Source organism: Gigantopelta aegis, chromosome 3 (assembly GCF_016097555.1).
Source record: "Gigantopelta aegis isolate Gae_Host chromosome 3, Gae_host_genome, whole genome shotgun sequence".
In the NCBI taxonomy this organism is placed as follows: Eukaryota; Metazoa; Mollusca; class Gastropoda; order Neomphalida; family Peltospiridae; genus Gigantopelta; species Gigantopelta aegis.
The window spans coordinates 31,822,145-31,938,170 of NC_054701.1; the positions used below are offsets into that span (position 1 = coordinate 31,822,145).

At 35.2% G+C, this 116,026-nt stretch overlaps 3 protein-coding genes across 3 annotated transcripts; 2 read left to right on the plus strand and 1 right to left on the minus strand.

The window, feature by feature from the left end:
• Positions 1 to 5,309: 5,309 nt before the first annotated feature.
• LOC121367893 (protein DD3-3-like) lies at positions 5,310 to 27,789 on the minus strand. The gene is made up of 14 exons (XM_041492341.1): positions 27,615 to 27,789; positions 24,194 to 24,247; positions 23,549 to 23,635; positions 22,964 to 23,059; positions 19,285 to 19,423; positions 18,548 to 18,664; positions 17,494 to 17,652; positions 17,114 to 17,316; positions 16,011 to 16,253; positions 10,091 to 10,261; positions 9,434 to 9,669; positions 7,715 to 7,931; positions 7,082 to 7,199; positions 5,310 to 6,671 (listed from the first exon to the last, which is right to left on the minus strand). The coding sequence occupies exons 1-14, from the start codon at positions 27,776 to 27,778 to the stop codon at positions 6,279 to 6,281; spliced, it is 2,397 nt and encodes a 798-aa protein (XP_041348275.1). The 5' UTR covers positions 27,779 to 27,789; the 3' UTR covers positions 5,310 to 6,278.
• A 102-nt stretch (positions 27,790 to 27,891) lies between these two features.
• Positions 27,892 to 53,838, plus strand: LOC121367894 (protein DD3-3-like). The gene is made up of 14 exons (XM_041492342.1): positions 27,892 to 28,062; positions 30,995 to 31,155; positions 38,920 to 39,000; positions 41,906 to 42,083; positions 42,559 to 42,741; positions 44,516 to 44,708; positions 45,096 to 45,259; positions 46,236 to 46,383; positions 47,970 to 48,074; positions 49,683 to 49,745; positions 50,422 to 50,711; positions 51,118 to 51,189; positions 51,856 to 52,027; positions 53,512 to 53,838. The coding sequence occupies exons 2-14, from the start codon at positions 31,012 to 31,014 to the stop codon at positions 53,717 to 53,719; spliced, it is 2,001 nt and encodes a 666-aa protein (XP_041348276.1). The 5' UTR covers positions 27,892 to 28,062; positions 30,995 to 31,011; the 3' UTR covers positions 53,720 to 53,838.
• A 9,738-nt stretch (positions 53,839 to 63,576) lies between these two features.
• Positions 63,577 to 113,051, plus strand: LOC121367895 (contactin-like). The gene is made up of 25 exons (XM_041492343.1): positions 63,577 to 63,638; positions 66,531 to 66,605; positions 67,212 to 67,312; positions 69,034 to 69,116; positions 70,228 to 70,376; positions 72,172 to 72,279; positions 74,129 to 74,452; positions 78,841 to 78,936; positions 79,604 to 79,843; positions 80,662 to 80,767; positions 81,591 to 81,778; positions 83,045 to 83,317; positions 83,860 to 84,153; positions 85,428 to 85,591; positions 89,002 to 89,131; positions 90,119 to 90,292; positions 91,843 to 91,986; positions 93,275 to 93,369; positions 94,237 to 94,332; positions 96,726 to 96,876; positions 97,924 to 98,045; positions 100,287 to 100,476; positions 104,545 to 104,660; positions 106,844 to 107,021; positions 109,129 to 113,051. The coding sequence occupies exons 2-25, from the start codon at positions 66,545 to 66,547 to the stop codon at positions 109,248 to 109,250; spliced, it is 3,705 nt and encodes a 1,234-aa protein (XP_041348277.1). The 5' UTR covers positions 63,577 to 63,638; positions 66,531 to 66,544; the 3' UTR covers positions 109,251 to 113,051.
• Positions 113,052 to 116,026: the final 2,975 nt, after the last annotated feature.

A 116,026-nucleotide genomic window follows, 5' to 3' on the forward strand; every position in this document is an offset into this window, starting at 1 on the left:
CCTGTTCTGTTTAAAAAAATCAATTAATTCTTATATTGTTAGGTGGTTTTGTTCTTCAGTTTTAACGTCTCAAGTTGATACGAAAAACATATTGGTTTAACACCTTAATTTTCAAGACCTTTAAACATACCAGTAAGTCAATTGCAAGATTTGGTCTAAAAATTTTGAAAGGAATTTCAGGGCTGTAGCTAGCAGGGGGCAAGTGTCCCCCTGAAAAAAATCGGGAAGGGGGGATTCTAGAAAGTTAAAGAAAATTCTCTTCTGAACTGTTTAAGAAGTTTTAGACTATTTACTCAGTTGCTCCCCACCACCAACAAAAATCCTAGCTATGGCCTTGAATTTACCTGCTTTCTGTCTTCTTTTTTTTGTTCTTTACACGTGGCAAGAAAGGGTCTTTTTTATATACCAGTACAGACAGTATACCATTGTTGTTAATTGGAATTTCATCATCAGTCATTGGTTACAATTGGTTGGTAACCAACCAATCAACTTTCATTTACGTCTTTGGTAAGAATTACATGAACAAAGGATTTATAAGGACCATACACCTATTATCGTGTTCACCAGGATTTAGACCCTACAAATGATTAATTTTACTTTTAAAAACCATTTAATATCTTTCTTTTTTTTCTTTATAAAAATGAATCCCAACCAATTTTTTTTTTACTTCAATTCCATCATCTAAACTGGAGGAACAGACAGTTAACATTGTCCACACAATCAATTATGGATTTTTTTAATGGATCATCCCATTCGTACACACAAGCCAATCAATTTTCAATTATAATTAATACATCACTAGTATATATACCATGGTCACAAATGTATTAGGTATGGAACACTGGAACAGGAATTTTTTTATTTGGTTCATAGAAATTAACTGTATAATTTTTAGTAATGTGGAAATGCAACCGATCATTATAAATACCATTTAAAAACAACACAACACATTATAGTATGCAAAATATTTACTGAACCAGCAGTAAAAGTTTTTTATGAAATAATGTTATACAAAAATATCACAAATTGTTTAATATGATAAAACATGTAGTCCAACCTGTATTAAGCAGCCACCCGTCTTAAAAGGACAATTTTGCTCTCAAATCACCTGATTTGGTATAAACTGACCTGTATTATGCAGCCACCTGTCTAAAAAGGCCACCTTTTGAAACTGCCTTTGGTGGCTGGTTAAACAGGTTTGACTGTATATTTATGTTGTAAGAACTGGAATGAATAATACCAAAACAAAACCAAAAGCCAGCCAGTGTTTAAGCTGTCAGTTTTAAAGGCTATCGGGGAACAGGAACTACATGTACACATATATGTTTTCATTTTTTTTTTTTTTTTTAAAGTGGTTACCTTATCCACTGATGTTCATGTATATTCTAGGTATGAGCTCTGACTTAGTTCCTTCACTTAGGACATTCAACTGCTGTTTGGAATGTACGTTGTAATAATTGTTTATTGTTTGGCTAAGACAAACTGAATTTGAATTCACCTTTTCAATAAAGATTTGTTTTTTTAAATCTGCCAAATTGCTAACAATTTAAGTTTTGTCCAGCATAAAACCCTGGTAGGTCACAAGTTTTAAAGGTAGACATTTATGTTACTGTTTTACTTATAGGAACACAACTACTTCAACATACAAAGTACAAAACATCTGTAAAATAAGAACACATTATAAAAAATATTGAAGTACGATGGATACAATACACTGGTATAAATAAAAATATTGTCCTACAATAGATATAACAACACGGATTTTAATTTGTTTTTTAAATTTCTTGCTTTAAAAGCACCGTGAAACAAACAAACAAAGTTTTGCTACTAAAGGTTCACTTTCCTATACACTGTATAAACAAAAACAAAAACCAATCCTCCAGGAATTTCTGTTTGCACAATCTAATTTTGTTGCTTTTTTTCTTTTTCTTTTCTTATTTTTGACATACAGTGTCAGTTTGTGTGAGGGTTAGATTAATTAACTTTGGATAATTATGCCAAACATTTACAACAAAGTTGAAGTTTGTTTTAATTTAAAACATTTGTAACTTTTAACACAAAGTGTTGGAGGAAACCTGCTACATTTTACTCATTAACAGCAAGGATATTTTATGTGCACTTTCCTACAAAAAGGACAGCACAGCACATACCACAGTCTTTGATATACTAGTTGTGGGGCATTGGCTGGGACACTAAAAAAGCCCAACAGAGAACGGTTCCTCTGAGGTAGTTCGATCCTATGACTTACAGCTCAGCCAAATGCTCTACCGACTGGGCTAGATCCCACCCCAACATTCACAACAAATGCTAAATTAATGTCTGCTTTGATTATGAAATTTTTAATTTTGATAATTTTGTTAGTAGACTAGCGCAAACAAACAGACTGGGGTAACAACACTAAACTGACAGAAACAATCGGCTGCTTTTGTACACATACATGAAATATTTCAACCACAATATCATCACATAACTAAAACTCAACACGGTATACATTATTATTACCCATATGGTTAAAACTATCTTGGTACATATCAAAATGATATGTCCCACTAGAATGCCAAGTGGGATGTAACACTTTGACGTCATCGACTGGTGCACTACAGCCGTACAGGAACACCAACCAAACGAGTTGAGTGATATACATTAAAAAATATTATGGGTAATAAATAGGATATTAACTTGCTACCATTTCGAATCATGTTATTGTCACTCGTGAAATAATTTTCATTGTCACTCGCTAAAGATTGTGACAACTGAACATTATTTCACTCGGGACATAAACACAAAATTAAATGGAAGCTCATTTAATATCCTATAATTATGTATCAATAATTATAATGTAACCATGACATATTGCATAGATTATATATACTAATGGAAAAAACCATTTACATCCACAAAAATGTAGGACTGAACCAGCAATCTCTACTTTAAAAAAAATGTATATTAAAGGAAACATGACACGAGACCATATTATAGCTCATTTTAAAAGAAAAATGATATAAAAATAATATACAAATAACTTTATAACAATAAAATACGTGTAGTTAACTTAAAATGAAGAAATTACGCTAATCAGTATCAAAGTACGATTTATGCATATTTCTTCGTGAACGTTCGGAAAAAAGGGAAGTGACATCAGAGCCGCTGTACTCTTCCATTGTTGTTAACTGTTTATATATGGAGTAAGGGGCTTACGATCTTTTCAGTCCAACAGTGCCGTACTGCGCGGCCTTTGGGTGTAAAAATAAACAGTTTAAACGATCGGGATTGTCTTTTTATGGTTTTCCAAAGGATTGTATCCGAAGAAAGACACGTGTATTTTATCGCAAAAGAAAAGACTGGACACCAACACCGCATAGTACTTTGGTGTCAGCCTATTTACAGCCCGGAGCCCGAACGTTACCTGGAGACAAAAACAGTACTCGGTTGCGAATGCCGAGGTGTACATTGTACATATTTGGTACAAAGATACACCTCAGCATGATGTATTTATATATGTTAAAACAAAAATGTAGAATTTTTTATTTATTTATTTTTTTTGGAAAAAAAAAGATTTTTCATGTTAGGGCTGTAGGCCTACATAACAAAATCTGTATTCACCGTCCGAAGAAGGAAACGTCAATAAGTAATTAAATATGGCATATACAAACATGGGATTTGGCATGAGGATACATCTCAGTACGATGTATTTAAATATGGTTTTAAAAAACGTGTAGAAAACAATAATAATTTTAAATAATGTTTTTAATCTTTGGGCGGAATACGTCACAAAACGTTCCTCATCGCCCGAAGCCCCAAAGCAACACGAAGTTCAATACAAAATAAACCACTACTGTCGGTGTCGAAATAACTATTATGTTTCATCCACGGGCTGACTTGAGAATCGGAGTGTTGTTTTAGTTAATTGGTCCTTTCTTTCCGTGGCCTGCACATGTGATTCCTGATTGGCAGGTGTATATTGCAGGGTATCGACCAGGTAAGTGATTACCACGGTCTAGACATACGTACAAAATACGTGCCAGTTTTTTTAAGATCACAGGGTATTGTGGCGTAACCTGTCGCGACTATAGTACAATGTTAATGGACATTATCAGCCGCCCTGCTTCATTACTGTAAATAATGCTGTAAAACCCTTAATTAAGAAGACTTTCCCATCTAAAATTACAAAACTGACCAATTACGTAGTACCAAAGAAAAGAAAATTATCATTTGGGTATCGTGAGTGGTCGTTTTCACTCTAACGCACCCTACCAATAGGCCTAATAATATGCTACTTTTTTTATGAGAGAAAAATACTATAACCCCATTTCGTTCTATTGATGCAAATAGAAATATATTTAGTTTAAAAGTTGATTATACTCTCAAGTCATTTATGTTGTTTTACAAGTCAGGTTAATGAAAGTGAAGCGCCTTGTCGTAAATTAGAGCGTTTGTTTACACTGTGCATACAGATTTCATTATGTACAGCCCGAACATAAAAAATGCGATATTTTCTAAAAAAAACACGCCAAATTTTTTTGTCCTACATTTATATTTTTTACATATTTAAATACATCATATCGAGGTGTATCTTTATGCTAAATATGAACAGTATACACCTCGGCATTAGCATCCGAGTTTTGGTTTTGTCTCCGGGTTACTTTCGGGCTCCGGGCTGTAAATTGGTCGACCGGTCTGGTCTGGCACCATCAGTTTCTCCACCCTCCGACTCGCTATCCGTTTTTTCTTCAGTATCACTGTTGTAAGTAATTGTGTGTCTTTCTTCATTTACTAACAGCTCATATTGATACGGCAAAACGTTTTGCGAACGAACACTCATTGTTTTGGTAAGCTGTGCAAGTCTTAGATTCTTTATGAGTGGTACGGACTAATGCTTTTAAGTGTAAGGCTTCAGATCAAGCGACGCGTCTCTGACGTCACGGACCTCGTGATTGCCCTGCTCATTAAAGATCGGCAATTTCCGCTAAGAGCTCGTATCTGGGGTTCTTTTATGGAGATATTTTAAGTAATTAATTTTTTATAAAAAAATTTTTAGGTGATTCAATTTATAATTAATTGTACATGGTTGGTGCCAAATATGGTTTACGTGACATGTTTCCTTTAAACCTCACATAATATAGATAATAGTAAATTTAAATATTTGGTAAAAAAAAAAAAGTACGAGAAGAAGAAAACCCATTATATACAACATGTACAAAAAAACTTGTCGTAAACACATTTGTTATTCAATATATAATATTTACAAGAGGACATTTGAAATGAGCACATGGGGGTGGGTTTAGGGAAATAAAGAAGATAAAAACTTGTCGTGAACACATTTGTTATTCCAATATATAATATTTACAAGAGGCCATCTGAAATGAGCACATGGGGGTGGGTTTAGGGAAATAAAGAAGATAAAAACTTGTCGTGAACACATTTGTTATTCCAATATATAATATTTACAAGAGGCCATCTGAAATGAGCACATGGGGGTGGGTTTAGGGAAATAAAGAAGATAAAAACTTGTCGTGAACACATTTGTTATTCCAATATATAATATTTACAAGAGGCCATCTGAAATGAGCACATGGGGGGGGTTTAGGGAAATAAAGAAGATAAAAACTTGTCGTGAACACATTTGTTATTCCAATATATAATATTTACAAGAGGCCATTTGAAATGAGCACATGGGGGGGGGGGGTTTAGGGAAATAAAGAAGATAAAAACTTGTCGTGAACACATTTGTTATTCAATATATAATATTTACCAGAGGCCATTTGAAATGAGCACATGGGGGGGGGGGGGGGGTTTAGGGAAATAAAGAAGATAAACATGCAGCTATCTTAGGTCCAGGGACATACTTCTCTAGGATATGTTGAAATGTTTAATAAACTTAATTGATTTACACCTGAAGTACACAATTTACAATTATTTCATAATAACATTTAAGGAGTTAAAAAACAATGAATTATTAAACAATTATTTGGGGCTATTTCAAATTATTTAAAAACTTGGCGAAAAGAAACATGGTGCTGAATATTCACCTGTCCAATGAGTTAGCATATTTTTATCACAATTTTTGTTTTTTAAATCCCATTTAATAATGTCGATATACTTACTATAATTGTGGTTTGTTCACAAATTTTTATTAATTTTAATATAATACTGATTTATTTGTTAAATAAAATACTTTAAAATAATGCTATATGTCACTACCAATTCCATTTTACATGATGAGTATTTCGCATTCTAAGAATACTCTTAATGGAATTGACACCAGAGGTCAAAGGTCACTACAACTCCTGCTGGAGAGATCTTTCAGCCTTTCTGCACTTTGTCCCTATGGCTTGCCACTTGCTTGGATGACGTCGGAAATACAACACTCCCCCAATCACCACAGCAACCAAAACGATACATGCGATTGTCACTCCCACAATAAGAGCAACATTGGACTGACTGCGTGCCACAAACACTCCACCTCTGTCCAACCGTAATCTTGCCACTCCTCCGCTAATGTCACCATCAACTTTAGTCCATGTGGCAAAAGTGTCCGAATTCGATCGATACACATCGACATTGGAACCTGAATCATCTACCTTCATTTCAAAGGTAAATGTTTTTCCGTCAGTTGTCAGTGAAGATTGGGGAGAAATTACAAAGAAATCACTGGCATAGTCATCACCCACCTAGAAAAATAATGTTTTATTCACATTATGAATTTGATGGCATTTCAATTTTTAAAATTACTTTTAGGGAGTAAATGTGATATCAATACAATGACAGAAACATTTTATATAAAACTCGATTTTTACAAAATAATAGATTTGACTAACATACAAAGAAAAAGAAAACGCTGAATTAATTTGTTACAAGTATAATGTATCTGTCATTTTGAAATATGCTAATCAATGAGACAAATACATATAATTAGCTGGAACGGCATACCGAACCAAACTGGTCTAGGAGTTTATCACAGATGTCAAACGCAAAATTAAATACCTTTAGAAGTCTCTTCTTTTTCTTTTTTTACCATAACTTTTAAAACATTTTTATTTATTTAATTTTTATTTTCTACGGTTTTTTGTTTAATACTTACAGACAAAGTTGATTTTGCTGCCTTCAGTTTGTTTTCTCCTTCAGTCTTGGACCACACTTCTAGTTTGAGTTTCTGAAGTGAAGCAAACACTCCCTCGTCCACAATCATTTGAGCATTTCTGAAATACATTTTTCAAACGCAATGTTTGGTTAATGACACCTCAGCACAGTTATAAACTGGGACTATTTATTGTGGTTCTTTCAATACTTGGTCTAGATCATGAGGGTTTTTTTCCATTCAGATCATAAGAGAATTGAACTGAATAAAGATTTAACGACACCCCAGTGAGAGTGGCAAAAGCAGGTTTCGTCTCTCATTATTTTTTGTGGTCCACATGTCCTATGGCATATAACCATAATTAAAATGTATTGAATGCATCGTTAAATAAAACATTTCGTTCACTTTTTGCAAAAAGCAAAAGGTCAAAACAATGACTAGCTCTGGCACTCACCAAATTTGCCACTTGTGAATTTGAAAAACAAACAGAAAATTTTATTTTAATGTGGAAAAAAATATATATAATAATTATGTTAAAAGATAACTGGGTTTCTTTAATTGTTGATAGTCAATAGATAATCAAGCGAAGTTTTCAACTCATTCAGAACAAGCCCTGAAACCAATGGTTGAACGTACCCATCTGATGTTGACACACTGCCTCCCATGTAGCCGACAGCGTAGTACTGTACTTGATACGGGTAGACAGACACCCGGGCCTTCTGGTCTCGGTTAGAGAAGTTGTTGTTTCTCGTACACATGTAGTGGTATGTACCGGTCTGCGTGATCTTACGGGGGCCGAGGTCAAAGTACGTACCAGCATCATCCAGCTCAGACATCTCACCTCTGAACTGACCTGTAAGAGTGCAAACATTTTGTTAAACCCAACTTTATCTTACTCAATCATTAATTTCTTTTTACCAAATTGGAAAAAATAAAAAATAAAAATAAAAAGAACTACAACTATTAACAAAGCTATTTATTATCACCATCAGTGGATATTATCAACTGCCTTGACACAATTTATTGTAATTCTAGTTAATAGAGATTATTATACGAGCTTGTGTCCTACTGATTTTACGAAACAAGTATCAGGATTTTTTATTGCCCAAGCGAGAGCGAGGTTAATAGATGAATCCTGACACAAGTTTCGTAAAATCAGTACGACAAAGACAAGAGTTTAATCATTATTTTATTATCCAAATTATTATTATTATTTTTTTAATGAATAACAAGGACTGTCTGGAAATCTTTGAACCACAACTAGATTTGAAACGAAGAAATTACATCATATTTCACATGCACAGTGTGAGCTAAGAATGGGGAAGGAATGTCATGTTATGATGTCGCTTCCCAAAATTACGTCATTACATTTGTTATTGCACATGTGCATCATATGTTTTTAATTAACTCATTTATGTTGAACAATGTGGATAATAAATATAAATATTAACCCATGACAAGATATCCCTCATCTCTCTTTGTTATTACACGAATACAAATTAATTTTTTAATCAACCCATAGCCTTTGGCATAATGCACAATTGTTTGCTAGAAAGCTGTGTTTTACCTCAAAGATATACATTCACAGCATCAAGCCTCATAAACGTGACTCAATTCAGTTTTTAAGGAATAAAATGAAAATAGCAAATTCCTAAAACCAAGAAACATCGCTTTAGTTTTTGTATGTCTATGGTAATTTAGGTGACACATTTGTGTGAAAATAGCTACTATCTTTCCAACAGAAAATATTTAACTTATTAAAATATTTAAAATAAAATACATGTTAATGACTAACATTAAAAGTAACTCTGAACTAGTCGATATAGATAAATGGATAAAAATAATTTAAATGGCTAAAGATTTTTCTCAAATAAACAGGTTTAATTTAAAAATTAACCCAACTTCAGAAGTTAACGTGCCATTTTCATGTAAGATAGATAAGACAACCGAAAACAAAGAAGGCAGAATGTTTCTATGCACAACATCCTACTCTTACACTATTACTATTACGGAGATAAAAGTGGATTACAAAAAGAAAAGAAACAGACATTTTAATATTGGTGGTTGGGTATTGAGATTGGCCCTAGCGTTAGGTTTGCATGATGATCTGAAATGGCATCCCCAATTCAGATCGTATGCAAAGAATCAGACGAAACCATCTCATAAGTTTTAAATGGAGGAAATGGAAATTGTTTGACAAACTGCAGAAAACCTGGAAATACTGTACAGATGATTAAAAATCTGGAATTCTGGATTAATCCAGAAAACTTCGATCTCTGCTTATAAATGCTAATTGTTCTATTTTCTGCAGCTGTAATAAACCAAGATTTGTTTTTTCTTTCCACGTTAACATACCAGGATCACTGAAAGCCAGAGTCTCCATGGATCTGTTGGACAGTCCCAGGAATGTGGTGTTTGACAGATGCATGGGATAGTTCACACCAAAGTGGCCAAACCTCTCTCCCGGTCCATAAGCCACCCCATTGCCTTCTGGGTACTTCTGAGCTGCCAGCAGGACAATGTTGTTTCGGTCGGTGCCTGCCAAACCCTGGCCATCATTGTTAGCAGGATTTGTATTTGAACCAGTCCATCTGGTAAAGCAATTTAATTATTAAAAAATTCATAGCATCTAATATTTTTTTTGACATTCACTTTCCAATAATGTTAATTGTATGATAAACGTATCATGAGATTAAAATATCAATTAAATGTTAGAAAGAAAAAAGTACCTTTGAAGATTCAACTTTACCTGGTAAATGATAATTTAAATCTTGGAATACAAATGAAAATAAGAAGTATTTTCATTGTTAAATTCCTTGTTTAAAAGAATTCCAGGATTTACATTTGGTTACAGATATTGTACTCATTAAGCCAGGTCTAAAATGATTAAGAATAGGTATCTAAATTATCTATTTTCTCATTAAAAATGACATCACATGATATTTCCTTCGTCGATGGATTCTCATACAGGAAAAAGAATCCAGTCATAATAGTATACTATTTTGTACTCACTGAATGTGAACATAATCTCCTATGCCTGCCTCCAGTGTGTTGGGTACAAAGTCGTACTCCACCCCTGGATACACCTGTACAATATTTCCTCGTTTTCCCCGTACGTTCAAGTTGTGAATAGTCTGTCCTTCAAGATCTGCTGGTCTGGGGCGAATGGCAAAAGAATGTGATCTGCAATAAATATTTCTTGATTAGTTTATTGATTAAAATATTAAATTGTACTAAGTAAAACATACTGAAACAATGTAATGTTCAACTTCTTGTGACAATTTATTTCCATTCTCCTCCTCACACACCCAATTAACAACTTGTTTAATTAGTAGTTATTGGTTATTATTAGATCAGTAAATAATATTTTCGTGAAAGGTGAATTATTTCAGTTTATAATTTGTCCTAGTACCTAATATTTTGAAAAACCATGTGTAGTTCTGCACCCTGAAATACACAATATACATTTCCCATATGTCCACCCACAAAAGATAGATGTTTGTTCTTTACTCAATAGTGCAAAACTGCACATACATACCAAACACACTAACTATATGTAAAGTGTATGTAACATGAAAAATACATTAGTTTCATGAAATACTGTTTTTCACACCACTTTTAAAATGACTTTTAAAGGAAAAACAAGCTAACTTATTTCAAAACGGTAACAAAAAAGCATACTTAAAACTAGTGATTTTATTTTCATTGATTTAGACAGCTACACACATTAGTAAATTCCTCCAAAGCATATGACAAAAAAAAAGTAATTAAATTAATAACCATAGGCTATGATTTTGTATTTACATGTAATAGCAAGATTGTCAAAGGGCCTTGGAAAAAATAAATAAGACATTAATTTTACCAATCCATCATCACTACTAGCATATGACAGAATATATATTGGGGAAATGATCTGGGAATGATAGAATGGCTAATAAAAGTAGGTTAATAAAAGTAGGTATGTGTAGGCCAAGTTAAAAAAAAATTTTTTTTTTAAATGAGTTCCCATGTAAACAGTTTACTAATGGTTATACCATCCACTCTTTCATGCATATTAGTTTAGTGGTCTTCAGTCAGATTTGACCTGCAAATTTTAAATGCACTAAATACATTTATTTTTAGTGGAAAACATTAAAGGAATGCTAAAGCAAAGCTTTTGGACTGGTGTGCATATTCAACGATACATAATGCACATTATTGCTTAATATCAACAAGTATAATCGTATAGTTAATTAATAAAACAGTTAAATGTGACGGCTATTATATATAACGGGCGCAGTCATTTTGTACCATCCCAGTGAATACACCCTCTGGCGAGCTGGTGGTTATGTAATACCTAACGTGTCACGTCAGGAATTAGTCTTCGAACTGAAGAAACAAAACATACCTGATTTTTGCGGATGCATCGTAATGTTCTGTAATAATATCTATCCCAGTAACACAGCAACGTGTATATGTGGTTTATTTTTCAATACAAAATAAACCACTATTGTCAAAGAGTTGAAATAACTATTATATTTTGTATATAAATTAACCCACGTACTGAAATAACAGTCGTAGTGTTTTCTTGCTTAATTGGTCTTTTCTTTCCGTGGCCTGTACCTGTGGTTCTTGATTGGCAGGTGTATATTTAGACTGTCCCTAGACACTGTGTCTAGACACACTATGTCATGTCATAGGGTTTTACGCACACCTGTCCGTCCATGACAGGAAAGGTGGGGGGGGGGGGGGGGGGGGGGGGAGAGGAGGGACCGCCTGCACTGGCAGGTGCAAGGGAGCACCAGCAGCCCGACCAAATCGGTAGCAGGTGGGTGGGGGTGGTGGTGGTGCTATGGAATTTTGAATGGAGCAATTAATGCCAAAGAGAAAGGGTGCGCAATTTTGATTGAGGAAATTTGGCGCAATTTTTGAACGGTCGATCGAAAGGTAAATGGCAGAGCTAATATAGGTTTAGTGAATCGAGAGTAGCTCGTAGACACACCAAAAAGACGTGCCTCTTTTATTAAGATCATTGTGTGATAACCTCAAATCATAATGGACTTTACCAGCTTTATTACTGTAAGTAATTCTGTAAAACCCTTGATTAAGTAGACTTTCCCATCTAAAATCACAAAACTGACCAATTACGTCAAAGAAAAGAAAAGTATTACTTGGGTATCGTGAGTGGTCGTTTTTGCTCGAACGTATTCTACCAATAGGCCTAATAATATGCATTTTTTCTTTGAATTTTTTAAAAGAAAAAAATACTATAACTCCATTTCATTATATTGATGCAAATTGAAATATATTTAGTTAAATAGTTTATTATACTATCAAGTCATATATGTTGTTTTACAAGTGAGGTTGATGAAAGCGAAGTGCCTTGTCGTAAATTAGAGCATTTGTTTACACTGTGCATAATAGAGAAGTTGGACCTGAGCTGACGTCACTTCGCCCCAAGCTATACCACCGGACGTCACAAAAACGAAACAAAATGGCTGCCCCCAGTTAGCAGGAATAATCACTGTTTTTTATTAATTCTAAAATTACGCGTTTTTCATTTGTTAAAGTGTCAGTATGTGTTGGTGGTCCGGGTATGCATCTTTCCAACACATAAGGCTCTTGTTGGAGTTTAGTCTACCTTTAAGATCTGCAAAAATAACCCACTGTAAATATTTCTCAGGTTACTGTAACAACCTATTTATTACAGACTCCTCTCACCTGTCTTGAAAGTAATACCTATACCTCACCTCTTTACTCTGTAAAGGCTACACAAACAAGATGTAATAAAATTAATAACCCCAGACTATGATTTGGGTTAAGACTGCAACTTTAGTGCAAGTCGTAACCTATTTTTTCTACCTCCTCTCACTGGACTTAAAAGTAATACCTATACCTCACAGTTTTCCTCGGTAAAGGCTACACAAAAAAGATGTAATAAAGAGACATGCTGTTTATTGCACAAGTTTATAATGTGCCATTAAGTGGTATAAATCTTGCACGCTATAAACAAGTGCAATAAATAACATGGCAAAACAACTGGTATGTGGTTCTATATTTATTACATACCACTTTTGTATATTATGATTAACAAAAGTTTAATTAAATAGCACAACTTACTTCTTCTGGAAAGTTGGTTAATTGTATGGAATTGACAGAATACTGATCATCCTGGCTAGGAACATAACGTCATTTCTGGTTAGGGACATGACTTTATTCGGGGGAACTCGTACTATGCATGCAAGATTGTGTATCACACAAGTTTAATAAAATATTTTTTTTATTTCACAGTCAGAATTGTCTTGATTACTAAAGTAAGATTAAATGGGTGTGTAATAAAATTAATAACCACAAACTATGATTTGGTTTAGGACAGAAAACTGTAACCTATTTCTACAGTGGACTCTGTACAAATCGGCATTTGAGTAATCCGGATTTCTGTGTAAACCGGCACGATATCAAAGTCCCGTCCAGCTACCGTTAATCTATTAGGAACAAAACTCTGGCTAATCCGGAAGCTGTGTGCTTCGGATTACGGATGCAAATTCCAGAACAAAAGAATGGTTTACATAGTAATTAGCTCTGTCTATACCGGCACACAATTTTGTAAGTTCAGTCTGCCTTTGGTCAACTGTTAAACAAAGACGACAATTTGCAAGTAATTAGGCTACCGACTGTAACCGAGTGAGATGACATAATCGCACTTCTTTGAACGTTTAATAAACAATGATCCACACTTCTTGTAATTACAATATGCAGCTAGATCAACTGGATTAGTATTAGTGTGTGTTGAAACCTAAATGAATTCACTCATATCGACTTAGTGTCAAGCAGTCTGCATAAATATGTATGGCGCATGTTTTGCCGTGTCTTATTGAATTAGTAATGGCAGGGCGACCTAGAAAACGGCAACACACGGAACTTTCACTGCAGACTAAAGTTAAATTAATAGAAGAGTTTTCATCGAATCCAGTATGTAAACAGAAGGATTTAGCAGTGAAATTTAAGATAGGAAGACAGACAGTATCTGACATTCTAAAACGTGGTGATCATTACCGGCAATTGTATGAAAGCAACATTTCGGCAGAGAGAAAACGAATATCCAGCGGAAAGTTAGAAAATCTAAATGGATTAATGCATCAGTGGTTTAAGCAGGCAAGATCCAAAACACTGCCAATTTCCGGTCCGATTTTAAAAGAAAAAGCCCTTCAGTTTGCCGAACAGCTAGGAGTACCTGACTTCAAAGCATCCGATGGCTGGCTGACGTCATGGAAAATTCGGTTCAACATAAAACAGTTCAAAGTTAGCGGGGAGAGTGCAGGTGTCAATCTTGATATCGTGGACGACTTTAAGACACGCCTACCAACCATTCTTGGAGATTACGAGATGAAGGATATCTTTAACTGTGACGAAACAGGTCTGTTTTTTCGTGCATTACCAGACAGGACACTGGCTTATAAAACACAAGCAGCAAAAGGTGGGAAGGTTTCAAAAGAACGATTAACTGTTTTATTGTGTTGTAGTGCAACAGGAGAAAAAACGAAACCATTGGTAATAGGGAAAGCCCAAAATCCTCGCTGTTTTAAGAACATTAGAAAGGAGTCACTCCCTGTGACCTGGACAGCCAATCGGAAAGCGTGGATGAATTCACAACTGTTCAATGATTGGTTAGAGAAACTTAATCGACAGATGCGCCGACAGGAAGAAATATTCTTTTATTCATCGACAACGCACCATCCCACGGCTGTGATCTGAGAGTGAGCAATGTAACTGTTAAATTTCTACCAGCTAACACCACCTCAGTGCTACAACCATTAGACCAGGGCATAATTAAGGCTTTCAAGACCAGGTACAGAAAACACATGATGAGATCGCTCATTTTACGGATGGAAGATTGCGCTAATGTAAGTGAACTACGCAAGGCAATCAGTGTTGGATGCGGTTAATTGGATTAACGTTGCCTGGAAGGAAACACAGACAACAACAATTGTCAAGTGTTTCATGGTTTGTGGTTTTCCTGTCACTTCTGATTCCGATGATGCTGATGATGACTATGCTGATGACGACGATGTTCCTCTTTCTACGTTGGTAGCCACCATATCCCGTGATATTAATGCGGCTGAGTTTGTTGACTTTGATCACGACATCCCAACAGAGAATCCGGATATGACAGAGTGGGAAGCTCAGCTAGTAACTGCCCTTACATCTGTTGCTAAAACCGAGGAGAAACCAGCAGACGACAGTTCGGGAGATGAAGATGACACACCTTGCAACACAACACCAGAACTTTCTTACGCCAATGCGCTTAAAATGGTAAGACAACTGAAAACCTTTGCTGCTACAACCGATGACGAACTGTTACAACCAATATTAAACCTGGAGGCCATGACAGAGAAGTCTGCTTTGAAGAAGCACGTAAAGAAAACACAATCAACAGTTACAGACTTTTTCTCAGCTGACACTCGATAGACTGTGACATTCATAATAAACAATGAACTCAAATTCTAATTATTATGTGATTTTAATTATTAAAATGATATTGTGTTTATCAAGTTTGTAATTCCATTTCATGTGATTTTAATCAATAAAATAAAATTGTGTTTATTCAGTTTGTGTGTGTTTATTATTATTTTTATGGTTTTGTTTTGGTAATTTTTACAATTCAAGTCTGGTCCGAACTTCTGTCCCAGCCATGCCTGATCTCGATTGCTATGTCGATCTTTAATTTCATTGGTTGAAAACGTAGGTCTCGGCTATTCCTGTTACTGTTAGTCAGGTTGTTGTGGATAATGACATTTTATTTATGTTGGTAATTTACGATTTTGATAATTATGGCAAGAACAATAACTCTGAATGAAATATTTATAAATCGGCACTCTGTCTAAACCGGCATATTTTGTTGGTCCCAATCGATGCCGGTTTGTACAAAGTCCACTGTACTTCCTTTTCTCACCTATCTTCAAAGGTTCGACCAAACTGGGCCGTGTTGATGGCCAGTCTGAGGGAGAAGTCGGCATCACCGAACAACTTGACCTGTGGGTTATTCTTGAACACGTAGCCACGAGACTGAGCTGTATCCTGCGACTCAAAGCCGTACTTGTCTGCCAGGTTCACTTTACTAGCAGTATTCCGCTTCAGTGCGTTTAGGTCCGAGTTGGCTGACCAACCATCATAATCATTAGTGGAGACGTTGTACCTGTGGACATAGGATTCCATGAATATAACAAAAACAGGAACACAGTAGTTGATTAGGAAGGAAGGAAGGAAGGAAGGAAGGAACTGGTTTATTTAATGACACACTCAAATCATTTTATTTACGGTTATGGTTACGGACCACACAGATATTGAAAAAGAAAACCCACCAATAGTTGATTAATTATGATGTGAAAATATACTACAGATTTAGGGTAATTTGCAGAGATGAAAGTGGGTTACAAAAACAAATCTGGATATTTTAATACTAATGGTCGGGTACTGAGATTGGACCTAGGGTTAGGGTTGCGTAATGGTCTAAAACAACGGCCCCCATTCAGAATGAATGCAACTATATCTAAATATTGGATGGAGACTATGGAAAATTTTGGACCAACAGCAAAAAACATGGAAACACTACATGTATACAGACAATTAAACATCTGGAACTCCAGATAAATCAGAATAATGTTCATCCTTGAATTTGGAAGAATTTCATCAGTGTGATCATGTCAGTTTGTGCTTGAATTTGGTTATGGAGGAAAATAAACTTAAATTACATGGGTTATCTGTGTTTTTTCTTGAAGTTTTTAACACTGGTGTACATGGGTTAAAAACTTAAAACATTTTGTGTTTTTTCTTTCTACATGCTTTTATGAACAGTCTTGCAACTCAATGAACTTAAAATATTGCATGGGTAGCAATTTTGTGGGTATAAATATACAAGCATGAATAATAGAAAAAATAATAATAGAGAAGGTCTATAAGAAAAACAGTATTTTACTAAGTCATCTTCTGTTACTGTTATGATTACTGTAAAATAATAAACTTTCACACAACTAATTTCAAAAGAACACCACCCACCTCATTCTCAGTATACATTTTTCATGGTCCAGGTTGGGTACAGTCCAGTTGTACAAGTTAGGGTGACCTCCAAGTCCATTACCAAGGTGATTGTCACGAGTAAACTCAGTCTCTCTACAATCAGGGGCAGGTAATCCATGTGAAGGGAATTCTTTCCATTCTCCTCTTACACCATTGTTGTCATTTTTGGGCCACCGAAATTTCTGTACAAACAAAGGTAAAAGTATAAAATATTTTGTTAAAATTATTTTCAATGTGAAACACGTACTAAAGATTAAATGCTGATTAGATATTACAATAAAATAAAGACAGGATAGCTAAACCAAAACCCCAAAACAAGGGACGAATTTAAATATCTGTTGGTATTGAGTATAACTAACCTGACATTCCTCTTTGTTATTTGGTATAATTAATCCCTTTCCTTTATTTTCTTCTAGCACTGCGTGTGGGATCACGCAGGCCCATCTCGACTTAACATTTTCACTCTCCGTCTGGTAATACTGACAGCGCTTTACGTTGTTGGTCATCACAGCAATGTCCTGTAATATCACAACAACCAACAGATAATCAGAAATCATAAACTAAATCTTAATTCAAAGAAAATTATTATAATTTCAATATTTTGCATAATATGTAAAAACTTAAAATGTATTTGTATACATGTGTTTTATTATGTATAATCAAAAAACAAATGGACGAGCCTAATCATTAATTTCCATAATATTTTAATATAATTATAGAAATGCTTCATATATTTTTCCATACATGTGTCTATTATGTTTTTGTATAATATTACAAAAAACAAATGTAACTCTGGGATTATATTTTTATACATTACTGAAATAAATCTAACTTTGGCTGTTTTCACAAGGAATATTTAAATAAAAATAAAAATAATAACAAAAGTGCCAGATAAAACAAACAACAATTGCTCGTTGTAAATGAATAATAGATGAATGATCGTGTGCTGAGGGGGCAGGACGTAGCTCAGTGGTAAAGTGTTCACTTGCTGTGCGGTCGGTCTGGGATTAATCCCTGTTGGTGGGCCCATTGGGCTATTTCTCGTTTCAGCCACGACTGGTATATCAAAGGCCATGGTATATGCTATCCTGTCTGTGGGATGGTGCATATAAAAGATCCCTTGCTGCTAATCGAAAAGAGTAGTGCATGAAGTGGCGACAGCAGGTTTCCTCTCAATATCTGTGTGGTTCTTAACCATATGTCCAACTCCATATAACCGTAAATAAAATGTGTTGAGTGCATCGTTAAATAAAATATTTCCTTCCTTTGTGTGATGAAGCCTCAAACTGTATTATTAGTGTTTTGAAAAAGCAAAATTGCATACATAAATTATCATTAAAATAATAAATAATCCCAATTTATTCTGATTTCCGTAACCTGTTTATTAATGTTTTGACTAAAAGGTGTCCTTACTTTCCATGGTGTCGGGTGCCAGTATGGGTAATAATCATGCTCTTCGGGGCATTCATAGCCATAGCGTGTTCCTGCTGCATTCTGACGGGTGTTTCTAGCTGTTTGACGATTACGATCCTAAAAATAAAAAATTATAATAAATAAGAACACTTCACTTAATATTTACCTTTTTTTCATATAAAAGAAATAGACAACATAACAAGTTCTGGTATAAATCTTTTTTCATTGTGCAATTTCAAGACCTTCTCAAAAATACAATTCCTTCATTTGCTGTTACTTTTAAATATCCATTAAAGAATATAGAATTTTAAACATCAAGCTTTTAATAATATTTTTAAGATCACTTTTACATTTCTTCAAATCTAATAATAATAGCAGAACATGGGCAAAAGAACTACCCTTTCTGATAACAATAAAAATCAAACATTTAGTAAATTTTAAAACCCCCAAATACCTCAGTTATTAAAAAATGTAATAATAGAAGAGGAAAAACAATATTTCACTTTAAGAATGGTAAAATATGCATTTACTAGAATTACATAACCTTAGCCGTTTTCCTAGAAATGTGTTACGGCTAAACACTTTGGGGGCATTTTCACCATTTTCAGGGCTGTTTTTTATGCAAAATGTTTTACAATTAAATTAAATAAAAAAAATAAAGTTGAACTCATGCTAAAACATGCAAGGGAAAACACCACAAATTGTAAAATAAAATAAACATAAATTAAATCCCTCACCTGATCAGCTGTAAAGAGTCCCTTATTGCGCTGTCGTAGTCTGCACTCGAGGTAGTAGTTGTAGTCTTCATGCATGCCGAAGCGTCGGTCTGTATTACAGTTATTGTCTTCACACTGAGCCAGGTTTTCAGGGATCGTTCTGAGAATAAAATATTATACCTTATTATACAACTCACATGTAAACTCACTGGTGTAGGATGCTGGAGAGGCAAGCCCCCCCCCCCCCCCGCCACCACTTTGTATCAGCAGCGATAGTTTATATATATATATGTGTGTGTGTGTGTGTGTGCCCCCTCTCCCCTTTTTGGCACCTTCCTAAACCCGTGAAACGTATTTAATTAAAATGTGTATGTTGCAGTAAAAACCTCAAAATTGGACCTACATTAAACCACAATTCCCGCAGAACTGGATGTTTTTCACTCCCTTTTTAAATATCAGTACAGAACAGAACTTCTCAAAACCAGATACCCCCTAAAAATGGACTCTTTGGCTTTACTTTTTTATTCGAATAAATACAATACAATACTACTTTTTACCAACAGGAAACTCATCTATATGAAAAACAGCTTGTTGGGAAATGGATTTCACCCAAAGCAAATCTTCTTAATTGTCTACACAATATCCCCTCATCTTTTTGTACAATTTAAAACAACTTGCCTCTAGTTTCCCCATGTACAAACCTTTTTATAAACACACTTTGATTTACCACAAACACCAATATGAACAGAAACACATTGAAATTGTATCAAATTTATAACTAAAGTAATAAAGTTGCAAGCTTGTAAAAAAAAAACACCCTGTAATGGCTGAAACTATTTTACACTTCCTAATAATTAGAGTTAGTGCCTTTAAAGGATTCTCAACACACTAAACTGATGATGTCTTCTTGCATTCTTTTTATTTTTTTTAGGTCTGTGGAACAAAATAAATTATTAATTATCACCTTCCCAAGTGATCCATAACACAAATCAAAATTGCAGGTTACTTTCAGTTCCAGTATTTAGTATTAGTGTCACAAATCATACTATTATATCTAATACATTTAAACTCTGACATATATATCTACTAAATTTAAACTCTAACATACATGTATATATCTAATTACCCATTCTCACCAATGTTGCACACTTTAAACAATTTGCTGTCGTCGTCGATTTGTCATTCAAAATAATGTGATAAGATAAAAAAATTATCGCTTTCTAAAAGCTATCAACCAGTACTAATGTTGTCAGTCAGAAACAGACTGGGAGCCATAAGATGTTTCACTAAATTGACCTTCCTCAAGAAGCAATTTTGCCAATTTTATGTTGTCGTTTGGAAAGTATGCAAAACTAACACGATGATGACATACTATTTGCAATAGGTATTGCGATAAATATGTGTTGCAACAATGCTGTAATATTCCATTTTATTTATGTGAAAATTTGAAATAAATGATTATTGAAGCAAAAACGTTCTAATACTTTGAACATTGTCGCCCAAATTCGAGTAATCTACGTTACATTTTGTTTACAAATACAAGTTATGTTAATAAAACCAAGCAAAATAAAATATCAAATGCATATTTCAGAGCCCTAACATGACCAAATCGATAACAAGTATACTTGTTACATTTAATACAAATTACTGTCTCCATGTTGCAAAATAGTAGCGAATTTCGAAGTGTTGCGTTAAGCATGTAATCTACGAGACTGCCTCTATCATACACGTGAGTAGTGCCAATCACCCATAGGTTTCTGTATGTAATGCGATAATAGCAAGTAGTCTCATAAATGCATTGGTATAAATGTGGCATTATTTTAATTTATTACTGTGGGTAGAGAAGCATTTGAAGTAATTTACGTGATGCTAACATTGCTATTAAAACGATTGCTCGACGTTTATTATTAATTCCCACTAAACGTAGTAGTCTCCCTTGCCAAAACACGTTCTTTGAACATTACTATGTCTTCATCATCTATAGGTAACGTAGGTAACAATCTATAGGTAACGTAGATTAAACATATTTTTTAATTAGAGTAAAATTCAGTAGTATTGCAATTAAATGTAAGTGTTAGTCGACACTGTGACTTAAATATAAAATTAGTAACATCTGAGCTTGAGAACCAATGTTTAGTCATTAATTAATCATTGAATTTGTCTTGTCTGTAGCACTTGTTTCAATAGTAACGAAGATTACCTTTTTCCATTTCCAGGATTTCAAGGGTAAAAATTCAGAGAGATTATAGGCAAAGAAAATTTGAAGAGAAAGAGAGAGAGAGAGAGAGAGAGAGAGAGAGAGAGAGAGAGAGAGAGAGAGAGAGAGAGAGAGAGAGAGAGAGAGAGAGAGAGAGAGAGAGAGAGAGAGATGTACCTATAGTAGAAAGAACAACGGAAAATGGGAGAGAGAGGAGAGACACGGTTAGACTATGGGCGAAAAAAAAAATCATAGGGAGCGAATGAAATAAGCTGAGAAGAATATTTCTCATGTTGGTTCTAGTCCATATGGATATTATTCAGGACAACGAAATCTCTTCAAGTATATGGCGAAAAAAATAAAATGAAATCTACGTTACTGTTCTCACAAGCATTACCGTTAAATTAACTTTACTTTCTTAGTTATTTTACGCAATTGTGTTAGACATATTGTGTGCTGGTTTTTTTTATAGGAAATCAATGATGCATAAGTGTGCAGATTTGAAAACAGCCATTATTTGTGGTAAAAATATTCTATTTTATAACTTTTGTCTATGCAAATTATAAAGAAACTAAGGTATTGAAACACTGCACGTGTGACTATTTGACACTAGTCACACAATTAACTTAAACGTTTGATTTCATGAAATAAGTTAATGTTGATTGTTTATTCTGCCAATTACGTGTTTTGTAATCTACGTTTTTTTCACTTTTGTAATTTACGTTACATAGCTATCAATCGGGCTCAGTTATACAATTGAATCATGATTTTTTTGGTATTTGGCTGTGATGGAGTATTTTACCCAGCAAATACAATGTCACATCGAATAGAGTATACATTTAATCACATTCACTTGCACCTGCTTTCATAAAGAGGTATTATAATACTTAGTAGTGAGCATATTTTCACATTATGTTTAACATAGAGGTAGTTGTTGTTACTTGATAATATGGCCTATTTTGTTTAACTAATAAAAATCTGTCGAATAAGAACAACCGATTGAAATGTGTGTAATTACTTTGTAAATTATTAGAAATAACACAACAGTCATGTAATACCATTGACTGTGGTCATGTAACTTACTTTTAACATTTTATAACGTTATGTTAGAATATTCGTAACTTTGACACTTTCTGTGTCCGAGTCCTGAAATTTGAAATACTGACTCTCTCAATATTGATCTTTTAATAATAGTTGTTTTTGTAAACATTCAAATGTTCTCAATTTTGATTATTTTGCACTGTCAATTTGTGCAACATTGGTGAGAATGGGTGTAATACATTTAAACTCTGACATATAAATCTACTAACCTTAAACTGACATAAATCTAATCTATCAGATCAATTGGCCTATAAAATGCAGTACTTAAAATAGTCCTCAGGCATTTTCATTTCTAATTTTGAGATTTTGTTTAGACAAGGAAGTGGGGTTTTGCCAACAAATAGTATTGGGGTGTCATGTATTTTAAAGATCCAGTGATGGTTGCCATAACAACACACTTACCCGGTTGTGGCTCCATCCCTGATGTGGTCTGAACACATGTACTGCAACACCAGTTCACAGTGGCTGTTAGCATCAGCACACGAATGTTGGGTAGTCCTGTTAAAAAACAACATGGCGGAAAGATTTTAATATTTAACTGTAATATCATATGAAATTAATTTAAAAATCAACATATGTTATTGTTATAACATTGTAATTAATTGTTTGAGCATGTGTATTATACTGAAATAAATAAGTAAATAAATAAATATAGGGTTCACCCTGAAGATTGTCATATTTGCTAGTTTCTAATTTTCATATAAAAGTGGATACAAAATTTAAATCGAAATTCATTCCAGTATTATTAAAAAAAAAAAATAATAATAATAATATAATAATAATAATAAATAAATAAAACAAATTAAAAAAATTATTAAAAAAAAAAAAAAATCAATCAATCAATATTTTTAAAAAATATATTTTTGGTGCAAATCATACTTCTCACAAAATATAAGCTGGTATTACTATTTTCTACTTTTATTGTACAATAAACTGAAGTATTCATATTTACTATAATCAAAGAATTTCAATGAAAGTAACTCCTACCACTCTATCCCCAGTCGAGATCCTTGGTAATAATACAGCGAGCCCACATTGTAGCCACCTCGATTATTGTTTTCCGAATTAAACATCCTGAAATAAACCAATGACAGTATTAAAACATCCACCATGATAAAAAAAAGTTCACCTGATACATGTAATACATGTAACTAGAGCATAACTTTTTAAATGTTCAGATATTTATAGCAGTATGTATTAGATAGAGATACAATTTAGAGCCAGTTCAGAAATTTATATTTGTAACAGTACAATGCTTCATTATAAGTAAAGCAAGATATCCAGAAAAACAAATTCATGTATCTTATTATCAGCCTTTTATTACTACATGTAAATGGTTCCAGTAGTAGATATATATATATATAAACATGTATATATATAACTGGATAATAAAAAAAAAAAAAAAAAAAAAAAAAGAGTCCATATATGAATACATATATATATATAAGATTTTAAAATGACACCATAGCTTGCATAGTAAATGTATTAAGTGAGGATTTTAAAAAAAAATATGCATTTAAATGGATATAAAACAAAATAGATGTGAATTGTCAAAATGAAGTTTTTATTCATAAAAATATTAACATGTCTGAATCAGCTTAAACATGACAGAGGTAACAAGGTCACCATTACCTGTTAGCATTGGTCCGAGGTCGTCGTCTCTCATCTAGTCGATTATTACTTCCCCTGCAATGTAATTTTTTTAAAGCTTCGGTAAACAAAGCAGAATTCAAATGGTACTGTCCATATTTAAATAACCTTACTAACAATTCCAGTTAATTCATCTGGCATTACCCAAACTGACTGCTATAGTTTTACAAATATATCAGGGAACATTCTGTTTTCAAAATCCTGATTAGCGATATTTCTAGTCAATTGAAAATTAATTAACAACTACTGTTTAATGTTTTAAAATTGTGTAGCGAATCACGACGCGATATTGAACAAAATGTTCGCTATATATACATGTATGTAATAGTTTTAAAGACATCATCTTATCTTTCAATAACTGCAAAAGACAAACAACTGCCATTTACTCCCACAAAATGAGACATAAGGACAGAGTTTACAAAGTATTTTCTCATTTTTAGATAAAATAAAAAAACATTATGGATAGGAAATACCATACAAATGTATAGATTATGTACTCAGTATTAATTCCACATGTACAGATGTAAAGAAATTAATATTTTATCAATAAACTAATTTAATTTTAATTCACAAATTTTTTGTCGTTTTTAACCACTAAACAGGTTACCTTTTGTATTTTTTGTAACTGCAAGGATCAAAATAGTAAGTAAAAAAATTGATTGATTTTTAATTTTTTTATAAAGCAGGCAAAAAAAAAATTGGTCCTGCTAAAAAAAATAATACAACCTGCTAAAAATAAGATAGCAGTGAGGGGTGGGTTTAGGATAGTCATGAATATGTCCACCAAAAGGAGGTTACTGCCCAGATAGCACAACTACGTTGGCCCAACATCACCACATCCGGCACTATTGCCGTCGCCGGCCTAATGTTAACATGACGTTGGCAAATGGTTGGTTCGGGCTGATCTCACCCCACCTTGCGACCGCGTGAGGAAAACTCTGACCTTCACCTTCAGCAGCTGTTGTTTGTGGTTGAACAGAAAATATATCCAGCATTAATTTCGGGAATTTAACCAGTCACGTGTAAGTACTTGGAACACGATATAAAATCTTAATGATTATGAGTATTTTCTGCTTCAGAAAATGTATGGATTTATATGTGAAATTACCAAGGTTTTGTGTAAATCGTCAAAAATAAATTACTGCATTGAAGCATTTGCGCCGAATTTACTTCTGCTTGCAGGCGTCGGCCCGATGTTGGCACAATGTTAGAAAAATACTCAAGTTATACTCATTTTCATTTTTATGTGCGCGAATGCCCTTTTCAAAGCAATAATTTCAAGTGCGCGAAAATGTCATTTTCATAAAAGTACTTTTAAACAGTGCAAATTTTTTTATGTTTGACATATATTTGCAAAATGGTAACCTGTCATTATATTTGGTATGATAAATAATGAAACTAGAAAACAATTATCAACATTAAATATTTATGGTATGGAAATTCAAAACCAAAGATTAGGCCATTAGAAATATTTTACAAAACAAAAAGGAAATTAAAATAGAACAAAATTTATATTTAAAAAAATTGTAATTATAATAACTTTAATTAATAGTTCTGTATTTAAATAATAGCAAAAGAAATCTAAGCTTGTTATTCTTATCATTCCAGGGAACATATTTTGTTTTCAAAATCTTGATTAGTGGTATTTCTTGTCTATTGAAAATTGATTATAAACTAGTTTAATTTTTTTTTAATTGTGTAGCGATCTCTGATAATTGTGTAGCAAATCAACATGCGATAATGAACAAAATGTTACCTGCATTCTCTCTCTCTCTTTTTCTCTCTCTCTCTGTTTTCCTTTCTTATTTTATTTTTTAAAAAGCTAAAGATATCTTTATGAATGCTAAGATTATGTTATATATTTGTTTAATTTAATATATTTGATGACATTAAAAGCATATTGGAAGGCAGTGATTCAGGGCTCCCCAAGCTGACATTGTCATTGATCTGGGGATAATAACATTTATAGTTCAAAACTATATCATATTTATATTAACACTATTGGCATCTACAAAGTGATCTGGAACATTTCAGGCAATCTTCTTGAAATTTTATTAGTAAGGTGTGTGGACCTTAATATATTATTTGTTCACAAAAAATAATCTTTCAAAACATTCATTCTAAATCCTGTGACATATTCTAACAAATAGTATAAATCTGTAATGTGTGATTTTAATATGTATGTTAAGAGCTGAACAATTAATATAACATCTACTTGCAACATATTTTATGATATTTAATGCTGCTGTATTTATGTATTACATATAGGTTGCCTAAACGAATTATTTGGATACATAACACCAAAGGATGTAATTGAGAGAATAAAGAAGTTCATATTCACCCAGCCCTTCGCCTGTCAGTACAACTGGGTTGGCAGGAGGAAACAAAATGGCATCAGGAAATTCATTCTCAGAAAGTTGATAAAAGGTATTAATTATTACCCCTAATATTATGGTTCAAAATATCTTGGTACATATCAAAGTGTTACGACCCACTAGGATTGTTACGTCCCACTTGATGTCACAAGTGATCACCATCTGCATTCTTATACAATGATTTCTCAATTTAAAACTATTAGGGTAATAAATAGGATATTATACTTGAGATAATTTTTATTTATCACTCACTAAGGCAAATGAAAATCATTTCATTTGTAACATAAACTTGATAAGAAATGGACACTCGTTTAAGATCCTATAATAAGCTGTACACAGACATGAAATATCTATTGTTTGTTAGAAATTTGTTAGTATATATTAAGTTTACAATGATTAATATACTAATAATTTAAGTTAAAAGCCATTAATTCAATAATGTTCAATTTCTAATTTCTTCAAGCCATAATTGGGTTAATTTGTGACATAATTCTACATCTAATAAATTGAAAATATGTATTTAATATTTACCATTTCTTATTTTGAAGATGCTGCCAAAAACAGCAACTTAAAAGAGGCAGGAGCGAACCGCATCTTAGAAATTGGTTAAGATATGCATTGGACCAAGTAGGGGCCGCAAAAGGAAGTGAGTTTTTGCCATCATATCTGACTATTTTCAGTTTATAATTTTATTAGGGTTATTCTTTTTAAAAGTCATGAGGTGGGGAGGGGAGGGCCTAACAAAATGTTTACCCCCTACCTACACATTTTCAGTATTTTTTAATAATGGGAAAAATATCCGCCCGGTCCCCACTTTCCCTAACCCTAACTCCAACCCTAGCCCCAACCCCAACCCTAACCTTAACCTTAACCCTCAACCCTAACTAAAAATAATAATGGAGGGGACCGGGCGGATATTATACTCTAATGATACGAGAGTGCACCTTTAGTGGAAAAAAGTACCTTTATTAAAGTAAAATAAAGCGAAACTAACATATCAAAGAACGTTCAAACAGTTCATTTCTTACCTTGGATTATGTAAATATATATCAGCATTTACAAGAACCAGTACAAAACATATCAGGTATAAACAGGCAGACATGTTAAAGTAGTTTTCATCAAAGGTTCGATCACAAACTTGTTTACGTAAAACACTTCGTAATGTGCATTGTCGTACCTTGTCACCAACCATGAATCATATACGCGCGTAATACTCTACTGTCGCTTAACACATTAACAATACGCTTTGTAACATAGTTCGTCAACAAAAGTGGTGTTAGTTGAACATTAAGGAGTGAAATCTTTGTATAAGAGAGTTATACTAGTACTTATAGTTATATTTATAACATTTATTAAAAAAGAAAATAACTTGTGGAGTCTAAATCTTACATCCACTTGCAAATAGACACTCCGAAAACTGACGTCAGTCAGTGACAAGGAAAATCTGTAAACATTACAGTAAACTGTAAAGGACATGTGAGTAACATTTTTAATAGACATCATTAATTGTACACTATTTTGGTAATCATATTCTTTGTATATGTATCGTTTCAAAGACGATCCTAACTGATTATTTTATATTTACAGTTTAATCGTTATTGTCAGTCTTAAAATTAGCCCGAGTACTCTGACTGTAAGAGAGCTAGACGGACATTTGGACATAAACACGCTCTCATTAAGGAATTGCCAAAAAAAGACATAGGTTGGTCTCTGACTGTAATGAGAGCGTGTTTATGTCCAAATGTCCGTCTAGCTCTCTTACAGTCAGAGAGCTCGGGCTATCTTAAAATATAACTGAACCATTGTTAATTTCTTCTACATTACTATTAATAGTTCCACGATATGCACGTGCAATGTTGCATGACGTTCTTCTGGCTAATTAAAGGGGCTATCTCAGCTTTACATAATGACCTAAAATACCGAAGTACACATTTATGGTGTGAAATTTAAAGAGTATACTTTGAATTGTTCCTCTAAAAATCATTTGCAACCAAATAATTATATTACTTAGCAAAATGTAAAGGAATGCTCTAACAGCTAGACCTAGTCATTATTTTCTTTAGTGGAGTAATTAATTGCTCAAAGAAATGCTAAAGCAAGGCGTTTGGACTGGTATGCATATTCAATGATACATAATGCACATTATTGCTTAATATCAACAAATATAATTCTATAGTTAATTAATAAAACGGTTAAATGTGACGGCTTGTCGTAAATTAGAGCGTTTGTTTACGCTGTGCATAATAGAGAAGTTGGACATAGCTGACGTCACTTCGCCCCAAGCTATACCACCGGACGTCACAAAAACGAAACAAAATGGCTGCCCCCAGTTAGCAGGAATAGTCATGTTTGTTTTATTAATTCTAAAATTATGCGTTTTTCATTTGTTAAAGTGTCAGTATGTGTTGGTGGTCCGGATATGCATCTTTCCAACACGTAAGGCTCTTGTTGGAGTTTAGTCTACCTTTAACTTATAAGATTATAGGAAGCCATTTAAGATATTACCATAATGATCATTGATTATTTAATCTTGTAATACTTAAAAAAAAAAACCTTTACATGCTAAAGGGATATAAAACAAAATGACTGTCCTAAGTGCTAGGCAAGTGATGGGGAGCTGTAAAGATACATGTAGCTCCCCTTGAACAGCAAGGTCTACTGTGGGAAGCAAATTGAATATATTAAAACTAAAGAAAAACAAATGTAGCACAGTTAACCTGGCTTGAAATATACTATCACCAAACACTTTCATCCAAGTAAAGTGGATCAGCCTCATTATATTTGGATTGTTTTAATGGTGAAACAATTTTGGGAAGTAAACAAAAGTGCAACAACGGTAATGATACTTTGTATTCCCAAATGAGTAAAAAGTGTTATTCCTGCTTTAGCTTTCACATAAGTGTTGCAAATTAGAGATTATGAAATATGTACACTAATTCATCCAAATGAAGAACACCTTATATGTAACAAAATTCTGTTTTCGTTATATATATGTATGTATGTATGTATATATACAGCAAGTCAAACAAATCATGTCACTATTGAAGAGAAAAATCATATAAACTATGTCACTATAAAAAAGAGTTTCTTTTCTTTTTAAGCCAAACAGCAATTTTAATGCAGAGTTTTCAATATGTTTTTAATAAAATCGAAATATTCTTTATTGGAAATGGAAACATGTAATCTCATCTCCTGATATTTGAATACGACTTGGCAAAACAAATAAAAAATTCATCTGGTTTTAATTTTACTTTATTATTAAGTAACTTTTAAATAAAACATTTCTTCCTTCTCTGCTTCTGTCTCACAATGTTCTGCACCAATCATGCTGATGTTCCTTATCTTAAAGGTGGGTCCATTGAGCTATTTCTCGCTCCAGCCAGTGCACCACAACTGGTACATCAAAGGCCGTGGTATGTGCTATCCTGTCGATGGGATGGTGCATATAAAAGATCCCTTGCTGCTAATCGAAAAGAATAGCCCATGAAGTGGCGACAGCGGGTTTCCTCCCTCAATATCTGTGTGATCCTTAACCATATGTCTTACGTCATATAACCATAAATAAAATGTGTTGAGTGTGTCGTTAAATAAAACATTTCATTCCTTCCTTATCTTAACTACATGTATCTGGCTCTGATACCCTAATTGTAATCCTTGTTACTGTCCTTTCATGTCAGCATATTGTGAGATAAATATACAGAGCTTCAGAGTTTATTTTGTGCAATAATATATACCATGAGATAGTGTAGCATTCGAGTCGTATGTTCCTGCGCAAAATAAATGAGTGCAATAAATAGGAAGTGACAACAACGTATGTGAAGTTCTGTATTTATTACATATACCTTCTTTAATTGTTTTTACAAAAACTTTTTTAATTTAATATAATGACTATACACTTTCTTAAATCTATTCATTAATCCTCCTTTCATGGATTTACTTAACCTTAAGAATTATACTCTGCGGCAATCTTGTGTAATGTTTCAAATACGATGTGACATAATTTGTAAATCAGACGTCACGTGACGTCGGTAATAAAAAGGCACTAACTCGATCCAGTGAAAAATAAAAAGGGAATTCCCCATTTACAAGTTCTTGTCCAGATTGCACATATGTGTGATACAAGATAAATTTATTACATGGTTTGAAAATCTCTTTATTACTGTAGTAAGATTGAATATAGGTATGTAATAATTTTTTTTTTACCTAAATCATGGGTCGAAATAATGCCGTCACCACGGGCTGGAATATTTGTTTTGCTGCTGTCCCATCGGATCAGCAGTTACTTTGCGTTTATACTTTATGATCATGATTGGTCCAGCTGGTTTTGATTCAGTAGAATTTGTGGCTTACCAGCATGAATTTTAGCCAATTTCGACCCCTGCCTAAACATTTGTCTCTTCATTTCTAGGTTATATCTGCCACATAATGAATAACCAAGCACTGTTACTACTGGTTTTTGCTGGAATTAGTTTTGCTGACATATATCTGCATGTTCCACGTGGATCAAATAATCGACTGAATGAAAAATCGGCAGCTCGGACAAATGCTAATCGCATGTTTAATTCAGAGGTTTGTCATTTCGTGTTGTATTATTTATTTAGAATCATTTCTAATTTGTATTATTAAATTATTTAACCTTGATTGTTAAAGCTACAATCTCTTGTATATTTTAAAAAGTTATTTAACAATTTATCATAGATATGCATATTAATTTTTTCAGTCGCCATCACTCGAGCACTATTCTTCAGTATGCTTTAGCTATACTTATTGATCTAAGTCGTATAATGTATAACATTAGTCCCCTACCTACATATATCAAACCAGAGGGGACTAGAGGTTTTTTCTCTGTCCTTTCATCTGTCCATCAGTCTGTCTATCCATTTGTCCATCTTTACATCTATCTGTTCATCTGTCCCACATATAATTTTCTGAAAAAAAAGTGCAATTGGCAATGCTTCAAGATGTTGAGTTAAATTGTTATGTATAGTTTTATCATATATAGTTACAGATCATGAATGGATGAATGAATGAATGAATGTTTAACGACACCCCAGCACGAAAAATACATCGGCTATTGGGTGTCAAACTATGGTAATGCAAATAAATAAAGTGATGATCAACATCAATATAAAAATTCAAGGTTTAAACAAAAACAGTGTAAAGAACTGGGCAAAAATACAAATATCACAGAATTTTATGGACACCGAATTTTACTCTAAACTTCAATTTGTGCTGTATTGGCCATTCTCAAAGAGAATGTTACACCCCTACACCACGGTGAGGTTACAGCACACGCAGGGGAGTTACAGATCAAGTTTGACTTCTGATTGAAGTATGACCCTTGAACTTTAGAGATATAAAAATGTGTTGGGTCCAGTAGGGGACATGTACTCCCAGAATATTTGTTAAAACTGTAAATATGTCATAATTTGTTTAGAGTCGATCCATAGACAGGCCCGTAGGAACTGGGGGGGGGGGCCTCCCCACTTATGAGCCTTTTTTTTTTTTTTTTTTTTTTTTTACATATTGATGTTTGCCATTGTAACCAAAATCTGATAATAGAGTTTGTACCCGATCCGTCAGTCCCCCCCCCCCTCCCCCCACTCACAAAGTCATTCCTATGGACCTGGGCCCCGTTCCACGAAGCGATATTAGCCCTAAGATTACCGTAAGCACATAGCTACCCTATGCACTTAAGTTAAATTGATCTTAGGGCTAATAAGGTCGCTTCGTGGAACGGGGCCCTGATAGAGAATAGATCAGATAAAGTTAATAGATTATGATGAACAATAAAATTTGGTGTATGTTTTGGTGTTAATTAGAATGCAATATTAATTGTCATAATTATCAGTAAACTAGTTTATTTTTAGATATTATATGTTAATAGTTACCATAGAAACTGTTTTGTTAATGTTAGATGGTTGAGTGATTTCACAGCCGTGACACAACAGTCACAAGTATTTTAGTAAAATTTGCACCATTTGGCTGTATGGTTCAGTGGAGGGTCAGTTAATGTATCAGTGAGCTATATAATTACACTAACGGTATTGTGTGGATACGCTAATACTGTGTTGTATTCTGTCACACACTGTTTATATCACTCACTTGTAAGTTTACCTAATATGGTGGTAAAATGACGACAGTAGTCATCTCATTTTATCAGAGTAGTAACAATATAAAGCCTTTGGTAATATGATGACTGTGAGTCATATTATAAATACAAACCTACTCATGTAGCCACTTATGTATAACAGCCACTTGTTTTAAAAGACAATCATATATATACTCTTCAAAAGAAGAAACGCAAAACCACATTGTCGTAACATTTGGAGAATTGATTTAATTATTGAATGGTGAGTCCGATAATTACCAAATGTTGCAGGATTGTTCACAATTCACTCTAGTCCATTGTGAGTAAGTGATAGGACACACCACCAAGGTCAAGGTCATCTGGAGTCAATACCGGGTGTGGCCTCCGCGTGTGTTGACAACTGCCTGGCACCGCCTGCCCATTGAAGCAACCAGAGTACGGATGACGTCCCGGGGGATGGTGGCCCACTCGGCCTGCAAGGCTGCTGCCAGCTCGGGCAGGGTCTGGGGCTGTGGTTGTCGCTGTCGGAGGCGTCGGTCCAACTCGTCCCATAGATGCTCAATTGGGTTCAAATCCGGTGATATCGATGGCCAAGGAAGGACATTAATGTTGTTGTTCTGTAGGAAAGCCGTTGTGAGACGTGCTGTGTGAGGCCTGGCGTTGTCATGTTGGAACACTGCGTTGGCGTTGGCCATAACTGGAACGATGTGTGGCCGGAGGATCTGGTCAATGTAGCCCTGTGCATTCAGGTTGCCCTGCACGTGGACCAGGTCAGTTCTGCCAGTGTGTGAGATGGCTGCCCACACCATTACACTACCCCCGCCGAATCTGTCCACTTCCTGCACGCAGTTTGCCGCATAACGTTCACCACGACGCCTATACACGCGACATCTTCCATCATGACGTCGGAGCAGAAATTGGGACTCATCACTGAACCACACCTGTCTCCATCGCAGTTGAGGCCATTGTCGATGAATCTGGCACCACTGCAGTCGGAGTCGACGGTGTTGTGGTGTTAAGATGACACCTCGAACTGGACATCTGGCACGAATTCCTACCTCACGTAGGCGGTTCCGTACGGTCTGGTCGGATATCCTGCGCAAACCTGGTATAGGTGGCAGTAGTCAATCGTTCCCGAAGGTGGCGTACCCGGATGTAGCGGTAGTGACCCCTTGGTCGATCGGATCTAGGGAGGTCACGTGTTGATCCATGTTGCTGGTAACGGTCCCACAGTCTGGAGATGGTGCTTGGGGACACATGGAATCCCTGGCAACGGCCGTTCTGGATTCGCCTGCGTCTAGTCGGCCGATGGCATTGTTTCTCTGCGGTTCACTGAGACGTGGCATGTCCTGGATTGTCAACTGTCGGCCAGATACAGAGGCCAAGGCAAGCGAAGCACTTTTATACTGTCGGTCTTCATGGTGCACGTGCAGACAACGCACGTGCAGTGGTGACATGGTTTGCACGTGGCTGCGTTTTTGCGAATATTCACATTTTGGAACTTTATTGTACAGTAGCTGCGTTTTATCGAATGTAACCGTGGGAATGTGTTTGGGACATGCAATGACCTTATATTCACAAAGCATGAACCGGTAGGAAACATAAAATCGGAGTTATAACCCATTTGTACCCTTTTGCGTTTCTTTTTTTGAAGAGTATATATTTTTTTTTATTTTTTTTTTTTTATTATAAAAGAGACATCACTATATTATTCACTTAGATGATAACATCTGACCTGTATAATTAATGTAAAAGAAAATAGTGCATGTATACTTCTATAAATATTTAAATTTAGAAAAGTCTCCAGACATTTATTTATATGACATAATGTTAAAACAAACCAAAAAATGTTTCACCAAATTGTAGGCAAATTTTAGGAGATGACATTACATATGTTTTCATTTCCATTAAAGGCTATTTCAATTTTATAAAAATTATTCAAAATTCTGCATTAAATTCAAAATTCCATGCATGAGATAATTTCTTTGAATAGTGATGTTTTAGTCAAATTTCTTCCATGCTGTTGTGTAGTATATGTACTAAAAATTATCTAAGATGAATGTATGATCGAATGATGACTTGTTTTGGAACATGCATGGTATTTTGAATATTTCTGCTTTGCAGCATAAAAAAGCAAAAGTAGGAACTTAGTTGTTTTTTATTTGTTATTGCAAATAAAAAGTATTCAGTAAAATGTAACTATATATCTGGTAGTTAACAAGTTTATTATACAGTTAACTTTTAACTACATGCAATTTATATCGTTGAAACCATATTAAAGTGTCACGCCTAGACTTTAAAGTTTAACGAGTATTCTGAGTGTATTCTGCTACAGCAATACAGGCACTGGCATAGGAGAAGCAATGGTTTATATATTTTTACATATATCTATTCATATATATCTGTGTGTGCCCCCCCCCCCCCCCCACCACCACACACACACACACTTTTTGGCTTCTTCCTATGCCTGTGACATGTCCCTTACCAGGCCCAACATTTTTTCGTATCTCCTAAGTTCAAGATCCATAACTCTATCAAAAATGTATTATTCTCCTTGAAAGTCAAACTTGATCTGTGACAGTAAAGCTATACACAAAATTTCAACTCAATATCTTGAAGCATTGTAAAAAAAACAAAGCCAAAGGAAAACTATATATGGGACACACAGACAGACAGACAGACAGACAGACAGACAAAGAATAGAGATGAAACCTATAGTCTCCTTTGGCTGGACAGGTAGGGTCTAATAAGCACATGTCTGTATGTGGTATATGCTTAGCTATATAGATATTAAATTGACCAATGGTATTTATTGTATTACAGCATTATTGGCATGAAAAATAAATGGGATAAAGAAAGAATTGTTTTATTTAACGACGCACTCAACACATTTTATTTACGGTTATATGGCGTCAGACATATGGTTAAGGACCACACAGATTTTGAGAGGAAACCCGCTGTCGCCACTACATGGGCTACTCTTTCCGATTAGCAGCAAGGGATCTTATTTTTGCGCTTTCCCACAGGCAGGATAGCACAAACCATGGCCTTTGTTGAACCAGTTATGGATCACTGGTTGGTGCAAGTGGTTTACACCTACCCATTGAGCCTTGCAGAGCACTCACTCAGGGTTTGGAGTCGGTATCTGGATTAAAAATCCCATGCCTCGACTGGGATCCGAACCCAGTACCTACCAGCCTGTAGATCGATGGCCTAACCACGATGCCACCAAGGCCGGTAAATGAGATAAATGCAGCACTGTCTCACACCACCACCATTCCATCCACTCCCAATATCTGAAGATATGCATGCACGCACGCACACACACAGCTACACAAACACACACACACACACACACACACACACAGCTACATCCACGCACGCACACACACACACACACACACACACAGCTAGATACACGCACACACATACACACACATACATACACACAGATAGCTGAAAGACTATTGCCATATTTGCCAAACAATATTAGTATTTATAACTCGGTGATCTCATTGAGACTCATAATTGAAGGAAATTAATTTTTATTACTTTCTACTTTGCATATATTATTTCTTTAAGACTGTGTGGATTTAGTCTTTGTGTTTATTAATCTTTAAGATTGTTGAGACGTAGACATTGTTTTCATTAATTAGCTCTTGGTCTAGGTCATTATACGAGCAACAGATTCTTGTATACTTGATACATTTGTGTCAGAAATATTTTATTTCCTTTGATACAGCAAGCGTTACAAACAGCTAAAGATAATGTTACATTGTTTATGATATACCGGCCTCGGTGGCGTCGTGGCAGGCCATCGGTCTACAGGCTGGTAGGTACTGGGTTCGGACCTCAGTTGAGGCATGGGATTTTTAATCCAGATACCGACTCCAAACCCTGAGTGAGTGCTCCGCAAGGCTCAATGGGTAGGTGTAAACCACTTGCACCGACCAGTGATCCATAACTGGTTCAACAAAGGCCATGGTTTGTGCTATCCTGCCTGTGGGAAGCGCAAATAAAAGATCCCTTGCTGCTAATCGGAAGAGTAGCCCATGTAATGGTCCTTAACCATATGTCTGATGCCATATAACCGTAAATAAAATGTGTTGAGTGCGTCGTTAAATAAAACATTTCTTTCTTTGTTTATGATATAGAACACTTTATAAGGACTTAGTTTTGCCATGTGTCTCATAACATTAACAGGTAAACACCACAGCAGCATTTTAAAACCTATTTGTTGTGTAGTATTATGTTTTATTTAAAATTGAAATATCCAGCAAATCTTTCATTTGTTGACTTTGTTTTAAAATTCTAAGTAACTTTATCAGCTGCCATAATTATCACACATGGGTTTGCACTAAATAAAATCCTTTAGACAACAATTTATAATAACCTACACAGTAGTCAATTATTTGAATATGTACTCTATATACTTCATTCATGTTCCAGCCAGTGCACCATGACTGGTATATATCAAAGGTCATGGTATATGCTATCCTGCCTGTGGGATGGTGCATGTAAAAGATCCCTTGCTATTAATGGAAAAATATAGTGGGTTTCCTCTCTAAGGCTATATGTCAAAATTACCAAATGTTTTACATCCAATAGCCAATGATTAATAACTCAATGTGCTCTTCAAAGGCCTTGGTATGTGCTTTCTTGTCTGTGGGAAAGTGCATATAAAAGATCCCTTGCTGCATTAGGAAAAATGCAGAGGATTTCCTCTTTTGACTACGTGTCATAATTACCAAATGTTTGACATCCAATAGCCAATGATTAATAAATTAATGTGCTCTAATGGTGTCGTTAAACAAAACAAACTTTAACTTTTACAATCTCTAACTCTTAAAGTAATATGGGGCGTTATGCTGTTAATTCCAGATATGCAACAGGAAGCTTCTTTGTCTGCCCTAGTTTCATATAAAAAATATCGTGCACATTAGTACCAGGTACACTGGTTGATACTACCAGTACGTGTTATGTAGATGAAATTAAAGTACATGAATGTACAGCATGGCTATACATTAAACAACATGAGCTGTGAAAACAAGTCCCGTTACAGATCTCACCAGTAACAAGTGGTACAATGCTCATATACACTTAGTGAGCCAGTAAATTATGTTGGCTGTTCTAATTAATACACGGTCCTGGTATTTGTTTTGATTTTAAAACAGTAATTTATGGTTCTGATATTTGTTTTGATTTTAAAACTAATATATAGTTCTGATACATGTATTTTTCTTTTTTCATTTTAAACCAGTAATATATATGGTTCTGGTATTTGTTTTCATTTTAAAACAGTAATATATGGGTCTGGTATTTGTTTTCATTTTAAAACAGTAATATATGGGTCTGGTATTTGTTTTCATTTTAAAACAGTAATTTATGGTTCTGGTATTTGTTTTCATTTTAAAACAGTAATATATGGTTCTGGTATTTGTTTTCATTTTAAAACAGTAATTTATGCTTCTGGTATTTGTTTTCATTTTAGAACAGAACATGTATTATTGTTGTTCTGATAGTTTAGGCGTGTAAGCAGGAATTGTAGCAGGGGGAAGGGTTCTAGATGTGATGAGCAAAGTTTACAGTTGGGTTGAGACATACTCCAGAAAATATATTTTTAAAAAAGAGAGAAGAATATTATTTTGAGTAGTGTGGGCTTGACCTACAAACCCTAACACCCACCCACCCACCCACCCACCCACCCACCCACCCACCCACCACCCCACCCACCCACCCCACCCACCCCACCCACCCACCCACCCACCCACCACCCCACCACCCCACCCCCCACCACCCCTGCACACAAGTATCGATATTTGTTTTGAATTTAGAACAATAATATGGTTCTGGTATTTGTTTTGATTTTAGTTCTGGTATTTGTTTTGATTTTAGAACAGTAATAATTATTAGTAATACGGTTCTGGTATTTGTTTTGATTTTAGAACAGTGATAGTTATTAGTCATATGGTTCTGGTATTTGTTTTGATTTTAGAACAGTGATAGTTATTAGTCAAATGGTTCTGGTATTTGTTTTGATTTTAGAACAGTGATAGTTATTAGTCATATGGTTCTGGTATTTGTTTTGATTTTAGAACAGTGATAGTTATTAGTCAAATGGTTCTGGTATTTGTTTTGATTTTAGAACAGTGATAGTTATTAGTCATATGGTTCTGGTATTTGTTTTGATTTTAGAACAGTAATAATTATTAGTAATACGGTTCTGGTATTTGTGTTTTTAGAACAATAACAGGGGAGGATATAATGCTGGTGATGCTACAAGTGAGCCATCCGGACAAGACGAAGGCAAACAGTATAGGATGGTAAGTAACACCTCTCTCTCTCGACACTAATGGGCAGGCACGGTAGAGCAGTAGGGGCTGGGGTGCTCTAGCCCTCCCCCCATTATTATTAATAAAAAATATTATTGGTAGTAAATCATAAGGCAGAGATGAATTTTACTTTAGAATGCATTTCAGGACATCTAGTTTTCCTAATTTTATGGGGGAGCATACCCCCGAACCCCCCTCACTAGAAACTTTGCTTTTTGCCCTCCATCTCAGTCAGCCATGCTTGATGAGTCTGATATGAAGGACTGACAACCAGAATTAGCTATGTCTAAAGTCATAGTGTTCAGAAAAACATGTTTCAACATTTAACATTTTAGACCTTGCCGTTTAATGTGTAGGTACATTTTTGAAAAGAGATTAAAAAAAAGAAAAAAAAAGAAAAGCCTGCTGGCTGCCATGTATAAAAACTGCCATCATTTTATATTCACCAACTTTGATGCATTAGTCACGGATCATTGATTAAACAGTTTTATAACTATACATTCTAAAAACTGGAAGAAACAAAATTATAGCATATAGTAAACAGATCACAATGAGCTGTAAAAATATTTGTAGACATATTTAATAAAAAGTAGTTATTTATTTCCATTTCAACCAGGATCTATAAAGTCTTGAATAGAGACCCTGTATACAAATGAACCCTGTTTATATAATTACGTACACACCTTTCCCCACATAAATTAACTCATTTGACCTGGCAGTAATCCAACGTGTTTGCTTGTGGTCATGTAGAAATGTTTGTTAAGTGAGTTATAATACCACAGGTACAGAAACATTTCTGTATGATAGGGTTACCTGTAACAGGATAAATGGGCTTTTATTACATCTCTTTGTTGACAGCCTCAATACACAGTGACATGATCCCGTAGCTATTTAGAATATTTGTGCCATTGGCTTTCGTGCAACAGCCGATTTCTTTCTTGTTTTTCTTTAAAATTTCTTGTAAAGTGTTACTTAGTTTTTGATGGTTTTGTTTACCAGTGCACATTTTTGGAATGTTAATGTGTTAGGTTTTTTAATTGTCTGTTAAGCGTTGATATCGTTACTACATGTATTTGTTAATTTAGAATTTATTTAAGATCACCCTACTACAAAACAACCTGCTACAATATCAAGTCCATTGTAAAGGATAACTCTTTAATAGTCTATACTAGTATAACCTATCTATAATGGGCACTTTACAAAATATACAGTGACCATTTATCTTATAAATGAATGTAAACAATATTTACCTGTCTATAATGGGCAGTTTACAAAATACTGTGACCATTTATCTTTTAAATAAATGTAAGCAATATTTTTCTTAATCTACGGTAGTCCCAACTTGTGCTACATGACTAGGGTGTCAAAAGCTGTGGTATGTTGTGACCTGTCTATTTGGAGGGTGCATATAAAATATTTCTTGCTGCTTATTGACAAGAATAGCCTTGTGGCAGCCCCTCTCTTTTAACCAAATATCACAATATGTTAAACACCAATAGCCTTAGTTTCAAATGTGCTGAGGTGTTAAACAAAATATTCTTTTCCTTTCCAATACCTATCTTAAATATTACATTTGTGTTTAGGGTGGCTGTAATACACAAGTTTGACTATTACCTGAGATATCCCATTTCTTGCAAATTATCTTATTCAAACTAAACTCATAATTTATTTTGTTTTTTACCACTGTATGCTACAATTTTATGGGGTTAAGTACGGCTTCTCGATTATGGTAGCCCCATTCCCATGGCAAGTGATACTCAATGTTGGGATAGTAAATAACTAATATTGCCATGCCCGACAGCTAGTGAATTTTTCTTTGTCAAATGTTGCAGGTACGTCTAATTTTGTAAATATGAACATCCTGCCCCCATCCCAACCCCCAATCTTAGCTCTACATGTATCTCACTCTTTAGGTGGCATATCTGATTGTTACTATTATTTAGTAAAATTGTATCAAACTTAAACTAAAGTAGGGCTAGTGAATTTTGAATTGTGGCTAGTAAATGTTTTAAATCACAGATCCCATGGCTAGTGGATTTTATAAAAATTCTGGAAGCCCTGTGTAAAGACAAACTTGTATTTAAGGTAATTTGTTATCTTTTTTATACATTGAACATATTAAGTTATATATCAGTTTACATGTATATAATAAATTCTTCATGTGGTGTACCAGACATGTACTAAACATGGTTATATATTTGACAGTAAATATAAAATATCTCACCGTAATTTCACTTGAAATCCTTATTTCATAAAAGGTACAATTTTTTAATCACAAGATTTTCTTCAAACACATTTAGGTGCATTACTAATGTTCAAAACAAAAAATCAATAGCAATTTTGCATTGGAATTTCCCCAGCTTTCTGAAAACAGAAACGTCATGTACTTGGTTTATGGTTATTGTAAGGAGATGCAAAGTGACGTCATTGGAATACTGACGTCATTCAAATTTAAAATTAGCTATATTATTACAATGCTTTGCCACATTAAAATAAAACTGGTCTACTAACTATGACCCCTGTCAAAATTTTATAACCCACAGACAACACTGTTTACAGGTCAGTATTTTTCTTTTTCCATAATTCTGCACAAAATATTAAGTTTAAGTTTTAAAAGATGAAAGAAACAAAAAGTACCTTTTTTTAAATATATAAAAAATTCACCATTGGATATGTTTTTTTTGTTGTGTATGAAGCCAAAACAAGGGTCCAAAAAGTGACTGTCATTGACCTTAGTAGGCCTATGTTTGTCATTTCCTCGAAATGTTTGATAAAATTTGATTGATTAAATAAGAATTGGCATTTTATAAATTAATTATGAATTTAAGAAATATCGTTAACATTTGTGAGATGGCATGTGTGGTTGTTACTGTATTTATGAATTTTTATCTTCAAGAAATATTTTCAAAGTGGTCCATGGAAGACCTTTTCAAATGGAGAAGGTCAGAGTTACCTGACTTTGGAGTGGACAATTCAACATGGCTGTGGAGGAAACGAGGACACCGACCCACAGAAACAGAACTGTGTGCTTGTCTTACAATACATGTGTCAGGACGATGTCAACTCAGCAACAGGTATGTTTTTATTTCAGGCAAAATTCAATTAGTCATTTGTTTCCGTGGCTATATAACGATAATTAAAATGTGTTGAGTTGTTGTTAAATAAAACATGTCTTCCTTCCTTCATGTCTGTTGTAGTGGTCTGTCATTCTGTATGTTTGTCCACCTGTCTTTCTGTGTCTAACTTTAACTGTGTGTCAGTTTATGTCTTAATATTTGCATTTCTGTTTGTTAAATTATCCCAATTGGTTTAAATTAGTTGCAATGATGAGATAATAATTTTCAGTTATCCATAAAGGTTTTATTGATAATAAACGTACAATTTCAGCCTACACATGTATATATATATGTATATATATTCACCATAGTGACAGTTCCGTTTATCAACTGCCGAACTGTCCAGTCTGAGTCCAGTAGTGGACGATCAAAGTTATGCTGCATCAGTATTTTTTAACATAAAAACATTAAACACTGGTTTTACTTCTTGTAGGCACTGAAGACACCCTGCGTAATGGTGTGCAGACAAAGAGACAGGACTATGAGAAACCAGCCAGCATGGAAGAAACGGAAACTGCCAAGAAAAAGCGGAAAACTAAAAATGTTAAAGCTGAACGTGGTCTGCATGAGTCGTTTGATTGGTATGACAAATGCTACATGAGGGAGAGAAACAAAGGTACATTTTCTTTCTTTTTTTAATTTGATGAAGGTGTCTAAGTGAAAAGGGTATATGTGTAAATGAAGAGTCCATTTACATCCTTTTGTGAAAAATGTGATTTTGCTGCATCATAAAGTGTATAGTTTTAAGATTCTATTCAGTGGACATATATATCGCATTTTGATGGATACTTTATTGCCATGTTGCTGAGTTGTACTAACAGACAGACAGTTTATTCAGTAAAAGGCCTGTGGCCCAAAATACAATCAATTTACACAATTTAAGAACATGCATTACATGATTTAGTCACATAACGGTCTGCCATTTAACATCAATAAACATTTACTACAAACTCCAAAATTTGGAAATGAACTCTTCAAATGCTGACCAATATTAGCACTGGATGACTAGTCTCAAGTGTACAGTTGCAATGTTTCTGGGTTAAGGCTTGGAGGTACTGGGTTTATATCCCAATAGAGGCTCCAGCCTAGAGTAAATGCACCACAAGACTCAATGGGGAGATGCTCTAAACATAATATACTAAAAATATGTACTATCCAATATATGGTGAGATGAACCACTAGGTTCAGTGGAGAGGTGCACCTCACCTGGTGTATTAAAAATATGTACTATCCAATATATGGTGAGATGAACCACTAGGTTCAGTGGAGAGGTGCACCTCACCTGGTGTATTAAAAATATGTACTATCCAATATATGGTGAGATGAACCACTTGGTTCAGTGGAGAGGTGCACCTCACCTGGTGTATTAAAAATATGTACTATCCAATATATGGTGAGATGAACCACTAGGTTCAGTGGAGAGGTGCACCTCACCTGGTGTATTAAAAATATGTACTATCCAATATATGGTGAGATGAACCACTAGGTTCAGTGGAGAGGTGCACCTCACCTGGTGTATTAAAAATATGTACTATCCAATATATGGTGAGATGAACCACTTGGTTCATTGGAGAGGTGCACCTCACCTGGTGTATTAAAAATATGTACTATCCAATATATGGTGAGATGAACCACTAGGTTCAGTGGAGAGGTGCACCTCACCTGGTGTATTAAAAATATGTACTATCCAATATATGGTGAGATGAACCACTTGGTTCATTGGAGAGGTGCACCTCACCTGGTGTATTAAAAATATGTACTATCCAATATATGGTGAGATGAACCACTAGGTTCAGTGGAGAGGTGCACCTCACCTGGTGTATTAAAAATATGTACTATCCAATATATGGTGAGATGAACCACTAGATTCAGTGGAGAGGTGCACCGCACCTTGTGTATTAAAAACTGTAGTATGTATTATCCTGTGGGGTGTTTTTTGGAGGGTGGTGGAAATGAACCTTGCTGCTCAGTGGGAAGGTGTTTCTTTAACTCTCGCTTCCCATCACTGCCCTGAGATTAGTTCAAGGAAAATAATTTATAGCTCCCCTTAGTATGTGAATTTATATGGCATTAATATAATGTTTTAAATGACTCCCCATAATCTAAATTAGCAGAGCAATTAATCTCTCCCCTCAATTGTTTTCATGTCAAGGTCTGTTAAAAGCGATGCATGAAGACAGCTGCATGGCCATGAACTACTGAAGTGCTTAGATCATCTTTCATATGCGTTCTAAATCATTTAAATCTGGCATCTTCTGTCAGTTTACAATTTTAGTGGGCTGTGATTTTACTACTTATGTCCATTGTGTTTTATGTTTTTGTTTGAGTGCTGGGTAATAAGATGATAAAAATAAACCTATATACCGACTCTCTGGTACTTTGTGTTTAAGGTTTGTTTACTGCTGATCAGAAACTGAAGACCAACAATGGGCATGGTTATAGCAGTGCTGTGTACACACGTCAGAACCGCAACGGGAACCAGTATGGATATGAGTGTCCAGAGGACCATGATTACTACCCGTACTGGCATCCAACGCCGTGGAAGGACATAGCCGTGTTCGCAGAAAACAGCACCATGTGCAGGTTGTACGATATAACTGTTATTACATAGGCATATGTGTCATATTATGGCATTTATAAAAGTGGTATTATTTACTTGATACACAAAATCAGTAGAATTTGATGAGCAGATATAACTATTATTAAATGGAAGGATTAAAATCTATAAAATCTCGATACTGGAACAATATATTTTTAATTTTTAATTTTAGAAGTTGGAGTTTCCTATAGTTTTTTTTCTAGCAGTTCAGCCATGACTGACACATTATTTCGAGTGATTGAAGTTTTCAAGACATGGAGTGTGTGTGTTTGGGGCGGGGGGGGGGGGGGGGGGGGGTGAGGTTACATGCATAAAGTATAGTTCTTACTTGAATCACTTAAACTGGAAATATCAATTGTCTTTACTTACAGTCACTACCAAAGTAAGAGTTTCAATGTACAGCCTTATGGAGAATGTGTGGAGTTGTATGGAGCAGGACGGAGACGCCACTGGTCGCGCTGGAACAACCCCGCAGACTGCGTGAGAAATGGCAAGCAGTGGGTCGACTTTCACAACTATTTGGAGAAGGCTACAGGTAAATCACAAAAGAAGGCCTAATTTCTTTTCATCAAGTTGAACATAAGTGACCGTTTAATTTTTTAAAAGTATATAGTTGCAAATTTTAAAGTAAATCTTTTATTTTTATTTTTATTTTGAGAGCACCTTTAAATAAATTGTACAATTTTATCGGAAGAATTTAGTTTTTTAGTAGTAGAACAAGTCATAGTAACTCCTGAATAAGTGGTCATTAAATATTATTTATCTATGAGGTGTTTAAAAATTAATCTAAATAGTTGTTTTTATTGTTTAAAGTCTGTTCCAACTAAATTATTTACAATACTAGTGATTGCACAGTTAACGTGTCCATCATCTTAGTAGTTATGGGTATCTGTAGTGTTAATTTCAGTGGCCAGTTGGGTTCGATATGTAGATCATCACCATGGTCCTGGCATGCCATGGAGAAGCCAGTCAGTTTTCTTTCAATCAATCTCAAATGTGTGTTGTGTGAGATATTATAAATCTCACACAATGTTTGGTCAGATGGGGAACAAAATGTATTAGCCACTGCACCAGAGCCCGTGCTTATAAAACTTAAAGTCTACACTTTAATAAAGTCCAGACTTAAACATAATGCTATTTGAATGGCGTTGCCATGACGTTGAAGTATAGACTTTAAGGTTTATAAGCACGGGGCCAGAAGTGTACTTTTCTACAAAACTGACAGCAACTATAAATGACCTGTAGAATATGCTGGGAGGTGTTTTTGTTTTTATATACATGGAATAAATGAAATGTAGATGAAATTATATATTTTATACATATATTAAAATGTGGAAGGTTCTGTGTGAATAATATAACAATAACTATTAGTGAAGTGCTGAACCTATTGAAATGGTTTTTGTTTTGCAGAGTCTAATATATTTAGCCTAGTAGCTACAACTGAAGTGTGGAAATATAGTGACTGTATACAATGTTTTATATCAAAGACTGATTTGTTCTGTGTTTTTCAGAGTTTAAAACTGAGGCATCGTGTGTGACTGCGAACAAGGCTGGGTTGAAATACGTCTGGGGAATCCCCTATGATGCCAGTGACGTAAGCAAGAAGGAGTGTCTAGTTCAACTCGACCAGCCAGACTGTGGTGAAGCTCCCTGGTCCAGGTACCAGACTGTTTGTCACTGCACTGGGTTACAACTGGCCTCTGTGGTGTAGCTCCCTGGTCCAGGTACCAGACTGTTTGTCACTGCACTGGGTTACAACTGGCCTCTGTGGTGTAGCTCCCTGGTCCAGGTACCAGACTGTTTGTCACTGCACTGGGTTACAACTGGCCTCTGTAGTGAAGCTCCCTGGTCCAGGTACCAGACTGTTTGTCACTGCACTGGGTTACAACTGGCCTCTGGTGTAGCTCCCTGGTCCAGGTACCAGACTGTTTGTCACTGCACTGGGTTACAACTGGCCTCTGTGGTGTAGCTCCCTGGTCCAGGTACCAGACTGTTTGTCACTGCACTGGGTTACAACTGGCCTCTGTGGTGAAGCTGCCTGGTCCAGGTACCAGACTGTTTGTCACTGCACTGGGTTACAACTGGCCTCTGTGGTGTAGCTCCCTGGTCCAGGTACCAGACTGTTTGTCACTGCACTGGGTTACAACTGGCCTCTGGTGTAGCTCCCTGGTCCAGGTACCAGACTGTTTGTCACTGCACTGGGTTACAACTGGCCTCTGTGGTGTAGCTCCCTGGTCCAGGTACCAGACTGTTTGTCACTGCACTGGGTTACAACTGGCCTCTGGTGTAGCTCCCTGGTCCAGGTACCAGACTGTTTGTCACTGCACTGGGTTACAACTGGCCTCTGTGGTGTAGCTCCCTGGTCCAGGTACCAGACTGTTTGTCACTGCACTGGGTTACAACTGGCCTCTGTGGTGAAGCTCCCTGGTCCAGGTACCAGACTGTTTGTCACTGCACTGGGTTACAACTGGCCTCAGCTCCCTGGTGTACCAGACTCCTGCACTGGTCAACTGGCCTCTGTGGTGTAGCTCCCTGGTCCAGGTACCAGACTGTTTGTCACTGCACTGGGTTACAACTGGCCTCTGTGGTGTAGCTCCCTGGTCCAGGTACCAGACTGTTTGTCACTGCACTGGGTTACAACTGGCCTCTGTGGTGTAGCTCCCTGGTCCAGGTACCAGACTGTTTGTCACTGCACTGGGTTACAACTGGCCTCTGTGGTGTAGCTCCCTGGTCCAGGTACCAGACTGTTTGTCACTGCACTGGGTTACAACTGGCCTCTGTGGTGTAGTGGTTAATGCACTATCTTTAAGGCTGGTAGATGATGGTTCAAATACCAATACCAGCTCCAATGTCAGTTAAATAAAGAATTATTATATGTACAACACACTACACCTACATGCCTTAATTCACTTCAGATCAACTCTGTTTCTACCGGTCACACAATTAAAGGCAGAACAGTTAAGTTGCCAAATGTTAATTAAGTCACCAAATAGCTGTAGCAGTGGTGGATTTGCGACAGTTATATTTTTATTTTGTTTATTTTTTATGTTGAAAATCCGAGGAATTCCTTCGAGAACATTTGTGACCTTCGGCCCCCACCCTAAATGGATTTTCTAGATCCATCACTGTGTAGATTAAACACTACTGAACCATCTGGGGTACCAGCTCAGTAAACAAATATTCCTTATTTCTACAAATTGTTTATGGCTTGTTTTGTTTTTATTTTTGGTCATTGTTTTTTTTAGATCAAATCACCTTGGCAATGGGCGAGATGGGCAAGCATTGAATTACACGTGGATACTGCCACATTTTCCATCTGGCAAAACACAGCGCTGTGTCTTCAGAATGAGGTAAGGTCTGTTTGTATTGTTACTGTGACGGGTGTGGCACAGTCTTCATTAGTAGGTGGTGATTTTCAGTGGCTGTTGTGTTTACCTCGTCTGCATACTTTTCATGCTTGTAAATTATACAGTACAGTAGATACTGTCACCTACTTCTCTGAAACAACTTCCTACTCTCAATGTTGGAAGTTTGTATACTCAGTACCTTTTAGAATTATACTGAGATCTAAAAATTCACAAGTAATTGGTAGATTTATGATTAAAAAAATTTAATGTATAAATACTTTTAAGATTATAAATACAAGGTTATAAATTTTGTGTGTATAATTACGATTTTCCAAATGATTCTACATCAGGGGTGGGGAAAAGCCCTTTTTTCCCGGTCTGGGACCGATTCTCAACTTCTGAGACCGATTTTTTTTTTTTTAAATGTGCGTGTGCCGGTCCCACTTTTGTCATTCTTGTCGGTCCAAAGCACCTGTCCATTTCTATTATTGGAACAAATTCCTATCCGTCAAGTGGACCGGCCTGCCCAGACATCAGTATCTCGTGCATGATGTAAAATAATAGTGGTCAATATGGCTGGTGTTTCAGACGTTTATGATTTTAAAGTCTGCCTAAGTGTATCGCCAATCACTGAAGTCAGACCTACAGTAGTGTCAATCGACTGCCACTAGGCTAGACATTTGTCAAAGTCGTTGAGCCAGTCAAGAGATTAAACAGACGTTAAAGATAGCACCATTCTTGGTTTAGAGAGCCATCAAGGTATTACACTCCAATTAAAACAATGGACCCAGAATTTGCAACTGGTTACAATCAACACCTGTCAAGACCTGTGTACGGGGCTCTGTCGGGTCGAGTGTCCTAGTCCAAAGCAAGAGGCTTGAGATAGCATAAAATATACTGAAATAATCTATAAATGCTTTTATTGTTGACTGTTCAATGTAGTGTATCCAATAATTATAAAGAATTTTAAAATTAACAAAAGGTTTCCACCTTTGGGAGTGGGAGTAAGCAGAATTTTTATTCTTTTTTTATATTATTTATTCCATTATGTAAAATATATACAATCTGTGAGGGTTTTTCACTGATGTGATAAAAAAAAATCATGTTTATCATTTTGCGTTCGTGATTCAAGATAAAATTATACAAATGTCGCTATGATTTGTTTAAAAACTATTTGGCAAATATTGTCTTTTAAATGTTTTTTTATTTATATTCCTTTCTTCTTTTTTTTCCTCCCCCCCCCCCCCCGTAGTGACGACATCAAGTAGGACCGATTGACAATTTTATTTTTCCCCACCCCTATTCTACATATATGTATTATAAAAGTTTTAGAATTATGGTCCTAAAATATTGTAACCATTATGACGGCTTTAGGAATTATACCATCTCAAAATATTGTTTGTGTAGTTTAGGCTTTCAGAATTATATCCAGAGACTCTAAATAGTGCATACCTACCGGGTAGTATATTAAAGATTGATTGAAAACATATTTTGTTGTACAAAAGACAAAATATTTCAGAGGCGCTAAATGTATATATGCATAAAGGCTTTGATGTACATTTCATGTTGTTTGTGTTCTTCGTTCATTTCTCATGTGCTTCTCTAATCTAGATATAATGTATCCACTGATGACTATGATCCATACAACACTGATTCCAGACACAATGATGGCACGTAAGTGAATATTGTAATTTAAGGGATCTAGAAATTACTATGAAAATAAATTTGTTTTGATTATAAAATAAACCAGATAATGTTTATGAAGAAGTGAAGTTTAATTCCTAAAATTTGGAAACTTTACATCTGATGGCAAGTCTTGTTACCATAAAGTGTCATTCTTTAATGGGTTTTTGTTGCTACAGTAAGGTACATTTTTTTTAGTTTACGAAGTGATAAGTGGCATTCAGATTTTTGTATATCGGGTAACATTGTTTTAATCTTTAAAAAGTGATGTAATTTAAAAAAAAGTAAATTATGTGAAAAAGAGCACAACATCATGTCTTTCTATAATGTAATTTCAGTTGAATTACAAAATTGTTGAATTTGGTGCTAAACTCATATAGCCAATTACGTTTAGCAAGAATGTTTTTGGGCTTTTTTTATTAATGGAAGTGGATGGGTGAATGGAGTAATTGATTAATTGATTGATAGAGTAATTAATTAAATAAATAAATAAATAAAACAAACAAATAAATAAATTAAACAAAATAAGCAAGTAAAGAAAAATTAAATTCATACTAGGTAAATAAATTAATATATGTAAACAATATTTTTCTATTATTATATGCTATTTCTTCTTGTTATGTGGATTTGAAAAACACTCCTAGCTATGTTTGTAATACAATTGCAGCACTAACAAGTCTCCAGTGCGCACCAACCCCTACGTTGAAATAGGTGCCGGTCCCTCTCCACTGCGTCTCGCCATCAACACTGCACAGTTCGGCCGCGTCTTCCAGGACCGCAGTCACGTATTCCTGCTGCGACCTCGACCGCCCGCACTGAACAGAGAGAAAATCTTTAATCTGAATGTTAGAGGGAAGCGTGGAAACATTGTACAGGTGTACCCAGCAGTGGAGTATGACTTCGCACCCAGCTACCTGAATATTAACGAGGGTGACCTAGTTCACATACAGTGGACAGGTATGATTTTGTATTATGGCTGAATGAGACATTTTAAATGTTAAGTATAATAGTGAAATATTTGGAAATAATCAGCTATTAGTTTTAAAGTAATAGTATTGCATAATAAAAATTTAATGTAAAATGTTTATAAAAATAGATATACATGTATATTTATTGTAAATGATGGCATAAAATCATTTAATATGAATATAGTAAATTGGGAGAGTTAATTATTACTATTTTTATGGGATTTTATTTCACATCACTTACTATTATAACAAATAAAGCCTTTGTAAGTTGTCTGGAATAGTGGATATTTTAATCTAACAGAAAAATGCATGACACTCAAATAATCAGAATGAATTATATGATTTGGGTTTTTTTATGTAGATTAGTGAATATTATTTTGTGTTGATGTTTTCAGGGTCTAATACACACAACAATGGAGATCCAGAAGGGGATGGACAGAAGGGTAGTGATGGGGAGGGTAAAGCAGGTAAGGGTTTTTTGTTTGTTTTTTATAAAATCTACTGGCCATGGGATCAGTGATTTTAAAAATTTACTAGCCACAATTAAAAATTCACTAGCCCTACTTTACTTTAAGTTAATACAACTTTTCTAAATAATAGTAAAAATAAGATATGTCACCTAAAGAGGGAGATAAAGCTTAAAAACACTAACATTGGAGGTTTGGGTAGGGGTAGGATATTCATATTTACAAAATCGACTTCACTGCAAAGTTTCACAAAAAAATTTCACTAGCCCTCGGGCATAGCAATATTAGTTATTTACTAGCCCAACATTGAATATCACTAGCCATGGGAGTGGGGCTACCATAATCTAGAATCTCTGCAACACCCCAGCTCAAAAATACATCAGCTGCTGGGTTTGACACAAAGGTAAATAACAGTAAAGTAATACATTTGATTTCAAATGATCGTGTTCTCAAAATGTGATTTGCTTTATGCCACCAATACATTCATTATTGTCATATTTTAGGTGGAGACGGGAGATGACTATAAAGAATATATTTCTTGGGTGGGGGGGGGGGGGGGAGTCTTTTTCTGTTATTCCTCTTTCTTCTTCCTCCTTTTTTCCCATACTATTTACATTCTTCATTCACAGGTTAAAGATATATTTCTTTTCACCTCATCTTTTTCAGGAACAGATCGTAATAACCTTGTTCAAATCCTTGACCGAAATGAAAACTTTCCAATTCCATTTGAGAAAACCACAATGTGGACAAATGCAGAGGTGAAATGGATCTATCACATGGAACAAACTGTCTCACCCAAAGACCTTGCCCTCAGTATGGCTTCATCCGGTTACTATACGTAAGTCTACACATACTTTACTTTTGGTGGTTTTCATACCAAGTGACAGTTTAACATCATAAATTATTATCATGATTATTATTAATCTTATTGACCTTTTCAGGCATGGCAGGGGGAGCTCCTAGCCCCCCAATAATTCTGAATAAAAAATATTGGTAGTAAATCCAAATTAGTGATTTCCCTAGAAATTAGGCAAGGCATGGTACACCAAACACTTTTGGGGCATTTTCGGGGCACTTGTTTTTCATTAAAAATACCAAAAAAATTCATTAAAATAAACATTAATGTAATTTATGTGCTTGCTTTAATAAATGAATGGCAAAAGATATAAAAGGCATATTTTATTAATTAATAATACCTTTTTGGGTGTTTTATAAAGGTAATTTTAGAATTAATTACTGAAAAAGGCTTGTTTAATCTCAGGGCAGCATGGCGCTGATTGAGACAAGATGGTGCTAGACTATTGAGGCATGGTGCTGCACCATGCTAAAACAAGCTAGGGAAAATACTACAAATATAAGGCAGAGATAAATTTTATAGGAAATTGCATTTCAGGACATCTAGTTTTCAAACATTTACAGGGCAACATACCCCCAAACCCCCCTAGAAACTTTGCTTTGCGCCCTTGATCTGTCACCCCACCCCCTCAGTATCTACTTGCTTCCACCGTGCCTGCTTTTGTGCCACACAGTTTCATTTTTATTTTGGTTTTCCATCTGTATGCATATGTGCATATCAAAATCATTTTTTAGATATGAAACTGAATGGTCAAAGCAAAGTCCTATTCATTTCATTAAACTTTCTTAGAAAATCTATTCAGATATTAATAATATGAATGTTTAATTGTTTTGAAAACTTTCTTTTGCCATCATTATGTTGTACTGGTAAAATTAAAATCCTGCATAATATATGCAATAAAAACTAATATTGTGGCACACTTTGGTCATATTATGATACACTAGTGTACCATGGCACACCAGTTGAGAAATACTGGTGTAGCAAATAAATACACAAATAAACAAGTAAAAGAAACATAATGCAAAAGAATTACTTCAACTTTTCGGCTTAATTCTCCGTCTGAGAAATTTCAAAATTTTACCACCGCCTCTTCCGCCTTACCTTGGTACCACCAACCGGTCTTCTGCACTACTTCGGTGCTTAAGTCCGTAAGTGAGAATCCTGCCTTCCCCTCCCCCCCCCCCCCCTTTCCTGTCTTGGACGCAAGGGCTTGCATGCGCTACAACAGCTTGCTCTGAATGTGCATGTTAAACCCTCAGTCCAGTCCAGTAAAAGAAAAAAAGAAATTAAATAATCGAACAAGTAAATAGTCAACCTCATTATTTCTTTTCTACTTCACCTGGCCTCAACACAAAAGCATATTCCCATAACTATTCTTAGAAAAATATTAAATTTTAAGTACAAAAATGTATACCTACTGGATCTTGATTACATCAGTTTAATGGAGACTTTTGATTGGATTGCAGGTGTATGACGAGAAGTACCTGCTCGAAGTCGGCAAACAAAGACAGTTCCGCTGAAACAAAGGACGAGTTGAACAATCTACTAAACAACGCCCCAGCTTCATATGAGGGAGCCGTCGTCAAGTTCAAGAAGGGCATTCATCACTTCATATGTTCTCGCAATAATAACTTCACTAATCGCAGTCAGAAGGGAACTATCATTGTCAGATAAAACTATTACAGGCTGTATGTTGTATGTTATTTCCATCATGTGTTCTCAGAATAATAATGTTATTAATTAGTCGCAGTCAGAAGGGAACTATCATCGTCAGTTAAAACTATTACAGACTGTATTTTGTATGTTATTTCCATCAAGTGTTCTCGGAATAATAATGTTATTAATTAATCGCAGTCAGAAGGGAACTATCATCGTCAGTTAAAACTATTACATACTGTATGTTGTATGTTATTTCCATCATGTGTTCTCGGAATAGTAATTTTATTAATTAATCGCAGTCAGAAGGGAACTATCATCGTCAGTTAAAACTATTACAGACTTTATTTTGTATGTTATTTCCATCAAGTGTTCTCGGAATAATAATTTTATTAATTAATCGCAGTCAGAAGGGAACTATCATCAGTCAGTTAAAACTATTACAGACTGTATTTTGGGTATGTTTTTTCTTCATCAAGTGTTCTCGGAATAATAATGTTATTGATTAATCGCAGTCAGAAGGGAACTATCATCGTCAGTTAAAACTATTACAGACTATTTTGTATGTTATTTCCATCAAGTGTTCTCGGAATAATAATGTTATTAATTAATCGCAGTCAGAAGGGAACTATCATCGTCAGTTAAAACTATTACAGACTGTATGTTGTATGTTATTTCCATCAAGTGTTCTCGGAATAATAATTTTATTAATTAATCGCAGTCAGAAGGGAACTATCATCGTCAGATAAAACTATTACAGGCTGTATGTTGTATGTTATTTCCATCATGTGTTCTCGGAATAATAATGTTATTAATTAATCGCAGTCAGAAGGGAACTATCATTGTCAATTAAAACTATTACAGACTGTATGTTGTATGTTATTTCCATCATGTGTTCTCGGAATAATAATTTTATTAATTAATCGCAGTCAGAAGGGAACTATCATTATCAGATAAAACCATTACAGACTGTATTTTGTGGTGTTATTTCTACCATAGCCCATGCTTAGTCCACGTCTTGGGCAAAATATATATACAGATGATGGTAAACCACAACATTCAGTTATTTTCTAACTTTGTTTTTGTATGGATTATTGGGTTTAGGTTTTTTTTCTTCATTTGAAAGTTGTATTTTTATAAACATGTTTGTGTTTTCACAAAATTAGGTGGGTTTTTTTCAATTATATGTTGTAGCATAAAATCATGTTTATGGGGGTGGGAGTGGGGGGGGTTCAGAATAAATCAAAAACAGATTTGTTTGAATACAGTTTATTGATATTGTAAACGTTAAACTTTATTAATATTGTGATACTGGACATTGTTATCATCACAGTAGAAACTGATATAACATCAAAATGACATCATCGGTCGGTCACTCGGTTTAAACGTTTTGCTCAATGAACTTTTGTATTTTTTATTACTGTAGTGGTGTTGCTTATCAAAATGATTGTGAAATGTTTTTGAAAATTTTATTTCCCTAGATAATTGAATTAATTCAAAATTTAATGCTCTTTACATGTCAAACTCAATAGTGTATAATATTTTTCTGACAGAGTGGCCAGTTACATACAAAGAATGTGAAATATACTGGAATTGTTCTTAGCTTCAAATGTGATATTTAATTAGCATTAACTCTATGGTGTTAAAATATTTTTTAGTTCAGTATCTTGGGTATGCATGTAGCTTGGCATGAAAATGAAAACAAGTACCATAACCTGTTAAACTATAATTTCTCTGGTGGTAAAATGTATTAGAAACATTGTTTATATTTGCAGGAGTGTATGACCTTTTAAATATTTTTTTGAGTTTTGTTTTACATACATACGAATACTGGGCTTTGTTACGAATGGTCACAATTCTGTTTATAATTGTCATGGGGCTTGTTCAAAGATTGGGCTAATCTGTGTCAAATACGGTAAATGTATGGCAGAACTTATAATTTTGGAATCAAAATGCATCCAGAATTCTATTTCACTATGCAAATTAGAAGGAAGGAAATGTTTTATTTAACGACGCACTCAACACATTGATTTACGGTTATATAGCTTCAGACACACAGATATTGAGAGGGGAAACCTGCTGTCATCACTTCATGGGCTACTCTTTTCGATTACCAACAAGGAATCTTTTATATGCACCATCCCACAGACAGGATAGCACATACCACAGCCTTTGTTACACCAGTTGTGGAACATTGGCTAGAACAAGAAATAGCCCAATGGGTCCACCATTGGGGATTGATCCTAGACCATCCGTGCATCAAGTGAACGCTTTACCACTGGGCCACGTCCTGCCCATGCAAATTACAGCACTAGTACACAATATCTGTCCATTATAGTGGACATAATCATAATTATTTTAAGTACAATAAACACTAGTTATAGTGTTGTAAATGAACACACAAACTAGGACAGATCACAGGGACACGAAGCTAAATGTTAACCTACCCATCTGCTTTCTATCATCAAACATAGATTATATACAGGAGAATCTCGTTGAGTCTACCTTGATAGGGTCGAATACACTGCTACTGTCGAACCAAAACCGAAGTCCTGAGTTACACTTACTGTATGTCAATTGAATGGTTAGGTCAAACTACCCGATGGGTCGAACACTTTCTTGAGCACCGACCTGTTTCGAGCCAACAGGATTCAACTGTACTTATATTTAAATGAATTGTGCAAACACTACAATTAAGAAACATTTACAGTAAAAAACATGCTGTGAAAAAAAAAAAAAGAAATATAGTCCACAGCCAAAAAGTAACGAGGAGAATTAAAAACTTCACTGCAATCTTCACGGCATTGCCAATTACCATGGGCAATTGCAAGAGTTGTAATGAAACTCTGCTATTATGACCATCTGTAGGTCGTGTGAAGACTTGTTTTAATAGTGAGGTGGTCCCAATATGTCATACTAATAATAATGATTACTTGGTATATTTTGATGGTGTATTTTATTCTCCCAGGTTGTTTCAACTCCTTAATTTAATTGGTGATGACAATATTAGCTTCCATGAAAATGCACAACTGTGTGTGTAACTGCTTTTATTCGTCTGCTTCTTTTCAACATTCTCATGCAGAAGTCACAAAAGACTGAGTGCAGTACATTCCGTAATTAACCATTCCTTGTGAATTTGAAGACTGATAGGCTGGTTTATGGGGTAACCTGGTTTACGGTTTTAAGCAATATGTGTATTAATACCAGACATAATATACATATGTATTGTAAAGTAAATTATTGTACTCTTTTTTTTTTTTTTTTTTTTTTTTTTCTCACTTTTATGAAGTCAAAGTTTAACAGAGTTTCGCGTTTACATCAGTTTGTCGCAAACTATAAGTCCTAGGTCAGTGAAACTTGGTTTATAGTTGAACCTATGGATGTTCATCACAGTGCAATGAAACTTGGTTTATAGTTTCACCTATGGATGTTCATCACAGTGCAATGAAACTTGGTTTATAGTTGCATCCTATCGATGTTCAGCACAGTGCAGCAAACATATTAATTCCACAGAATTATTGTATGTGTGTAAAATGTTAATAAAAAACGTTAATAACAAATTAATGCTTTATCTTTCTATAGGTACATTTGTAGATATGGCCTGTAGCTTCTGTTTTTCTAATGAAAAACCTGTTAATTTAGCACCAGACGTGCAAACCATTTTCTTTCCATTTTACAGTTTAAACGTTGCATAATCTGGGTTTATATTGATTTATTTAGCTATTTTTATATTTGTTTATGATACACATTAGCAAATTAATTATGACCAAACGTAATGTTATATTGTGTTCTTGTTTGTCTTGTAAAGAATGTCTTATTTAAAGGTAAATTTAATTCATTGTGTTTTGTTCAACAGTCTGCTGGTCCAGACTTATTTCTACAATAAAAGTATTTTCATACAAATTTACCTGGATTGTTGTGACTCTTACACTTACAAAGATACATAATCCTACTGTGTACCATAAATCATCCACAAAATTGTGTGATTTCCATAGTACAGACTTTGATAACTAAAGGAAGGAAGGAATGTTTTATTTAATGGTGCACTTTCATTTTAATCATAGATATATGGCATCGGACATATGGTTAAGGACCACACAAATAATGATGGAGAAAACCTGTTGCCATCATGTAGTGGGCTATTCTTTTTAATTAGCAGTAAGACAGCTTTTATTTGCAGCATCACTCAGACAGGTTAATACAAATCACAGCCTTTGTTACACTGGTTGTGGAGCACTTGCTGGAATGACAAAGTCCAGTAGGCCCACCAACAGGTATTGATCCTGGACTGACCGTGCATCAAGAGAGCTCTTTACCACTGCATTATGTCCCACCTCATGATAACTAAAGGTTAATGATTGCTCAAACCGTATAATGAGATAGTGTAGTGTACATACACTTAATGGACTGACCCATTGCAGTGTGGATTAGAGGGCTGGCACATCATTAAGAAAATATGGACCTTTCAGCAAAAATGGGTGTCAGAATTTTGTTATGAACTAGTACATTTTATGGATTAAATATTTCATTTATTAGGGACTGTCTCGAGTATTCATCCGCAGCAAGACTTCTATTTGTCCCCGTCCCCCCCCCCCCCCCCTTCTCCAACAGAAACACCCTTCCTGTTTTTAAAACACTATCTTACTGTAAAATGTTTTAACTACAGTGAAACCTCGAGACCGGACCCTCTGTAAACCGGAATTCCCTCAAAACCGGACCTTTTACAGTCTCTTTAAAAACCAGTACAGAACTTAACCTCTCTAAACACCGAACATTTTTATTGGTCCCATGTGTGTCCGGTTTAGAGGAGTTTCACTGGATATGTAAGTAAATTGTAATTCTAATAATGTAAAATGATTTCCTGAAAACCTTTTAAATGACTACAAACTCAGGATAGTCCCTTTAAGCAAATGACTACTAAAAAACCCCATCCAAATGCTGAAAGGGCTTTCATTCATTACTATCACCAGTCCAGTGTCATAATTTATTTTCACAAATAAAATTGGACAAAACCAATGGCAGGACTTCATCCAATGAACCTTTTTTCTTTTTTTGGGCCCCCTTTCATGAAATAATCCTTGTAGAACCATTATTATATATGGATGATATCTAATGTAACACAGCAACTGTATTTGGTTTATAGAAACAACTAATGAGAGTTTTATTTATCCACAGATAAAACAATGTGTACAATACAAAAAACCATTGTGTTGTAACTATAATGTGAATAACATAAACTGGAATTGACTCTTGCACACCAGACAGATTATACATTGTGTTCTGCTGAAATGAATCCATTTTAAGATGTTCAGGTACATAGTTAAATGCAACTGCCAACAATTATTCATCACTGTTAGAACTAGCAGAATCAAATGATCTGTTAAGATTGAGCATTCAAAATGTACTCATAAGACTGAGTTTTAAGTGAATTGTTTAATAATACACAACAAAATTATGCTACACACAGGTTACTGTTTTATTACCAAGAAGAGCAGTGACGTTCTCCATATACGTGCCACTCCTTTAAATACAGAAATCCCTAAACAGAAAAACTTTTAAAAACCCACCTAGATAGGTTTTTTTCAAAATCTGAATTAAATAAATTCAGTTCAAATCATTTATTTAATCTATGGATCATATAAAATGGCATACATTGGACAACATAATAAGAAAATAAAACGATGTGAGTTTCTTCTTTCTTCTTCTTCTGCATTCAAGCTATAGTTGATCATGCTTTAGATTTGGAGTCAAACGCTGTCTCTGCCAAGTCTTCTTTGGAACCCCAAAGCTTGACAGCCAGTGTTGCTCCATTTGGCCAGTGCTTTATCCTGGCTTCGTTGTAGAGGGGGCAGAATTGCAGGATGTACTCTGGGGACTGTGGTCCTGTTTGACATGGACAGTCATCAATGTCTGCCAGTTTCAGGTGGTATATATGGGATCTGAGATGGCAGTGACCGGTTCTTAGTCTGAAAATGGTTGTCTCTTGGTATATCTCCAGATGATGGATTGGATCCTTGGTTGTTGCGTGGATGCATTGGAACTTTCTCTTAATTATGGTTTTTGTTTCTCTGAAGAAGATTGAATGATTAGGCTGTTCCATTGTGCTTCACTCCTTTGCCAACTGTTGAATTTTTATAGTGATGTTGATTATCATATTGGTTTTGCATTTACCATAGTTTGACACCCAATAGCCGATGTATTTTTCATGAAGGGGTGTTGTTAAACATTCATTCATTCATTCCTTTGCCAGCCTGTCAGCAAGTTAATTCCCTGCAATACCACAATGTGCTGGAACCCACTGGACTACAACTTGTATGTTTAGAGAAAAGTCAGCCAGTTCCTGGCCTCAGATCACAGTTATCTTCCCATTTGGTTGTCCAAAATCTGGAAATTTGACCGTGCAAGTAGTCTGCTGTTTGACTGTGATTATGTCATGGCAGACAGCTATGAAGTGGCAACTATTTGACTGAAGTGACAGGGGAGAGCATGTAGTTTGTAAACATGTGTAACTTGTTGATATTGAAGACTTATTTGTGGTAATTCCGGCCCATGCAAAAGTAATGCTTTTTGAGTAAAATGAGTGTACTCCGGCCTGGTTTAGAGGGTGTGTTTGTTTAAACCAATATGCTGGGAGAAAGAGCTGGATAACAGGGGTTGTCCTTTTCAGGGTATGTGTCCCCCAGGCAGGCAAAGGTACATACAAAAAGCCACAGGCCTTCTGATATTAATAAAAATGTTATAGCCACTAAGGCTATATAGAAACAATTAGCGAAATTAATTGTGGTCTGAGGCCTTCTGTTGAACTGTTATTACTAGGCTTTCTTCAGGTGACTGTATGCTCTGAGTGAGGGATTTGTAATCTGTGAGGAACACAACGTGATGGAAGTGAATTCTCCAAATTGATGATTCTGGTGGCTTGAAAAAGGGAATTTGTTTCTGCTCTGAAGTTTGTTAACTGTTTTCCTGATGGGTATGATATGGATGTTACTCGTCCATCAGGAAATCTTACATGGACCCCACTACCAGCATTCTTTACTGCCTCTTCAGCTGAGCCATCTGTGTAGACATGGGTCCACTGTGAGGTGTTGTACTTGTCTTGAAGCATTTCCAGTGTGAGAGACTTTAGGATGGCATCTGACTGTTCTCCCTTCCTGGTGATTCCTGGAACATCCTCTACAATGGTTATGTCTTTTAATGATGTTGTCAATGCGAGTTTAATATTGTGATACCAAGTATTTTTGAAAGCTGAACCTTTTTAGCATAGGCCATCTTTTATATGCACTATCCCACAGACAGAATAGCACATACCATAGTTTTTAATATACCAGTCGTGATGCACTGAAATAGCCCAATGGGCCCACCGACATACATAGGCATACGGGCTCCCATTTTTGTAGGGGAGGAGGGGGGGCAGGCTGCTTTTGCCCGAATTAAACAAAAATGCCCAAATCTGGGTAATAACATTTATTCATATTACCATTACTACCAAACAACCATAGGATTGCAAACGAAACACTACGCAATTTTATATGGATTACAACTAATTTTGCGGGTAAAATGATGGATATACATGGTAAAAAGGTTTCAGGTTAGCACATTTTGCCTGAATATCTCTATCGTTCTTGTCCGATTTGAAGTTTTGCTCCAGCACTAGTGGGGCAGTTGCCCTCCGTCCCCCCCCCCCTCCCCCATGCATTCCCATCTCCACATCTGATGTCAGCAAAGTGATGGTGGTACAGCAATAAATGAGCTTATCAGCTGGTGGGTGGAGCACAATGAATAATCTTGAGAGTTGAGGGATGAAATGTCACTACCACTTGAACTGATCCCTTTAATTGTATTGTCACCGTTACCATTTACGTTCACCATACATATTAATTTTGAATGATGTAGGTGTAGATTATAATCTGTGGCATGCATCCATCAAAGAACTGTTCAAGACTGACAGTTCTGTTCAAGACATAGCTCGAGTGTACTACTAGCCCTCCTCTGTCAACATATAAACAGATGAGGTCTAAAGGACACTCGAACGAAAAAAAAAATAAAAAAAAATATATATAAAACAACTCTCAGATGAAATAGTCTCAGCTATTTGGTCCTACTATCTCAAATATTAACAGGATTGCATGTAGCCATTATAACCGCACACGTGTCCGTCTAGCTCTCGAACATAGAGTACTCACGCTAGATGGCATGCCGCTGGCCGGGGGATCGGTCGGGAGGGTGATGCACAAGTAAGAATTCCTACGTTTACAGTGAAATTACACTATGCCCACATATGCGAAGCGGGGTGTGGCGGGGATAAGGGGTTATAGCTAAAACGGAACCGTGCCAAAACGGCACCAAGCGAAAACGGAACCAAATTGGACAAAACGGAACCTGCGTTGGCTAAAACGGAACCGAAATTTATGGCTAAAACGGAACCTACGATGGCTAAAACGGCACCATAATTGAATTTTATTTGAAGAATAGTAAATAAGACAAAAAAAACCAACAAAACAAGTTAACTCAAATGAAAAGTTATTTATTAAAAGAAAAAATAAATGTATTTGTGTCACTTCTGATAGTTGCACAAACAATCTTCAGGTCAGGTAAATTTATTTACTGCTTCCATCAGATAACTGTTCAAGCACGCTCCCATTGGGGGCCGCCTCTGACAAGAGCCAGACGCCAATCTTGCTGAGGAGAGCTCTTGTGAACTTTTATTTTTCTCAATAAAATGGCGACATGGAAAGCTATGAAGAAGGTGTTTCCCGGTGTGAAGGCTGCGTGGATGTTTATTCCACCTAACCCCAAGCAATCTGTAGAAAGTGCCAAGAACTTGGTCTTCAAGTAACTAACTTACAAGTTATTTTTGACATTTTTTATATATATATATATACTGAATATATATATATATATATATATATATATATATATATATATATATATATATATATATATATATATATATATATATATATATGAAAACGGCATATTATGTATTACCATATAATGATGATGTCATCCAATGTAAACTACGTAATGTTTTTAAAATGTAAACAAATCAAAATGGCTTATCTTTCTGTGGGCGACTCGATAACGGTTGAGTTATATCGAATAGACATTGTTCACGGTAAAATAAAGATTATTGCTCTGAACCCTAACCCTAATCCTGAAATTAAAAATAAGATAAGTTATATATATTTATATATGGTGCCGTTTTAGCCAACAAAAATGGTTCCGTTTTCGCCAAAGAAAATGGTTCCGTTTTGGCACGGTTCCGTTTTAGCCTGTACCCGGGATAAGGAGCCACTACCTCCAGTTAAAAATAAAATTAATATATAGTACCCCACTCTCTCTCTGTCTCTCTCTCTCTCTCTTTGTCTCTGTCTGTCTGTCTCTCTCTCTCTCTCTCTGTCTGTCTGTCTGTCTCTCTCTCTCTCTCTCTCTCTCTCTCTCTCTCTCTGACACACACACACACACACACACACACACACACACACACACGTACGTAGATGTCATTTCCCCCACACCTTCGTAATTTCACTCTCTCTCTCTCTCTGTCTGTCTGTCTCTCTCTCTCTCTCTCTCTCTCTCTCTCTCTCTCTCTCTCTCTCTCTCTCTCTCTCTGACACACACACACACACACACACACACACACACACGTACGTAGATGTCATTTCCCCCACACCTTCGTAATTTCACTCTGGTTAAAATGATAAAATGTTATTAAATTTTATTCATTTGAAACAAAACAACATCTATCGAAGTACCAGTAATTATAGCATATAAAACAAGGAGTGATTTCAACGTGTTGGATAACTCATGCTAAAAGTAGTTACACCTGTGTGGTAGATGGCGACACCATCGCAGGTATGTCCCAGATTTGATGCTATTTTTAGATGTCGCCGAACGTTTGAACCGCCATATTAAGACGGAATCATAAAAACACACGGTAAGGTAGTTCACAAACGCGATAGTTAATTCCAGCTAACCAACCTCTGTTTGCAAATATGGATATGGAATCATTAATGTGGAAATGCCATTTCGTTGGCAAAAAGTTTTGTATTTTGTTTATTTGTAGAGATACATACAGGTAAATCGTAAATCACAGGTGAGTAATCATTTCCGGAAATAGGTCGACAATAATGTTTTTTTCATGCGGACAGCTGAACGCTAAAAAACCGTAAACAAATTATTTTATTATTTTACCATTATTGTCTAACAGTGTTATTAACAACGGTAATATTTAAGAGTAAATATTTTGAGATAAAATGTAGAGAGAAACCCATGACTCAACCAGATATGACGTTTTGCACCTTTTACATTGTGTAGACAGTAGACTAGCGACAAATAAACTAAAACATTTGCAGGGAATGTTAAATACATTTGTTTAACAACTCAACTGGAGCATGTTGGTTAATTAATAAGGAAGGGAAGGACTTTCCTTTGGCACTGTCACTAACCCTAACCTTATTTATGACAAGTGTTTATCATTTTATGTTCTTTATATGTGACAGTCACAGTGTCAAAGGAAAGTCCTACCAGTTTGAGATTAATTGTGGATAGTGCAGTCAATACTTTTCTTAAAGGTATGCTTAAGCAAGGCTTTTGGATTGGTAGTCATATGCAACAATATATTATACACATTATTGCTTAATATCAACAAGTATAATCTTATATTTAATTAATAAAAGTTAAATGTAATGGCTATTATATATAACGGGTGCAGCCATTTTGTTCCATCCCAGTGAATACGCCCTCTGGGGAGCCGGTGGTTACGTAATACTTAACATGTCATGTCAGGAATGAGTCTCAGAACTAGAAAAACAAATGTACCTGTTTTTTTGCGGGATGATAAAATAGGCATGCATTGCAATGTTCTGTAATAATATCCATCTCAATAAGCCAGCAGTAAGTATATATTATTTTTCAATACAAAATAAATACAAGTCGAAATAATTGTACCATTATGATGTTTTGTCCATGCATGAACCTACGTACTGAAATGTGTTGTCTTAGTTAATTGGTCTATTAGTTGTTAGTTGCCTCTACCAGTGATTCCTGATTGGCAGGTGTATTTTTGATAGGTAACCAGATGAGCCAATTAATTACTGCTGTCTAGATACAAAAATACATACCGGTATTGTGTGATAACCTGTCGCCCCTAAAATGGTAATGAACATGGTTTATTACTGTAAATAGTTCCGTAAAACTGTTGATTAAGTAGACTTTCCCATTTAAAATCACAGCACTGACCAATTATGTAGTCCCAAAGAAAAGAAAATTATCACTTGGGTATTGTGGGTTGTTGTTTTTGCTTCAACATAGCAATCAATAGGCCTAATAGTGTAAATTTTTTCTTTGGATTATTTAACGGAGAAAAATACTAGAACCCTATTTCGTTCCCTTAATGCAATTTGAAATATATTTAGTTAAATAGTTTATTATATTATCCCGTTTTATGTTTGTTTACAAAAGGCTGTCCCCAGTTAGCAGGAATAATCATGTTTTTTATTAACTCTAAAATGACGCTTTTTTCATTTGTTAAAGTGTCAGTATGTGTTGGTGGTCTGGGTATGCATCTTTCCAACACATAAGGCTCATGTTTGAGTTTACTCTCCCTTTAATGTGCAGGGCGAGTCGCTTCCCTCTATTTAGCAAATTTGAAATGCTGGGGACATTTTCGAAGGTGGTTGTTGGAAGATTTATTTTGTTAATAATGATGCAAGTAATTCAATTGGGATTTAGTGAGTACAGTAGGTTATACATTTTTGTGTCCTTTTGTTGCATTATTTCGGTTGAGAAATGGTTGAAACATGGTATCCTAAGTTTTGAATACCAGCTATATATATAGGGTAATATAGGGTAATCTATAATCAGTCCGTTCAGACTAAATTATAGAAAGTAATGTTTGGCTCTCCTTAGCCTTGGAATGTATATGGAAAGAAAGAAATCTTTTATTTAACGACGCACTCAATACATTTTATTTACGGTTATATGGCGTCAGACATATGGTTAAGGACCACACAGATTTTGAGAGGAAACCCGCTGTCGCCACTACATGGGCTACTCTTTCCGATTAACAGCAAGGGATCTTTTATTTGCGCTTCCCACAGGCAGGATAGCACAAACCATGGCCTTTGTTGAACCAGTTATGGATCACTGGTCGGTGCAAGTGGTTTACACCTACCCATTGAGCTTGCGGAGCACTCACTCAGGGTTTGGAGTCAGTATCTGGATTAAAAATCCCATGCCTCGACTGGGATCCGAACCTAGTACCTACGAGCCTGTAAACCGATGGCCTAACCACGACGCCACTGAAGCTGGTGGAATGGAATGTATATGGTGTCAGTACAGTAATATCTTACTTTAAAATGGGTAAATCGTCATAAATGTTAAACTTAATCTGTAACTCAACATGATAAAGCTATATATACAAAATTTCAGCTGAATATCTTTAGGCATTGTCACGGAACATTTTGTTCAGTATCGCATTGCGATTCACTATGCAAGTTTCAGAGATTAATTGCTACATAATTTTAAAACATTAAACAATAATTGCCAATCAATTTTTAATTAACTAGAAATATCACTAATCAAGATTTTGAAAAAAAAATGTTACCTGATTGCAGAAATAAGTCCAAAAAAAACAATATTCATATCGCTGAAGTTTAAGGGCCATAACTCTGCAATTGCTAGAATGAGAAATAGCCCAATGGCCCTACCGGCGGGGATTGCTTCTAGACTGACCGCGCATCAGGCGGACGCTTGACCACTGGTCTGTGTCCTGCCCCAACACGGATTGAAATCCTTGTTAACTCTACTGTACATTTTTCTTTTTCAGGCAGTGATGACATTATGATAAAACTTATCATTTTCCTCTCCCTGACTTGTGTTGTTCAGGCAGCACAAGTGTTTAGTAAGTGGAACTTTCTTTTTATCTTATTAGTAAGCATATTCTTTACACGGCCATTTATTTAAAAAAATAAACTTTGTGAGTGTCCTTTTTTTATTTGATAAATGTGGGAAGGAGGGGATGTTTTATTTTATTTTTATATATATGTATGTATGTATGTATGTATGTATGTATGTAACAAACCCAGAGAAATATACTGTTGGTATGTCCATTTACGGTGCATGTTAGAGTTGATGATCACCAACATTGTTTTTATATGGCCTAAATCATACATTCATGAATAGATATACATGTATAATAACATTATCAAAGTTTCAGGACTATTGTTAATATTACTTTAAAAAACCCATTCAATTTATGATTAAATTTTATAGTGACTCTTCTTAAGGGTTTTTTTCATTATGTTTTTTAATGAATATAATTAGATTAATACTGAATTTTGATTTAAAAATTAGTATTGTTTTATAATGTTAATATTATTTTTTTTTAATTTGTAAATCATAACATTTTTAATAGATAATTTGGCAAAAAGTTTTCTGGGTAACTCTAAATGCACAAAGGTGGTTGAGATACTAATGATAATGTAATGTGTTCCAATTATATTTTTAGACTGTGAAAGAGATTGGTTTTTATATGATGATGCTAGAAAATGTTACAGATTTGTTGCCTTTCCACAGAAGAACTATGCAGATTCTACAAGGATGTGTAGGGTAAGTTATGGTAATTACATTCAAAGTAAGACATGATAAATTTGGTTACTATTTATAGGGCTACTAGAATTTTAATAAAATCCACCAGCCGTTCTTTAACAGGCCCTAATCTAGAACTCAAAAAGTAGGAGAAGTGACTTCTCCCTTCCCAGAAGAAAGAGAAGAAGTTTGATAAAAATAGGCGAAGTGAACATCTATCGGTACATTTCATAAAGTTTCGCCATTTTACGCATTCAATCGAAAAAATTCTTAATTTGTACACTTGGTTGGTTCTAATCGTAATATTTTGATATAAAATATTATTTTCAGTAATAAAATTTAAACAAAACAGTTCTATATTTAATTAAAAATGTGATATTATTAAGTAGTTGATAATGTGCCGTTATGCTCAAAATTTATTAAAGTATTGTCTGGCATTACTCATTCATTTCAACTTATTTTCGTGCTTATATCCAATTGAGGGTCAAGCATGCTGTCCTGGGCACACACCTCAGTTAGTTGGTTAGTGAGAGAGAAGAGGATGTAGTGGCCTTACCCCTACCCATTGAGCCCTTAAGAACTCACTCTGGGTTGGAGCCAGTACCAGGCTGCGTCACTTTGAAAAACAATAGCCTTGTTTATAGGTGTATCAGAAGAAATGAATGTCAATATTAGACTAGAACATTTATTAAATACCTATTCAATCTTATTATAGTGATAAAGACATTTTGAAACCGTGTGATAAATTTATTTTGTATTGCACATATGTGCGATCTGGACTGGAACTTTTAAATGGGGAATTCCCTTTTTATTTTTACTGCAGTTAGTGCCTTTTATTTACTGATGTCACATCGTATTTGAAACTTTACACAACGCTGCCGCATAGTATGATTCTTAACATTAAGTAAATCCATGAACGGTGTTCTGATTATAGATTAACAAAGTGTTGTTATGACATTAAATTAAAAGCCGTTTTTGTAAAACATTAAAGAAGGTATGTAATAAATACAGTACGTCACATATGTTGTTTTCGCTTCCTATTTATTGCACTCATTTATTTTGCAAAAGAACATACTACTCGACCGCTATGCGGTCACAAGGTATATATTCTTGTGCAAAATAAAGTTGTGCAATAAATAGGAAGTGAAAACAAAGTATGTGAAGTTCTGTACATGTATTTAATCTGTTCACAGCAGAAACTGACATGCATATTAATATTTGTTGGTTGATTTTGATAATAAATTGAACAAGGTAGAACATTATTTCATCAAATCAGTCATCTGAGGCTAAAGTAAAAACACTGTCCGACATACAGCGACCAGGTGCCAAGTGACCTATGACAATAAATAAGTCAGTGTATTGACGTTTGTTGTATGATTTCATTTTTAAAATTGTATTAGGTCCAGATATATATGTATGTAATTTGTATGCAGTCGGACTCACATTAACTTGGGATATTATTTAAAGTTCATTATTCAAAGCAAATGTTTAAAAGTTAATACACCATTCCCATTTTTTTGCTCTTGCTTTTATTGTCTTTATATCAAATGTTCTATTTATATCCTCATTTAAGCTTTTTTCTCATAGTAAATCAGATTGCATGCTACAGATATTGACACCAGACACTGTGATTACTTATGTCTAGTTTAAGGCTTAAGATCTTATTCTTGTGTTAAAGAATACATCCTAAGTTTGATGTTCATTCGTTTTATGACCTTGGTATTTGCTTTTACTAATTGTAGCAAGATGGAGCCTCTCTCGTGAGCATAAACTCGGTTGGTGAACATAACTTTATTGCACAGCGACTCAGCACGGATCAGCGCAGGTTTGTTACATTTTTAGCACAATGCTTTTTATTGGCAGTGTTCTCACTGGTCCATTTTAGGGTGGTGCTGTGTCCCCCTTTCACATTTTGCTGGCCCCCTTTATTTTTCCGCATCCTAGTATTTTGTTTTACATCACCTAACTTCACTATTTAAAAAATGAATGAAAAATATCAGAACATCAAAGGAAACCAGCCACAGTGTGTACGGAAACACAACTGATAAAAACTTCAGATATATTTGGTCGTAACTGATGATTTTTACTTCCTGTCATTTGTTGATTCAGTAATTCCTATAAAAGCTTAGAAACTTTTCATTTTGTTAGAGATATCATTGTTTATAAAAACAATGGGAGTGGTAGTTTTCATCATAAAAATCATTTATCTTGGGTGCCAAGCAATATATACACCACCTTTACAAACCCGAAACTTCTTTTATCAGCTAGCAGTATCAGTATGATCGATTCCTTCAAATAAAGAAAGATAAGAAATAGAAAGAATATAGAACTGTTATCCCACCAAGTGTAATTTTGAGTCTGCCTTGGCAGATTAAAAAAAAAACTATTTTTGCAGCAATTTATATAAACATGACTGAAAGGTTATTTCGTTGTATGTAGACATATTTCAAATGTACACATGTTAAATACTGGTAGATAATGTACACAATGTATATTAATTTCGCTGTAGTTGAGGAGTTGTACAGGCTGCAGTAATTTTTATCAAGTGGCACAAAAATGCCGTCGGTGTTGTTTCTGACTTAAGGCAATTTATATCTCAGGGACGGCTATTAAGTTCGATCCCGGATGGGGGCGGGATGTAGCTCAGTGGTACAGCGCTCGCCTGATGCGCGTTCAATCCATTGGGCTATATCTCGTTCCAGCCAGTGCTCCACAACTGGTGTAATAAAGGCCGTGGTATGTACTATCCTGTCTGTGGGATGGTGCATATAAAAGATCCCTTGCTGCTAATATGAAAGAATAGCCCATGAAGTGGCGACAGCGGGTTTCTTCTCTCAATATCTGTGTGGTCCTTAACCATATGTCTGATGCCATATAACCGTAAATAAAATGTGTTGAGTGTGTTGTTAAATAAAGCATTTCTTTCTTTGTTTCAGAGATGACTGGTTTACCAGCGGTAGTGTCAGTGCCCGGTCTAAAAGCATTATATGGCGAGGTGACTCGACATCATCTTCCACGTTCGAATTCTGGATTAACAAGACAAACGCACAGATGGAAGGACGGACTGTCGTCTACACATACTCAGGTATTCCAGCAGCAGTGTTCAAAATAAGCACTTGTCCATTTGTCCTGACAAGTAAAAATCTGCTCGGAAAGCAAAACTGTACCTCAGCGGTTGTTCACTGGACAAGTGAAAATGTTCCATACAGTTTCATTTTGAAAGTATTGTCCTTGTATTTAAATAAAACAAACCACTTATTTGGACAAGTGAAAGTATTGGTGGACAAGTAGATTTATAGATGTACTAGATTTCCAGTGGACTAGTGAAAATTTCTGCTTATTTCTGCTTATCACTGCAACAGACCATATCTGATAGCACAAAACTTCAGACAAGTTAGTTGTACCTGCTCAAGCAACCAAGTTTATGAAGCAGCCACCTGTAGTAAATGAACACCTCCTTATTTCTCCATCTCATATATACCAACTAGTACAGAGTTTTAGTCCAGTTCTGTTTTCATTTTGGTTTTTTTCCTGACTATACAGAGTGGCTAACTGGAAAGTAGGTGAAACTATAGGTTTTCTGTCTGTCCATCAGTTTGTCCCACATATAGTTTCCTGGAAAAATATTTCACAACGCCTCAAGATATTTAGAAATTTTGTGTGTAGCTTTATTATGTACTGTTACTGATCAAGTTTGATTTTCATGAGAATTAGTCCATTTTTGACAGTTATGTCCCTTGAATTTTGGAGATTAAAAAAGAATTGTAATGCCCAATAGGAGACAGGTAGTATTGCTTCAATAGCAGTACTCTCAGAATGCTTGTTAGTCCCGGGGCGGGACGTAGCCCAGTGGTACAGCGCTCGCTCGATGCACTGTTGGTCTGAGATCGATCCCCTGCAGTGGGCCCATTGGGATATTTCTCGTTCCAGCCAGTGCACCACGACTGGTATATCAAAAGCCGTGGTATGTACTACCCTGTCTGTGGGATGGTGCATATAAAAGATCCCTTGCTGCTAATCGAAAAAAGTAGCCCATGAAGTGGCGACAGCGGGTTTCGTCTCTCAATATCTGTGTGGTCCTTAATCCTATGTCTGATGCCATATAACTGTAAACAAAAGTTGTTGAGTGTGTCGTTAAATAAAAAATAAAAATTCTTTGCTTGTTAGTCCCCTACCGGTCCCCATCCTTCTGTTTGTCTGTCTGTCCCACATATAGTTTTCCAGATGTTTTTAGTCCCATACCAGTCCAACCGGACATTGTTTTCACAATGCCTCAAGATATTAAAAAAAATTGTATATAGCTTTATTATGGACTGTTACAGATCAAGTTTGATTTTCATGGCAATTTACCCATTTTGGACAGAATTACAGCCCTTGAACTTAGGAGATATGAAAATTAAGTTTTCTGGACTTTTTTTTTTGCAATCAAAGAACATTTTGTTTCAGAATCTTGATTTTAGCAACTATTGTTTATTGTTTTAAATTTGTGTAGCAATCTGTGAAACTTACGTAGTAAACAAATGGTTCCCTGGCAATTCCACAAGATATTGAGCTGAAATTTTGTGTATAGTTTTATCATGTTCTGTTAACGTTCATGACAAGTTACCCATTTTTCCCCCTAAGTTATAGCCCTTGTATTTATTAGATATGGAAATTTGTTGGGCCCAATAGGTAACATACTCTCAGAATGCTTTTTGTAATTTGTAGTGAGTGAGTTACATAAAGTATTGTTAATCATATATCACATTTTGTAGCTAATTTATATAAAAATAGTATCTGGATGTCTTGAGTAATGAGTAACTATATGAGTATGTAATAAATATGACAAATTCCTTGTGTTAGAATTTTTTTATACTCTGCATCTTTATTTCTCCATATAGGGAATGCATATGGCTGGGGTATAGCTGAAACAGATGCTACGCTGTCTTTTATCTGTGAGATTGACCAATCACAAGCGTATAAAATCGTTCAAGAGAGTCGAGATTTTGGTAAGTTAGTTTCTTTGTCATCTTACAGAATATGTTAGTGTTTACCCTCGAAATTTGGCAAGGCATGGTAGATTAAACACTTTTCAGACATTTTCACCATTTTATGGGCACATTGTTTTTTCATTAAAGACAAAAAATTAATTGAAATAAAAATAAATGTAATTACCGTATTTGACCGGAAATAAGCCCAGGGGGCCAAGACAACTCATTGTGAGCTTAGCATGGGGTGGGCTTATTCCCAGACAGGGGGCCAGTTTTGCTGAGAGAAAAAAATAAACAAAAATAATAATAATAATAATAATTAAATGAACTAGGAAGAAAAGAAAAAAACGTTCAGTAGCACCTATTAATTAGTGTTCCATTTGTTATTAATAAATAATAATTGTTTATTAATTAAATTGTTTTTTTTACTAGTATCTAATTATCAGAAAACACACCTTCCATGTTACAATTACTTACCAGTTCTGTTTATTTACATCCAACATTTAATGCTGGGAAGACTTAAAACAACAGCAATTAACAAACTCAATAGCCTATACACACGTTTCTGACACAGGCAGCCAGCTTACACTACAAAGAATTGTCAATCTAGGTCATTGTTCTTAGCCAATCAGTTCTTAGCCAATCAGAATAAGGTATTTGCCTAATTAGCATTAACTGCGGACCCAGTGTGGTGGTAAAAATAGACATTGGTTTTAGTTCAGACTTGGGCTTGGGTACTTCAAAGAAATAGTGCAGGCATGAAATTGAAAACAATGTTATACACTGTTACTGTTAGACTGCTAAATCTCACTGGTGGTAAAATACTGTGTTACATTTGTGTTTAATTATCTGCAGGAGGTATGACCTTTTAACTGAACTTTGAGCAAACTTGCAGTTTCATGTTATTTATAAGGTGACGAAGTTGGGGGTGGGCTTATTTACGAATAAGGGCCTAATTTCTTAAATGCTATCAAAACGGAGGGGGGCTTATTCAAAGACATGGGCTAATTTCCGGTCAAATACGGTAACATTCTTGTTTTGATAAATGACTGGCAACATAAAAAGCGATATTTTATTAAGTGATTATCCATTCTCTGAGTGTTTTATAAAATGCAAATTTAGAATTAATTACTAAAAAAGACTTGTTTCATCTCGGTGCAGCATGGCACTGATTAACGCAATATGGCACTAGACTATTGAGGCATGGTGCCGCACCATGCTAAAACAATCTAGGGAAAACACTGAGAAATCGTATACAACACATGTCATAGCTAGTAATTGTTTACATAAAAATAAACAATATGGTGATGACTTCTTAATAATATACACAAAGCATATGAAGTAGCTGGCAATTTATTAAAATATCATTTCCACAAACTACATAAAATAATTGGGGATTTGTTTTGTGCGTTGTTTAAATGAAACGTAAAATAACTTTTTTTCTTCTTTTTTACAGCATTTATACAAAGTAGGCTTATATAAAGCAGAGGGGTTTTTTTGCTTGTTTTTTTAATTTTTAATACAGTATTTACACAATATACATAAAACAGCTGATGTTTTTTGGGGTTTTTTTTAACATTCACACAACAGAGCTATCTCTGTGTGAGCAAAACATTTTACCAAATTATCAATTAAACTTAATTTGTTTTTCAAAAACCCAGTAATATTTCCAAAAAAATCCCAAATAAAACATGAATTTTTGTTTACCAAATTAAACTAAGATTCACCAATTGTTTTCAAAATTCACAATTAGCTAATTTGATGAGTGACAGAGCTAGCCTGCACCTGCATGTTTAACTTGCGGGGGGGGCATTGATAAGAAGCAGATTTTACTCATCAACTTTTTATTTTATTTTATTTTTTTCAGACTATGGTTTAGATACGGTAAATTTTAATGAGATTCCCAGAGGTCCGAAATTCCTTGTGCAGCCAATTGAGACTACAATCCTGGGAGCTACGTCGGCTGTGTATTTGGAGTGTGTTGCTTTCAGCATTCCTCAGCCCAGCTACAAGTGGCTGAAGAAAGTTGGGCAGATCTACACCTACATAGTTCCCAACGAGAATTACACGCTGACCAATGGCCGCTTGACGATCCATGATCCCAAAAAATCTGCAGAAAGTGACTATTACTGTGAAGCTAAAAATGATGCTGGTCTTATTAGGAGCAAAACTGTGCAACTTTCGTTTGGTGGTAAGCTTTTAGTCATCTAAATTTAACATTGTTTATATGAATAGAAATTGGATTGGTCGTAATAGGTAACAAGTACTAATTTAAAGAAACAGGTTTCTTCTCTACCACATTAGACTAAGAGTCATGGTTCTGGCCAGTGGTCAGTGCTGGAGATATCGGGCAGCACTTTTTAAAGTTCCAACCAGGTCCCTGCTTAGAAAACTTTTTAAAGTTTAGACTCAAATATTTAATGTTCAAATGTATGTAATTTGTATGCATTGCCATTAACATGACATTAATCTCTGGACAGACATTAAATGTTTTGGGATGGGACATAGTGCAGAGGTAAAACACTCACCTGATGCGCAATCGATCTAGGATTGATTGGGCTATTTCTCATTCCAGCCAGTGCACCACAACTGTTATATCAAAGGCCATGATATGTGCTATCCTGTTTGTGGGATGATGCACATAAAAGATCCCTTGCTGCTAATGCAAAAATGTATCGGGCTTCCTCTCTAAGACTATATGTCGAAATTACCTAATGTTTGACATCCAATGGCCAATGATTAACCTTTAGACAACTGGATTAATTTTTGACAAAAACCACGTTAAGTGGGTACAAGTTTATAATTTTTACTCACATATATTCACTTAAATGTAATCGTTAAGTATTATTTTCGTGTGTTTTTATAATTTTTATGATATTTTGATCAATTAATTTTGATTAAAATTAGGCAAAAAATCTTAACAAGTTCTTACTGGCCTTTCTCAAATTCAAATAGCCCTCCAATTATCACATTGGAATTTGACTGTACAGGTAAAATAAAACTACAGTGTTTTTTGTTGAATAATAACCGTTTGCGTTAAGCAAAACCGATGAATTGACGTTTAACTTCATAATGAATAAAGTAAAAATTAATATAAAACATGTTAAGTTTTAAACCCATACCAACTCAAATAAAAGAAAAAATTGAAAAAGAAATCCAGTATAAATAAACATGTTTCTTCACAAAGTACCATTAATTTAAAGATATTAAATCTCATTTTCAATATAGTGTAAAATATAATGCAGTAGAAACAAGACTAAATGTAGAACTGCACGTGCTTTAGTAAACTAGTCTGGGAGTGGTTTTCCTCTTTGCGGTGATACATGAAGGATGGAATAAACTTTGTGGTGATACAAGAGGGGTGAAATTCCCAGCAAATGATTTCCTCGGGAGTGGCTGTTCGCCTAGATAGAGATCCATGGAATCATCCACTCTTTTGCCAGATGCCTATTCAACTCTGTTTTGTGCAGAGATACGGCCCTGATCATGTATTACGGTTGTTTCATTCAGATTACCTTGGATGTTCCATCAATTGTCTTAAAACTTGTATCACAAAAAAGGTTAACCTGTGCAATTTGATGGTAATTTGTAAAGAATTTTTGTTTTAATTTACACTGCACTTTTACCCCCAATAAAATGTTATTTGAGACGGTATGGGTTTAAAACTTAATAAATTAATATGTTTTTTATATGAATTTTATCTTTATTCATTATGTTGGCACTGTCTAGGTGTTCTGCTGCCAGATCTGTAGTTCGCGCCAACATAGACGCGGTGTGTTTTGTCACATTCAATTCAGTATCAGTGTGTTTCTTTTTTTAACTAGTACCATACTCGCCTGACACTAAAATCGATGGTCGCCCAACGGACTACCTTTGTAAAATTCTTAGTCGCCCTTAGCCAATAAAGGTCACCACGGGCAACCGGGCGACTGCTAATTTTCAACTCCTGTTGCTGACCAGAATTCGTTGTTGGTAAAATGATCAAATTTATTCTCAAATTAGCTGTCACAATCAGCTATTGATCCCTGAAAATGACCATGACATGCCAACATAATTATCAAGCGCAAATACTTGCTGAAAACCACTTTTTGAACTCAAAATTCCAATGTAAATTGCATTGAAAAAACCCCCAAAAAACAAAAGCTACCATTTTGTCAAGTAATCTGTTTTCTGTATTATATTTCCATTTCTGGTGAGTGCCTTGTACAAACGGCAGGAAATATGATTTAGGGAATGCACTGTATACAGTGTACAGTATTTCAATTGGTGTGACGTCGGACAAGATATTTCACCTGCAGTATCTAGTCAGAAGGTTAATAAATCAATGTGCTCTAGTGGTATTGTTAAACAAATCAAACTATTTTATTAAATATTTTAGTTTAGACTTTAATTAGAAGCACTTATGTTGCTGACTGTGCTGCCTACTGGTTACCATTTGTAATGCTGTGTCATTTAATAAAGTCATGAATTTCACAATGTTTAATAAAAGCCAATTAAGTTATGTGTTAAAATTTGTTTTTAGTAAAGTTAACCAATTTTATTTTTTATTTTATGTATTAAATTGTAGTAATTTAATGCTGATTAGTACATGCTGCAAATCAGTTTATTTAACCTCACATTTCTCATTATATGTAGATTGAATTAGAATATGATATGTTGAGAAAACTTTACATGCCAAAGAGCTGATAAAGTTACTAGGTGTCGCCACATGGTATAAAGAAAGACAGAACTCACCTAACATGAATCATCCTGGATAATACATTTGAGATTGGACCAAATGAATCACCTGTTTATAGAACTACAGTAGAATCTCGTTGGCTCGACCTCGGAAGGGTTGTACATACCGCAACACTCGAACCAAAAGCGAAGTCCCGAGTTTGTTGTTCAGTAAAACCTTATATTGACTGATGATGGGTCGAACATGTCCCAGGTCGAATATAAGCCTTCGCTTGAACTAAATTATCGGTCCTGTCTGTGTTATTAGCTATATTTCACTCGAACTGGTGATCCATCAAATATTAAATTGGAAAACACTGAAAAGGACCAACTATTGCTGCGGAACGAACTATAGATGAATTGGGGAATCGCAACAATAGCCATGCAATCCTTTCTTTCTGTTGTTTCTTAGGCGGCTATCGGTAATGATCTTTCAAGTACAGCTAGTGTTACGGTAACTGGTAGGTGAACCGTGATACCATCAAACAATTAGTGCCTCAGCATAAAGGGGTACTTTGAACACGTCTGCAAGACCAGTTTTAAATGAAACAATGGGCGAGCTAATCAGCTGTCATTACTTCCACAGCCACACATTTATTTAATACTGTCACAGGCTTATGCATCACACATTCGGCGTAATTTCTAATAAATTCTTTCACTCAGATAGTTTGCTTTATAACACATTGATGAAACTTTAAAGTTTGCAGTTACCAAAATAATATGTACTAGTATCTAATTCAACTTTCTAACTGATGTTATGGAAATATCCGATGTTGATCGAATGGTTCGGTTGAACTATCAGATGGGTCGAACACTTTCTCGAGCACCGACGGGGTTCGAGCCAACAGGATTTAACTGTATGTGATAAAATACATTTGAAAAGAATCACTGCATTAAGAGTGTAATGGCAGCCTGTACTCCAATCTAAAATTAAATCTGAATCTCATTTCAAATGGAAAATCTATTCAAACATTTATTCACATTCTTCTGACATTGCTTACTATATCTACAAGCATGCAGTCCTCTGTACATCTGTGGAGAGGTGGTTTAATATGGAGAAGAAGACAACATAAATCAGGGTGGGGGCCAGGGGGTCTGTGTCCCCCATTACTTGAGGATGAAAATACATGTACATGGTTTTTTTTTGTCTTCTACGTGAAAGGGGCGGGACGTAGCCCAGTGGTACAGCACTTGTTATATACGCGGTCATTCTGGGATCGATCCCAATAGGTGGGCCCATTAGGCTATTTCTCGTTCCAGCCAGTGCACCACGACTGGTAGATCAAAGGCCATGGTATATACTACCCTGTCTGTGGGATGGTGCATATAAAAGATCCCTTGCTGCTAATCGAAAAAAGTAGCCCATGAAGTGGCGACAGCGGGTTTCCTCTCTAATTATTTGTGTGGTTCTTAACCATATGTTTGACGCCATATAACCATAAATAAAATGTGTTGAGTGCGTCGTTTTAATAAAACACTTCTTTCTTTTTTTTCTACATCAAAGGTAAAAATATTGCTTATTGCCCCCACCCCCAACTAGGGAATGTGGACCCTTTACTACAGTGCCTGACCACTCTAGGTATAATTCCTACAGGCCTGTACAGAGATCATTCTTTATTTATTTAAATTGAACATGGTCATAAAACTGCCCTTACTATTTTTCCTAATACCTAGTGATCTATTCTAGTAATAATACAAATTATTCATAATATGCAAACATCATGATTGTACTGTAGTGAAAAACAAAATGTACTAAAATAGGTATTATGTTTGTTAGCCAATCAATTATCAGTTTATAGTAATAATGTTTTTAAAAAAACAAAGAGAAGAAATTCTGCACATGATTACTTTTCTGCTTTTCAGTGCTTGGAGAGTTCTCTAATGTGCAGACTGCACCAGTGGAGGCGTGGGAACACATGGGATCTCAGCTCCAGTGCCCCAGCATTAACCACAAGCCAGGTATCTTCAGGATTTAATATCTTCTTTTTATTACATACCTATTCAATCTTACTACATATGGGATCAGCGACCGTTCCATGAAGTTATCTTAGGCCTAAGATCAACTTAAGTGTATAGGGTAGCTATGCGCCTACGGTAATCTTAGGGCTAAGATCGCTTGGTGGAACGGGGCCCTGGACCTTAACTTTTAAATGGAGAATTCCTTTTTTATTTTTTAGTGGTGTTGGCGCCTTTTTGTTATATTACATCATATCTGCTTTACACACTACATCACATTGTATTTGAAACATTGCCGCAGAGTATGATTGTTAACGTTAATAAATCTTTGATCATAGATTTTGATGGTGTCAACTTTCGCATTCAGGACAATGTTAAAGTTTCACTTTTTGTTCCACATCCCACAAACTATAAGTCCTAAATAAATGAAACTTGGTTTTTAGTTTCATGTTCATCACAATGCATGTGAAAACAATTTAATTTAATACAAATTTTAATTTAATGTTTTAATAGATTTTTTTCTTTCTTGATATTTTCTTCCTTTTAATTTGATATTTTTAAAACATACATTGATATGAGCATCTGTATATGCAACTTTCAGCAACATCTAATAAGTTTATGGTAGGGGAGAAATTATAATTCCATAGAATTCTTGTTTTTTTTTATCCAGCTTTGAAATACCAGTGGTACAAGAACTCGATTACACAATTTATTCGCCCCAGTTACCAGAAGCACATTTTCATCTCTGGTCATGGCAAGCTGTACTTCTCCGAAGTGAACCGGCCTGACGCAGGCACCTATCACTGTATTGTTATTCTCACCACGCTGGGCTCTCTCGGGAACTACATCGGGTCCTCGCAGTCTCCCAGCAAGACCAGTCTCGGCTTCAAGTTGGTTGTCAAGAACAAAGGTAAGTTGTTGTCAAGTCAGGTCAGATCAGATCATAGGGTTTAACGTGCACATTCAGAACAAGCTGTTGTAGTGCACGCCTGTCATGGGCACAAGTTCTCCAGTAGGCAAGCCCTTGCATCCATGACGGGAAAGGGAGAGGGGAGGAGAAGGCAGGATTCTCACTTACGACTTAGCACTGAAGGAGCAAGTTGCCTGGTTACCCATGGTGACCGTTATTAGCTAGGGGTGACTGCAAATTTTACAAAGATAGTATGTTAGGAGGTTTGTAACTGTCCTACACTCATTTTTTCAACCTGAATGTAAAACACTACAAAAATACACGCAACACATAACTATCTGTGCTGGAGGGGACAGGACATAACCTAGTGGTAAAACACTCCCTTGATGTATGCTTGGTTTAGGCTCGATCTCCCTCACTGGTTCCACTGGGCTGCTGTTTTTTTGTTTCAGCCAGTGCAATACAACTGGTGTATCGCAGCCTCGACGTCGGTCCCGTCATTAAGTTGAAGCTCTGTTGACATGACCTGCACTAGTATTGTGATTTGATTGAAATGTTAATGTTAGTGTGGGACATAATTATGATGTTGTGAGTTAAAGTGAAGATTGTTGATGTGTTACATTATTATGACTTCTTTGCTAAAATACCATAGTTTGACACTCAATAGCCGATGTGTTTTTCGTGCTGGGGTGTCGTTAAACATATTCTATTCTATTCTTTGCTAAAAAGCTCAAATTTATGTTCCCCTGCCTCTTGAAGCTTTCCAGAGTTTTGGTCCAGGCAAAATATTCATGTCTTTGAACGATTTCTGTTTTCAGCTGCGTCCAACTATCAGCCCATCATTCAGGATGACTTTCCGGCAGTTTTCCCGACACAACCCAAACGTGGAATGTATATCCAGATAGAATGCTTTGCTTATGGAACGTGAGTCTTAAACAGATAATACTGTATGAGTGGTCATTACATATCATTTATCTTGTGAGTTTGAAAATGTATTTAATGAGCGAAAAAAGCAAGTGACTTTTTCCTTCCCATAAGAAAGGACAGCAGTGTGGTCAAAATAGGTGAAGTTAACATTTATACTTCATTTCTCACAAACTACATCAATGGCATTTGGTTTGTAGCTACCATACATCTTAATGCATGTTTAAAAATTTGAATTTTATTATAGTGAAATTTATTTAAAAAAAAATTATTGAATTTCTTTTAAAAATATAATATAAAATATTTTCAATATGCATTAAAATGAACATACATGGATGCAACTACTGAATAAATTAATATTAATTGAGACATTTAATTCCATAGATTTCTTGTATTAGTACAGAACCAGAGCATTTTAAAAATAATGTTGTCATTATTTTTAAGTCAATGGGAAAAAAACTAAAACAGAGCAGTTTTTATATATTTTCAGAACTTGTACCCTGGACAGTCATCCTTAAAGTTTGACTTTAAATATATGTTCATTTCATTCATTTCAAACTTATTTTCGTCCAATTGTGGTTCAAGCACTCAATCCTGGGCACACACATTGGCTATCTGGGCTGTGTGCAGGACAGTGGGTTAGTTGTTAGTGGTTATTGAGAGAGAAGAGAGTGTAGTGGTCTTACACCTACCCATAAGTGGGAGCCGTTATCGAGCTGTGAACCCAGTACCTATTAGCCTTATGTCCGATAGCTTAATCACAATTTCTCTGAGGCCAGTGAATATCTGTGTTAATGACAAGCTTTATGTTTGTTTATTTCAGTGGGCCTCTTACCTACAGTTGGATACGACACAATAAAGCAATGCCGAACACCGCCCGGTTGGTGAAGGGTTCAAACAACCGGATCCTGGCCATCGACAATGTGCAGTTCTATGACCAGGGAACGTACGAATGTCGGGTCCAGTCGGGTAGTCTGTCAGACCGAAAATTATTTACCCTGCAAATTCAGTGTAAGATTTTGTACAATTGCTATTAACTTTAAATGTTTTATATTTAACATCAGTAAATAGACTTGATTGGTTTCTTTTTATTCCTCTGTCAGTCCAACAGGAGGGGACTATAGGTTTTATCTCCATCCTTCCTCCTGTCTGTCTGTCTGTCCATCTATCTATTCCACATATAGTTTTTTGGATGTTGTTTTTTTCAATGATATTGAGCTGAAATTTTGTGTATATTTTTATTATGTACTGTTACAAATCCAATTTGACTTTCATGGCAGAAAAAAACAGAAAGGAATCGGGACTAATTTTTTTACAAAGTTATAGTCTTTGAGCTTAGGAGATAACGAAAATTTGTTTTCCAGATTTTGTTGTTGTAATACCACAAGATATTGGACTGAAATTTTGTGTATAGTTTTATCATGTACTGTTACAAATCCAGTTTGACTTTCATGGTAATTTACCGGCCTTGGTGGCGTCGTGGTAGGCCATCGGTCTACAGGCTGGTAGGTACTGGGTTCGGATCCCAGTCGAGGCATGGGATTTTTAATCCAGATACCGACTCCAAACCCTGAGTGAGTGCTCCGCAAGGCTCAATGGGTAGGTGTAAACCACTTGCACCGACCAGTGATCCATAACTGGTTCAACAAAGGCCATGGTTTGTGCTATCCTGCCTGTGGGAAGCGCAAATAAAAGATTCCTTGCTGCTAATCGGAAGAGTAGCCCATATAGTGGTGACAGCGGGTTTCCTCTCAAAATTTGTGTGGTCCTTAACCATATGTCTGACGCCATATAACCGTAAATAAAATGTGTTGAGTGCATCGTTAAATAAAACATTTCTTTCTTTCTTTCATGGTAATTTATTAATTTTTCAAGAGTTATAGCCCATGAAATTGGCTGGGCTCCATAGAATGCTTGTTTCTGTTACACCCATTGGTTCATAAGTTGTATATCAAAGGTCATGGTATATGCTATGTAGAAAGGCTCAGGTAAAAGTTACCTTGCTGCTTGCAATGGTTTGACTGCCAAAACTAATTCCAATAGCTATTGTTTAATTGCTGTGAGCTAAAACTAAAGTAAATTTCATGATAACAGCAGAGCATTTTTTGTTTTAATTTCATCTTTAAAACACTTATCATTTGACACAAGCAATTGCTTGCCAATCCTGTATGCTCATGCAAAACAATTTTCACCAATTGTTTTTAAAATTTGCAATTGGTGATTTTAGTGAGTGCCAGAGCTAGTTCTGATTCCTTTGTTGTGTTTTTCTCGTAACAGCGGAGCCATTCTTCACGTACAATCTAACTGACCAGCACGTGGACGTGGGTTCGAAGCTCATCTGGTACTGTGAAGCCGACGGGCGCCCGATCCCCACCTACTCGTGGTACAAGAATGGACAGCCCATCACAAATGTCTCAGGGGTGATCAGCGCCAGTAGGAACCGGCTCGTTATTGAGAAGCTCGACAAGGACCGCGACTCGGGCATGTACCAGTGTGCAGCGACCAACTCACATGGGACCACATTGAGTTCGGGACAGATCAGAGTGCTGGGTTAGTCAATAGGTTTTACAGTTGTTTGTCATGTACCAGTGTGCAGCGACCAACACACACGGAACTATATTTAGTTCAGGACAGATCAGAGTGCTGTGTTGCTGTACTGACATTCAAAAGAAACTTGACAGGTTTTGATATTGTATGAAAGTATCACAAAGTTCCAACATCTACATGTCACAATGCACTTCATGATACATGCAAAGTGTTTGTAAGGTGGTTTCTAAATTGATTCTTTTCTATTAGCAACAATATATTTAAAATTATTCAAATTTTATGTATGTAAAGTTACTTTTGGATAATTTTACAGTTGTTTGTGTTGTTTGACCCCAGTAGCTATGCTGAGTTGTCAGTATAAATTTGTTCATTTGTTTGTATTGATTTATCCATCCATCTTTCCATTCATCATTTATTTATTCATTCATAGTGATTCATTCATCCAACTATTTTTCCATCCACCCATTCAACCACCCATTCATCCATCCATCCATCCATCCATCAAATATCATCCATCCATCCAATATACATTGTTTATTTTACAGAATTTAAGCCCAACTTCAGGAAAACCCCTCTTGAGAAGCGTATCTCAGCAGCCCGAGGTGGAAATGTCACCATAGTCTGTAACCCAGAGTCTGCGCCCCAGGCCGAGTATCAGTGGCTCAAAGATGGCCGCAGCCTCGGTTTGACCAAGGGTTCGGAATCAGGCAACCTGCACATGTTGATGAATGGAAATATCTACATAACTGGTCTTCGCATGTCAGATGGCGGTCGCTACACCTGCAGAGTGGAAAACCGTCTGGGAATTAGCGAGGATTTTGCAACGCTCACGATTGTTGGTATGGAATATTTTGATTAGGTTGTAGTTTGTAGAGACATTTTTTAAATTTAATGTTCAGACAGATATGTGTATGGTGATATATTCATAAAAGCATTGATCATCAATTACGTACCATGTAAAATAAAACTGTTTTAAAGGGACTGTCTTGAGTTTGCTTCTATTGTAAGATGTTCCCAACCAACAGATCCTTTTTGAAGACTAAAATTGTAAATTAAAATACATTTACTTGTTTAGAATACCAGTGTCTGCATATCCAATATGTTTTCAGTCGTTTTGCTAATGTAGTAGCAGTCATTTTTTTATTTTCTTATATAATTTGTAATATATAAATTTACTGGAAGATAAAAAAAAATTCAGGCTAGACTACTACAAACACTGAGACAACGAACTCCTTGTTTATATAGATACTGATATTCTAAACAGGAAAATATCCTGAATATATAATTTTGGTAATAAAAAAGGATCTTTTAGTTGTAAACATGTTATAATGTAGCAAACTCAGGACAGTCCCTATAAAGATGTAGTCAGATTTGTCAAATAATTGACAACCATCAAATCCAGTTATCATTAAATCATGAATAACAATAGCTTTCAGTACATTAATTTAAAAACTAATCCAAATACTTGGTAAATTCTTTAAATTGCATATTACCATAAATTTCAAATATGTATATATCATTGATTTCAGTACATCAATTTTAAAACTAAACCAGGTACATGATAAATTCTTTAAATTGTATTTTACCATCAATTTCAAATATGTATGTATCATTGATTTCAGTACATCAATTTTAAAACTATTCCAGGTACATGGTAAAAAAAAATTAATTGCATATTACCATACATTTCAAATATGTATGTATCGTTGATTTCAGTACATCAATTTTATAACTAAACCAGGTCCATGATAAATTCCTTAAATTGCATATTACCATAAATGGAAGGATTTATCTCAGTCGGTTGGTTGAGTGCTTGCTTGAGTTGCTTGCGTCGCAGGATCGAACCCGCTCGGTGGATCCATTCAACTGATTGGGTTTTTTTTTGTTCCAACCAGTGCAGCTCAACTGATCAAAGACCATGGTATGTGCTTTCCTGTCTGTGGGAAAGTGCATATAAAAGATCCCTTGCTGCATTAGAAAAAATGTAGCAGGTTTCCTCAGAATTACCAAAATGTTTTACATCTATTAACCAATGATTAATTAATCAATATGCTCTAGTGGTGTCGTTAACCAAAACAAACTTTAACAAACATTTTCTTCCCATAAATTTTAGATCAGACGCGAATCACACGCGGCCCCTCACCCACAACTGTGACGATCAACTCCACAGCAACACTGATCTGTGAGGCATCGGTGAACCCAACGATAGACCTCATCTACTCATGGCACTTCAACGACCACGTCATTGATGTGGACGAGGATCCTCATTATCGACTGGTTGTACTCAATATGTTTCATTTGGGGAGTGTTGTTATATTAGTAGTCCCCTTCTGGTGCAGGCAGAAATATTACTGGGAGTAAATCTTAATACAGGGATGAATTTTACTTGTAGAATGCAGAAAATTGCATTTCAGGACATTTAGTTTTCAAAATTTTAGGGGGAGCATACCCCCTAAACGTAATTTAACAGTATTTTTTAACAGCCTCTATTTTGTCCCATACCTGTATCCATTTGTATGTTTAATACACACAATAAAAGTTATATTTTATTTGGTGCCAAATTTGTCACGTGATCAGTCTGATATTTTGTCCTCCGTTGCAGATATAATTGATTGTAACTGATGATTTTTACTTTCTGTCATTTCTGTCATTCTGTTTATTCAGCAGTTCTTTATAAAATATTGTAAACTTTTCATTTTGAGGGGATATAAGTTGTAGTGTTTATCATTAAAATCATTTATCTTGAGTGCCAAATAATATATACACCGCCTTTACAAAAACGAAACGAATTCGATGATGATGGAAATAACAAAAAATGTATCCGACATTAGGGGATCACTTTACAAACATCTTTATTGTTTTTCGTATATCTTGAAATCTTTATTAAAAATAATATTGAAACTTTGATCAGTTCAGCAAAACCGGAACCGTCCATGAATGTCAGACCGATATCATCTTCGGTTCAATTAAAAGACAAAGTCTGCTTGTATTTCGTATTTATAAACCTTTTTGCACTTTTTTGTAGCCAAAATAAGGAGTATGTCTTTTCACAAGTCTACCAACACACAGCAATATGGTAACCAAACTCCCCCCCCCCCCCCCCCCCCCCCTTTTTTTTTTTTTTTGCTTTTCGTTTATTGGGTTGTTTTGGGTGTTTTTGAAGGATGGTGGTGCCAAGCGGCTGCCCTGCTTTAATTTTCACCCAGCGAGAACACTGTTTATCATGTACTAACTTCCATGGCAATTTACCCATTTTGTTAAAACATTTATGGCTTTTGAATATAGGAGATAAAAAAAAATTGTTGGGTGCAGTAGGGGACATGTATTGCTTTAGCAGTACTTTAAAAATGTATGTTCTCATATCCTTTTTACAACTACTATTCAAGACATGTATTGCTTTTTTATTTTGTATCTAGCTTTTATAATTGAGAATTGCATCATCCCCAATTATAATATAATTATTATGTAGTGTTTGTTTATATTACAGGGTGATGTTGTGTACACCAAGGGCTACCTCCACATCATCAACTCTCAGTACTCATGTAGTGTTTGTTTAACTTACAAAGTGATGATGTGTACACCAAGGGCTACCTCCACATCATCAACTCTCAGTACTCTTGTAGTGTTTGTTTAACTTACAGGGTGATGACGTAGTGTGTGTTTAATATTACAAGGTGATGTGTACACCAAGGGCTACCTCCACATCATCAACTCTCTGTACTCATGTAGTGTTTGTTTAACTTAAAGGGTGATGACGTAGTGTTCGTTTAACTTACAGGGTGATGTTGTGTACACCAAGGGCTACTTGCACATCATCAACTCTCTGTACTCATGTCGTGTTTGTTTAACTTACAGGGTGATGATGTGTACACCAAGGGCTACCTCCACATCATCAACTCTCTGTACTCATGTAGTGTTTGTTTAACTTACAGGGTGATGTTGTGTACACCAAGGGCTACCTCCACATCATCAACTCTCAGTACTCATGTAGTGTTTGTTTAACTTACAAAGTGATGATGTGTACACCAAGGGCTACCTCCACATCATCAACTCTCAGTACTCTTGTAGTGTTTGTTTAACTTACAGGGTGATGACGTAGTGTGTGTTTAATATTACAAGGTGATGTGTACACCAAGGGCTACCTCCACATCATCAACTCTCTGTACTCATGTAGTGTTTGTTTAACTTACAGGGTGATGACGTAGTGTTCGTTTAACTTACAGGGTGATGTTGTGTACACCAAGGGCTACTTGCACATCATCAACTCTCTGTACTCATGTAGTGTTTGTTTAACTTACAGGGTGATGTTGTGTACACCAAGGGCTACCTCCACATCATCAACTCTCTGTACTCATGTAGTGTTTGTTTAACTTACAGGGTGATGACGTAGTGTTCGTTTAACTTACAGGGTGATGTTGTGTACACCAAGGGCTACTTGCACATCATCAACTCTCTGTACTCATGTCGTGTTTGTTTAACTTACAGGGTGATGATGTGTACACCAAGGACTACCTCCACATCATCAACTCTCTGTACTCATGTAGTGTTTGTTTAACTTACAGGGTGATGTTGTGTACACCAAGGGCTACCTCCACATCATCAACTCTCTGTACTCATGTAGTGTTTGTTTAACTTACAGGGTGATGTTGTGTACACCAAGGGCTACCTCCACATCATCAACTCTCTGTACTCATGTAGTGTTTGTTTAACTTACAGGGTGATGTTGTGTACACCAAGGGCTACCTCCACATCATCAACTCTCTGTACTCATGTAGTGTTTGTTTAACTTACAGGGTGATGTTGTGTACACCAAGGGCTACCTCCACATCATCAACTCTCAGTACTCATGTAGTGTTTGTTTAACTTACAGGGTGATGACGTAGTGTTTGTTTAACTTACAGGGTGATGACGTAGTGTTTGTTTAACTTACAGTGTGATGACGTGTACACCAAGGGCTACCTCCACATCATCAACTCTCTGTACTCATGTAGTGTTTGTTTAACTTACAGTGTGATGTTGTGTACACCAAGAGCTACCTCCACATTATCAACTCTCAGTACTCATGTAGTGTTTGTTTAACTTACAGGGTGATGTTGTGTACACCAAGAGCTACCTCCACATCATCAACTCTCAGTACTCATGTAGTGTTTGTTTAACTTACAGGGTGATGACGTGTACACCAAGGGCTACCTCCACATCATCAACTCTCAGTACTCATGTAGTGTTTGTTTAACTTACAGGGTGATGATGTGTACACCAAGGGCTACCTCCACATCATCAACTCTCTGTACTCATGTAGTGTTTGTTTAACTTACAGTGTGATGTTGTGTACACCAAGAGCTACCTCCACATCATCAACTCTCAGTACTCATGTAGTGTTTGTTTAACTTACAGGGTGATGTTGTGTACACCAAGGGCTACCTCCACATCATCAACTCTCAGTACTCATGTAGTGTTTGCTTATATTACAGGGTGATGACGTAGTGTTTGTTTATATTACAAGGTGATGTTGTGTACACCAAGGGCTACCTCCACATCATCAACTCTCAGTACTCATGTAGTGTTTGTTTAACTTACAGGGTGATGACGTAGTGTTTGTTTATATTACAAGGTGATGTTGTGTACACCAAGGGCTACCTCCACATCATCAACTCTCAGTACTCATGTAGTGTTTGTTTAACTTACAGGGTGATGACGTGTACACCAAGGGCTACCTCTACATCATCAACTCTCAGTACCAACACTCTGGATATTACACGTGTCACGCCTCCACTGGCCTTGACGTTGTCACAGCAAGTGCAGTACTCACTGTCATAGGTCTGTATCACACTATGTATCTCTAATTAATATTACATCATTAATTTTGTCTGTCGTTATCATATAGTCATGTTATAAAGGTCCATGCCATATAAATATCTGTTATAGGTCAGTATGAAAGAATTGTCTGTTTTGGGTAAAAATTAGAAAATCATCTTCTGTATAAGACAGTTTCTGTCTTATATGTCAATAATGTGCATATTCATTCATTTGGTTGTTTATTTGTTCATGTATATTCATTCATTTGTTCATTTTTTACTTTATTAAATCATTCATTCAACCATTAATTACGTCATTCATTCATTCATTCATTCATTCATTCATTCATTCATCGATTCATTCATTCATCCATGTGTTCATTCATTCAACAATCCATCCATCCATGTGTTCATGTATATTCATTCATTTGTTCATTTTTTATTTATTCAATCATTCATTCAACCATTAATTACGTCATTCATTCATTCATTCATTCATTCATCCATGTGTTCATTCATTCAACAATCCATCCATCCATGTGTTCATGTATATTCATTCATTTGTTCATTTTTTATTTATTCAATCATTCATTCAACCATTAATTACGTCATTCATTCATTCATTCATTCATTCATCCATGTGTTCATTCATTCAACAATCCATCCATCCATGTGTTCATGTATATTCATTTGTTCATTTGTTTATTCATTCAATCATTCATTCATTCAACCATCCATCCATTTATTCATTCATTCAACAATTATCCATCTATTCATTCATTTATTTTATCCATCCATCCATCCATCCATCCATCCTGTCCGTCCATCCATCCATCCATCCTTCCGTCCGTCCGTCCGTCCATCCATCCTTCCACTCACCCACCCACCCACCCACCCACCCATCCATCCATCCATCCATCCATCCATCCATCCATCCATCCATCCACCCACCCATTCATCCATCCATTCACAAACTCACTCACAAATGAATGTGTTCTGTTCACGTCAGGTCCCCCGGGAGAGCCTGCAGGTGTGTTTCCAGATGCGTCCGGGAGTAACATCCTGCAGAAGAGGTCGAAGAAGATCGTCTGGTCCGATGGCGATGACCACGGGGCCAACATCCTCTACTACGATGTCGAATTCAACACCAACTTCAATGAGAAGTGGAGGATTCTTAAAGAGAGTGAGTCGAGTCGGGGTGTTTAGTACCTTTCACAATATGAGGCAGTTTGAGAAAAATAGGCTCGCTCCAGCCAGTGCACCACGACTGGTATATCATGGTGTGGTATGTGCTATCATGGTGTGAGAAAGGAAACTTGCTACATTTTTCCATTAGTAGCAAGGGATCTTTTTTATGCCCCATCCTTCAGTCAGGATAGCACATACTACTGCCTTTGATTAAGCCAGTTGTGGTGCACTGGCTGGAATGAGAAATAGCTCAGTAGGTCCACCGATGGGGATCGATCCTAGACTGACCACGTATTAAGTGAGCACTTTACCAGTGGGCTGTGTCCATTGAAGACAATTTATCTTACAACTTGATTTCTAAAAATATCTTTCAAATGAAATGGTATGGCAAATCATCTTCATTGGGCACTCATGCATTATTCTCTTTGTAGTAAACATGTTGCGCTTATTAAGTTAAAATAGTTATTGTCAAGTATTTAAACACAGACACAACAAGATGTATGGGCAACATCCATATTTATATTAAGTTATTAACTATAATAGAAAGTTACACATAATGACCAAAATTTGTTTTCATCCCTGTGATTTCACTTGATGCACGGTCGGCCTGGGATCGATCCCCGTCGGTGGGCCCATTGGGCTATTTCTCGCTCCAGCCAGTACACCACGACTGGTATATCAAAGTCCGTGGTATGTGTTATCCTGTCTGAGGGATGGTGCATATAAAAGATCCCTTGCTGTTAATTGAAAAGAGTAGCCCATGAAGTGGCGACAGCAGGTTTCCTCTCTCAATATCTGTGTGGTCCTTAACCTTGTGTCCGACACCATATATCCGTACATAAAATGTGTTGAGTGCGTCATTAAATAAAACATTTCCTTCCTTCAATTCTGGGGCGGTATGTAGCCCAGTGGTAAAGCATTTGCTTCATGCGCGGTTGGTCTAGGATCGATCCCCGTCGGTGGATCCATTGGGCTATTTCTCATTCCAGCCAGTGCTCCACAACTGGTACGTCAACGGCCAGGGTATGTGTTATTCTGTCTATGAGATGATGCATATAAAAGATCTCTTGCTGCTAATTGAAAAGAATAGCCCATGAAGTGGCGACAGTGGGTTTCTTCTCTCAATATATGTGTGGTCCTTAACCATATGTCTGTCGCCATATAACTGTAAATAAAATGTGTTGAGTGCGTCTTTAAATATAACATGTCTTTCTTTAAAAAAAAATTCCCTTCATCCCTGTGATGTTCATTATATGCATGTAGCCTGTTAAGTTCATAACATGTATTCAACATTTTCAGTTCTCTACCTGTTTATGACATGCCCTTTTTTTAAAATCCATATGTGTTTTTTTTTTAATGAGTGTGTTTTTTGTGTGTGTGTTTTTGCAGGAATTCTAGTACAAGATGTTTATGATATGCATTTAGCATGTTAAGTTCATAACATGTATTCAACATATTCTGTATATTACCTGTTCATGTCATGCCATAATGTCTGTTTTTTATTCCATACTTGTTAATTGTATTTTTAACTATTTGTCTTTGCAGGGATTCTGGTACAGGATACACTGGACGAACAGCACCCAGATAAACACAGCACCGTGTTGGAAAATCTGAAACCTGGTGCCAACTACCGGTTCAGAGTCCGATCCATGAACAGATACGGCATGGGTCTACCCAGTCTGCCAACAAGTAAATATGTTATTCAGATTTAAATTACAGGACTTATTACAGATATGGCAAGGGTCTGCCCAGTCTGCCAACAAGTAAATATGTTATTCACATTTAAATTACAGGGCTTATTACAGATATGGCAAGGGTCTGCCCAGTCTGTCAATAAGTAAATATGTTATTCACATTTAAATTACTAGGCTTATTACAGATACGGCATGGGTCTGCCCAGTCTGCCAACAAGTAAATAATGTTATTTAGATTTAAATTACTAGGCTTTTACAGATATAGTATGGGTCTGCCCATTCTGCCAACAAGTAAATATGTTATTCACATTTAAATTACTGGGCTTATTACAGATACGGCATGGGTCTGCCCAGTCTGCCAACAAGTAAATATGTTATTCACATTTAAATTACTGGGCTTATTACAGATATAGTATGGGTCTGCCCAGTCTGCCAACAAGTAAATAATGTTATTTAGATTTAAATTACTAGGCTTATTACAGATGTTAAACAGATATGGCATGGGTCTGCCAACAAGTAAATACATTATTTACATTTAAATTACACGGCTTATTACAGATGTTAAAGTTTTTTGTGTTTTTTAATGTTTTATGTCATAGAAGTTGTTACAGTTATTCTATTTTGAAGGTTGTCCATTTTTGCAGATATGAATTATACCAGTTATATGTTTTAATAAGATGTTAAAGTTATTCAGTTTTTGTCTCACTTTTAAGAAGCATAAAGGCAAGATTACTTTTTCGAAGTCGATGGCAGTGTCAACTTTTACTTTTATGTTAATGTTTCATGTTTAGATCAGTTTCTCATAAACTCTTAAAGTCCTAGATCAGTGAAACTTGGTTTATAGTTGCATCTATGGATGTTCATCACAGTACGCTGTAAAGGTTTATGGTAGGCTGAACATTTAATTCTGTGGAATTATTGTTAAATGTTTAATATCGCAGCAGAATATTTTGTGTTTTAGTTTAAAGTAATTTTTAACAAATATTTTGGCAGATATTACAGTAATTAATTTTTTAAATTTATTTATCAGATATTACAGTAATTAATTTTTGCTATATTTAGTGCTTTATCAGATGTTATGTACAGTCTAGTAAATTATTATTATTTTTTTTTTTTTTTTTTTTGTATTTTAGCTGATATTATTATAAATAAATTTTCGCTGATATTATTATAAATAAATTTTCTAATGTTTTGTGTTGTAGCAGATATTATGGTTAATAATTTTTCAGTCTTCTGTCAGATATTACATTACAGTAATTAATTTTCAATGTTTTGTTTTAAAGCTGAAATTCATATCCCTGGAGATCGTCCATATGTTGCCCCGGCGATGGTTTCAGGAGGTGGTGGACGTGTTGGACTTCTCGTCATAGTCTGGATGGTATGTGCTGCTGTGCTGCTATAGAGGTTGAATGTGGCTCAGTGGTAGAGCACTCATTCACCTGACGTGCAGTAGGTCATGGGATCAATCACCCTTAATGGAGACAAGTGTTTCCTCATACATAAATTTTGCAAAAGTTATCTCTTTTTTTTTTTTTTTTTCTTTTTTTTTGTTGTGTGTTGGAGAATCCGAGGAATTCCTTTGGGAAAGTCGGCCTCACGTCATTGTGCCCCCCCCCCCCCCCTCCACCCCTAAATGGATCTTTCACTGCTGCTTATTTGGATGAAGTGGGTTTCCTCTCTTGACCATATGTTAAAATAATAATATGAAATAGCTTTGCAGTGAAACCTTCTAAACTGGACATACCCCTGTATATACATGGGACCAGGTAAAAGTTCACTTTTCACAGATATCTGGTTCAGAGAGGCTCTGATCTGTCCTGATATTTAAAAAGTCCAGTTTTAAGAGAAATCCGGTTCAGATCTGTCCTGATATTTAAAAAGTCCAGTTTTAAGAGAAATCCGGTTCAGATCTGTCCTGATATTTAAAAAGTCCAGTTTTAAGAGAAATCCGGTTCAGATCTGTCCTGATATTTAAAAAGTCCAGTTTTACGAGAAATCCGGTTTAGATCTGTCCTGATATTTAAAAAGTCCAGTTTTAAGAGAAATCCAGTTCAGATCTGTCCTGATATTTAAAAAGTCCAGTTTTAAGAGATATCCAGTTCAGATCTGTCCTGATATTTAAAAGTCCAGTTTTGAGAGAAATCCTGTTCAGATCTGTCCTAATATTTAACAGGTCCAGTTTTGAGAGATATCAGGTGGGAAGATGTTTTTTTTTAAATGTTAATGCTAATGTCTAATATTTCAGCCCCTGCCACCCGAGGATGCAAATGGAAATGGTGTTGGGTATCGTGTGTTCTGGAGGAAGAAGCCACTCGGAATCACAGAATCACGCTGGAAAGAGGTAGGCAAAATTTATTTGTTGGTTATCAAAAAACAAATTACAGTTAAAACGCATACAGTCTAAGCTTTAGCCCAAAAATTATTAGCAGTTTGGCAGATTGGTCAGAAAAATCTGTATCTAAATTCAGTTTCATTTAGCCAAACACAGTATAACAAAAATTTACGAATCGTTAAAGAATTGTATTTGTTTGATTTTTAAATTAATAATTTGGTGATTTAATGAAAAAGATTTATTAATTGCCAAATTCAACTTTAATTGGGGTTTTGGCAGTTTGGTAAACAGCTGCTTGAACCTTGGTGCCAGTAACTGGCTTGTTCAATTAACCACTGCGGCTCGAGTTGTGGATCATAGCTGTCACTAAGGTTTATCAAATTTAAAAACATTTATTAATTTGGAAAATTGTAAATACCCTTCTTTAATAAAGCAAAAAGTGTGTTACAAATAAGAACTTGCTGATGTACAAGCTTAACTATTGTCACATCAACATGTCCATGACAGTCACTGGTGTAGCCAGGATTTTATATTGGGGGGGGGGGGGGGGGCAAACCCACACCAGAGGCATATCTAGGGGGGCCCCACCGTAAATTTTGCAACAGTTATAATTTTATTATATATTAATTGTTTAAATTTTTTTACAATCCCCCTCCAAACCTCCCCCAAAGTTCCCTTGGCATTCCGCCTCAAGTCATTGGGGCCCCCTAAATGGATTTTCTGGATCCGCCACTGCACACTATGTATATATGTATGATTTTATCCAATTTAATACAGTACAAAAAGAAAAGAAAAAAGGTTTGATTGGGGTGGGGGAGGATTGCCATTGTGGCCCTCTCGCTACACCACTGCTGACAGTAATGTTCACTTTAGTATTAAAATGTATAAAATGGTTACTATATAATTTACATGTTGTTTATGTTTGTGTGACAATTCAGGCTGTTATTTTTGTATCATCTCCCAGAAAACTACTATGCAGTTAACAAAGTGAATTGTGTGACTTTTGACTAAATTAATCAAACCAGTCTAGAGCCAGACCTGACTGGGATACCATCATTTATCATTTAGAAGTCTTGTTTATTTATTACAAGTCTTAATTATACAGATATTTAGCAAGCCAGCAGGAATGATATCTGGAGTGGGGGATGGGGGGGGGGTGGGGGGGGGGGGGGGGGCACAAGTCATATTTTAAACTTTATTTATATAGTGTTGGACAAAAAATGTTCCTACACTCCTTTTTAGGCATGCACTGAGATAGGGTTTCTACGAGTGCTTGAGTCCTTTCACAGGACTCAAGTACACGTGCAATGAAGAGAACTCTCATTTAATTATATTGTTTTATGTTATTTTGCCATACGCTTGGTGCCGGTTACATTATAGTGCTATGAGACATGGAGGTAAGACAAAAGTTGAATGTGTGGATTGTATTAAAATGGCATGATTTGGCATTCACGTTCATAGTGTATCAAGATGCATAATGCTATTTTACTTTTTCATTAAGTTAGTCTCATTATCATCTAGTGGCGGGTACTCGGGGCCAGGTCGAGTTTGACTCTCGAGTACTCAAGTCCAATATTTTGGACTCATGGAGGCCCTGCACTAAGATGGTATATTCAGTATGATACACATGTATATGTAACACACATAACTGTATGATACATAGTATTGTACACAAAAATAATTCTTACCTTTGATTCAAATATATATTTTATTATTCATTTAACACGGGGGTTGGAATCTAGCCCAGTGGTAAAGTGCTAGCCTGATGTGCTGTCATTCTGAGATCGATCTCCATCAGTTGGCCTATTGGGCTATCTTTTGTTCCAGCCAGTACACCACGACTGGTATATCAAAGGCCATGGTATGTGCTATCCTGTCTGTGAGATGGTGCATATAAAAGATCCCTTATTACTAATAGAAAAATGTAGTGGGTTTTCTCTCTGGGACTATATATCATATTATCAAATGTTTGACATCCAGTAGCTGATGATAAATAAATCAATGAGCTCTAGTGGTGTCGTTAAACAAAACAAACTTTCATTAAACAAGTGCTCTATAAACAAATGTGTTGTGTTATTAATGACTACGTTTGCAGTTTCATTTTTAAATTCCTCAAATTAAATATGTATCGTCTTTGAGTTAGTATGTTTTTTTTAGAACTAGAAATATGTCCTATAATTTTTATGATATTTCTGTTTGTGTTCTCAGGTTGAGCCTTAACCATATGTCAAATGCCATATAACCAAAATTAAAATGTGTTGAGTGCATTGCTAAATAAAACATTTCTTTCTTCATTCTCAGGAACCGCTGCCTGGTCAACACATGAACTCCATTGCCATATAACCATAATTAAAATGTGTTGAGTGCATTGCTAAATAAAACCTTCCTTTCTTCGTTCTCAGAAAGCACTGTTTGGTCAAGACGTGAACACGTACACAGCTCTGGTTGGCAGTGAAAACTACTACAGGGAATATGAAGTCCGTGTGCAGGCCTTCAACGAGTTTGGAAGCGGCAACATGTCACACATTGCTACCATCTATTCAGCGGAAGACTGTGAGGGACTACAATACTAAATGAATAGTGAAAACACCCCCCCCCCCCCCCCATAGTCACCTCTCCATAGTCACCCCCAAAAAAACCCCAACAAAACAAACAAACAAACAAAAAACTACACACAAAAAAATTGTGACAAGGATAGTCTGAATTTGCATTTGCATAAGCATCAGAAGTGGGGGGAGGTGGGTACTGACTTCCTCCCTCTAACTCGATCTCAAACTATATTAATGTGCCCCTATTCCCTATGGTTTGGGGCATGTCCATTTCGAGTCTGGCATGGCCATGAGCTGATCTGGGACTGAAACTCTCTCTAACTCTGTGGTAGAGTGAGCCAGAAAATGCTCTTGTACTCCTCCCAGTTAAAGGGCAACCCCTGCAGTTAAAGAAAATATTCATAGTCAAAAGCATGTCATGAAAAACAAAATCAAATCTAGTCGACAGCAAAAAAAAGTACCATTGAAAACTCTGCAGTAATTTCCTTTAGCATTGCCAATTTCTGTGGGAAATTATAGTGGTTAGAAAGGTGAATTAATGACTCCCCCCTACCCCCCCCCCCCCCCCCCCCCCCCCCCCCCCCATCCCAGTTCCTGGAATCTTCTGATACATATGATTTTAAATAGGGGGAATGTTTATTAGTTCATTTGGATGTAATAATAATAAAGTGGTCTTGTTTAGAAAATGTCATATTAGTGTTTATGATATTTTTAAATTGTTTGTAACTGTGTTTTGTATGGTTTTTGTAAAGATTTGCAAAACAAAATTTCAGAGAAAAATAAATTTTAAAAACCCAGTAAATATTGAGAAAAAAAAATGTATGTAAAAATGCAACAGTAGATGCTGAAAAATAACTGTTAAATAAAATTGCAAAAATCAATAGATATAAAGAAACTAATTGAATATAATAAGATACTGAACAAAACTAACATTAAATGCTTGTTTTAAAAGCCTACTATTAAAGTAAATTGTTTTTAAAATCCAAAAATTATACAGATATTCAATATATGACTGAAATAAGAGATATGACCAAATTTGTTTTTATTTCAGTACCATACGGAACCCCAAGAAGTGTGCACGTGTTCAGTTTCAACAGCACTGCCATGAGGGTTGCCTGGATACCGGTTCCCGACAACCGTGAATACATGAAGGGAAGACTGATTGGATACAAAGTAATGTTTGCATTAAAATATATATACACATTTATGATCCCAAATATTTTCATTCTTTTGGGAAAAACTACCCATTAAAACCAAAAATACAAACATATTTTAAATATATCATTGTCACTTGTTAAATATTGCAGGGATTCTAGATTATGGTAGCCCCACTCCTATGGCGAGTGATATTCAATGTTGGGCTAGTAAATAACTACTGTTTCCATGCCCGACAGCTAGTGAAAAACGAAATTGTCAAATGTGGCAGTTAACTCTCTTTTGTAAATATGAATATTCTGACCCCACCCCAACCCCCAATGTTAGTGTTTTTAAGCTCTACATTCCTCTTTAGGTGACATATCTGATTATTACTATATTTATAAATTGTATTAACTTAAAGTAAAGTAGATCTAGTGAATATTTAATCGTGGCTAGTAAATTTTTTTAATCACTGATCCCATGGCTAGTGGATTTAAAAAAAATTCAAGAAGCCCTGTATTGTTACTAGTATATAAAGTATAACGGGGGCGTAGTGTGATCTGGACCTGGGGGGGGGGGGGGGGGGGGGGGGGGTTCGAATATGAATCAAGTGGACCTTTTTCTATTTTGTTTTTGCATCACCCGAAACTTCAGCTAGGGGGTTCATCAGAACCCCTGAACCCCCCCCCCCCCCAGCCTATGCCCCTGTATAATTGTGTTAGAATATTGTAACCATTATAACATATTTTGTTTTTCTTTTTTTTGCTGTTGATATTATTGCTCATGTCTGTATAATTCATATACGAAAATAAATGATTGATTGATTGATTGATATTAACTAATTTCTTTTCCACTTAACCTGACCTCAAACAATGGCATATTCCCCTAGGGATATTAATCTGGTCCAAACATCCCAACAGCCAAAAGGGATTGCTAAAATCTTTCAGTGGTCCTCTACTTTCTGTTCCAGTCACACGACTCCATATTCACATTTCATGAGGCTAAGTATGCCTGTAACAGAAAAATCAATCTCCACTGAGGGGATTCGAACCACGGACTCTCAGTGTCCAGCGCTCTACCAACTGAGCTAATAGGGAAATTCCCACTAGCTACTGCCAGAGCACTTTATACCAACACTACTGCATGCCCATGATTGTTACTGCTCACTCATGTAAAGTAATTAAGAAACTGTTGATCAATACTCTTTTTTTATTATTTGCTACTGTTAAAATGCAATTATTTCCAGCAATAATGAACAAGAATATAGAAAGATCATAAATTAAAATATGAATTTTGCAAATGAAAAGTTACACCATAGATTTACTACAGTAAAAACTGTTAGTTCTAGAATTAAGAAAAGATAACTAAGGAAAGATGGATCTCATACCATATACTGATTTTAAAATGACTCAAATGTTGCTTGCAGTTATTTCCCTTACCCTTTTTTAAATAACAATATTCATTAACTCTGTTACATTAATGCTACAAATTCTTGCCTAACTTTATCATTTTATGGGCGAGACATAGTCCAGTGGTAAAGCACTTGCTTGATGCTTTGTCAGTCTGGGATCGATCCCCATTGGTGGGCCCATTGGACTATTTGTCATTCCAGCCAGTGCACCACAACTGGTAAAACAAAGGCTGTGGTATGTGCTATCCTGTCTGGGATGGTGCATATAAAAGGTCCCTTGCTACTAATGGAAAAATGTTGCAGGTTTCCTCTCTAAGACTATATATATATATATCCAAACAATTAGTATTGTGCTCTAATGGTGTTATTAAACAAAACCAATAGCTGATGATTTTATTCTAAGATTGCTTACTTGAGAAAGAGCCAAGAGATGGAGTGCTCTAATGGTGTTATGTTTTTATTCTGTAATAGATTGCAAAAAGAGCAAAGATGGAGAATCCTGTCTTATAATATATATATAACAATTTAAATTCTTAATAGGCTAACCAAGAGAGGAGAATTGTCTTATGTTTTGTTTTTATTCTGTAATAGATTGCTTACTTGAGAAAGAGCCAAGAGATGGAGAATCCTGTCTTATAATTTTAATTCTTGGCTAACAAGAGTTTGTTTTTATTCTGTAATAGATTGCTTACTTGAGAAAGAGCCAAGAGATGGAGAATCCTGTCTTATAATTTAAATTCTTGGCTAACAAGAGTTCATGTTTTTATTCTGTAATAGATTGCTTACTTGAGAAAGAGCCAAGAGATGGAGAATCCTGTCTTTTAATTCTTGGCTAACAATATAGTTTATGTTTTATTCTGTTCCAGGTAAACTACTGGAGGAAGGGTAAAGAGACTGAGATTCAGGCGGTACAGCAGATTCTGCAGGGTCAGCGAGAGAGTGGCCTGATCATCGGGCTGGAGCCCAACACGTGGTACTCGGTCACAGTACAGGTCTACAACTCGGCTGGCAACGGACCGAAGAGCGAATTCTTCCACCAGATCACAGACCGGCGGCGTGAGTGCACTGCTACATAATATCCTGAACTGATCATTAATACATGAGTTTGTTTGAGGTGCTTGCATCACAGGATCAACTGATTTGAGTTTTTCTCATTCCAATCAGTGCACCACAACTGGTCAAAGGCTGTGGTATGTGCTTTCCTGTCTGTGGGAAAGTGCATATAAAAGATCCCTTGCTACATTATAAAAAATGTAGCAGGTTTCCTTTGATGACAAAAGTCAGAATTACCAAATGTTTGACATCCAATAGCCGATGATTAATTAATCTATGTACTTTTAGTGGTGTTGTTAAACAAAACAAACTTTAACAATATTTTGATTAATATCTGCATCTCATCTTCAATATCTTCATCTGATAGGAAACTAATAATACACCTCTCAAAACCGGACCCTTTGTAAAAGGGAATTCTCTCAAAACCGGACCCTTTGTAAAAGTTTTGGGAAACAAACTGTGTGCATTCCTAAAAAAACTAAAATATACATATTTGAGCTACCACTGTTTTATTTTACTACACATTATTTAAATTATAAAGGAAATTAAATAAATACATTGTGTTTCGTATAGTTTCTTTTTGGATGTCAGTATATAATAGTTCTATACATTATAAAAAACCAGATTGAAGGTGGTCTCTCATATAAATTATAAAGGAAATTAAATAAATTTGTTTTCCTTTTGTGTCTAAGTAACATTCTCCTATGTCTAAGTTATATATATATAGACAAAACTACATATATGTGGTTTTCTGATTTCTGTATTCCATGAGTGTATTTCCTGCAGGAAACCCCGATGCCGTAGGCAGAGGGGTTTCCGGCAGGAAATACACGAGTGGAATACAGAAATCAGAAAACCACATATATGTAGTTTTGTATTTATTACATACCCTAAATTGGAATTTTTTTTCAAAATAATAATTTAGAAATTGTAACACTGCTAGCTAATGACGGGGATTTCTAAATTTACACAACTAGGTCAGCTGTGTTACTATGCGGACCGAAGAACCGCCAATTATTACACATAGGAATATAGTTCTATTTAAACAATAAACAGAAATAAGAAAGAACGAGTGAAAAGTTACCTATAATTTTAATGATATTGTTTGAAGTACCCTTTAAAGACAATGTAATAGCTAAAATTCACAAACAATATAATATTCAATTTGCTTGTAATACGTCAGAAAACCTTCAGCATGCCAGTTTTATCAAGGAAGAAAAATGTCAAGAATTGTTCACTTAGTGTCTGAGTCGTCATCGGTGTGTTTTCTTTTATTGATGTTCATGGAATTATTCGTTGCTGAAAAGTTTAAGTTTATATTAAATGTGCCTCCATAAATCATCGCTCCACTGAATAATCCGGTTGACAGTTCATTCACGTTTTCTACGTGAGGAGACGACATTGTTGCTAAAGTTGACGACAGTCACTTTTCGCACCCTTGTTTTGGCTTCATACACAATAAATATAGCATATCTTACTGTAGTTTCACTAGAAATCTACATTTCGTAAAAGGTGCAATTTTTTAATCACAAGATTTTGTTCAAAGACATCCAGGTGCATTAGTAATGTTAAGAAAAAAAAATTTCAATAGCAATTTTACATTGTAAGTTTTCTAAAAAGGAAACGTCATGTACCCAGTTTATGGTTATTGTAAGGAGATGCAAAGTGACGTCATTGGAATACTGACGTCATTTAAATTCAAAATTAGCTGTATTATTACAATGCTGCGCCACATTAAAATAAAAACTAGTCTACTAACCTTGACCCCTGTCAAATTCCAATAACAAGCAGACAACGCTGTTTACAGGTCGGTACTTTTTTCTTTTTTTTCATAATTCTGGACAAAATATTAATTTGAAGTTTTGAAAGATGAAAGAAATAAAACGTACCTTTTGTCAAATATATCATATCACAAAATTACGGTTGGAGATGTTTTATTTATTGAAAAAGAATAAGAATTGTGTACGATGTAACGAAGCCAAAACAAGGGTCCACAAAGTGACCGTTTTCGACTTTAACTATTGTGGATTAAAAGCTCGTTGGTTAGTAGTGTTCCCGTCTCAAGTTTTGGTATCGCACTCATTAAATTGTAAATATTTGTCACCGTTTTCGTCTGTTTTCAGTTCAAATTTTCCACAAAATAACATTTTAAACAAACCAAGCACAAACTTTGTTTACATATCGCGAATGGCATTCCCGGTAACCATGTGCTATAAATAGTAGTGTTAAATACGGTATAGTTCCGGCAGTTGAGTTGAATACGGAAAGTTGTATTCAATTCTTGTATTCAGAGCTGTATTTATATAGTAAGATTTAATGGGTATGTAATAAATATATAAAAACCCATTCAATTACATTGTTGAAGAAAACCATGATCTTGATAGGATGAGGGCAGGATTTAGCTCAGTCACTTGTGAGTACTCGAGGTGCTTTTATCACAGGATCGAACCACCTCGGTGGATCTATTCAACTAATTAGGTTTTTTCGCGTTCCAACCAGTGCACCACAACTGGAGGAATGAAAGAGAATGTTATTTACTTCAATTTGAAGTTATTTACAATGTAATAATGGATTTGTTAAAGTTCTGTCATGGTCAGGTCAGGTCAGGTCAGAGAGTTTAATGTGCACATTCAGAGCAAGCTGTTGTAGCACAACTCCTGTCATGGGCGCAGGTGTCGGCCTCGGCTGGTTCCTCCGTCCAGGACAGGAGTTCTGTCATCAGATCCTAATCTGGAATTGAAAAAGTCGGAGAAGTGACTTCTCCCTTCTCAGGAGAAAAGGGAGAAGTTTGATTTTTTTTTAAATAAATAGGCAAAGTAAACATTTATCTGTAGTATCGGTACCTTTTGTCTGTTTTGTGATTTTTTTTTTGAAATTGGATAAGATCCCAAATATTATGGGAACTTCGACTTTTCACTACTGCTAATAACTTGGCAAGTTGAGCTGACTTTAGGTGAAAAAAATCTTTATTTCACTGGCTAAATTAGGGCCTGATACCAAATGATCTACACATCCTTGAGATAAAAACTAACACATGCCATTTATCAGATATTGTATAGGTGAGAAAATATTAGGGGAGTGATTGATTGCTTCCCAAGCTTAAATTAAGGGCATACATTTTAAAAGTATTACCATATTGATATGATATATTAATTGACATGCTGTAGGGAGTGATGGGGAGTTTAACTCGGAGTTCTCCCTAAACAATAAGGTCTGATTTATCATGACAACACTGAAAATCTCTTTTGAGGCAGCACTATAAGAATATTGTATCTGTGTCATTTTTCTTTTTATTGCACTATTTATTTAATCTTTACTAATTTTTGTATAGTATTACATATGGTACCTGTTATATATATATGTAATACTTATGATATATTTTAGTATAACATTACATATGGTACCTGTTATATATATATAAAATACTCATGATATATTTTTGTATAGCATTACATATGGTACCTGTTATATATATAAAATACTCATGATATATTTTTGTATAGCATTACATATAGTACCTGTACAGTTATATATAAAATACTCATGATTATTTAACACAAGCGTAGGAAGGTGCCAAAAAGTGGGGGGGGGGGGGGGGAGGGGGGTGCCACACTTTTATATTTACACACTTTTACACTATTATAAAGCAAATATAAAGCAGAATATCTGAAAAGTGGGGGGAGCACATGCCCCCCTTGCCCCTCCCCCACTTCCTATGCCAGTGTGATATATTTTTGTACAGCATTACATATGGTACCTGTTATATATAAAATACTCATGATATATTTTTGTATAGCATTACATATGGTACCTGTTATATATATAAAATACTCATGATATATTTTTGTATAGCATTACATATGGTACCTGTTATATAAAATACTCATAATATATTTTTGTATAGCATTACATATGATACCTGTTATATAAAATACTCATCATATATTTTTGTATAGCATTACATATGATACCTGTTATATATAAAATACTCATCATATATTTTTGTATAGCATTACATATGATACCTGTTATATATAAAATACTCATGATATATTTTTGTTTTTTTTACAGCACCTCAGAACTATCCAACAGAGGTTCACATATACTCCTATAGCAAAGACCGAGTTCGCGTATCATTCCGTGGGGTCAGCACACAAGCCTTTGAGGAACCACTGCAAGGTTACAAAGTAAGTGGAGGTCACCAGATCACATAATGACACCACCTCTTCAATTGCTTGTTTATTTGGAGATTATATTTCTCTTCAACTTAACCTCACCTTTAACTGATGGCATTCCTTCCCTCCCCCACCCCCCACCCCATTCCCATAGCCCAGTGGTAAAGCGTTCATTTGATGCACAGTCAGTCTGGTATCGATCCTCTTCGGTGAACCCATTGGGCTATTTCTCATTCTATCCAGTACATCAACGGCCGTTGTATGTGCTATCTTGTCTGTGGGATGGTGCGTATAAAAGATTCCTTGCTACTAATGGAAAAATGTAGTGGGCTTCCCTTTTTAAGACTATGTGAAAATTACCAAATATTTGACATCCAATAGCCAATGATTAATAAATCAATGTGCTCTAGAAACTTTTTCGTCTTCCCACACCCACCCTACCCCAATAGGCTTGTTCGATCATCCCAACAGCGAAGGAAGTTAAGTCATGTCAGGTAGCCAAGGTCTTATTGGAAGATTTTAGCCATTTCATTGGCTATGGGGATGTTTGGACCGGTCTGTTGGAATAGGGAGAAATGTCATTAGTTAGAGGTCAGGCTAAGTTATCTTCAGTGTGTTTGGCTAATGTCAGTGTTAATAATAACAAAACAAAAGGAATGTTTGATGGCATGTTAACACAGGTTTAATATTTACTTCCTAGGCTTCAAAGGTTGGGCTTTGTCATTGGACTCATTGGGCTACCGTATAGCCGGAAATTTTCGTGGTCTTAATTTATCATGGTTTGGTATAAAAACATTTCAAGGTTTCTTATTTTCGTCGTTTGCCAAATTTAAATTGAAAGTGATTTTATTTTCGAGTTTTAGCAAGTCTAGTTGCGAGAATACTTGTTATTGTGGATTAAAGTTTCACCTCGGCTGCCAGTTGTTTGATACAACCAACGTGTAAAGTTAAACAATAGAGCACTCAGCTGTAGCCTAATTGGCCACTGTGATACCCGGTATGCTATTCGCAAGACAACTGATCACAGTCTTTGATTTTGTGTAAAGCCAGTTACGATGTATGTGTGAACAAACCACTTAAGGACACCCTGACGTCGGAGTTCACCACATGGTATTCAAAGCGGGTTTCCCTGGCTATGAGAGACCGTGAAGGTGTAACAGACATCAAGATTGAAATGTGTACTTAGGCGATAAAACCAATTCATGCAAGGTGGATTATGAAAGTTATGGCAGAATTGAAAACATGCCAGGAAATGTTGAAATCTGTATTTATCCACCCCGGAATCACTGTTGCAGTGCAGGCAGTCCGCAGCGATAATTAACTGTTTTGTGTATCCAGTACTTATGAACATCTGTATCTGTAATGTTTATTTATTATTATGTGTGTAACTGTGCAGTTTGTGATTAACAATCAAGGACAGACATTGACAAAAACAATATACGAAATTTAAAAATATTTCATACAAGCAGTGAGATTCACACAATAACTTTTTTTAAATTCTAACTTGTTGTCTTGACTAAACTATTCTCTTGTCTCAGACTGTGCATGACAGGAAATAAAATGTTCCAGTAAATTGTCAGTGTGTTATGGTTTTCACAATAAATATTTTAAATCTTAGAAAATTTCCGGTTATACGGTATTACCATAACTGGTGTAACAAAGGCTGTGGTATGTACTATCCTGTCTGTGGGATGGTGCATATAAAAGATCCTTTGCTGCTAATCAAAAGGAATAGCCCATGAAGTGGCGACAGCGGATTTCCTCTCTCAGTATATGTGTTGTCTTTAACCATATTTCTGACACCATATAATCATAAATAAAATGTGTTGAGTGCATTGTTAAATAAAACATTTCCTTCCTTCCTTCAAAGATTGGGATATAGCTCAGGGAATGAGCACTTGCATTGGGCATGGTGGTCCTCTTTGAAAATGTTTGACCTACAAAGTGTCCAAATGAGAATATGTTGTTAACACCAAAGAGATGTTGTCAAATATTTGCTAAGATGTCTTTAAATAAACATTCCTTTCCTAGGTGTCAAATGTAACTATAAAAACTTGAACTATGATAAAACTTGTTGATAAAATGAAAGTTTTGAATTTGTTAAAAAATATGTTTAAACATTGGGAACATAAATTGTACAATGTGTATTTTGCGAATCACTGATTGAATTTTTCCATTGTTTGTGTCATGTTCAGGTTAAGTACTGGAGAGTGGGTGAGGACATTAGGAAGGCTAGGATTTTCGACTGTAAGAAGTCATTTGATTCAATTCTACCAAACATTGAGGAGGCCACGGTGTACCAGCTGAGAGTTTATGGCTACAGTCGCGGTGGCCAGGGCAAGATGAGTTCACCCGCCACTCTCTTTACATTAGGTATGGCTACAGTCGGATATATATATATGTAACAAGTTTTACTTATATTACTCAAGTTAAAGGTGAGTCTGGCTACATATGTATAACAAGTCTTACTTATATTACTCAAGTTAAAGGTGAGTCTGGCTACATATGTATAACAAGTCTTACTTATATTACTCAAGTTAAAGGTGAGTCTGGCTACATATGTATAACAAGTCTTACTTATATTACTCAAGTTAAAGGTGAGTCTGGCTACATATCTATAACAAGTCTTACTTATATTACTCAAGTTAAAGGTGAGTCTGGCTACATATCTATAACAAGTCTTACTTATATTACTCAAGTTAAAGGTGAGTCTGGCTACATATCTATAACAATCGTCTTACTTATATTACTCAAGTTAAAGGTGAGTCTGGCTACATATCTATAACAAGTCTTACTTATATTACTCAAGTTAAAGGTGAGTCTGGCTACATATCTATAACAAGTCTTACTTATATTACTCAAGTTAAAGGTGAGTCTGGCTACATATCTATAACAAGTCTTACTTATATTACTCAAGTTAAAGGTGAGTCTGGCTACATATTTATAACAAGTCTTACTTATATTACTCAAGTTAAAGGTGAGTCTGGCTACATATCTATAACAAGTCTTATTTATATTACTCAAGTTAAAGGTGAGTCTGGCTACATATGTATAACAAGTCTTACTTATATTACTCAAGTGAAAGGTGAGTCTGGCTACATATCTATAACAAGTCTTACTTATATTACTCAAGTTAAAGGTGAGTCTGGCTACATATGTATAACAAGTCTTACTTATATTACTCAAGTTAAAGGTGAGTCTGGCTACATATTTATAACAAGTCTTACTTATATTACTCAAGTTAAAGGTGAGTCTGGCTACATATTTATAACAAGTCTTACTTATATTACTCAAGTTAAAGGTGAGTCTGGCTACATATTTATAACAAGTCTTACTTATATTACTCAAGTTAAAGGTGAGTCTGGCTACATATGTATAACAAGTCTTACTTATATTACTCAAGTTAAAGGTGAGTCTGGCTACATATTTATAACAAGTCTTATTTATATTACTCAAGTTAAAGGTTAGTTTGGCTACAGTCGTATATATCTATAACAAGTATAGTTAATATAGTAGTAAATTAGTGTGTGTTCCCTTACATATCTCCATCAGTATATATAATATGTTGAACCACAAAAGAAATGTGAATATTAAATTAGCTTTGTTTAATTTATATAATTGTTCAGTTTGAATCATTTTAGTTTTTGTTTCTATTAAAATTATCAAAGTCTTGTGGACATATTAGTTCCATCTTGACAGTGTATTTACTAAGTTAATTTTATTCTGAAAAAATATATATTAAAATATTTGCATTTCTTGTTTTTGGTTGTTTTTATATTACACATGTTCAGGGTCCCGTTCCACAAAGTGATCTTAGGGATAAGATCATCTTAGTTGCATAAGGTAGTGATGCACTTACGGTTCTCTTAGGACTAAGATCAGTAAGTGGAACGGGACCCTGGTGTATATATATTTATAACAAGTATATACCATAAGTGTAGGAAGATGCTAGCAACTGGGGTGGGGTGGTGGGTAGGTGGGTTTTGACAGTTGTATATTAATTAACTTTTTTGTTTTTTTGGAGGGGGAAGTCAATGTATAATCTTTAGAGTAGGGAGAGTAATACAAGAGCCCACCTACTTCCGATCCTAAGATTACATATGTCTATCTACTACTTGTTACCATTTTATGTTATATTTAATGAATGCCATGCCCATCATCAAGGATATACACTTCAGCTGTCTGGGATGTCTGTTCAGGACTGCAGTTAATCGTCAATAATTGTTTTTAATAAAACAACAAAAAAGTATATTAATGTTTCTGAAGTCATTTAATTAATCAATCATTTATTTCCGTATATGAATTATACAGACATGAATAATAATATCAACAGCAAGAAAAACAAAAGAAGACCTGTTATAATGGTTACAATATCCTAGCACAACATTCAGTAGAGTGAAAATTCAAATGTACGTGTCCAAATTGTACCCTTGTTGCCTCCCTTGCATTGATTGACAGTTTTGTTTCATTGTTGTTTTAGGTGGAATGGTCACAAACATCATCAACCCTGCAACCACCGACATCATCGCACTGGGCTGCTCCACAACGCCATCCGTTCTGCTCACTATAGGATCTGTCATAGCACTGTGGTCCATCCATTAGCAGCAGGTTCATGTGCAGCATAATAAGTCCAAGCTCATCCTGTAAAGACATTTAGCAATTCCAGCTCATCATCATTTTAATCAAAACTTTTACATTCCAGTGAAACTGATTTCACCTACTAATTTTTATTAAATATGTGGAGATTTACAAATCCCTAATTTATGTATGTCATCCATTTTTTTAAATAATACTGTGATCAATTTTGTTTTAATTATTATTTTTTATTGTTAAACAGAAAATGTGTTTTCAGAACAAAAAACTGTATTCTGTCTTTGTAGTAATGTGCCATGAAAAATATAATTTAAGCTTTAAGTATTTGTACCAATATAGAACATATTCTGACCATTTTATACAAAGTTAATGTTGTATTGTCTTAAAATATGTTTGTAAATAAAAACAAACTTGATTTTATTTTCCTGATACAGATACAATATAATGCATTGTCTTAAAATATGTTTGTAAATGTAAAACAAAACTTGAGTTAATTTTCCAAACAAAGATGAAATTGTCTTGATTTTTTTAGACTAATTTAGAGAAGAACATATTGTAAATAAAACAAAACATTTATTCTGAATATTAATGAATATGAAATTATTCTTGATGACATGTAGAATTTCAATTTGTCTGACATAATTAGCAATAATTAATTGTGCCTATTATACTGGTAGTATTTTATTTACATTTATTAAATTCAGATCAGTTTGGTTTCTTTATATACTAGAATAACCATTTATAATTTTAGTAAACTAGTTTGTGAACTATAGTTTTACTAGATAATATATTCATATTGAGAATATGGATGAGAAAATGTATTTCAAACTTTTTATCTGAATCCACCCCTACCCACATTTGTTTAGTATTTTAAATTGAGTGGTGCATTAATTTTGGCTGTATGTTTAGTAATAAAGCAAACATTGATAGTTAAAAGATTTAGCTAGTTTGTCTGCCTCTGATGTCAAGTTTTCAACTTAAGATGAGTGAATTTGTACTTTGTTTTAGACTTATATTTTAATATGCAAAAAAATCCCTTAAATTCTTAGTTTTTTATTGATTTACATTGAAAATAGGATCTACTGGTAAATTGATGTCATGAACATGTTTCATTATTCCAGTTAAAATTTTAAACAGCAATACATTTGGATTTAATTTAACCTTAAAATAACATAACATAACATATTTAGATTTTAAGAATATTTTTAATATTTGGTTGTGTTTTTATTTTATTTTTATTGTTTAAAATACTGTTGATATTTAGTAGTTCTGCTGTTTTACATTTGAGGGACTGTAAAGCAGATTGAACTGGTGAAATGTAATGGAAATTGATACATAAAATCAGTTTAAACCATCCTTTTAGAAACTTAATTGGGTCCATTTACATTAACACAATTATTATTATGTATATAATATGATGATGATCATCATCCTTGTAAATAAGCCATTTATTAACAGTCCTAATTAATTATTGTAATAAAACTGCCATGAAATAATTAGAATAATATTCATTGCTTTGGTTATGTAGTCAATCCAGTTTTCAGTCCCTTTGTTCTTTTTCTTTATTCACCACCTTTTACCGCTTTTTGCTTTTATATATTGTCTCACTTTTACAATGTAAACTGTCCTTTGTTTTTTGTTTTATTTTGTAATTATTATTAAGACTCTATCATGTCCCAAGATTGAGGTAAATGTTTGTTTTATTAAGATATATAATAGGGTATTGTCTTTTGACCTGTGTATTATTTTATGGTTAGTTGGGTAAGTAAACTGAAAACCCATTCATTCAAGTTTCATATGTTTTAGGGTTTTGAAAAATTTTAATATTTTTTAATGTTAATGATAAATATTGATAGGGTAACAGGTGACCGATCAATTCACAAAGAGTACAAAAAACAACCAGGTTTATGTGTGGTAGGTTATAAAATTTGATCAAGTCTGAACTAAAGGTAAAGTCATCTAAGTGATGGACAATTGATCTTGAAATCTTAAAAAGGAAAGTATTAACATTTCATTTATACTTATTTCTGTACATCTATCCAGTTAAGGTTGAAGCATGCTGTCCTGTGCACACACATCAACTATTTAGGCTGTCTGTCCGGGACAGTACCCATTGAGTCGTTAAACTCACTCTGGGTGGGAGCAGGTACTAGGCTGCGAACCCAATACCTACCAGCCTTGTGTCTCATAGCTAAAATACTACACCACCAAGGCCATAGTTATTAAGAAAATAGTATGATAGGATAGTGATTCAAAAAGCTGTTACTAACATTTTGAAATATTGTCCCCTTTATTTTGTCAATTTATTGATAGTATAAAACCTGTCATGTGACGTTAATTGTTCCATACATTAATATTATCTACCCTCTGTATGTATAAATTATGTACTGGTAGTTAGCTAGATGTTATTGTGGATTGATCAGGATTCACACATTAAACACTGATTGTTTTTACAGGGTATTTATTTAAAAGTGTATTTAACATTTCATTTAAAAATATTATGAATAGGTCAAAATATATTCAGGTTTATATTTAGGCAACATTAAACAAAACTATTCAATTGTATTAGCTCTGCAAACTTTTCAATCTATAAAAGTGAAAAAAATTCCATATTGATTTTGTATATTTTATAATTTTTGTATACCATAATATATAATTATTGTATATGTAGTTTAATTTTCTTGAGAAATAATCCCAATTTGACCAGTAATTGGAGGCCAGTTACATAAACAAATTATTTCATTAAACACCTTGAAGTGTACAAAATATCTGGAGCAAATCTGAAAAACATTAAGGGACAGATACTGAAAAGACATCTTGAAAATTTATCACATCCTAAAAGTGGGAAGCCTGCTAATTTTACCATGAACCATATTTGCAGTTAGTGAAGGTCTGGTGATTGGTTTTCTGTTTTGAATATACAGATCTGAGTTGATAGTAATAATAGGTGGTCATTGCTACTAGAAAAAAATATTCTATGCAACACTTAACAATAATGTAAATTTTTATTTATGAATACTGGTCATTATTTCATAGTTACTTTTAGAATGAATATTATAATTACAATGTCCCATTTAAAATGTATTTTTAATAACATGGATATCACCAGAAATGTTTGAAACGGTTCTTTTTCATAATAAATTAGTACATCTTATGGCAAATATTCCATTTATTATTAAAGGTGTGGAACTTCAAAAAGAACTAAATAATTGACCGAGGGTTTTTCGTTTACAGCTCCAAACCCCAATAGTTATAGCCTGAATACCTGTTGGGAAATATAGATTCATTTTGTTCTAATATAGAAATTAATATTTTTTTAATTCATATGAATATTATCATTTTAAAAGATACTATTCATCTTGTTTGAAATTGTTTAAAGTGGTCGAAGTAATCTTACATTATAAATTTTGTTTGACATTTAAACTTCAATAAACCTACTACTTGTCATGGTATTTAACAGTATGTATGTGTATGTGTGTGTATATATATATATATATATATATATACATATATACATATATACATATACATATACATACTGTATAATACACATGCATACATATTGCTGTTTATATTTAATGTTAAAACAGCAACTCTTCTCTTTTTTTTTTATCTGTCTTGTTATTTATGTTAAAAATAGCCTTATATGGCGTATTATAACTGCAAAGTTCCCACTGTATTTTATTTTATAAAATATAATTATTTCTGTTTGAAGATGCAGATTTCTGAGATTATATTTTATACTTCTGCAGGTACTGGTAAGATTGTAAGTAATATTTTTTATATTTGAAATAAAATTTTATATGTTAATGTTTTTGTTTTACTTTATTATACACTACTGGGCAAATACCAGGACATCACGTAGGGTATGACATTGCACAGTTAACTAAAAAGAATACAAGACATCAGAAACACTGCAAATCCACTTGTTGGTTTGGCATTAATACTGTTAATACCATAGATTGCTTTAAAAATGTTTTATACCATTTTGAATAAGCTGTGTGACTTCATACTGTGTTAGGGCAGGACGTGGCTCATTGATAAAAGGTTTGCCTGATGTGTAGTCGGTCTGGGATCAATTCCTGTTGGTGGGCCATTTGTGCAATTTCTCGTTCCAACTGGTATGTGCTACCCTGTCAGTGGGAAAAATATAGCAGGTTTCCTCTCTGAGACTGTCAAACTTCACAAATATTTGACATCACTAGGTGATGATTAATAAATCAATGTTCTCTAGTGGTGTTAAACAAAAACAAACTGAGCCAAGCATTTTCACTATACATTCCAGTATTATGTTTATGATTTATTATCTCTTCCAGTGCAGCAAATACAGAGGTGTGGTCTGAATAGTTGTGGTCCACACAACCAGTCTGTAGGAGAACATTATGCCACAACTAGGGGCGAGACGTAGCCCAGTGGTAGTGCGCTTGCTTGATGCACGGTCGGTTTGGGATCGATCCCCATCGGTGGGCTCATTTGGCTATTTCTCACTTCAGCCAGTGCACCACGACTGGTACATCAAAGGCTGTGGTATGTGCTATCCTATCTATGGGATTGTGCATATAAAAGATCCCTTGCTGCTAATCGAAAAAAGTAGTCCATGAAGTGGCGACAGTGGGTTTCCTCCCTCAATATCTGTGTGGTCCTTCACCATATGTCTGATGCCATATAACTGTAAATAAAATGTATTGAGTGCGTAGTTAAATAAAACATTTCCTTCCTTATGCCACCACTAGGCAAAAACGTAGAAGCAAAGAGGAGGGTAAACCCAAAGTAAAATTGATAGATGTAATTATATTTTTAGTAACAGTAATCTTTATCTTTGATGCAGAGAGGTAAAACATAAACTCGTCCAACATATCGGGGATCCTATTTCAGATTTCTGTGTGTGAAGTTTCATGAAAATTGGATCAGAAGTGAAGTTTGCAAAGCGGTGACATAGTAATATATAGAGAATAATACATGAATGGCCGTTAGGTATCATTTATCTTACGAGTTGTTTTAAAATGTATCTAACGAGCAAGTTGTAAGATAAATGGTATCTAACGGACACGAATGTATTATTCTATTTCTTCCATATCCTCAAAAACCAGGTTTTAAGGAAATTTGAAAATTTGTTTAAACTAAAAGTTGTAGCTAATTTACGCATCACAGACAAATGAGTGTCAGGTTAAATGTATGTCACCGTGTAATCCATTTCGATCATGCCTTTTTTCATTGGATGCACAACACTGGTGACCTGGTCATGACCTAGTAGCAGCCAGTCGTATGTCTTGAAGTTTTTAACACGTACATGTGTAAACAAGTATGTGTTATAAAAAATAACGAATGATGTTCTCACCAACGGGTGTGTAAGAATTATTTTTTAGTGACATTGACCTTGACATTTGATGCAGAAAGATGAAACGTGATCTAGTTCAAGATATGATCATATTCCTGCATGTGAAGTTTCATGAAAATCCGATGAGAAATGAAGTCAGTACAGTGGTGGCGTATTTTTTTTTTTTTAGTAATAGTGACCTTGAACCTATGAATCTATTCCTATGTGTGAAGCAACATGAAAATCGGATGAATAAATGAATGAATGAATGAATGAATGAATGTTTAACGACACCCCAGCACGAAAAATACATCGACTGTTGGGTGTCAAACTATGGTAAAGTCAAACAAATAAAGTACTGTGTAAAAATACAAATATCACAGATAGATGATATTAAAATTTACAATAAAAGTCAGTATCACGTAGAAACTGTAAAATAAATTCTGGATGGAATCGAAATGATTTCATCACATTTCTTTGACCAAATATATCTTTTCGAGTTTCTTCGAGATGAGGACACTTGAAATCGGTAGAGCGGTGATGGTGAGCAAGACACTATATATTCCCTCGACGATTCGAAGGGATAATAATGTGATATATTAAGCTCTGCCCATCTATAATTGCATCAATATGTAGTTGAGCGCTCGTCCGAGGTGCTTGCGTCACAGGATCTAACCACCTCGGTGGATCCGCCCAACTGATTGGGTTTTTCTCGTTCCAACCAGTGCACCACAACTGGTCAAAGACCGTGGTATGTGCTTATCTGTCTGTTGGAAAGTGCATATAAACGATCCTTTGCTGCCTTAAGAAAAATGTAGCGGGTTTCCTATTAGCTACCAGTCAGAATTACTTAATGTTTGACATCCAATAGCCAATGATTAATTAATCAATGTGCTCTGCTCTAGTTGTGTCGTTAAACAAAACATTTTTTTCAGTCTGAAGTAAAATGTAGTGTGCCCCCCCCCCCCCCCCCCCCCCCAGGCGTTTGATCCTAAGGATGACATAACCAATTTTGGGACACAGAAGTTGCTATGGTTTACCTCTAATATCGTCCCAAATGAAATCAGACATTTAAGGTAACAGAGGTAGCTAAGGTTACTAACGAATGTCGGTTGGGGTGACAGAGGCTGGGACGTCAGTAGATGATACACTAACCGATTCTAAAATTGCCCGACATTAGATGGGAGTACGGCTGAACCTCTGATGTCACGTAAATGAATACTGTACTTGAAACAACTACGTTTAAGATATTTTATTCAATTTATTGTAATTTTCCAAAACTATGCAAGTGAAATGTCATTGTCAATTAATGACTGAAGAGGTATACTAGTCACACGAAGTTAAGGGCCACATGTGTCTGAAAGGGTGGCCCATTCGCTGTACCAGTGGTATAGAAACGCTCTTACAGTTAATGGATATGACGGAATGGCTCACTTGTAGGCATCTCGCTACTTGTCTCATAGATATG

Excerpts from the sequence above, each read along its gene's own strand:
- LOC121367893 (XM_041492341.1), bottom strand. The coding sequence starts at position 27,778 with ATGGTTGGTGACAAGGTACGACAATGCACATTACGAAGTGTTTTACGT. Across the intron at positions 24,248-27,614 it reads ATATATTTACATAATCCAAG|GGGAAGTAATAATCGACTAG; the intron begins GTAAGAAATGAA and ends ATTACATTGCAG. Across the intron at positions 17,653-18,547 it reads GGCACCCGACACCATGGAAA|GACATTGCTGTGATGACCAA; the intron begins GTAAGGACACCT and ends GTGATATTACAG.
- LOC121367894 (XM_041492342.1), top strand. The coding sequence starts at position 31,012 with ATGAATAACCAAGCACTGTTACTACTGGTTTTTGCTGGAATTAGTTTT. Across the intron at positions 42,742-44,515 it reads CATGAGGGAGAGAAACAAAG|GTTTGTTTACTGCTGATCAG; the intron begins GTACATTTTCTT and ends TTTGTGTTTAAG. Across the intron at positions 51,190-51,855 it reads TGATGGGGAGGGTAAAGCAG|GAACAGATCGTAATAACCTT; the intron begins GTAAGGGTTTTT and ends CATCTTTTTCAG.
- LOC121367895 (XM_041492343.1), top strand. The coding sequence starts at position 66,545 with ATGATAAAACTTATCATTTTCCTCTCCCTGACTTGTGTTGTTCAGGCA. Across the intron at positions 69,117-70,227 it reads CTCAGCACGGATCAGCGCAG|AGATGACTGGTTTACCAGCG; the intron begins GTTTGTTACATT and ends TCTTTGTTTCAG. Across the intron at positions 80,768-81,590 it reads GAATGCTTTGCTTATGGAAC|TGGGCCTCTTACCTACAGTT; the intron begins GTGAGTCTTAAA and ends TGTTTATTTCAG.